A 144,179-nucleotide genomic window follows, 5' to 3' on the forward strand; every position below is an offset into this window, starting at 1 on the left:
GTTGGGCCAATCTTTTCAGGAAAATGTAAACTTAACTTTTTCCAACTTACCCATGGAAATAGACATAGTAGATGAGAAAATTACAAGAAAAAGAAAAGGAATCTTATGCATGGGAAACAGCATTGGAAGACCTCCCTCCCATTTGGTGGCTGTCATGGGTCCCCGGGTTTGGGCTGCCCCCTCCTCTGGGGGTGCAGGCAGCAGCTCACAGGAAGAGCTGCTCCCATTGCTGGAAATGCCCCAATTTCCTGGGCCTGTGGCTGCTCCTTTGGGTGGGACCTGCCCTGTCAAAGCTTCCTGTATGACTCGTGCTTTGGTCACAGGCTCTGGTTTCCCCATTTCCCAGTTTAGAAATGGTGTCCAGGCAAGGGCTCAGACTCTCTGTGTCCTCCATGCTGGTGACAGAAGGAAGACGCTGAGGTGTTCCAGTGACCAGTGAGGACCATGCTCCTTTGGGGATTGGTGTTTCTTTGGCTTGTGGCCAGAGAGAGGATCACAAGCTTGAATGAGGCAGGTAGGATTCTTGCTTCTTGCTTTCACACTCAGGTTGGTGGTAAGGCCCCAAACTGACAGATGATCTGACAGATATGCAGTGTGACATATTTACACACAGCACTTCCTTCCTATGGTTAGCAGGGCAGTAGGGGGAGACTGGTAGCTTGAACACCTTTCAGGTAACACTCAGCATGGATGGAACCCAGCCCATGTTGCCAGGTGTCTGTGGGGCTATGAAAGAGGACCTTGGAACAGCTCAGGAAGCCAGGGTCCCGGCGATGCTGCAACCTCCTGGGAGGGAGTTGGAACATAAGCTTACCTTCTCTACACAATGGACTTAGTAAGGAAGACAGACACACATGCAGCTTCATCTTTTACACACAATGCTACTTGTGCATATGAATATGATCTCCATCTTCTGATGTGTTTCTGTGTTGCTTTTTTATTGTGGTTGTCAGGCTGTTCCACAAAAAAACTCCTTTGGACATATTCCCCAGGAAAGGAAGAGGAATTTGTCTTATTTTGTGATTTCCCAGAGCCATGGAGAAACCATTTCTCCCACAAAAGTCCACACAGTCCAACACCGAGCCCTGGATCCCTGCCCTGCAGTGGTAGTGAGGACCTCACTGATGTCCAGTGGTACCGACAGCGTGGGGACCAGGGTCCAGTGGAGGAGATTGCTGGTGGCCACCTTCACATGGCTCAGAACAAGAACACACTTCGCTTCAGTGCCCCAGAGATGACAGAGGCTGGCACATACATCTGTAAACCCAGGATCAGGTCTGTCCCAGATGCATGTCTATCTGCAAGCAATCCCCAGTGCTCTATGATCTTGGGAAATACCTATGTTCACAGGACCCTTTACTCTTCTAGGAGTGCCCAGGATGGGGCTTGCTGTGCCAAGATAGTCCTGGAGGTGAGGCCACAGACAGCAGCACCTTGCAGCACCTCTGCACCCCATAAGCAATACCTGATTCTTGGGACTGTTGGCTCCATTCACTGTCCCCGTCTCAGCTGCCAAGGGGATGCACACAGGCCAGAGGTGACCTGGTACCAGGTAAGAATGAAGTATCTGAAATTCATGCAAGGGTGCTATTCTTCATGGCAACATCTCCGAAGGTGCTTTGTGGAAATGTGAGTTTGAGGCTCTGATATCAGAGCCACCCAGAGGCTGGCCCTGGGCCTGTGTGGGGACCTGATGTTCTGGATGAGTCTTGCCCCAAGGTGTTAGGGTTATTAGAGTCACCCTTCTGATCAATGCCAAGAAATTTTCCAATATTCATGTATATTTGTGACACATAGGATGAGATGTGCATAGGATTAAGCTTGCAGGTGTGGGCTACTGCAGAAGCACAGGGGAGCTCATATCACTGCTGCCAGAAGCCGGGCATCGCCAAGGGTCAGGGTACCCTAAGAAGACGTCTTCAAGAGACTGGAGCCAGGTATGGTGGAGCACACCTGTTATTCCAGCACTCAAGAGGCTGAGGCTGGAGGATCGCTGAGAGTTTGAGGCTAGCCTAAGCTACATAGTGAGACCCTGACTCACAAAAACCAAAACCAAAAAGAAAAAGACAGAAAGATAGAAAGACATAGAAAGGAAGGAAGGAAGGAAGCAAGCAAGCAAGCAAGCAAGAAAGAAAGAAAGAAAGAAAAAGTAAAAGCACCTTTGCCAGCAGAGAATCTGGGAATAGATTCTAAGTGTCCTCCACAATCCCCATAACTGAAGTCCAATCTTTTGCCTTAAACAATCATGCAAAATTTTGAATTTGACTTTATAATGTGCATGTTTGGTAATATAAAAATATTATCTTGAATTTCCACTGATGGTAGTCAAACATGTGGGCCACATGTCTTGTGGTTTTGTGCACCCTGAAACTCAGCAGAGAGAGACTACTGGGCACAGTACATGGCTTAAGACATCAGCTCACTTGGTTCTTTGCTTTGGTTTTTGGGGACAATGTCTCACTATGTAGTTCATGCTGGTCTTGAACTCACTTTGTAGCCCAGGCTGGCCTCAAACTCAGTGATTCTTCTGCCTCAGCCTCCTGAGTGCTAGAATTACAGACATGTGCCTGCTCTCTGGCTGGCTCACTTGGTTCTTGTGACTCTGTGCTGAGAGATGGACAGATGTGATCATACTTGTTGCAGAATAGAGAGCAAATGATGTGGCATCTAGCCTGACATTTGTGTTTTAAAATGAGACAACGAATGATCACCACAGTAGAATTCCAATTTTAGCAAACACAATAATGTCGTAACTTCAAAAAAGGTGGTTAGTGAGAAATGCTAATAGTTTTTTGTGATGTTTTCAGTTCTCTTGGAAAGAATAAAATTTCCCTTGGTTTAAAGAACCTGCACTCTGTGATGTCAGCTGTCTTACTGTCCCTGTGGGTTATTCTTGAGACAGCAAAGAGCCTCTGCCCCAGGGATTTCAGAGAAAGATGTGCGTGCATGCATGGTCCAGGACATGCACTGGGCTGACTGCTCTTTGCACCTGTGGTTGAGCTCAAGCCACAGAGCAGCCCAGCTCTCTGCATTACACTCTCAGAGCTAAACCCTGGGGCATGGGAAAGTCCGGGGAGACCTTCTCACACTTCTCTGGGGCTTTGCCAGTGAAGGTCACCATGCATTGCATGGTGCACGGGCAGCCATCCTAAAAGAGGTGAGTGACGGCAGCTGTTGAGTGTACTTTCTTTTTCTTAATTTTTAAAAAGTGTTCTGTGTTTCTTATTAGTTCACATTGGTCGTACAGTGTAATGCATTTTGCTATGGTACATTTGTAGATAGCACATTGGAATAGTTCCCCCTCGGTTCCTCACCCTGGTCTCACTCCTACTCCACATGGTTTTGGGATGGGGCGGTTCCATATATGCAATTATTCTGATCATATTCACTCTTCCTGTTGTACCTTCTGACACAGATTTGGGCAGGTCCTGGTTCAGGTTATGTTTTATAAAGTGCACATCTGTGTGCACATGCAAACACATGCACACACGTGCTGCACACAGTGAGTAGGCAGTCACAGACCTCAGGGCAGTGGCACGGCACTGGCTGTAATGACATCAGGCAAAGCGTGGCAGGCTTGGTGCTGAACCCCAGTGCACAGGGGTGGGGTCAAACCCTGCATCCTGCTCTGAGCAGACACAGAGTGCACATCCAGCTGCATTGGCAGAGGGGAGGGACTGTGAATGGGAGGACACGCTGGACAGGGACACGTGGCAGATATACACAGCATCCTATTGAAGCCTAAATAAGTTTCACAGACACGAGCACTTAGGCTTGGAGATTATTTTATGAAAAAAACCCCACAAAATGTCATAACAAAATAATGAGAGAATGACAATAGTTAATACACTGTGTGTCATCTTTGAAGTAGTTACTCAGAGACAAAAAAGATTTTCTCTTACAAAGAAGGTACATAATACCACAAAACTTTCTTTTCAATGAACTAAGAGAAACTAGTAGTATAAATGCAGAGGATTAGTATATATATTAAAATATTTTGATACAGAGGAATAGGTAATTTATTTTCAACCACTTTATTTTAGTGTTTTATTTTTATTATTTTTAATGAGCAAATCACAATTGTCTACATCACTCCTTCCTCCCCACTCCTCCACCTCTTGTGACTACCAGTCTACTCTTGCTGCTATGAGTTTGACTGTTTTAGACTCCACATAGGAGTGAGATCATGCAGTATTTGTCTTTCTGTGCCTAGCTTGTTTCACTTAAGCATGTTGCCTTCCAGGTCTGTCCATGTGGTCACAAATGGCAGAATGTCCTTCTTGATGTGGCTGAATAGTATTCTGTTGTGTTTAAACACACATTTATTCACACTTTCACCTGCTTAGGGACCCTTAGGGTAATTCCATATGTTGGCTCTTGGAGTAATGTTGCAATAAATAGGAAGTGTAAACAACCCCTTGACATTGGTCACTTTGGATTTATACCCACAAGTAGATTGCTTCAGCACGTGGTACTTCCACTGTTAGCTTTTATTAGAACCCTCCATAGTATTTTCCATAAAAATGGTTGCAACAATGTTTCAGAATTTCCTTTTCCCTAACTCCTCATCAACACTTGTTATCTCTTGTGTGTTTTATAGAAAGCACTCTAATAGATGTGAGGTAATACTTCCTTTGGACTTAATTTGCACATCCCTGATGATTAGCAATTCCGAGCATTTTTTATATACCTGTGGATCATTGGTGTGTCTTCTGCTAAGAAATGTCTGTGCAGGTCCTCTGCCCATTTTTCAATCCAGTTATTTGTCTTCTTGCTTTTGCATTGTTAGTATTCCTTATGGATTTCAGATATTAATCTCTTATCAGATGCATGGTTTGCAAATATCTCCTCTCATTCTGTGAGTTGTCTCTTCATTTTGTTAATTGTTTCTTTCACCTGCAGAAGCTTTTCAATTTGATACAATCCCATCATTTATTTTTATTCTTCTTTCCTGTGATTTGGGGGTCTTAGCCATAAAAAAAGTGCAGATATTGTAGTAGAGGCTTTCTTTGGTTTTTCTTGCATTTTTACAACAATGTGTAAAATTTTAATCCACTTTGAGATTATTTTTGGGTATGGTGTGAGGTAAGCATCCAATTTCATTCCTTAGCACGTGGCTAAGTGTTTTCCCAACATCATTCATTTAAGAGACTGCCTTTCCCCCATCGTGGGCATTGGCATCTTCATCTGAAATCAGTTGATCCTAAATGTGTGGCCTTACTTGTGCACTTCCTAATCCTGTTCCACTGGCTGAGGAATCAGTTTTCATGCCAGCATTGCTGCTTTGATGACCATCACTGAATGATACAGTGTGAAATCAGGGGGTGTGATGCTTCCAGCTTTGTTCCTTTTATTTGAGATTGTTCTGGATATTTGAGGTCTCTTGTGCGTCCATATGAATTTAAAGATTATTTTTTCCTCTATTACTGTAAAAAATAACATTAGAAATTTGATCTCTCTCTCTCTCTCTTTCTCTCTCTCACACACACACACACACACACGCACACACACACACACCCACACGAGGTCTAACCATGTCCCCTATAAGACCTCCCTTACTAACAATGCCACATGTAAACTGAAAGTGAAGAAATGCAAAAAGATATTCCATTCAAATGCAGACCATAAGAGGTCAGCTATCTTTCCATCAGAAAGAAATAGACTTTGATCTTAGTTGTTTTTTAATCCATTAAGCCAATCTGTCTTTTTTATTTTCTGTAGATAAGTGCTTGCTACTGAAATTTTTACAATTCTTTTTGTGCTAGTTTTAGAGGTCATTTTTCTCTTTCTACCTTTCTTGCTGTCTTTCTCTGTGTTTTGTTGGTTTTCAGTGGTTGTATGCTTTGAATCTTTTTTTATATTTTGTATAATTACCATGATTTCTTGTTTTGTGATTACTATAAGTCTTACATAAAAGTCTTATCCTTTTAACAAACTATTTTAAGCGAATGACAACTTAACTTTAACTGCATACAAAAGCTACTTTCCCTCCCTCCTATCTTTTATGACTTTGATATCAAAATTTATATAGTTTTGTAATTTGTACCTCTTAATTTATTGTAATTATGGCTATTTTTAATAGTTTTGTTTTTATCCTAAAATTGTTTTACATAACACTATTATAGGATTTAAGTAACATGAGTAACACTATGTATTACTTGTACCATTGATTTATTTTATTTTCATATTTTTCTATTATCAGACTTTCATTTCAACTTAAAGAATTCCCTTCAGTAGTTGTTATAAAGTAGCTCGGTGGCGATAACCTCTCTTAGCTTTATCTGTAAAAGTTATTTTTCTCTCATTTCTGAAGGGCAGATTTTCTAGGGAAAATATTCTTGTTTGGCAGATTTTTTTCTTTAGTACTTCAAATTTGTCATCTTTTCTTTACTCTTTCTCGTTCTTCTCCTTGTTGCTCTTCTGCTGGATAATTTCAAGCTCCCCAATCTGATTCATTTTTCTGCATGATCAAGTCTGCTGTTATTTCTACTGGATTTTTTTCAGTTGTACTTATATTCTTTATCTCTAGGATTTCAATTTGTCCAGCAAAGTTGTTTCCATTTTTTCAGCGTTCTAATTTTGCTCATGAATTATTTTCAAAACATCACTGATTTTTAACTGTATTTTCTTATAATTCCCTGAACTTCTTAAAGAGGATTTTTGTGAATTCTTTGTCAGTAATTACATAGCTTTCCATTTCCTCAGGGTCCATCAGTGGAGCTTTATCAGGTCCTTTTGGTCATATTTCTGTACTGTTCATATTTGTGAGTCTTTGCATTAGGGGGTACACATTTGAGGAAATGGCCACTGCTTCTAGCGTATGTAAATGTTCGTTGGTGGTGACCAATCTTTACATTGAGTCTAAACTGGGATTGTGGATAGGCTAGCTGGTAGCAACCCCAGATTTCTTATTCATTTTTCATCACTAAGGCACAACACTGGACATCTGCAAATTAAAGAAGATGTTTTCTTTTTCTCATATTTGTAGAGGTTTCAATCTATAGTCTTCTTGCTCCAAGCCAGGACAGCACAGATAGAAGGGTATTGTGGAGGAAAAGCTGTTTACCTCATGGCAGCCAGGAAAAAAAGAGAAGAAAAGGAGGAACTGGGATGGAATGAACCCTTCCAGATCACCATCCCTGGGATCTGCCTCTTCTGACCAGGCCACACCTCCCAACACCAAGCCACCCCCATAATCCAATCACCTTCCACAAGCCCCTGCCTCTGAGCATGTGAGGCTTTGGGGAGAATTCCAGATAAAAACCATGACATGGGGGCTGAGGATTTAGGTCAGCGGTACCACGCTTGTCTCTCAAGTGCAAGATCCTGAGTTTGATTCCTTGCACAAAAAAAACAAAAACAAAATCCCATAACACCAGAAAAATAGATCTTGGGATTAGTCTCTCCAGCAGGGCTGGCCACTGCCTGTGCACTGCTGGCTGTGCTCTGTGGCTTGGTGAGGCCACCAGCTGGACCCAGTAGTCAGGCAAAGCTGCTGGCTGGGCTTATGATTGTCTCTGATGAATCAGGCCTCCAGTCTGTCTCCCCTGGCTAGAAGAGACCTGTAGTTGGACAAGGCTGTGTGCTGGGCCCCCAGGCTAGGCCAAGGCTTGGGCTGCTGCTCAGAGTGGCAGGGCAGAGGCTGGGTTGCCAGAAGTGTGTAGACTTGGGCTTGTTTCGGCCTGGGCTAGCCTTAAGCAGATCTGGGGTCACGTGTCATGGGTTAGGCAAGGCCAGATGTTTCCTCCATTGAAATTTGCCAAAATATACTTGCTTCTAAGCCCAGACCAATTTCAGTGATGGCACTGGACCCTGGCAAGGCCACTGTGCTTGAAGAGTCTTAACCTTTTGATGGGTGAGCTTTCAGAATGTAAGGAAATTATCTGTTACTTAGTCTAACAACATTTTTTCTGTATTTTCCTAATTTCTAGAAATATAATTAAAAAATAGCCTTGAAATAAACAGACCTCTAAAATAAATAATTACACGCACTAAGGCAGCATTTTTAAAATCATCTTCAGCTAAATAAATTTTTGAAACAATGCAAAATTATAACAAAGTTCAGTGGGTGCATCTCCTCTGAAATGGTTTGAGACACCAAGATATGGGCTTTGGTGACAACCTTGTGTCCTCTGGTTGCAGGCCTTGTGCCCTGAATAACATTTCCAGTGGTGGTTTAAGACAGTCTCACTTACACACCAAGCTCACTTGTCACAGTGCCAATATGGCTGTGAGGTCACTGCTGGGCCCTGTGTCCCAAGGAGGTTTTGCACATAGCTCAGACACACCTCCTCTCTTGTCCTTTTGGCAAAATTCTCATCATAACTGACTTTGGTCTCCCAGTAACTCATGCTCTGTGAGCCCCACATCATGACTGAGACCACTACATCCAAAGGTTAGTTTCTAGATAGAGAGGAAGTAAAGGCAATTTAGATTTTACATGTTTGAAAAGTATTTCTGGAGTTGATATATCGGCCCATCAGATTGTTCTCATGGTGACCATTTCCCATAATCCTGGACAACTTCCTTCACCTGTTCAATACAATAATCTACTTGCTGATTCATCAGTGCTAAAATCAGAAGAACTACTGTCTTCCTTGTTACCGATGGATTATTGATATATCCTGCAATTGTTCCAGATTTTGGGTAGTTCCATTATATGATTGAATCATTCCAAGTTGGCAGGCAGGCCTTTTCACAAAAAGTGCAATCAAGCAATTGTATGAGCACTCTCTTGGTCTTGGCACAGAGTTTCTAGCCCATATTCATTATTTCACTTTATTCCAGTTAAATTCTCATTTGTTTTTGTCAACTCATTGTTGTATACATCAAGAAATTGGAATTCTGATTTTAAAATCCAACATATTATCTATCATTCCCAGATTTGTGAAGCTCATAAATGAGATAAACATGCACATGTGATCATTCAGACCCCTACTAAAAATACTGAATCAGTAAGTATCTTAGGGATCTTAGTTGCTGACTCAGGCAAGACTTCTAGCTACAGATGGTCCATTAACTCACTACTTAGGGGCCGTGCTGCTCAATCAACTCAAGACATGCCCAAAAGTCTTATAATGCATCCCAAAAGTATCTTGGTTAACAGGGAAATCATGAAAGTATTTCCCAAATTTCATGCTATACTGAAGATGTAATGTGCCTGCCATATTCCTCTGAGCCTGTGGTCTCACCGCCATTCAGTTACAGAGGAAAATGAGATGATTTTGGTGTGATTCCTTTTAGTGAATGAAAGTTGTCTGATATTAACAATCATTTCCTTTTCCAAGTGTTCATGAATCATCTGCTTACTAATTCACACAAGTCTTTGGCTAGGGATCGACATCTGGCCAATCATCAATAATTTAATATATCATTTCTCACCAAAAGATAAATATTAGTTCAGCATTTATGTGTAAGTATAATGCTGTCAGGTAATTTGAGCAAAAGACTGTTGCTGCACTTGGCAAAAAAAAAAAAGAAAAAAAATGTAAGCAACAGAAACAAAAAAAATAAAGGCCACGTTCAGTGAATGAGGAACAGCTCAGTATTAGGGTCAGACTGGAAATTAAGTCTGTGAATTGTTCATGTAATGTGACTATTGGAACCCTGTGGGTTCGTTTGACCTTTATAAGTCTGAGACTTCACCCATAGCATGGGAACAGAATGGTGGTGGCAGATGCTAGTGATATTTTCATGGAACAAAAGAAAAGACTACATGTTTAGATGATGGGGTGTTAAAGAGCTCATTATAATATTTTGAGTCTTTCCACCTCAAAATATATTTTGAGTATTTACCAAGTTGGAGAAAGGAGAAGTTGATTTAATTAGAGGTTGCAAAGAGGTGATGCTTACAGATCAGGACACAGTGAGTCTATGATATTTCAAACATTGAAACAGACATAAAAACATAAAATCCATCGTATAGAATGGGGCTGAAGGATTTTGAAGCCAAAATCCTGGAATCCCCCCCCCCCACACACACAGGGTGGTAGAACCCCAGGTGGGAATTCCAATGTGTTACCTACTTTCAGGGAGTATCACTCCCAAGGAATTTTTCTGTGGTCATGGTGCTCCCCAGTGCTGTTCTGCCTGGTAAGTAGTAGAGCTTCATGACACTATAGTATAAAATTAAAATAACTACTCCAGTAAAGGGTAGTAAGAGGAACTTTGCTATTCTTCTTGATTGACACATGCCATGAAAAGTCTTTTGTAATGTCTTCAGGTTTTTATTTATTTACTTATTTTTGCGCACTTAGTTACTTTCTTCTTGCTGAGACACAATATCTGACATCCACAAGTTAAAGGAAGAGAGTTTTACTTTAGCTTACAGTTTGTAGAGGTTTCAGTCCATAGTCAGCTGTCTTCAAGGCAGAGTAGCATGGCCGAGGGGACTTGCAGAGGAGAAACAGTCCATGGCAGGGCAAACAGGAAGCAGAGAAGGGTCAAGGGAGGAGGAGAAAGATAGACTCTTCTAAGCCACATATGACATGACTGCTTCATGTCAAGACAGAGCTCTTAGAGCAAAATAGAGCTCCCTGAGCATCTACCTGAGCCTCTATCTTTCCTCCTAGAATCATCTGTGGTTGCATTATTTGATGAGTTTCCTATCATCGTTGGCGTAAACCCCTTTTTCCTAATTTCTTTTCTTCACATTATCTTTGAGTTCTATCTCATAAAGTCTTAATGATACACACTAAGCCATACTTACCCCTTCAGTGATTAAAACCTGAGGCTACATCACCTTGCACATCCTGCCCAGTGGCTCAGCTGAGGTCCTGTGGCATCTCTCCTGTGACAACTTACCCCTCACCCCACACTAATTCTGTGTTTTGTCATTATTGTGCTCTCTATATGTTTATCTCTGAATCTATCCTGAATTCTTAACTTTGGTTCTAAAGTATTCTCAATCTTTGAGATCACCTGGTAAATATCTTTCTTGTCTGTCTTGCCCTTGTTTTTCTTTCTGCTTATAGCTGTCTTCGCTGACCAGTCTGACCCTTCTCTATCACTTTTTGGTCCTTACTGCAAAAGGCTCCTTGGGCCATAGGAATTGCACCAGACACTTGGACTGGGGGAATCCCAGCTTCTACCAGTTGGCAGGCAAAGAAGGGATATTCCTCAACTAGACATGAAACAGAAAACTTTTGGTTGATTCTCAGTTCTCTCACTGGCTTTCACTTGAATTCTAGAATCTTCTTCTTTTCTCATTTACAAAATGAAGGAAATAGAATCTGTGCAAATCAAGTCAGAGAAGCCTTTGGAAAAATCTTATGTGATAATGCATGAGAAAGAATTTTGTTATCTCTAAAGAGATAACAGAATCTTATCTGGTAGTATTTTTGTTGTTTATCTCTTTTCTTGCAACTGCTAGTTATAAGAACTATACTGCTGGGACTCTGGGTTGGAAACATGAAGGCCAAAGTGCCATGTAAACTTTATTATACCGGAGGTCAGAGTTGACACATTGGCCCATCTGATCACAGTGATAATCACTTGTTCCTGCGGCCCTACTGTGTCCTTGCCCTTGTTGACATAATGTGGCCACCTCTGCTTAAATTTCCGTGAGTTTCCATACTTAGCTGTCATTCATTTTTTTAAATGTCTGATCATCTGACCCTCCTGCTTGAAAATCTTTCTTCTCCTTGTACATTCATTTATTCATGCAACATTCACAAGGAGCTCACAATTCTGTCCCACCTACCATGTACTAGGTAGACAAAGACTGAGCATGTCTACCTCCAAAGTCCATCAGTGCTTTTACCTTGGCCTTGTCTTCATGTATGAGGTGTGATCAGAAAACAGAATGTTTAAATTTTTTTACAAAATTTTATTACGATAAGACACATTTCCATTATGTTCTCTCAAAATACTCCTGCTTACTTTGAACACTTATCATTCTTGCCACTTTCTGCAGCAGTTCTGGAAGTCCTCTGTCATGAGTATCTTTAGTTGCACTGTCCTTGTAGCTGCCTCCATGTCCTGAATTGACTCAAAACATTTTTCTTTCATGGTTATTTTTACTTTGGGGAAGAGTCAGAAGTGGCACAGTGTCAGATCCAGGGAAAAGGTGGATCCTTATGTCATGTTTTTACTAGCCTGCCTTTTCCTTGGATGGCACTCAGCAACAGCATTCACTATATTTTTTATCACACCTTGTAAGGAAACTCATGAAAGAGGACTTCAAGAACTGCTGCAGAAAGTGGCAAGAACAATGAGATGAGTGTGTTCCAAGTGAGGGAAAGCATTGTGAGAGGCATTAATGGCAATGTGTCTTTTACTGTAATAATTTTTTAAAAATTAAACATTCACATATTTTGATTCCCCTCTTGTACATCCTTTGCCTCAGATGCTCCTAAAATGACCCTCACCTTCCCCTGACTCCCACACATCCTTCAAGGCTCTGCCTAGACCCCAGGAGCACCCTGCTCCATGGAAGCTGAGGCCCTGCCTGGCCTCTTGACTTCCCAGAGCTTGAAGTTGGGCTGCATACCCTCTGGGAGGAGGCTGTGTTTATTCCTCAGTGTGTCCAGGAACAGCTGGATGTCCAGGCACCAAGGCTGTCTTCAGCAACTCCAGAGAAGGATGTTCCCCGCATCATACACACAGCATTGGTGGCTTGTGTGCTGGCCTGGGAACCAGAAGTGGTTGATTCTGTGGGAGCACAGTTGACCTCCCCGCACAGTGCCACCTCTGGCTCTGGCCTGGAGCCTGAGCTATAGCCTGCCTGGGAACAGGGGGAGAAGCTATTACTGGTCAAGGAGGGCTAGGGCTCCTCTAGGAAAGGAAAGGGTGGTGGGACAGGGACAGGAAGTGAGAGAGGGCAGAGGGAAGGAATTCAAGACTCATCCTGAGGGGACAAGGGAGTCACTGATGGATCCTAAGTTAGGCAGAGGCGAATGATGACTGCATTTCAGTTCTTACTTGACTTACTTTGGGTCCAGTAAGAGTTAAATCATTGCTTCTCAACTTTCAGTCATTGTTTTTAATATTTGTATGCACTTGCTTCTTTACTTAATATCTTTAATCTAAAATTAATTCTCTTACTAGAGTTATATTTTTTATAGAAGAACCAATATATTACCCTATTTACAGAAAATCTATAGCATTTTCCTGAAACACACACACACACACACACACACACACATTTTTAAATATTTATTTAAGTATCATTCCTTAGAACACTCTCAAGGCCTGAGTCACAAAATGAGAAATAGGTGGTGAAGAGCTCTTCAGGAGCTGACTGGGGCCTGGCTCCTTCCCTTTTTTTCTTTTTTCTTTCTTTTTTTTTTTTTACACACAGTACACCATGCATTGCATTACAAAAATGGCTTCTGTTTCATGTGAGAATTGTACAGTATAGTGTGGGTACAGGGTCTCTTCATAGCTTGGGTTATGCCCTTATCTGAAAACAGCCCGCCCCCTTCCTGGTTCAGATGAGTGATGTTTTTCCATCAGGGTCATTAGTGTGAGGTGAATAAAAATTTTCTGCTTCAGGAAATATGTTTGACTTGCTTGTCTTTTGGATCAGAATGGAAGAGTCCTCTCTGAGGAAAAGAGCAACTCGATCTTATTGGATGACATTTACGACTACCACCAGGGCATGTACGTGTGTGACTATGCTCTGTCCTCAAACTCAAGTTCCTGGACAGCCAGAGCCGTGGTTCAAGTGAGAACCATCGGTAAGTGAGACATGTGCCACAAGCTCCAAGACTTGAACTCTCACTGCCCAAACAAAATGATCTTCCTCTGGCTTAGTCATTTTTTCCTCTTGGGGGTAAAAGAGGCAGCCATGCAGTTGTAATCACGAAAGCCTCCGATGAGGCTAACATCAAACCAGATCCCACCCCCAGGGAGGCTCAGTTAAACCCGGGGTGCCTGTTGGTCATCCCAAGTTGAGCTGTCCACTCATTTCTTCCTAGTTTACCTTTGCAAAGAATTTAAAGATATATTAAATATCTCACACACAGATAAGTGACACCCAAGTACCCATCACGACTTTAGAATGTGTTAACATTTTCCTACATACTCAAAATCTTGGTTTTTTTTTGTTTGTTTTTTTAGAGAAACAAAGCATTGAAGTTACAGTTTGGGGGTCTGTGCCCCCACTGCTGTCGGACTTTCCTGCCATAGAGTGATCACATATTCTTTACACTGGTGCTTTCACACTTTTTCCAAATATATGCCCATCCATTAATGTAAGAGAACATTGCTCTGTATTATGAAATGTGGTTTGTGTGACAAAAGGTAGCACTATATTAAGATAATGTTTTGTCAATTTATACCATATTAACAAGGAATTTCATTATTCTCAAGTAAGATAATACTTAGTCTTATTGGATTTTTTGATTGGCATCAAGTAGCTTCCCTTCTTTCCTTTTTTTCCTTTTTTCTCTCTCCCTCCTTTCTTCCCTTCCTCCTCTCCTCCCCATCTTCCTCTCTTCCTTTCCTTTCCTTCCCTTTCCCCCCTTCCTTTCTCTTTTCTTTCTTTCTTTTTTTCTTTCTTTCTTTCTCTTCCTTCCTTCCTTTCTTCCTTCCTTTCTCTTTCTTTCTTTCTTTCTTTCTTTCTTTCTTTCTTTCTTTCTTTCTTTCTTTCTTTCTTTCTTTCTTTCTCTCTTCTTTCTTTCTTTTTTCTTTCTTTCTTCTTTCTTTCCCCCAATTTATACTTCCTTGACTAATGATGAAATGAAATGTCTTGTCCAATCTTTATTGCCCTACTGAGTTTCTTCTTTAGTGGCTTGTCTAATTTTGCCCCACCTTTTTCCTTTGGTTTTTATTACTAGACCTACAAACATAAGTACCAAAAAATTATAAAATATAATTAAGCAACATGTGATTAATGTAAGCATGGCCTATGAGGTCAAAAGATAACAAGGGGTATCACTCAAGCTTTGTATCCAAGAGCTTCAGAGTGGTGAGCTTGGCTCTTAGTAAGATCATTCAGCAGCTTTGCCTCCCTTTCCTGCAAGACACAAGCTACACAGAACACATGAAGACTATTCAAACTGCTGTCTACTCCTGACACTTGCTCCTTCTGCCACTTCTGGTCCCAGCCATTTCATTTGTATTTGATTGTTCCTTAGAAGAGAAATACAAATGCTAATGCCATGCTTGTATCATTTCCTCCTCCAATCATGGAAATCACCAATCATGTCAGTTCCTCAGTTCTCCACTCAGAATGGATTTCTCCCCTCCCTCTGCCATGTCTGCTGCATCTGTTTCAGACAAGCCTGCTCTGCTACCAATCCTGTCTCCCTCATTTACTCACTAATTCTAACATTCTTTTGTTCCCACACAAATATTTTCTGAGCTTCTACTACATGTCGGGCTTGGAGGTAAGGATTTGAGAATGGGTTCCCGGACACTTTTGCTGGTCTCTGAGATCTTCTCATTTTGTGGGATAGACAGACTGGAAGCAGATCACAATACCGTGTGGCAAGAGAAAGGGGAGCAGAGGCCTGTGAGAGGCACTGGACCCAAACCCAGTGAACCAGCTCTCAGGAGGACTTTTGCAATTAGGACAAATGAGCTGAGGAAAGGTAGGGGAGGTGCCATTGCAGGCCTTGCTGAGGTCCAGGAGACACCAGAGAGTGGGCACAACATAGGAAGATAAGGGTCAGCTGTTCTAGTGAGCATAGGATTTTATCCAAGGATCAGTGAGGGGTGTCAGCAGAAGAGTGTTGTACACAGACTTACTCAAGATGGGACACTGTTTACTGGGCAGAAAGTGAATTCTGAGACCAAGGATCAAGGTGGGGAGGAGAGTTAGGAGGTTGCAGTGGTCAAGTAAGTAGGCACCTGCTGATGGAGACCCCAATAAGAGGGAGTAGCAGGGATGGAGAGAAGTGGACAGACTCCAGAAATAATGAGGAAGTGTGTTGTAAATGATGTGGAGACTGGGAATGGGGAAGAGGGAACAGGAGGGCCAGAATGAGTCAGGCATTGAGTTGGGCAAGTACGTGGATTTTCTGTAATCTATTGATGTTGGCACAAGAGGGAACAGTAGGCTGGGCTCAGGTTCCTCAAAGATTCCCAGGGTGGCTCTGTGAATAGACACAGCAGGGCCAATGAACAGTGGCTGTGCCAATATCACATGAGGATGGATTTGATGTAGAAGATAAGAAAAAGAGAGATAAGTTGGTAGATGGTGACAGTAATGAATAAGCCTGAAAAGAGTGCAGAAGAAAGCCTGAGGAGCAAGTTAGGTATTGGCTTGAATGAACTTCAGTTATCCATATCATGAGGACAAGTGGTGTTTCGCTAAACCCATCTGAAGACCCCTGGGCTGAAGATGTGAGTATGGGAATTGTTACCTTCATGTGATATATATAAAGCCAAGTAGCTGGAGGAGACCTCTGAAGTAGTACAGAGAGGTGCCTAGAACTGATCCCTGGAGAATTTTCACCACTTGGTGGTGTGGCAAAGACCCCAAAGGAGATGGAATGGGAGTCTGTAGACACCCATGGGCAAGTGGTATCATGAGAGGGAGGAGGAAGAGGAAGTGAAATTGAAGGTGTAACAGAGAGGCAGATTTGGGAGCCAAGACCTTGCGTAGAGAAGAGGCCCGGAGCGGGCCTGTGCCACCCAGGGAGAGCTGGGGACAGCTGGAGAGAGGACTGATGTTCAGACAGGCACAGAGGGAGAGGACCTGAAGGGACACAGAGAGGAAGATGGAGGCTGAAGTGCAGCAGAAGAGGACAGGGGCAGAGCCAGAGCAGAAAGTTGGAGCAGGTGTGGCCAACCATGCAATGGTGCCAAGTGGTGCCCAGTGGATCTCAGGGCCCCAGTGTCCCTGATGACTCTGATTAAAGCAGTTCCAGTGGAAATATGGGGAAGCAATCAGACTCCAGGGAGGTGAGTGGATGGAGGAAGTGAGTGCATAAAAGTCTTTCATGCAGTTGGTTGAGAAGGGAAGGAAAATGCATGAGGCTGGATATAAGGTGAGAATTCCTTCATATTTTAAAGATAGGAAGTGAGACTCAATGGATAAATGTTCATGCCCATGAAATGAGACATAAATTACAGCTAAAGATACATGAGAGAGGTGGTGGAAATGAGGAAGGAGGTCAGTGAGGAGTATGACCAGGTGACGTCAAGAGCAGAGACCACGGCTCTCCCTGTGCCTGGAAATAGGATGCCTTCAAGAGGAAGCTTGAAGCCATAGGCACATTTGAAAGTTTGTGGCAGGAAGTGGAAGGGTATTTATCACATGGGTTTTCCCTCCAGTTGGGATACTCAGCCAGATGGCACCAAAAAGAAATGTTGCCGTAGAAAGTGAAGATAGAGCCTCTGGTTGACAATGGGTGAGCAGGACTGGTGAGAAGCAAGTGCCCAGGCCCACAGGACACAGGTTCATCAGTGATGCTTTGCCAGAGCTGACAGTTGGGTACCCTTGTCATTCCAGCAGCCAGACTGGGATTTTCATGAAAACCTGAATTCCTAGACTTACATGGATAGAGTTTGAAGAGGGAGCATTGAACATTTAGATCAAAGTATTGATCATCTTCAGCAAGCAGCTTTTCAGATTTCTCAATGCAAATAATGATCTTTATTTTTCTCTTTTAGTGGCTGATACTAAGTTCAAACCAGACATTGTGTATCCTATCAAGGAGATCCTGGAAGTAGAACTTGGTAAGCTGGGTCAAGTTGTCACCCTGAACTCCTGTCCTTCCAGGAGCTGGTCTAAGTGTGATATAAGGAAAAGTGAGTTGGCCTTTAAGTCAAACAGAATTGTCTGTGGTTCAGCTCTGACTAGCTTTGGGGTCTCAAAGAGCTACTTATTCCTCCTCACCCCCAGCCTTTACGTTTGTCCATGGGCATCACAAGACTGACTAGAGTGTTGCTTTGATGGGACAATCAACATATGATCAGTGGCTAGTGCATTCAACACGATCAGTAGTTTGGACTCTTCCAAGGAAGACTTGCTTGTATTTATTGGTTATGTCAATACATTTGCCAACTTGAGGAGCTTTAGCCCCATGAATGTGATGTTTGGTCTGGTCTTTAAAGGAACTACAGTGGAACATTACAACCTCCACTCAAATTCCAAAATAGTGTCCTCTCAGGTAGAGGGGAAATTGACTCCCTTTGTGGGCTCCTTTCATTTGTCAAGTTCACTAGCATTTATGTCTTTCCTTATAGCAAAATAAGAATGGATGTATTTAACATCAAATGATTTTTCTTTTTAATAAATTGTGAGTGCTTTTAAATACTAACGTGAGATTTATTATTGTAGAAGAAAATTTAGAAACAAGTATTATGCTACAAATTTCCCCAGATGATGGAACTAGCAATGCTAATACAGCAAACATCTGAAGAATGGGAGGCAGTAATGATTTGGTCCATTTGCTCATTTTTTTGATTGGGTCATTTTTTGGGAGAGGAAGGGTGTTAAATTCAGCTATAAAGAATGAAATTGTGTCATTTGCAGGAAAATGAACGAATCTTCAGACAATAATATTGAGACAAACCAGACATAGAAAGCTTAACATGGTATGCTTTCTCTTACATGAGAAACCTAAAATATAAATAAAGAGAAAAATAAAGGAACGATGGTAGTTAAGAAGGAGGCAAACTTTTGGAGATAAGGAAGGGAGACCAGGGAAAGAGGGGAAAGCTGAGAGTGGGAGAAAGTTGGAAAATGATTAAGACATACACCAATCCTCCAAAATGAATGTAACTATTGCATATCCTAAGCATATACGAATAAAGAATAAAACTATAGAAAAAATGGGAGGAAGGAAGAAAAAAATCAATTCAAATATGTAGTCAAGTTCCATATGGTATCAGTGAATTTAAAACAAGTTCGAGGTGCAGAGATTAGTCCTCAAAGGGTGCCCGGAGCCATTGGGTGGTTGGGATAATTTGAGGCAGAGCATATCTGGGTGTCCCTTGTGGAGAAGAGTCAAGGGAGGGCAGTCTGACAACATGCCTGGGGTGCCCTGATCATAAGAACAGCTGAGCGTCTACATGATTTCTTCATTACATGCTACAGTAACTTTGCGGTTTCATTTGACACGCAAACATTGATTAGTGAAATGTTCCCTATTGATGCACCTTGTATTTCCACAGTGGTGGTGAAGACCTGGCTCACCCAAAATGCCCCACTTCCCTGGTGTCCGCCTCAGCCACATTGGGACCCTTAGGATACATTCATGCTGTTCTTCATGCTAACAACATACAGTCACATGTCTGAGACACAGACTTGCCCACAAGAGACAAATACACCAGGGCTCTGGGTTTGTGAGTGAGGTCTGTCAGTGTTTGGTTATTTCTGGTGCATGTGTCTCACCTGCAGACCTGGCCATGTAGGAATCTGTCTCTAGCTACACCTTCCTCCCTAGTCTGAAACTACGTATTCTCATGTGGTTCCTTCCTGTCTTCTCTGACCTCTTCATTTTCAGGAAAACCTTTAACTCTTCACTGCACAGTGCGATTTGGCTTCCAGAGGGACTTTAATCCTGTGATAAGGTGGTACATCAAAGACACTGACTGGGAATGGGAATTGCCAATATTTCAGGAAAAAAGGTAAGAAAAAAAATTAAGGAACTTTGGTCTTGGCAACAAAGACTAGATGTTTTCACCTTTAGAAATCATCAAAATATACATAGAGTTGATTATATTTAATGAGCTAGGCACCAGCACCAGCCAGTGGTGAGAATAAAAACACAGAATTGCAATGTATATGTTAATATTAAGTCTGGGGGCCATAGGGTTTCTGGTGACAGAGCTATCTCAGCTCTTGTTAAATGCACTCTGATATTCCCAAGGTGAAATCATCTCAGAACATGTCACTAAGCCATGAATCACTGTGTGAAAGCATTCTTTTGTTTTTGTTTGGGTTTGGTTGCTTTTGGTGCAGAGGATCGAATCCAGAACCATCCAGGGTGCTAAGCTCTACCACCGAGCTGCACTCCTTCCTGAAAGTGGTTTTAAAGCCTGATTTGGAGCAACAGTTTGAAGTGGATGCTTTAAAAATCTAGCTAACCAGGCTGGGTGTAGTGGTGCACATCTTTAATTGCAGCACTCAGAAGGCTGAGACAGGAGCATCACTGCAAGTTTGAGGCCAGCTTGGGCTACATAGTGAGCTCCAGGCCAGGCTGAACTACACAGCCAGATTCTGTCTCAAAAAAAAAGAAAAGAAAGAAAAGAAAACAAAAAGAAAGAAAGGAAGAAAAGAAGGAAGAAAGGAAGGAAAGAAGGAAGGAAGGAAGGAATGAAGGAAGGAAGGAAGGAATCAAGTCGCCCAGCATATAGATATTCTGACTCAAGCTGCTTGGCAGAAGCAGCATGTCCAACTAGTGGAGGGGAGAGGATCTCGCCCCATTCCCTGGTTTCAGCAGTGCCCTGCATTCCGTGTGTCGGGGGTTCCAGGGACCCAGACTTGCAGAACCATGAGAAGTTTGGAAAGTTTCTGGGGGAAGCATCACCCTAATATAGAGTCTGAAGAAAACAGAACAATAGTAGCAGCCACTTAAGCTGGTGGAGGGAACTGAGCAGTGGGCTGTCTGTCTTGAAATAGGTGGGAGCTCTTCTATGAGAAAGTAGACTTAGCTTATTGCTGTCTGTAGCATAAAACCCACTTCAGTGGATGGAGTTTACTGGGGGGAGAGCTTATCCAGTGGAAAGGGGGGAGCTCTAGGCATTCAGAGCCATCTGAGCCCCACAGCTCATCACCTGTTCTCTGAAGGGACAGGCTTGGATCCATTGGGGTCATCTGCAAAGTCACTACAGGACGCATACCTGCATTTATGACCCATGGTCTGATTCAAAGTAGGGGTCTGTGCAGTAAATAAACGCCTTCGAAGTTTTAAAACACTTCAGTGGACATGTGAAATATCATTTTGAAAAGTATGCATCATCACAAAAAAGTTAAGAAAAGGTTTTGATAAGGATAACATTTAGCAAGGATTTCTGCAATCTGGGAAGTCACTGGGTCCCATCTGTAGGGGAAGTTGCCTGAGAGTCAAGGAGGCAGGGCATGTGAAGCGGGCTCCTTCAGTCCATCTCCAGCCTGCAGATAACAGTCTCCACTCTGCAGGGTCCCTGTGATGAGTGGCTACAGTAGGGGTGACATGCTTGTCCCCCCATGGCAGGTAGGAAGCATGCTGGGAATAAGAGCTGGTGCTTAGGCTGCTAGCAGCACAGCCTGCAACATCACCCACATAAGCAGTGTCTCTTGGGGGCAGAATGGTGGGAGGCAATTTTAGACAATTCAAATTATGAATAAATGCCAAGACTCACCACTCCTTGGATGGGATCTAGTGGTTCAGATCTGGGACCAGGCTCCACTTCCTAGGGGCATGTCTGGGGCTGCTTGCCTCCCTGTGTGAAGCAAGGAATAGAAGAGATTAGAGTCCATTTCTGGTTCTCAGAAGAGTCCTGTGTACACTAAAACATGAGCAGGAGTGAGTCATTTATAAATGATTGCTGCTATCTGTTCTCAAGGGGAATTGTGAAGAGTAAGGAAAGATGTGTCCAAAGTAGATTGGGTTTAGTGCTCATGCTCAGTGGTCAGTAAGTCAGGCAAGATGGCAGCCTTCTGTCTTTCTATCTACCTTGGTTCCTCTGTGGTCTTCTTTTTTTTTTTGGTACCAGGGATTGAACTTGGGTCCTTGCGCTTCCGAGGCAGGCGGCGGAACCACTGAGCTAAATCCCTGGCCCCTTCGTTGTCTTTTTTTGGTACTGATCCCATGGTTCTTCTGAATGCTGAACTCCTGGCTGCTCTAAGAGCTCCAGACCCTGGCGGTGGGGGCCCACTGACGTGACTAGGCATGGAATTTTCCTTTCTTCCCTAGTATTAAATCCACTTTGGAGGAAGAAGTCATTGAATATGCTGTCCTCTTGAAAGAAGTCACACAGAGCGATTTGGGGCGGAAGTTTGTGTGCTTTGCCCAGAACTCCATTGGGAACACAACCCAGACCATCCGACTGAAGGAGAAGCAAGGAGGTGAGCTGGAAGTGGAGACTGGAGAATGTACACCCTTTGCTGAGTAGGGTGGCAGAGTGAAGAAGACAGAGTGGGATGTTTTCCAGGTGCTGGACTCTACTCAGCCACTTTGTTGGGTTAATCCATGTTCACCTTGCCCAATGTCATAGAGCTAATGAAATCATGATTTGGACCTGAACCTCTTAACAAATGCTCTATGAAAAGCCTGCCTTTCATTTCCTCTCTCCTCCATCTACACACTTATTCTGCCCACATGGCCTACATGCCCGGCATTGTGCTAGTACTCAGCTGTCTTTGCTCTTTGCCTCCTAGCAGCTAGGCAGCATGGTAGGTCCATGTTTCTATGGATGGAGAATGGAGGAGGGAAGGAGTCCTCTTGCTCAGTGTCCAGAATGATGCATGCACAGACCGATCTTAGCCTTGTAAAAAGCTGGAGTAGAAACTCCAAGCAAAGAATAGCTTTTAAATGACTTCATGAAGACATCCAGAGATGAGTTGGCAACATTCATCCATTCATCCAGTTAACAACTGGCCATGGCACATGCAACTATGTGTGTTGGTGAGGCTCATAAGTAAGATGGAGCATGTCCCTGGCCTCTCACAGATGCTCTTGAAGATGGCCTCTTTCTGTAGAGGTTTGTAGGTACTTTGCCTCAGGAACTGAGCAGGGTGGCACGGTAAGCCAGACATGGCTCCTGGTCTCAGGGAGTTTCAACTTAGGTAAGGAAGGGAATATGTGAAAATAATTTACAATACACAATGAGAAGGATGCAGATGGGTTGTGCTGGAGTTAAAGATTATGGATGACAATAAATAAAATGATGGTGATAGACATTTCAGGTCTTCCCAGCCAGGAAGTGCCATTCCCCTGAGTTCTCTAGAGTTGATGGTAGACGGTTCCCATCACCCTTGATTAAGAGGTTCCCAGATTCAAGACAAATGCTACCAGAGGCAGTGATTTTGATACGACTAGGGAGAAGAGGTGCTGGGCAGGCCGCAGTGCCACCAGAGAGGGTCAGGGCCCTCTGCTTCCTCTTCAAGGCTCATGGCCACTGTGTCCCCACAGTGGTGTTCCTGTACATCCTGCTTGGCACTGCCTTGACGCTAGTGGGTGTGCTGGTGGTGGGTGTCCTCGTCTACACCTACTGGATCGAAATCCTGCTGTTGTGCCGGACCTACAAGAGCAAGGATGAGACCCTCAGAGGTAAGGCCACCCCACATGTCACCCTCTGATTTCCCCTCCGAGTCCACCAACATAGGGCTCAGACCAGGACAGGAGACAAGTTCATTACTTCCGATGGCCTTGGTTTTCTTGGAGTTAACTTAGGAAAGAATTTCAGATGCCTCCTGCCACTGGGGCTGAGCCTGAGGGAGGATTTCAGGAATGGATGTTCCTGATGGGGGAATAGCAGCCCTGGGATTTAGAGTCCAAGCGTGGTAGCCTTACACTGGGGACAGATGGGGAAATATTTCTTTGTTTCATTCCACTCACCAACAATCTTATAGATGATGCTATTTTGAGGCTGGTAGGACTGAAAAATAATCTTTCTGCACCATCCTGAGGCAATATGGCAAACAACATGTCCAGCCCTCAACACCTCTGTGTAGAATAGGGGTCCGATAGCTCCAGTTCAGAAGCAGGCTGTGAGAGCCCATTGGGAGAGATAAACAGAACTAAGCTTTCAGGATGGCTTCTCTGTATGTGGGCAAACTTAGCAGGTGCCAACTATGATCATTTCTTGAGGACTCCAGCATAGGCCTGTTACGTGTATTAGCTACTGTAATTGTCATGACCATCTGAATTTCTAAGCAGAGAAAGACATAGTCATGTGCCTAGAATTGAAGTCTGGAGGATGTCAGAGCTGGACTCTGGAGCAAGGGGTCATGTGGGACAGTGGGCACAGCTCAGAAAGCAGAAGGAAGGACAATAAAATGCAAGCATCCCTACTATTAGTGAACGCCTGTCAGTTTGGATGCAAGAGAGGAAATCATATTCATTAATGTGAGCTTCCTTAGACTAGAAAAGCAGCATTTTTTGTTTGTTTTTCTTCATCCTGGGATTCCCAGGGCAGAATATTTGCAGTTTTAGTGTATGGTTTTGTTCCTTGGAGAAAATCTAGGGAAAGACCAAGAGATATGTCAGGCCCTGGGTCCAACTCCTAGCACCAAAACAATCAAACAACCCCCCACAACCAAAAAGCAGGCCCAAACACGCTAACAAAAGCAAAGCAGCAACAAAAGATATGAACCGATCATGTCTTGTCATAGACCAACTACTGAGATCTCATCCTAGAAATCTACAAGCCACAAGTATTTTTGATATTGATTTATTTTTTCAAGATAGTTGGCTTTTTCTTGCATAAAGCTTTTTAACTCTTTAACTCTTCACTGCTTTCCTAGGTCATTTCATACTTCTTTTTCTGAAATGTCATTCACTGTAAAGCATCATCAGCTAACGGTGAAACATTTAAATGTCCCCTTTCTCATTTTACCATGCAAAGAACTCTTATTTTTTTTTCAGAAATTTTTTGTTGGTAGACAAATGGAAACAGGAAGTAATGGGAAAAGATCCCGCCAAAGAATCCACAATGACCTTCCCCTCAAATTCTGACATTGAGCTGCCTAAATTCTCTTTTACATTAAAAAAAAAAAATTTATAAGTACATATTTACAGTTCACGATTAAATTTCTGGTGGGGAGTCGGCACATGTACATAACACATCTTCACTCTTTTTAACCCCCACACTCCACCGGACCTCATGGTGCTGTTCACAGTAACCAAAGCACACATTTTCCACAATCAGACCAGGAGGCTGAACCCAGTTTTCAGGAGTGGTACAGCAGCGCCCTCTTCTGGCATAATTTGAGGTTTGCAGCAAAATGAATGCTTTGAAGCTAAGATTGAGCATCCAAAATTAATTTGGAGAGACAGGGCATGTTAGAATGGTGGAGGATCTAAGTGGTTTAGTTTCCAGATGATGTAAAGTTGCTAGTGTGCTAGGGATTTAATGGAGATGGAAGGAGAGGGACTGACCATGGTGCATTAGATATTTGATTGCAGGCTGGCCCAAATCCACGCCTGCATCTCCTTTCAGCTGCGATGCTTGGCTGCAGACATGGCCCCAGGACCTGGGTGCCCTGGTGCCAGCCTTTCTGTCCCCGCAGATCCACACTGAGCACGTGCATGCTGGGCATTCCCAGGCCCAGCTGCTTTGTAACAATACTGTTTGACATCACCTGTGAGCTAACTTCTGGATTCTTCTGCCTCTGCCAGTTTGTATTTAGTCACTTCCCTGTTGCTGGGACAAAATACGCAACACCTGAAACTTAGAGGAGGAGAGATTCATACCATATGGTTCAGGCATCTGTATGTGAACTGTGACTGAGGAAAAACTGGAAATGGCTGATGTTTTGCATTGTTCTCCTCCCTCAGATAAAAAGGAATTTGATGCTTTCGTGTCCTATGCAAAATGGAGCTCTCTGGGGATCGAGGACCCTTCACCTCTCAGTGAGGAACACTTGGCCCTGAGTCTGTTTCCAGAGGTCTTGGAAAACAAATATGGATTTACTTTATGTTTGCTTGAGAGAGATGTGGCCCCCGGGGGAGGTAGGTCCTGGGTACCCAGGAAGAATTCCAGCTCACAAAGGGCAACAAGTTTCAGCGATGAGTTTGTCCTGCCATAGCTTATGGACGCTCACCTGAGCCAACATCACAGAAAAACTTGACCAAGAGACAGCCTCCATCATTGGAAAGTCCACTTTCAGAAGAAAAACAAAAACAAGACAGCACCCTAGGAGGCTGTTCAGAACAAAGATGTCTTTCCTAGACTCTGAGCAGGAAGTCATCTCTGTCATCACCAAAAGTTGGCCCTCCTGGTGTCTAGAACACTGCCATCCATAATCCTTAGCACTGGGCCAAGCAGGGTCCTTTGTGGGAGCCACCCATGTGACTTCCTGGCCACTGTGGGTCTGTTGATCTCCTCTCCCTCATCAGGGCTCTTGGGCACCCATGACCCTAGAGTTCCAGCCTGCCCAGTTCCAGTGAGTTTGGCTCACAGAGAAATTGACAATTTGGGGATACAGAACATCAAAGGAGCATGATGAAATTGAGAGTCACTAGAGACAGGCAGAGATCCTCACCAGTTTGTAGAGTTGACACAGTAAAAGTGACAGCCTGGAAGCAGAGAGAGAGAGAGAGAGAGAGAGAGAGAGAGAGAGAGAGAGAGGGCCTGGGGACATGAATATCCCCTTCCACATCTCCTTTCCTCTGTGCCTAGGAGCCTCCATTGTGTGTAGGGGGGTGACTACACCTGGCAGGGTCAAGCTTACTGTGACTTGAGGTTTAACCATCTCAATTACAAATCATAATTATTATTTTTATCCCCAGTGTATGCAGAAGACATTGTGAGCATCATTAAGAAAAGCAGAAGAGGAATATTTATCTTGAGCCCCAACTATATTAATGGCCCCAGAGTCTTTGAACTTCAAGCAGCTGTGAATCTGGCCTTGAACGACCAAATGCTGAAACTCATTTTAATTAAATTCTGTTCCTTCCAAGAACCAGAATCTCTACCTCATCTTGTGAAAAAAGCTCTCAGGGTTTTGCCAACTGTCACCTGGAGAGGCCTAAAATCAGTTCATCCCAATTCGAGGTTCTGGACCCAGGTGTGCTACTACATGCCTGTGAAGGGCTCATGATGATTCCCATGGAACCAGCTCAGGACCATCCCAAGGGGTTTCTCTCCAGAAGGTACTCAGTGGATCAGAACTGCTGGGAGGAGCCCCCAGCCTGGGGAACAGGACAACTGGAAGCCTCCCTCTCTGCCCCAGGAGGAGGGGAGAGGCTGACTGGGTGATTGCACTGCATGGAGGGGCTCATGGCAAACAGCTTCCTCCTGCCACCCCACGCTAGCAGGCTGGGTAGCCCCTGTAAAGTGCCAAAGCTGCTGCAGAGAGCTGCTGATTTCCTGGACTGGGTGAGGAAAGCGACTCTCTGGACCACTCCACATATTCAGTGCACTGCACCCCAAGATTGTCCAAGGAGCCTGGGCTAAGTCAGCAGGAACTCCAGCTCCTGCCTTGGCCGTGGAGCCTAGCGTGACAGAGCTGTGTTTTCAGGGCTGTGGCCATTGGCGTTACATAAATGTTACTTTAAGCATTATATTATTTAAACATTTATTAGTGCATGTTTGCACGACACGATCTTTACATTCCCCATGTGGCATTCGTGCATCTATACAACACATCTTCATTCCTTTTTAGCTGCCCCCCCAACTCCTGGTCCTGTGCTCATTTGTGAGAGAGTATATCATTTGATATACTATTATCTATCTTTTATTTTTCCCTTTATTTATACTTTGGTTTCTTATATAAAAGAAACCATGTGATACTTAAGGCCATGTGTCTGATTTATGCCAATTAACATTATGATCTCAAGGTGCATCCATTTTTCTACAAATAACTCAACTTTATCCTTCTTTATGGTAGAGTGGTACTCCACAGTGTATAAATACCACACTTTCATTATCCATTCATCTGTTGATGGACACATAGCCTGCTTCCAAGATTTAGCTGTTATGAGTTGTGCTGATATAAACATGGGTATGCATGGATCACTGTAATAAGATTCCATTTTACCCAGAAACAATGACCATATCAAGAAATCCTATATAATAAATGCTGGTAAGCCTTTGGGGAACACTTCTATGTTGTTGGTAGGAATGATTTCCATAGGAACCACTATGGAAATCATTACAGAAATTCCTAAAAAAACTATGACTAGAAATCCCATTTGACAGTAGAGTAGCTGGATACAAGGCCAACGCTCAAAAAACAATAGCCTTCTTGTACACAAATAGACTCACTGAGAAAGAAATTAGGGAAACAATTCCTTTTACAATAGCATCCAAAAACATGAAATATCTAGGAATCAGCCTAACAAAGGAAGTAAAAGACCTCTACAAAGAAAACTACAGCACTCTGAAAAAAGAGATCAAAGAGGATATAAGGAAATGTAAAGACATCCTTTGTTCCTGGGTAGGAAGAACCAATATAGTGAAAATGGTCATACTTCCAAAACTGCTATATAGATTTAATGCAATGCTGATTGAAATTCCAAGAATATTTTTCACAGAACTAGAGAAAACAATCCAAAAATTCATTTGGAACCAGAAGAGACCTAGAATAGCAAAAGCAATTTGAGACAACAGAGACATGGCAGGGGGTATCAAAAGCCTCAACTTACAAAGCTACTGTGATAAAAACAACATGGTACTGGCAAAGAAATAGACCTGAGGATCAGTGGAACAGATTAGAAGATGCAGAAAGAAGTCCAGACATATTCAGCCACCTCATCTTTGTTTGTTTTTTGTTTTTTTGGTACCAGGGATTGAACTCGAGACCTTGCGCTTGCAAGGCAGGCAGTGGAACCACTGAGCTAAATCCCTGACCCTTGCCACCTCATCTTTAACAAAGGAGCCAACCACCCTCACTGGAGGAAAGGTAGCCTATTTAATAAATGGTGTTGGAAAAACTGGATTTCAACCTGCCAAAGATTAAAACTAGACCGTATCTATCACCATGCACTAAACTAAGATCAAAGTGGATTAAAGATGTAAATATTAAAACAGAAACACTAAACTTGCTGGAAAATAAGCTAGGTAGAACTCTTGAAGACACTGAATTGGCACAGACAAAGACTTTATGAACAAAACCTCAGTAGCACGGGAACTAGGACAAAGAATCAACAACTGGGATCTCATCTTATTAAAAAGCTTCTGTACTGCAAGAGAAACCATCAACAGAACTAAGACAACTTACAATGTGGGAAAAAATTTTTAGTAGCTGTACCTCAGACAAAGGACTACTATCTAGAAATATATAAAGAACTGAAAAAAAATAAGACCCCCCCCAAATTCAAAAACCCAATTCAAAAATGTGCATCTGGAATGAACAGACATTTCTCAGACAAAGAAATAAAAGCAGCAAATAAACATATGAAAAAATATTCAACATCACTGGTCATTCAAGAGATGTAGATGAAAACAACACTGAGATTCCACCTCAACCCAGAAAGAATGGCTGCTATCAAGAAATCAACCAATAACAAATGCTGGTGGGGGTGAGAGGAGAAAGGAACCCTTCTCCATTGTTGGTGGGAGTGCAGACTGGTGCAACCACTGTGGAAGTGAGTATAGAGATATCTCAAAGAACTAGGACAAGAGGTCTCATTTGATCCAGGTATTACCCTGCTGGGTATCTTCCCAAAAGAATTAAAAGAATCTTACCACAGCGATATATGTGCACTTATGTTTATAGCGGCATAGTTTATAACAGTGAAAGCTTGGAAACAGCCCAAATGCCCTTCAACCGGAAACTGGATAAAAAAGATGTGGTTTTTTAAATAAAATGGAGTATTACTCAGCCAGCCATAAAGAACAAGAAACTAGAGACATTTTATAGGCAAATGGATACATATCGAGGCCATACTCTTAAGTGAAATAAATAGGACACACATGTGTAAATACTAATAGTTTCTCTGGTGTGAGACACTGAAAGTGTAAATAAGGATTAAAATGAATAATTGATAATTTGAAACAGGAAGAAAAGGTCTAAAGGGGTAGGGGAAGTTGGAGGGGAAAGGGAAAGGTAAGAAGGGAAAGAAAAAATGATGAGAAATGGAAAAAATGGAAATAAAGTGTTTGTAAATAGGGAAGGGTGGAGGGGGTGAAGGGAGGACAGGGAATGGGGAAAAAATAAGAAGCAAGATACATCATGTACAGGTACAAGCACCCAATGATAAATGTAAATATATTGTATACTTAAAATGTACCAATAAAAAAATTTAAGCAAAAATAAATAAGTAAGTAAGTAAATAAATAAATAAATAAAAGAAATCCCATTTGATCCAGCTACTCCCGTTCTACATACCTTCCCCCTTTCTGTTTCCTGAGCTGTGTTCACATTCTACACGAGGGGCACAGAAGGAAGGACAAGAGGTGGCAGAGTCAGGGCTATGGTCAGTCTTTGTTGGGTCTTTATGGGCAGTGGCCACTCTGGGCATCAGAGCTGCACGTTCGTCTAGACTCACAATGGGGCGATGTTCCTAGGAGCCCAGTGTCCTTGAGAACATCAGAAGCAAAGTGCACACGGCGCACTTTGCCCACCGAATGTCCTAGCTGAACACCCAGCACTGTGCAGAGCTTTGGTCCACTCGTGAACATGAAGCAGCTGGGCACTGTACCTGCTGCCAGGCCCAGCCTCTCAGGACAGGGTCACACCATCTCAGTAGCCTGGGAAAGAGCCACACTGAGGCGCAAGTATGCGTTCTACTCAGTGTATGTCACTTTCGCAACATGATAAAGTTGAAAACAGTTAAGTGAAGTCATCATAAGTTGGGGACACAGGTGGAGGATGGAGCCTGTTCCTGGGGGCTGGGGGTGGTTCGGTCTCTGCCGGGATATCAGCTGAAGAGCAGGCAGGGCTCAGCTCAGCTCCTCTTGTCGCTGTGCCAGAGACCGTTATGCAGAGCCTCTGTGTACGATTGATTTTGCTCTTGGGCGCTGGATGAAGGGGCCAGCAATAGTTGGTCAAGGGAAGAGACGGGACTGGACCGGCTGTTTGCACATGCTGGAGAGGCAGCGAGGAGAGGAGACTAAGCAGGCCAGCTGTGTCTGGGAAACACGGGGACCCAGCAGCAAAAAGGCAGCTGGAATGGAGCTGGGAGAGGCTTTGGTTGGAGCCCTCTGCCTGGGATCCCTCACCCGCTGTGTGTGTTCCAGGATTGTGGCCTCAGGCTCAGTCCTTCTACGTACGGAGTACTGTGTGGAAGGCCAAGTTGTTGTTCCTGATAACAAGGCCATCTCATTCCTGTGTCTGCTTTTCTTAGGAGAGTTCAGCCTGCAGCCGGAAGAGTGCTCTACTCCTGCTTGGGGGACAACCTTCCCATGCTGTCTTCCCTGATGGGCTGGGTGGGTTGGGAAGGGCTGGGACAGGAGGGGTCCCCAGCTGGGCAGTGAAGGGAAGCAGCGCTGAGCTGACTCCCAGAATGTGTCACACTCAGTGGTCTGGATGTGACCCAAGCTCAGACTGGGGAAGGCATTGTCATGTGGTCGCACAGTGCCTGTGTGATCTTTCTTCTCAGGGGGAGGCACCCATATCAGACAGACCACTGTGGCTTTGCCACCAAGCGACATTGTTGTTGGAAATTTCAGTGTAAAGGTTAAAGAGGAGCTGAAGGATATAAATTAGGCCTGGGGAAGTTTCTGGGCCGGATCACTGTGGGTCTCTGGGGAGAACCACACTGCTGGGCCACTGTGTTTTGGCCGTGGCCAGGACCCTGGGTTCCCTGCCAGCCTCTCCCAGCGATCTCAGGCTCAGGAAGCTCAAGTGACTCCCAGAGGTCTCTGCTGTCTCAGAGCTGCTGGGAGGTCTGGGGCTCTGACCTTGGCTTCCAGAGAGAGCCTCAGGGTGCTCACACACAGGAAGAGATCTACCAAGCACCAACATCGATAGGAGGTACTCTTTCCAGGTTGGCAGGTGCATGGCAGATAACGGACGGCACTGAGGAGAAGAGGTTATTTATATTTTCTACATGGAGATCAACCGAGTTGTCTAAGATTAGGAGACCATACTCCCACAGTTGGCCTCTGCAAGTACAATTAGAAGGGTGTTATTTTCGAGTGCATCTTCTGAGTTTAAGGTGGCCATGTGTTCTGGCCCCTGGTTTATACCTGTTGTCCAAGTGCTTTCTTTCACTCTCTGAATGTGTGTTTTCATTTGGAAGGTGGGTGTCCAGCCTCCAGCACAGATGGTAGCCTCTCCTTCCTGGGCCTGTGTGGTGTCTCAGGCAGTTTTCACAGGCTTCCTGGTCACCGTTGGATCGAAGGCTGGTATTCACTGTCTGTCTTACATCTGGGCTGTCACCCAGGTAAGATGGCGCAGACATGCCCTACCCTAATGCTCCTCGTTACAGCTATAAAACGGGGGAAAATGCAGAGACAATCAGTTTGGGGATGGTCAAAAGTAATCAGAATTAGGATGATTGGGAAAGATAAAAATTAAATGTCTTACAGTTCGATTTCCCTCCAATTTCCCTGACTTAATGTCACCCTTTGAGTCCCGTGAATGGATCACAGGATGACAGGGAGAGGTATAGATGGCTTTCGGCTCTGGCCTCTATCCATGCCTTCCTCTCTGTCCCTGTGTCCCGGTCATGGAGGCCCCAGAGTCAGGGCATCTGCGCTGCACTGTGGGTGAAGGGCCTTCCAGCCCTCCGGCCAGAGAACTGCAAAGAGGAGCCCAGGAGCCTTATGACCAGGGAGCACTGTGGAGGAGAGAGGGAGAGAGAGAGAGAGAGAGAGAGAGAGAGAGAGAGAGGGAGAGAAAGGCCCAGGAGAGGAGGGGCCCATGGTGCTTTGAACAACTGTGGGGCCCAGCACCACTCGGACCCTGACTGGAATCCCACTGCTTAGAGGACTGAACTATGGACAGATCCCTTCCTGAGCCCAGCATTGGCCGTGGGAAAGGGGTACAGCTGGGGCAGCCAACAGCTTTGACCCTGGAGCCCCAGATGGGATGGCTAACACCAGGGACCCCCTGGCCCAGACTTTACCTGCTCCACCCAGGATTCAACGAGAACACTGCCAACATCCAGAGCACAACCTGTTAGAAGTAAAAAAAAAAAAAAACTATGACATTTTTGACAGGATTTTCAGGGTGGATATGCATAATATATAAGCTAACTACAACACAAAGGAGGGAGGCAGGGGCCCGGGGTGGTAGGAACTCGTATCACTCGAAGTGGAGAAATATTGATTCCAACCAGAGTGTGAAGAGAGCAGAAGTTTATACTTAATCCATGGGGCAACCACTAACACAGATGAAACCTTGACTGTTGTTAGAGCATGACAGACAATGGAATACTTCAGTTTTTAAAAAAGGAATTTTTACAATATACCTAAACATGAATGGGCTTGGAAGACTTTATGCTAAGTACAATAAGCCAGATAGATGATTTGCCTTATATGAGGAATCTAAGACAGTCAGATTGGAATGGCACAAAGGTTGGGGAAAACAAGGAGTTATTAATGAGTATAAGGTAGAAGTAAGATTTGTTGTACAGCAATGTACCTGTAGTCAATAATAATGTATTATATACTTAAAACTGGTTAATAGGATAGAATTCATGTTTTTTTTAACCACAATAAAATTTTAAAAGGTTAAAAATAAGTGTTTATATAACACAAAAGAAGGGGAAAGAGAAAAAGAGGAATGAAGATCTTAAGAAATAAATAGAAATCAAATAATAAAATAGTAGCCAGAAATTGAAATATACTATTAGTTACATTAAATGCAAAATGGCTAAACATAGGAATTAAATGACTAAAGTTATTGGTATGAGTTTTTCAAATGACTCAACTTTATTTTTGTTGTAGATATCTCTTTACCGTAAACAGAACTTCTAGTATAATATCATAGTTTGACTTAGACTAAAAAGCTAGCTATCAATATATTGTATAAAGTGTAACTGAAATTAGGAACATCCATACAGGTCAGAACATCAGCTAAGATAGAAGTTGGCACAAAGAGAAAGGAATAGAGATGGACACACTATGATAAAGGGATACATTTCATGAGATGGCTGAGAGAGAAGTGGACAAGTTCAGTTGTACTTGGGACATCTGCATTCTTCTCTCAGGGATCGATGATACTTGTAGGCAAGGATTCAGCAGGACAGAGAGAGCTGAATGCCCCTGCCCTGTTTGTAGTGTCAGTTATGGAGCACTCCATCACAAGAACAGGACATGCAGTCTTTCCTTGTGCACATGGAACAAGCACCAAGACAGGTCATGTCCTTGAAGGTAAAACACACATCGGCAAGAATTAAAAGCTTAAAGCTATGTGAGATACGTTATGAATGTAAAATTGATGTAGACTAGAAGTTATTAAGAGAAAGACAGTAGGAAAAATCTCAAAACACTTGGAAATTAAGCAACATATTTCAAAGCAATCCACAGATAAGAGAAGTCTTGAGAGAAATTAAATAATATCTTTAAATGAGTGAAGATGAACATTCAACCTATCCAATGGTGCAGAATGAGACTGAATAAAGCCAGGCAAGAGGGAAATGGATAATATTAAAGACTTGTGCTAAGAAAATATCTCAAACTAATAATCTAAACTTCCACTGTGGAAAGTAGAAGGAAGAAAATGGGTGTAGTGGTGCACACTTGTAATCTCAGCACTCTGGGAAGCTGAAGCAGGAGGACTGCAAATTTTGGCCCAACTTGGGCAACTTAATGTCTTAGCAAGACCCTGTCTCAAAAGAAAAAAGAAAACAATGACTGAGAATATAGCTCAGTGCAATGCCTTTGGGTTTACATACCACAAAATAAAGGAAAGGAGAGGAGAAGAGGGGAGAGGAAAGAAGAGAAGAGAGGTAAAGGGACAGAGAAGGAAAAGAAGAGAAGACAGGTGAAGAAAAGAAAAAAAAAAGGAAAGAAAAAAGTAGAAGAAGCTGGGTGTGGTGGTGCACACCTGTGATCCCAGCACTCTGGGATACTGAGGCAGGAGGACCACAAGATGGAGCCCAGCCTGGGCAAGTTAGTGACTTAAGGAGCTCCTACCTCGGAATAAAAGCAGTGAGCTGTTCCTGTGAAGCACTTCTTGAATGGTGGTGACTGGTGGGTGGAGTGGGCAGGTGAGTATGAACATGGCTTCATTTTTAACCATCTGGCTGTCTTACTTCAACCATCCCACAATTGTGGGGTGTGTGGTAGACCAGAACCTCACTGCACAGCATGGTGGGTACTAAGGGAAATGAGGACATGCACAGAGCTTGCAATTCCTTTGAAATAAAGTGAATGTAACACTCATCTAGTGGCTCCTATGCTCCTATTTTCCTCACTGGTATGTTATGCCACTTAGACAACGATCCCATTGTCATTATCATCGTTGTATAGAAAACAAAAAGCACCACTTGGCGCAGTTTAAGTTGTGCTCAAGATCATTGGACCTCAAGTTCTTCCCTCTTGCAAAACTCCTTTCCTCTCTAGAAACTCTCACAGTAGAGTTGTAAGCACAGGACACAGGCCCTGGAGAGGAGACTTGTCTCGTTCCACAGCTCCCATTCATGCTGCCCAGTGTGCCCACTCCCACTGCACCATGACACCTGACCCTCCCATGAGAACTGGGGTTCCCTGGAGTTCACTGTCCCCTTCACTGGGCCTATTCTGAGCAGTAGAAATTTGCCTTTGTGGGGTGGGTTCAGAGCTCAGCTCTTCTGTCCTGAAAGCAGGGTCAAGGCTGTTGACATCTCTCCAGCCGGGGATGCAGGCTTTCAATTTAGGGGGATGACATCCGAGAACTTGATCCCAGGCCACTCAGCTTAATTGCTAGCTGTGGGCTTGGAAAGCAAGTCATCTTTGTGGACAGTGTTGACCAATTTCATATCACTGCTCTTTATCCTTCCTCTTCCTAAAAAAAGAATGAAAATTTCAGCCTTGAAAGTCTCAAGGGCAAGCAACAGACAATTCAGACCTAGTAGTGCTGCACCAATACTTTCCGGGAAAGTCAGTTATGAGCACACCTTATGGGGGAGTAGGTAAGGTGTGCCGAGATAGAGAGGTGATGTTCTACTTCATCATGTGTGAGCACAGAACATGGTGTCAGGTTTGTGCTTGTTTCTTTTGGAGCTTCCCTAATTCATCTTCCATTGGGAGATGGAAGAAAGCCAGAGCTCCCAAGCTCTGCTTCCCAGCACGCACAGCAGCATCCCTGGGGTGTGAAGTCATCCCACAGGAAGTGCTGCCATCAATTAGTCTCAGGAGGGTGAAGAGGACATGGCGACCTAAATAATAAGGGCTCCATTGGGCAGGAACTTAGGCCATTCCTTTCTCACCACCGGGCTTCATGTGCGGACCAGGTTCCAACAGTGGATGACAAGGACTATAGGGACACTTGGTACCAACAAGGGATGAGAATGGGGTGGGTTATAAATGCCAGTGCAGTAATCTGGGTAATTAAGGAAAAAGTTTCAGGTTATTGAAAATCTTGCTTAGTACCCAAAGTTCCAGAGAATTCCTTTAATTCTCTGCTTGGAAGTGAAAAAGATTTTGTTTTTTCCCCTTCACCTTTCAAATCTCTCTGTATAAATTTAAATACAGACTGATAAATGCCCAGGGCCCTGCCTGCCCTGATGCCTCTGGGAATGGACCTTTCCAGGAAATCCGGCTGGTTGGTAATTATCATTTGGCTCTTAGTATGGTACAGATGTTCAAGGTGAACTTGGTTTCAATTAGACTCTGAGGCTTCCTGTTGTCCCTCACCCTGGCTTCCCCTGGTGTCTTGATCCTCCTGGATCTCACTGTGGTAACCTGCGTGATACAATATATGACCCTTAACCATCACCTTCTCTTTCCTGAGACTCAGTTTCTCATCTCTGGTCCCCAGGGCACAACATAACAAATTCTTTATCTTCATCCTCTTCCATGCCCTTCCTCTTTACAAAAAATAAAACATTACTTAGTGCCAGAAACTGTTTGAAGCATTCCATTAAAATTAACTCAATACATAATTTAATTAATTGTTGCTATTTTTAAATTAATCATCATTGTTCTGCCAGTAGATATCAGATTTTCTACCATCATTTGTTGAAAAGGCTATTTTTTCAATCATCTTGTCCCAGTTCTTATAAATTCTAAACATAAAGGCTCCTTTCTGAACTTCATCCTGTTTATTAATCCATATATATTTTTATGCCAGTACCACACTGCATCGATTACTCTAGCTTTGTAGCAAGCTTTGAAATTGAGAAGTGAGGATCTCCAATATCGAGTGCTCTCTCTCTCTCTCTCTCTCTCTCTCTCTCTCTCTCTCTCCTCTTTCTTTCCTTAGGTGCTGGGAATTGGGGCCTTCACAATGGGATATATCTCCATTCCTTTTTAAATTTATGTTTTAAACTTTTGAGCTGGGGTCTTGCTAAGTCATTAGGTTGCCCAGGCTGGGCTTGAACTTGTGATCCTCCTGCTTCCTTCCCAGAGTCCTGGGGTTTCAAGTGTGCACCACTGTGCTGAATAAATTTTGTTCTTTCTTTCTATTTTTTAAAATACTTTGGGCTCTGTTGAGTACATTCCATATGAATTTCAGGACTAGCTTGTAGATTTCTAAACAACAACAACAAAAAACATCCAGGATTTTGGTAGGTTGTGTTGGATCTGTATATCTTTTCTTGATTTGTTTTGTTTTTTGAGATAGTGTCATGCTATTGCAAGCTGGCTTCAAACTCACTATGTAGCCCAGGATGGACTCTAACAGCAATTGTCCTGCCTCATCCTCTTGAGTGCTGGAATTACAGGTCTGTGCCACCACACCCAGCCAAATCTGTGTATCATTTTTGAGAGAAGTGTCAGGACTACCATGTAGTCTTCTGCTGTAGGAACAGGGTGTCTTTTTATTTTCAGTGGATCCTTGAGCTACGACCAGCCTGACATACAAATGACTTGGGTTATGACCAGAATTTTAGTTTTAACTTACTACCAAAGTACTGAGTTATGACCCAAATGCTGGCTCCTTGTGCTTCAAGATGGTCTCAGATACAGATTTAACCCTTGAAGAGTTCTGGAAGGAACATTACAACATCCTCTCCTGTGTGGAGTTCATTGAGAAATCCTGGGCCAATGTCTCTCTAAGAACAATGAGATCTACTTGTGTACAGGACAGAGACTTCGAAGGCTGTGTAGAGGAGCCCGAGCCCTCAGTTGACTAACTTAAGTTACAACTAGCCCTTGAGAAGGAACTGAGTTCATAGGTCAAGGGTCAACTGTATTTAGGTCTTCTTTACTTTCAGCAGTGTTTTACTTTTCAGACTACGTGTCAAACATATTCCTAAGAATTTTGTTTTTTGCTGCTGCTGTAAAATGGTATTATTCTCTGAATTTCAATTTATTTGTTTATTGCTACTAGAAAGTACAATTTGTTTTTGTATATTGGTCTCCTATCCTGTAAGCTTGGTGAACTCATTTATTAGATCTAACATTTTTTGTCAATTATTTTGAATTATGATAATCTATAATCTTATAATCTTATAAAAGATTATGCCATCTGCAAACAGAAAGGGTTTTACTTTCCCCCTTCCAGTCTGTCACATTTTAGTTACTTTTATTGTTTAATCACCTTGGACAGAACCTCCAGTGGGATGCTGAGAAGAGGAAACCATGGAAACCCTTCCTGAAAGAGCTGAAGATGTCACAGCACAGTGATCCATGCACACCTGTGTTTCATCAGCACAATGCGTAGCGGTCAAATCTTGGAAGCAGCCTAAATGTCCATAAACAGATGAACAGATAAAGAAAATGTGGTATTACACACAGTGGAGCACTACTATGCCATAAAGAAGGATAAAAGAGTCATTTGTAGGAAAACAGATGCACCTTGAGACCATAATATTAAATGAAATACATCAGACATACAAGCTTAAATATTGTAATGCTTCTCCTATGTGAGAAACCCAAAGTATAAATAAATTAAAGAGTAAAATAAAAGATAGATAATAGGAAACCAGGATATAGATCTTTTGCAAATGGGAAGAGGACCAAGATGGAGGGAGAGGAGGGGAAGGGTAAAGAGAATGAAGATGTGTTGCATACATGACCAACTCCCCATCCTGAGTGTTCTCATTATGTGCTGTACATGTGTGTTAATAAAACTAAAGATTAAAAGAAAAAGAATGTGGAAAATAAAAAAGAGTGAGCATCCTTCCTGGTCTTCGCTCTGAACTCAGGGGAAATGCTTCCATCTCTTACCATTAACTCTTATGTTGGCTGTGGACTTTACCATGTTGAGGATTTTACCAAGTTACTACATATAAATGTGTCATTTTTACATCCTCTTGATGGACTAAACTTTTCATTTTCTGAAAATGCTCCTCTGTCTCCAGCAACATTTGCTCTCTCACAGCCTATTCCTCACTGACTTGTGAAGTCACCCCAGCCGTTCCCCTACATAGGCTGGGGCACCTTTTCCATTCCTTCAGCTCACTTGGATCTTGGAATCCACATGCGTGTCTCCTGTGGACAATGGAGTGTCTCATGGCTGCTGTTGTTGAAGACAGTCTGAATCTATTGGATGACTTTCGGGCAGTTCTCAATGCTGAGTCTTCCTCCTCCTTTGTCCAGAGCCATGTGGGGTTTGACATTTGTTTTGTGACTTGACTGGGCTACTTCAGGAATCTGCTTCCAGAGCAGACTTTGATGTCAGCCCTTGGCCAGGGCCACCTTGGTCATCCTGCGTCTCCAGCCTCCCTCCTCACCCTGGTGACAGTGGCTTTGCAGGCTTCTCTATGATTTTCTCTCTCTCACTGTCCTCCCTGTTCAGCTTGCAGATGGCTCTGGTGGTCAACAGGTTGTCAGCCTCCAGGAACCGCCAGCAAGCCAGCCTGGTGCTCTTTAGTTCTCATCAATGCCTTGGGCTACTGTCTAATCTGACTGAAGTCAGCCCTTGTGCAGGGTCGTCCTCGGGGCCAGCTTTGAGACTTACTCTGACCTCCAAGGGCTCTTCTGTTAAAATTCTAGTTTGTCACCCTTTATTGTGTTTCTTTCCTGGAACTGAGTGTGTAGTCTTATCCCCATGATGCAGACCCAACTCTCAGAAGTTTCTCTTCCTCCTGTCCCATCTCCTCAGGCCATCAGCACCGCAGCCCATCTTTTGGGGGATTCTGCAGTGAGCTTAGCTAGGCACGCACATGACCCCCTTCCCGGACTCTCTGGCCCCAGTTCCAGGTGAAGACCGCACCTGAAGGAACACTTGCATTGCACTGATGGCAGCAAACACCAGGCATGAATCATTCTGGTCAGCAGAGAAACTTGCATCGCTTGCATCTTCTTTACATCCCTGTACAGCCACTCACTCTCCTGACATATGTGACCACAGTAAGATGGACACAGCCCACTTTCCAGAGACAGTAGTTTTTGAAACACTGGACGGCTGAGGTGCTCTTCCTGTCTAGGACCCACACAGCTTCCTTCATCTCCTCCCTTGAAAAATCATCTAAGGCTCTCCCCTCGGGTAAGGGAAGACCTTGCTGAAGGCAGAGCCTGCCACCTTCGGGCACCCAGTTGGTTGCTAATGAAGCTCTTTCTTCCTCATGACTTAGCCTCCAGTCTGACTCTGTGGGGCAACAGTGAACCCACTTTTGCTGGTCACAGAGCACCCAGCTCTTCCTACTTGCTCATGTCCATGTTCCCTCAGGCTGGAACTTCCTGTGCTCTCCTCCAAGTCAAATCTGTCCTCCAGAGAGAGCTGTGGAGCTCTCTGTGATGTGTCTTCTCCGTCGGGCAGGACTCTGTTCCTCAGTTCTGGAGATGGGGACAAGACAGCCACCTGCTTCCCCAGGAGTGCTGCACTCACCATGAGTAGGTGCTGGATGCAGCAGTAGCCCCAGGCCTCTTGGGTGGTTCTTCATGGTGTGAAAACTGAGTCTTACAGAGAGCCGGGGCTCCGGTGACTGGGACCCTATGTTTCTGCCTCGCTGTGCCTGGGTGAGTTTCAATCTTGTTCATGGGCTGGATGGAGGAAGGGGTCTCTGGATCCAAGAAGGCATGTGTGACACATTGGTGGGGGTGGTCTGGGCAGGGTTTGGGAGCAGATACAGAAAGCCTGGGTTTTCTGGGTAGAAACTATAGGTGTAGCCTGGAAGCTGGGACAAGAGGGAGCCTCAAACTCTTTGGAGAAGAGCTTTCCTTAGAGCTGAAGGGTGCTGGGGGGACAGCCTCACCTCACATTCAGGCAGGGCTTACAGGCACTCAGGAGACCCCCTGCCATTGCTGGTGTCCCAGCACAACTTGCAGGTCAGGGCTGCTGCTTTGGCTTTAGTAACTTTCCAGCTGTGGGCCTCTGTGCAGCTGTTCCTCTAGAGATGCTTCTCCCTGGCTTCCACAACCCCTTTCCATGGGTGGCTTTGTCCCACATCCTGTGCCCCTGTTGAAGAGACCCTTTAATGGAACCTCAGATGGAAGTGATGCCAAGCATGGGTACAACAAGCAGCTCAATCTTACCATGGAACACAGTTAATGGGTGCTCTGGAAACTAAGTTAGTGTCATTCCAGTTGGCCTTAAGGTGAACATGTTGTTAGAGAGACACAAAGGTTTGTAATCTTAAAGCAGGAAGGGAATACCTGGTGTAAACAGCATCTTCATTTTATAGATGAACAGACTGAGGCACCAACAAAGACAGTGGGCTTCTTGGGGAAGTCTGGGAACTCATGCTTCCCAGGGGTAGGATTCCTGATGCTTGGATGTGGTCCTACCACAGAGCATCATGGGAATTCATTCTCTCTCTCTCTCTCTCTTTCTCTCTCTCTCTATCTCATTTCTTCTTAGAAAAAAAGTACAACGAAATGTAAATCATCTATTTTAAGGGAACTTCCTATTTTGGGGCTATTCGTATATCCTTTTCTGAGAAAAAAAATACGGTAGACTTAATAAGGTGCTCTCCTTAGAACCTACCTGATAATCTTGTTTTAGTGACTAGACCTATTCCATTTTGGATTCAGATTATGAAGGAAAGAAAAATATCTGCATGTCAATTCTTAGTTCTGGTGTCTTGCTGTGAGTTTACATTTAGGTGTTGGGACCTCAGTGAGCTCTGCAGAAGGTGTGAGGAGAATTACCTGTGCTCCCTCTTGGGAACTGAGGGAAAAACACAGAGCATCTTGCAGTTTGATGAAGACGAGGTGCTGAGGTAGTATGTGAATTATGAATAATAATTCTTATTTTCTACTGAGGACGGTCCACTGCAGCAGTATTGTGTTGGATATTTTATAAGAATAAGGAGTGCAGTTGAAAATAGTAAAAACTGACCATTGTTAAGTGCCAACTCTGTACCAAATACCTTCCTTGTTCTACCCCACTGGATGCCCTCGTTGCTTGATGCTCGATGAGCTATTATCTTCCCTTTGTCAGGTGAAGCACTTTGGACAGGTAGGTAGCATGCTCAAAGTCACCTGGCCAGATATGGAAGAACTACAAGTAGATTTATAATGTTCACTTCAAATTCCTTCCATACTACTCTGTGATAGTGCTTCTGTAAATTTGTTGTGCCACCACAACAAATAACTTTAAAATGGAAACCTTGCATATTTCATGGAGTTTTCATAATTGTCTTTTTGATGTATTTCTGGAACTTGTTATTTGGTTTCTTGTCTTTTATGTCATTCTCTGTGAAGGGTATGGGGAGCTGGGATTGCACCCCTTCTACGAGTGACTGTTCCTGCGGTCCAGTCATTGGCCACGCCAATGTTTATCACCTTGTCGCTTCCACTGGCTCGTCCTCCCCCGAGTACAGGTCCGGTGTCACCGTTTCAAGGGCAGTGCTGGTTCAAGCCTATGGTCTTCCAGTTATTAACTGCGGGACTGCGAGCCCAAAGGGTGTCTTATCATGGGTGACCACTAGGTGTCAGCAGCGGCCACTCTGGAGAACACTTCCCAAGCGTTTTATCACAAAACTCAAATCAGAGCAAATAATTAAGTGTGGTTAGAGCTACCTGCAGTCTTGGCCGCTCGAAAGAAGGGAGAGAGCAAGGGGAGGAGTGAGGACAGTTGCGGGACAGGTAGCTCCTTCCTGGGGCCTGACAGTGTGGGAAGGATCCCCTTCCTTACAAACAGTACCTTCCATGATGAATGGAATGAGGTGGTGGTGCCCTTGCCAATTTTCACTCTGAAGATGAAGCCAACAGGCAGTGAGAAGAATGAACAGCTTGGACAGAGGACAGCTTTTCTCCTTTTAAAGTTGCTCTTCACGTCCTGATGGGATGGAGGTCCTCCAGGTAGCTCCCTGGGCTCCCACACATCCACTGGAGGACTGCATGTGAGCCAAAAGCTGCATTGCCTGAACAGGAATGATTCGTAGAAGATTAGAAAACGTCCACAGCTGGACTTCCTCTGGAATGCCAGGGGGACGCATGGATGTTACCTTGGATCAGGTGGATGCAGCTGGTGTCTAGACGCCCTCCTGACCACAGCTGTGTGGCACAAGCGGCACCCAGTGTAGCAGGAACCCACAGGCATGGCTCTTGAGATGCTCCTGTGTCCAAGCCCTGGGAGCTGCTTGCTGTTGCTGGTGGCCCTTGCCAGCTCTGAAGCAGCTTCTGACTTGAATGAATCTGCAAATTCCACTGCCCAAGATGCACCAAACGCCTGGTTTGCTGCTTCCAGGACAGAGCCAGATGAAAGGATTTCTGTGTTTGAGCTGGACTATGATTACGTGCAGATTCCTTATGAGGTCACCCTCTGGATACTTCTAGCATCTCTTGCAAAAATAGGTAAGTCCTTGAGCACCTGTTTGGCGAGTTATTTCTCCCTTGAAATGACATGGATTTGATCTGACACTATGATTACAGAGAACTTCTCTTCCCTTCAGCTCAGGGAAAGTCTTGCTTTTATTCCCAAAGCTGTTTAATGCTTCAGGATTGGGCTGTGAAATGTAAGAGTGTACTTCTGGGTCCTGGGTTGTTTTTACTTCTCATTTTGAGGTGACAACTATGTGACTTTGTCATAGAAAAATCTCCAGTTCTATGTAAAATGTGAAGCCCCCAGGGTGGTGTGGGCTGGCCATTTCAGCAGACTTGTGTTATTTCTTCTATAGAGCACTTGTCCACTCTCAGCCGCGTACCTGCAGGATGAATCCATGGCTCCTATAGCCCTTTCTTCACAAGTGTCCCATGTTCCTCGAAATATGACAGGGACAAGGAGCAAGTCAACCATAGGCAGCTCTTACATCTGTCTGGGTGAGACACAGGGTACAATGTTGGTTTGCACCCATGTCAAACAGAGTCCACGACGCATCTCTGCTTTCCTTTGTGAAATGAAGTGACTTCAGGTGAAGGATTCAATTCCAATGCAGGATTTTTGTGCCAAATCCACAGTGGTGATTACACTCTATTTAATCCCTACTCTCCTCCTAAAAACCAGTTTATCCCAAAGTGGTAAATCAATATAATTATCTTAGTTACTAAGCATGCTGTCTCTTTTGGCTCACCTATATCTTGACACTGAGTGTGTAGACTGCCTTCTTGAGATAGATAGAATCTCTGGGCCATGTTGATGCCCATGTGTTTTCTTTTCCCTAGGATGGATGTAGACTATAGGCTGAGAGGTGTGTGGTCTGCAATTAGTTCCCATGGCCCTGGTCTATGCACCTGACTCCCTCCATGTGGATCTGGGCACATTGTCCTTAAGAGGTGCCTCTTTCTAACAGCAGTTTCTGGTGAGCTGGTGAAGTGTGAGGATGGCATGGGAATTGTTAGGTTGAAGAATTCTTTTAATTTGTGAAACAGTTAAGTTACACAGAAGTTCTCACGTTATTTTAAAGAATTTGAGGAGCAATGACTTTCCAATCAGTAATGTCTTCAGTTCAGAGCAGAGTCTAATGCTTTCCACAAAACCACACAGACACTGAGCACATTCAGAAGGTGGTCTTCTGTGGAATGTGGATGCTTCTCTGAAAACTCTGGTCCTTCTGTGTCTCCGCTGCCCCCCAGGCATGATGGATTTTGGTGTGGGAACTGGGAAACTGGACCTGCCCCTGACTAGATGGTCACTTTGTCTACCAGTAGACACTTCACCAAGGAAGGGCCCATCTTATCTTGGTTTTAAATTGCTAGAAGCATAGCTGGTTCTGGAGAGGCTACACATGGAAAGGCTGTGAGCTGCTGATGTTCATGGGATGGTTGGTCACAGGCTCTAAGCTTCATGTTACATCTTGTCTCTCACTTTAGCAGAAGAAAATAACTGAAGTAGGTTATCCACTGAACATACTTATTCAAGGATAACTTCATATATGCTAGTCTTCAGGAATCCAGAAATTTCCTATATTCCAGACGGGTATGGGAGGTAAGGAGGAAAGAGTCTTATTTATTGAATACATATTGTGTGCCAAGTACCAGGCTGGAAGTTTTATATATGATGACAAAAGAGTAATAATGATGATAATTTATAAAATTTTAACACTTAAGGAATGCAAATGAGTTGTGAAAGATTGTGTTTAAAACATGAGTAGGAATATAATAACCCTTATTCTATTCTTTGATTTCTCATTCAATGAAGACACATTTCAGAGCACCCACGTGATATGTGGGAATGACCATGGTCCCTGACCTCCAGGGACTTAGTTTAACTGGAAGACAGGGTCACCTAGAACTGACTGCTCAGTGTGGTGACAGAAAACATAAAAAAATTCCTCCCAATCCAGCTTAAAACAATTAACTGTGCATTAGCAAAGCAAAGATATCCTAGAACAAAGGTAATCAAAAATCACCTCAGACTCTGTGGGTTGTCTTTTTTTTTTTGGAACCAGATATCGAACTTGGGTCCTTGTGCTTGCGCAGCAGGCAGCGAAACCACTGACTTTTTAGTTCTTTTTTTTAGAACACAGTGGAAAAATGTCCTTTGAACCATTTGGAAGGATGGAATTGTAAATTCATCTTGATTTTCAAGCAAGGCTTTATTATTTGGGTCCACTTAATGTCTGGAGGTGACTGACGCTGGTGTCTCTCAGACAGGGGAGAAAGGCTTTGCTGTGAAGTGTGTGCAGCAGTCCCCTCAGCAATGTCCTGCTGTGGGGACAGAGCCTCTTCCTGCAACAACCCCACAGGGGCAACTGGGCCCGAGGCAGGTGGGTTCTCGGTCCATCTTGGGAAGCTGGATTCTCTGGAGCAGGGACAGTTCTGAGGGAACCATGGTGTGAGCTTTCTTCTTCTTGGGAGAAGAAGAAAAGCTAAGTTTGGTTAAAATAAGCACTAGCAGAAGAAAAAGGAGAGGAAGTGAAGGAAGCAGCTGGGAAAGTTGTGATTAGGAAATGGAAAATCCAGTATTAGAAGAAGAGGTTACACTGGCCTGGAAGCCAGAGGGGTAGCCATGGTAGGGAGTCCCCTGAGGAGAATTACACCCCATGATATCAGCTTGCCCATTGACCGGAAGTGGAGGAGTGCAAAGCTGTGGTCAGGGAAGCCCATATCCTCTTCAGCTGGCTGAACCCAAGAATTGCTAGGGAGACATTTGCCAGCCCCCCACAGCCTATGGAAGAAGCCACCTTAGTTTAGAAATCTCCCAACTCTTCTCCTAATATTCTTCCCAATTCAGAATTTGCCTCAACAAGGTAGATTTCCTCCACAGACATTATAAACATGTCTGAGCCTTTTGTGCCTCTCTCCTTTGCTCTTGAACTTCTCCCTACCTAAATCGTTTCTCATCCCACCATCCATCTTGCACAAGTCCTAGTCATTTTCTAACAACACATTCAATTTCTTCCCAGTAAGAATGTCTCCAGTGGACAGTAAACTCATTCATTTGTTCATTTTACACTTGTAAATTCTTTCAGCAAACAGACCAGCTGTTGCAGACGAGACACTTTGCTAATGAGGGGTCTGGAAGGGATATAACCAGGTAAATCATTCTGCATTTGGGGAATCTGAAGATTAGTAAGGGAGATAAGTTGTGCACAAAAAAAGCTAGATAAGGAACACTGGTATTGGACAGGTCCTGTGCAGATAAACTGCTTTGATATCTCAGAGTAAGAGACAGAATTTCCTCAGAGGGAAGCTGGGAAAAGCTTAGGCTCATTTCTGAGCCAGACCTAAACAGACCCGGGGAAAAAAAACAACTCAAGCAGAGATAATAAGCTAAGAAGACCAGAGAGATGGGAGCTGTGGAGTAGAAAGGCATCTGGTGGGTTGTGATGTAGGCTGGACTGAGCAGAGCAGGCTATGTTGGAGGCAGACTTGGAGAGGACCCACGGAGATCCACAGAGCTCCAATCTCGGACTGTCTGTTGGTAAATTCAACATGCAGTTTATTATACCCTTATAGATCAGGTTATCGCTATTCTCTTATTTGCTGACATCTTCTTTCTGAAACTCTCACAGTGGGAGTTGTGGTTTCCATCGCTGGTATTCTACTTACTGTGCCTAAAATTGGGCTTTGCAGAGGAATACTCAATGGATATCGTCAGGTTAAACCCAGGCAACGCTTCTGTGCTTTCTGAACCTTACAGGGCGGTCACACATGGTATAGACCACTCATCTGCCTGAAGGGTGTGGAATGGCCTGGGGGGTTGAGGGTGAGATGGGAGGTGTGTTCATCAGCTTCTCATCACTATAAAAATATCTGAGATACAGTAAGTACCTTACCAAAAAAAAAGGGTTTTGGGTGACAGCTCTGGAGGTTCTAGTCTGTGAATGGCCACATCACTTTTGAATGTGTTGGGTGGCAGAACCTCACGGGAGGCAAACTCATTACTGGGAAGGAAACAGGCGGGTGAAGGGCTGGGGCCCCACTGTCCCTTTGGGGATACCTTGTGACCTGAGGCCCTCCTGCTGGGCTCCTCTCCTCCAAGTTTCCTCCTGGTAGTACCACCCTAGGGCCTCACCTTCACCACAAGGGCTTTGAGGACATTCAGGGTCCAAACCATGGCAACCAGACAGGAAGACAATGCATGGCTAGGACGGGGAGGAGGAGACCCCCAGTAATGCAGGGGCTCTGGGGATGGAGAGCAGGGCTGGGCCTTGGGGCGGTTGATGACCGCGGTGACAACAGAAATCAGAGCCGACTGTGTGAGGGGCAGAGGCTCTTGAGAGAGTGACCCAAGTTCCTTCTCCTGAGTCGCTGGTTACATAGAGACCAAATAAAGGTGCTTCATTTCTGTGTGTCTGCTGGATGAAGAGGAGGACCAGGTGAGGCCATCGGGTGACAGGCTGAGGACTGGGTGACTGTGTCCATGTGTCACAAGCAAAGCAAGCTGGATTTGGGTGACAGCAAACATCTCTCCCTTCTTTTTCCTTCCCATGCTCTTGCACATCCCTGGAAGATGGAAGAGAGAAGGGAGAAAAAGGGGAGGGCGGAGCAGGTGGGAACGACACTCACTTGCACTGAGTAGGACCACTCAGGCATGTGATATTTGTTTATTTATGTATTTATATTAACATAAGGTCTTGCTAAGTCACTAAGTTGCCCAGGCTAGGCTTGAACTTGCAGTCCTCCTGTCTCAGCCTCCTGGAGCACTGGGATTACAGGCTTGCACCACCATGGCTCCATCGGAGTACAGGATCTTAGCTGCAGCCCCTCTACACTCCGAGCTCCTCCCACAGAGGCACTGACCCTGTGTCCTGTTTCCAGGGATGGGGGAGGCCCGCATGCACTCCATGCAACCCCACAGCAAACCCAGCCACACTTCTCTCCCCCACAGGCTTCCACCTCTACCACCGGCTGCCACACCTCATGCCCGAGAGCTGCCTGCTCATCCTGGTGGGCGCCCTGGTGGGCAGCATCATCTTCGGCACCGACCACAAGTCGCCCCCCGTCATGGACTCCAGCATCTACTTCCTCTACCTGCTGCCACCAATTGTGCTGGAGAGCGGCTACTTCATGCCCACCCGGCCCTTCTTCGAGAACCTGGGCTCCATCCTGTGGTGGGCGGGCCTGGGCGCCCTCATCAATGCCTTAGGGATTGGCTTGTCCCTCCACCTGGTGTGCCAGGTGCAGGCCTTCGGCCTGGGCGACCTGCACCTGCTGCAGAACCTGCTCTTCGGCAGCCTCATCTCGGCCGTGGACCCGGTGGCCGCGCTGGCTGTGTTCGAGGAGGCGCGGGTCAACGAGCAGCTGTACATGATGATCTTCGGAGAGGCGCTGCTCAACGACGGCATCAGCGTGGTGAGCGGGCCCGGGTGCAGGGTGGCAGGGACAGCGGGAGGCGGCAGGGAGCGGGGTTCTCGCTTGGGCTATGGCCCAGTTGACTCTGCCTGGCTCACACCCTGGATTTCAGCCCCGACCCAACCAATGGGTTCCCAGGGAGACAGGCAGGAGAGGGAGGGCTAAATTCCACAGTTCAGGGGCGGTGCTGACCACAGGCAGCGGAGACCGGAAGTGATGGCCACTGTGAGTTTCCAGGTTAGCAAAGAGCAAGGCACATGCTCAATACTGCTTAGTCACCAGGGCTAGCCAGGCCTTCTCCAGGCTCCCTGTCTTGCCTCCCCCCCTCCCTCCCCTTTGCTTTCCTCCCTCCCTTCCCTTTTTTCCTTTCTTTCACATATGCTGCATTAGAGGAAGTTAAATGAAAACATGGGTTGGAGAGAAAGGACAGAGGATTTATAAAACGCCTCCCATTGTCTGGCACTGATTACACAGCACATGCGCAGAACATGTATTCGGGGGTCTCTGTGGAGGAAGTCCCTGGAGACATTTGGGGAGGACCAGTGGGCTAGGGCAACACCAGGTCCCAGGGGTGTTTGTGGATGGGGTGCTGGGACAGTCTCGCTGGACAGTCCCATCGCTGGGTTTCAGGGCCAACTATACCCTTCACCAGTCCTTAGTCTACATATGGATACATTTATGTGCTCTCACTATTTTAAAATTTATATCCCAGGATGTAACTAATAGGAGAATGCATCTCATTATTAAAAGAATCAAAGAGGAGCTGGGTGCAGAAGTGCATACCTATAGTCCCTGGCATCCAGGAGGCTGAGGCAGGAGAATCACTTGAGTCTGGTATCTCAAAAACACTAAAACAAAAATAAAAAGCTTCCATTTGCCAGCTCCTCACAGACTCTCCCAAAGTCCACTGCTTTCATCCTTGTTGTCCTTTTTCCCACAGTCTTTACCCCACCCACTTGCCATATCCCTGGCTGTGGCTCCATCACTGTTCTCATGGATCAGTGGATTCATTGTTAAGTCTTCCTTGGTTGTAACCACTTTGGAATTCTTCCCGAATCCTTTGTGCCATTGCTGGGCATCTCCTAGATGTGTTTTCTGTAATCTTCTTAACAATTTCATTGACGGAGAGTTGCTTAGGTTGTTTCCAAATTTTCACTCTTACAGTGTTGTAATGAACATTCTCATTTCCCCGTGTTTCCCTCTTTGCCTTCGAGGGTGTTTTTATAGGATATTTCCTTAGAAGGAAATTGCAAGATGAAGCAGGAATGTGTGCATTTACCAGTTTGAAACACAGTGCTGTCATAGTCACTCCCAACTCACCACACTGGTAAATGAATCTCACCCTGGGGTTACAGAGGTGGCTGAATGCAGGGTGCTGGACAGGACCAATGAGATTGTCATCAGGGCTGGGTCACACATGCAGCCTAGGAGGAGGACACTGCACACTGCACATAGCCACACCGTGGGGCTGCCCTGGGTATGTGGAGCTGCAGGGTCTGGGTGCAGGACAGAAGCAGATGGGGGGACCTTGTCCTCACAGGACAATTTGGTGACTCCCAGGAGTGGCTTGGCAAGGAGAAATGCTGGCTGGGCACCTTCTCCACAGGGCCGTGAGGAGGGGTCTTTGAGACCAGATGTCAATGCAGCATGCAGCACTGAACTCGGCCTGTGCCTCCCCCTGGGGCTGCCCAGATCATTTGGGGCAACTCAGTCAGCTTCAGGCTGCATGTGCCCTGTGCCCTGCACTTCACCGCCTGCGTCCTCGCAGAGATCATGGTCTCTGCCTCAGGGACACTCACACCTGTCACATCAGCCACTGAAATTCTTGCCAGCAACTGGTCTCTACTCATTCCCAGTGGGAGCGCAGGGCTCTGCCCACCCTGTGCCCTGAAGCCAGCTTTGTTGCCTTGAGTCTGTCTGCATTTCATATCCAGCACTGTCACAGCGTCCTTTCCGGCTCTGATTTCACAGCCAGTGATGTTCACTTGATTTCCTCACAGCTTCATTGCTTCCACATACACATTTCTCTAGAATGATCCTTTCAAAGCAAAATTATTGGCTTCCGGCCACTGGAGTAGTCTGCTGAGGGCATGGCTGTGACCTCCACTGGGCCACACTGGGTGCTGGCTCTAGTGGCCTTGCCCGGGTGTCCCTTTATGGTCACCCACAGCACAGTAGTGAGAGTGCCAGGGCTCCCCGGCTCCCCTAACTGGAACCAGAGCAGCCCAGGGCCAGAATTAGAAAGCAGCTTGAAAGCAACTGGTACTTTCTGCTGTCCAACAGTATTTTGAGCTCTGGGCTTTGAACTCACCCTTTCATTGAGGAAGGAGCTGCTCTGGGTACCAGGCACAAGTGTGTGCCCGCAGCAGGCATTTGAGGCACACAGCGGTGGCTGTGGCTGTGGCTGTGACCATGAGCTCTGGGACAGTTCTGCAGATCTAACCCATGCAGCAGCCTTCTCTCCTCAGAACTGGGGAAAGGCAATGCCTGGGGGCCTCTGCGTCTCTCATCCTTTGGTTTCTGGTTCTTTCTGGGATTTTAGGGTGGGACTCTGATCCCCAGAATGTATCTTTAGTGATTGACAAAAGGGAGCAGGAATAAAAACCAAATAGCTTTTGAAAATTGATGGCTAAGCTTGCATTGTATATGGGACATTGGCTATGGGAAGGGTATGGGAATAGATTTTGAGTGTTCTCACCATACATGAAGAAAGGAAAGAGGAAAGGAGGAGGGAAGGGAGGACAGATGGAAAGAAGGAAGGAAGGGAGGGAGGAAGGGAGGGAGGAAGGAAGGGAGATGGTAACAATGTGTAGATGGATTCTTCAATGAACTACATTGTACAAAGCATTTCTTTAGGATATATGTATTAAAACGTCATGTTGTATGACTTGAATTCATATAATTTTTATTGTAAAAAGAAAAGATGTTTTTAATATTGCTAAAAATGAAGATCACCCATATCGCCAGTTCAGTTCCACACCCCAGAATCCCAGCAGGAAGTTAAGTGCAGCCCTTATGCCCAAGCCCCGTGTGGGAATATGTATTTGTTTTTGGTGGCAGAAACCTGAAGAGTTTGTGAATTTATAGAAAGTTCAGGTTTAGTTTATAGACAAAAATTGATGACCTACTCACAGGAAGAAAGATAATAACTCACTTTATGGATGAAAGGGTAACACATTTTCCAGGAGAAAGGCAGGGACCCAGTCTATTATGTTTTTAAAGGTCATATTTCTAATCTTTACCTTATCATCTAAGCTAATTTATGGATATAAGGTATCTTCAAGAGATTTTGGATGTGATAATCCTGGAAGAAAGAAAGCATAAACAAGCCTGGGGAGTACAGATATGAATAACCTTGAGTAACTTCGATTGTGTCTAGAAGTTGCCACCTTCTTAAAATTATTGTTTTCCTTGTCTCTTTTCTGTCTTCACTTTTATGATCTTACTTCATCTCCTCCTAGACTTTAATCTCTTATTTGTAAGGGATATAGAGCGCCCAAAGGTCCATCTTCTTATGGCTGCTTCAGGCTGATGGGGCCACTGACCCTGCCCACTTAGGAATCACACTTTCACTCTGTCTGACATAGGAATATCAAGTTCTGTTGTTTAAAGAATAACCATTTTTGATAATATGGAAAAGAAGACAAGGACATTATCAAGACATTGGTGCTTTAGGTTCATTATAGAGCCATGTTAAATTAGCAGAGAGGGGTTAAAAATTAAAAGTAGAATATTGGTGAATAGTGGCTCCAAAGGGTTGAGAATCGGAGAAAATTAGATGGCACTTGATATAAGCCTTTTATCTTTAATATCAGCCCCTATTTTCCCAGAGGTGTTAATTCAGGTACAATATGTGGAATTTAAAAGCATAGAGTCTTCTCTGTTTTGTCAATAAGAAATCCAACATCCCCCTATTTTAATTATAACAATAGTCAAAGAATACACTAAATAAGATATCTACATGTTTTTGTGACCATTGATCCATTAAAATCGTTGACAGTTGGGTTCGGATCCTTGATCGGGCCTTTATTTTGTAGACCTCAAGATGTCTTGTATTGACCAGCTCCAGATAATGTAAACATATAAAGTCTGAAGTAAATAATAGAAAGTTCATACCACAAAGGCAACAAAGTTCAGTAGCTAGAATATTTATATTTCCATTTTTTATTCTATAGGTACAACTATACTATAAGCCAAATTTTTACCTGAGGGGTATTTGAAACTACATTAAAATAACGTAATGCCAATATACTTAGAGAGGCAGAAGGACACATCTTTGGAAGGACCAATGGGACTGGGAATCATGGCCTCTAGTGGCTGTGGGCTAAAATGTTATAGGTATAGCTGGAGACTGCCAGAGGTGCTGTGCAGTGTTTGGAGCCCTTTGTATAGGTAGCCTAGCTTTCTTTGTTTTTATAGTACTATTAAATGCTCATCTGGTGTTTGGGGGGTATTTACTCTTTCCTGCTGGGTGTTTAAAACCAATTGACTTTCTTCTTATTTGTAAATCATTCTTAAACTGCAACCATGGATCTGCCTGTTCTTTTGTATTTTGTTATAATCTTTTCCAGCTATAGAGGGTTCCTAGGAGGTTACACCATACATTCCTAGAAATCCCTGGCTTGAGGGTACAGCCTAGCCTTCCAGACACAGCCTGGAGCATTTCCTGGTCCTGTGGTTTTCAACCGGTGTGCAGCTGTGCACACCTGCTGAGTTTGCAGTAGGGAAAGAATATGCTCAGTGTCTTCGGAAAGCCCCGGGATTTGGCTACAGGGATTTGGCTGCTGGTGAGAAGTTTCCAGATGGCTTCCTCAATGACAATGGAAGTGGGCAACCAGAATGTGCTGTGCAGCCAGCTCTGCAGAGTTAGATGTGCTCACAGGGGAGGAAGCTCTTAGTTCTGCCTCTAGGCCATGCTGATCCATGATTCACCCCTTACCACACAATACCAGCTTCCATGGTTAGTGTTCCTAGTCTGTTTTGTGTTGTTATGACTAAATACCTGAATCTGATTACTTTATAAGAAAAAGAGGTCAGTTTGGATCATGTTTTGGAGAATGAAAGTCAAAAAGCATGATGCCATCTGAAGAGGGCTCCCTGGTAATGTCATGGCGTGGAGGAAAAGCAGAGGGTGCACATGTGCAAGCCAGGAAGCTGGGGATTTGAGCAGCAGCCAAGTCCTTCTTTAACAGCCTGTTTTGGAGGGACTTCCAAGGAGAGCAAGAAAGCTCTCTAGCTCCAGAGCTTGAATCCCGTTGAGGATGGAGCCACCTTGACTAATCACCTTCCAATAAACCCCGCCTCTTAAAGGTCCACCACCTCTTAACATCAGCGCATGGGCCTCAAGCCTTCAGCACATGGAACATCTAATCTGTAACAGTGAATAATAGACTAGCACCATGGGAAAGAGCTGAAACATTGTGGAATCCAACTCCTTTATTTTAATGATGAAAGTCAGCCATTTTAGAGCCAGAGGTCCCATAACTCCTAAGCATCTATCCATCCATCCATCCACCCATCCATTATCCATCCATCCACCCATCCATCCACAGTATCACTGAGCAGCTACTTCCTGTCAGACCCTGCTCCTCCCAAATGCCAGTATCCTTTGAAGTCCTCCTTCTCAGAAAATTCAAGTGACAGAGCCAGCCTTCAGTGAGCTTAATACTGTGGATCACAGCTGATGTGTGCTTTTATAGCTAACAGAATTTTGAGGTTAGTTTTTAGGTTACTTTTTTATCTTGTAGGAATGCTAATGCCAGGTGGTACAAGGTGACAGGTGAATGTTTCTCCAGGTCGGTGTGGGAATGAGGGAGGGGAGGGATGTGCAGATGGAGGGGTGAGAGGCCTGAGCTGTGTTGGGGTGAGAAGCAGGTGTTGGTGGGTTAGGTTCATTTTGAACTGCTGAGTTTGATACATCTATGGCCTATTGAAGGAAATTGTTCAATAGTTTAAGAAATAGGTGTTTAGAGCCTAGGAGTGAGGTCAGATGAAGGGGGCTTGTGCTTTTGGGCACTATAGGCGAATGGGTGGGCATTACTCACAAGGGTTTTCAGACTTTGCAATCAAAAAGAGCTTCTTAAAAGAACTTGTTTGCTATGGCCCAAGTCAATAAAATTCTGCCACACCCAATTTTCTCTCCTCCCCACTACATTCTCAGATAGCTTTTCAGTTCCCCAACTTGGCCTCTGTTCTCTGAGCTTGTAAACAAATGTTCAGGGTTACAAACCCCAGGAGGTTTGAAACCCATGGTTAGCACTCCTGTCCTGGGGTGCAGGTTTGTTTTCTTCCTTTTCTGGTAAAAGGGCACCTGTCTTTTGCATCATTATATGGAGTTTTAGAGGTATTTGACAGTCTTAGTAGCATGAGAGGGTCAAGAAACTGCCCTGTGACAGAGTTTAATCTGCCATCACCGCTTCTCACGGACTAGAATATTAACTCCATTCATTCCTAAATATCTTGTGTGAGGGTGAGGAGTGTGTTTCTTTATGGTATTCTTTGTAACCTTCCAGTATCTGACAGGCAGCAAAGATCATTTTTCTGTGCTGTATTGTGGCTCTGAACCTCACTGCTTTTTATATGCATGTAGCCTAGTGTATCAGTTACTTTTCTCTCATTGCTGAGACAAAATACCTGACACCCAAAGTTAAAGGAGAAAAGGTTTTTTTAGCTCAGTTTCAGTTGGCTGGCTCCCAGGCAGAGTGGCATATGGCAGGGAGGCATCACAGAGGAGAAACAGTTCATGGTGGACCAAAGATAACAAAGCAACAAGTGAACCTTAACAGCATCTTTCTGCCCCTTTTATCTTATCCAGTCTACCAGGATTAGGGTGGGTGGTGCCAAACCAATCAGTGGACTGACTTAGTTATCTCATATTCCCTTAAGCCCAGCATCAATACTCTAGATCCAGCCACCTCTGAAAAAGCCACCTATAACTCAATGAGGCTTTTGGGGGACATCTAGACGCAAACCATAACACCTAGCCATTGGCTGGGCTTTGGGTTAGTATGGAACTGGGTTGGTGGCAAGCTCCAGCAGTGGAGATTAGTCAAAAAGATAGATCAAGGCAGTAAGGAAGACAGTGCTCTATGCGTTCTCCACAGCTGCCAGGATGAAGATAATAGGCATTTGTTTTCTCATGGTTTTGGAAGCTGGAAGTCCAAGATCAAGGTGAAGGCAGGAGGCTTTCTGTGAGGCCCCTCTTCTTGGCTTGCAGGCGGCCACCTTCTCATTGTGTCTTCACATGGCCTTTCCTCCGTGTACCACTCCTGGTATCTCTTCCTCTTCTCACGGGGACACCAGTCATGCTGGATTAAGGCCCTGCTCTGCTGCCCTCATTTTAACTTGATTACCCCTTTCAAGACCCTCTCTCCAAATACAGTCACATGTGGAGATCCTGAAGTTTAAGATGTCAACACATGAATTTGGGGAGGAAGGGCACAATTTGATCACTAGCTGGTGATCAGGAACTCATGAATAGGAAGTGCTTTGTGACAAGTCCTCACAAAAGCATAGCTAGAATCAAGCTGGTTTTAGAGATCTCAGAAGCAGGAGTTCCTGGATCTCTCAATATCAGGATGGAAGAAATTATGCTGTGATGGTAAATTCCCTCAAACCTAAGTGGCCTAACAATAAATGTATTTCTTGCTTGCACTACTTATCTTTTGCTGCCTGCAGGGACTGCTCTTTATAGCCTTACTCAAGATGCTGGGGTTAGAGAGCATCTACCCTATAGAACATAGCTGGTCGCTTGCCAGAAGGAAGAGAAGTTTCTGAAAGTTCTCACCTCAGCAAGCAAAGGACCCATCCTGGAAGTGATGTTTTCCACTTCTGCTTAAAAGTCTTCTACACTCAAAATAGCCACACATAGTTATATGGTGACAACCAACCTCAAAGAGGCAGGAAATGCAATCATATGAGGCATGTAGCAGAGAAAGACCTGGTGGGTAAACACATTGTCAGCCCAGAGTGTTTGGTCTCTCATGCAGGCTCTGCTGGAGTTTTGTACATCTTTCCATTTCTTTTTCCACTCCAGTGAGCTTCCATGGCATCTTTTCCTTCTTCTTGGTTTCTGCTATTCAATATTTTGTGTCCTCATAACTCAGAGGTCTTCATGACCCCTCCTTGTCCCTGAGCTACCTCATAATATTTCTCTGTTCATCCACACCTGCTCACTTCTATCTGTGCTTCTCAGACACCAGTTACCACAGCTCTTCACTGGGAAGACAGTTTCACTCAAATACTTCCTGTCCTCAGTTCCTAGACTGGCCCTTCGAGGGTCTCTCTGCATTTCGCTGGTGTGGGAGACCTCGTGTGTGACATGATGTAGGCACACAGCCCTTTCTCAGATGCTGTGTCACAGAAGTCCCCCCATATGAGTCCATCATCATGGGGAGGGACATGACCATTATAACTAGAAACATTGGTGGCCACACAAATGTAATAGATTATCATTAATTTCTCACCTGTTAATGTCAACTAGAAAAAGCAGAGCAAATCAAAGCCAAACTAAGTAAAAGGAAGGCAATTGTAAGTAGGCTTGTGAATAATGAGAAAAAACAATTTTAAGGAAAAACTAATCCTCATTCTCCATAAACTCTTTCAAAAATAGCAAGAATAGGATAACTTTTCAACTATATTTTGAGGCCAGATTTTCTCTGACATCAAGACCACACAAAGATAATTCAGGGAACAAAACTATAGCCCCAACTTCTATTATGAATATAGATCAAAAAATTTCTTAAGAAAATATTATAAAAATCAAATTCAGGTACACATAAAAAGAATAACAAATAATGACCAGGAAATGTATATCCAAAAAATACAATTTCTTAGACATGGTGGTGGTGGTGGGGGGAAGGTATCTATTAATGTAATTCACCAAGTAAATTAAAATACTGATAACATTAATAAATGCAGGAAATCATCTGACAAATTTTAACATCAATTTGTGATTAAAAACTTATGGCACCAGTCTGCACTCCCACCAACAATGGAAAAGGGTTCCTTTCTCCCCACAACCCTGCCAGCATTTGTTATTTGTTGATTTCTTGATAGCAGCCATTCTTTCTGGGGTGAAGTGGAATCTCAGGGTTGTTTTCTTCTGTATCTCTCAAATGATGAGTGATGTTGAACATTTTTGCATATATTTGTTTGCTGCTTTTACTTCTTTGTCTGAGAAATGTCTGTTCATTTCAGATGGCCTTCTTTGAATTGGGTCTTCGAATTTGGGGGGGGGTCTGATTTTTTTCAGTTCTTTATATATTCTAGATAGTAGTCCTTTGTCTGAGGTACAGCTGCTAAAATTTTTTTCCCATATTGTAGGTTGTCTGTTAGCTCTGTTGGTGGTTCCTTTTGCAGTGCAGAAGCTTTTTAATAAGATGAGATCCCAGTTGCTGATTCTTTCTGCTAATTCCTGTGCTGCTGAGGTTTTGTTCATGAAGTCTTTTTCCTATGCCAACGTCTTCAAGAGTTCTACCTAACTTATCTTCCAGCAAGTTTAGTGTTTCTGTCTTAATATTTGTATCTTTAATCCACTTTGATCTTAGTTTAGTGCATGGTGATAGGTATGGGTCTAGTTTTAATCTTTGGCAGGTTGAAATCCAGTTTTTCCAACACCATTTATTAAATAGGCTATCTTTCCTCCAATGAGGGTGGTTGGCTCCTTTGTCAAAGATGAGGTGGCTGAGCATGTCTGGAGTTGTTTCTGCATCTTCTAATCTATTCCACTGATCCTTAGGTCTGTTCCTTTGCCAGTACCATGCTGATTTTATCACAGTAGCTTTGTAGTATAGTTTCAAGTTGGGGATTGTGATACCCCCAGACATGTCTCTGTTGCTTAGAATTGCTTTAGCTATTCTAGGTCTCTTCTGGTTCCAAATGAATTTTTGGATTATTTTTTCTAGTTCTGTGAAGTATATTGTTGGAATTTTGATTGGCATTACATTGAATCTATATAGTAGTTTTGGAAGTATGGCCATTTTCACTATATTGGTTCTTCCTACCCAGGAGCAAGGGATGCCTTTCCATTTTCTTATATCCTCTTCGATCTCTTTTTTCAGAGTGCTGTAGTTTTCAGTGTAGAGGTCTTTTGCTTCCTTTGCTGGATTGATTCCTAGATATTTCAGTTTTTTTGGATGCTATTGTAAAAGGAATTGTTTCCCTAATTTCTCTCTCAGTGAGTCTGTTATTTGTGTTCAAAAAGGCTATTGTTTTTTGAGCATTGACTTTGTATCCAGCTACTCTACTGAATCTGTAAATTAAGTCTAGAAGTCTTCTGGTGGAGTTTTTTGGGTCTTCTATGTAAAGTATCATATCAGCAGCAAATAATGACAGTTTAACTTCTTCTGTTCCTATATTTATTTCTTTTATTTCTTTCTCTTTTCTAATTGCTATGGCTAATGTTTCCAGGACTATATTGAACAGGAGTGGTGATAGTGGGCATCCTTGTCTTGTTCCTGATTTTAGCATGAAAGTTTTCAGTTTTTGACCACTTAGTATGATATTGGCTGTTGGTTTTTCATAGATAGCCTTAATCAGGTTAAGATAAAGACTTTCTAATCCAATTTTCTGTAGGGTTTTTATCATGAATCGGTGCTGGATTTTGTCAAATGCTTTTTCTGCATCTATTGAGATGATCATATGGTTTTTGTCCTTGACTCTGTTAATATGGTGTATTACATTTATTGATTTATGAATGTTGAACCATCCTTGCATCCCTGGGATAAATCCGACTTGGTCAGTGTGTATGATCTTCTTGATGACCCTCTTGTATTCTGTTTTCCAGTATCTTGTTGAGGATTTTTGCATCTATGTTCATTAGGGAGATTGTAGGGGACAGGGGAAGGGGACGTTACCAGAACCTCTGTAGTGAGTCCTGGTCTCCTGCGAGCCACGGCAGCACACGGCGAATTACAGGAAAGGTAGAAAAATGAGACTGAGAAGAAGCTGAGCTTTGGGTCTGATCAGTGCTGCTCTGGCAGCAAAGACAAAAGCCCCCAGCTTACCACACCTTTTATTTAGTACATCGGGAGAAACAAATGTAACAGATGACTTGCAGAGAGTTCAATAGTTCACATTGGGATAAACAAGGTGTAACGGAAGGTTTGCAGAGAGTTCAGTACATCTCCGGCAAACAAGATGTTAATCAGTCCAAGAACAATGAGGAACTGAGCAGATGTTTGTTCTCCCAGGATGTTTCTTGTCCTGGAGAATCACAGCATCACTGGATCACTGAAGTCTCAGTTGTGACCAGAGGCCAAACTGGAGTTATTTTGTAGCTGGGCTGTAGGCAAGAGAACTAGGCTAACCAAATGATTTTTCCCTAGAATTATGTAGCATTGCTCCCAACAGGAGATTGGCCTGTAGTTCTCTTTTTTGGTTGGGTCTTTCCCTGGTTTTGGAATCAAAGTCACACTTGCTTCCAGGAATGAATTTGGAAGTATTGCTTCCCTTTCAATTTCCTTGATGAGTTTAAAGAGTAATGGTGTTAGTCCTTCTTTAAATGTCTTGTAAAATTCAGCAATGCATCCATCCAGACCTGGGCTTTTCTTTGTTGGTAAATATTTATTACATTTTCAGTTTCACTCATTGTAATTGGGGTATTTAGAATTTCTATATCTTCTTCATTTAACTTTGCCAATTTGTATGTATCTAGGAATCTGCCCATTTCTTCTGTGTTTTCCATTTTATTGGAGTAGAGGTTCTCAAAGTAGGTATTGATGATCCTCTGGATTTCTGTTGGATCTGTTGTGACTTCACCTTTTTCATTCTTAATTGCATGTATTTGTGCCTTCTTTTTCTTTCTTTTGATAAGGTTGGCTAAAGGTTTATTGATTTTATTTATTCTTTCAAAAAACCAACTCTTTGATTCATTGATTTTTTGTATCATTCTCTTAATCTCCATTGCATTGATTTCTGCCCTGATCTTTATAACTTCCTCTCTTGTTCGAGCTTTGGATTCATTATGCTCTTCTTTTTCTAGGAGGTTCTGCATTAGGTTATTTATCTAAGTTTTCTCTGTTTTCCTAATATGGGCATTCACTGGTATGAATTTCCCACATGGAACTGCTTTCATTGTGTGTCACAGAAGACAGTATGGAGATACCTCAAAGAGCTAGGACTAGAGGTCCCATTTGACCCAGCTATTCCCCTGCTGGGTATCTTCCCAAAAGAATTAAAAGAATCATACCACAGTGATGTATGTGCACCCATATTCATAGTGGCACAGTTTGTAATAGCTAAAGCTTGGAAGCAGCCCAAGTGCCCATCAACTGGAAACTGGATAAAGAAAATGTGGTTTTTTAAATAAAATGGAGTACTACTCAGCCATAAAGAACAAAAAACTAGAGTCATTTATAGCTAAATGGATGCATATCGAGGCCATACTCTTTAGTGAAATAAATAGGACACACATGTATAAATACCAAATAGTTTCTCTAGTGTGAGAAACTGCTAGTGTAAACAAGAGTCAAAATGATTAAAATGAATAATTGATAATTTGACATAAGAAAAAAGGTCCAAAGACCAAGGAGTGAAGGGAGGGGAAGGGGAAAAGAAAAGAGGGAAAGAAAAAACTATGACAAAAGAAAAATAAAAAAATAGAAATGAAATCTATATAAATAGGGAAGGGTGGAGTGGGTGAAATGCACACAGGTAATGGGGAAAAAAAATAAGAACCAAGATATATCATGTACAGGTACAAATACCCAATGATAAATGTAAACGAATTGTATACCTAAAATGTACCAATAAAATGTATCAATAAAATTAATTTAAAAATAAATAAAACAAAAAACCCCAAAACAAAACAAAAAGAAACTTATGGCAAAGTAGCAAGTACCACCTTCAAACTGATAAAAGATATTTATGAAAAAGCTATGGCTAATATTGTACTAAATATTATATAGCAAGCACTTTCTTTCAAAGATCAGGATCAAGACAAGAATATCAACCCTCAAAACCTTCTATTTCTTTATCAAAGGGAAAAAAGTATAATAATGAGATGAGTAAGGCAATAGTATATTTTACATAGTTTATGGAGAAAATCCTCAGGAATTTATGAAACAACTGCTAGAATAAAATAATTAATTATTAGTGACTTTAGCAGGGTCACAGTATGTAAGATTGATATACAAAAATCAAAAGCACCTTAATATGTAGTGACAAATTACCAGTGGTAAAAATAAATGTTAAAATTCCATTTAAAGTAGTGTCAAAACAAAAATAATTAGTAAGTTCAACAAAAATGTGCAAAGATTTTTCACTGAATACTATAAAACATCAGTGACAGCTTCTGAAAAAGATCATGTTTGCTAATGGAAGACTTAGCATTGTTAAGTTGTCAATTTTCTTCCAATGATCAATAGAGTCAATAAAATCCCAATGAAAATCCCAGAGAGCTTTGTAAAATAGAAATTCACAGAGCTGATTCTAAAATCTGTTTGGAAACTCCAGTGAAATAGAATACAAAAAATATTTTTAAAAGAAAATGTTGGAAGATTTAATCAAAGATTTACTGTAACACCTCAAGAATCATAAGGTTACAAAAGTAACATTGTGGACTAATGAATAGATTTGCAGACTACAGAGTAGACTAGAGAATCCTGAATGGACTTCCATATACAAGGTCACTGATTTCATCACAGGAACCTGGGCAATTCAACAGAAGAGGAAAGACTTTTCAAAAAATGCTACTGAAATATCTGAATCTGAATGGAAAAACATGAAATCACACCTTACCTCGTCATATTTAAAAATTAACACAAAATGTGTCATTAAATATGAAAGCTAAAATTATACATCTTCTGAAAGAAAACATGAGAAAAACATCTCCATGACCATGGGGTAATCCAAGGACAGGTAAAACACGAACAAAAAAGGGAAATAACACACTAAATCAAATTTTATCAAAGAATAAATTTTGCTGTTTAAAATGCACTGTTACATAAACAAAAGGATGAGCTACAGAATGTGAGAAATTATTCACTATGCATGTGTTTCACCAAGGATCTACACAGAGAATATATAAAGAATTTTATAACTCAATAGTAATGAGAACAACTTAATTAAAAAAGGAGCAATAGATTAATAGCATAAAAGATGACATACTAATAGCTAATAAGCATATAAAAATATGCTCAATATAATTAGAGAAGTATAAAATAAAATCACAATAAAATAAAAATACTACACCCTTTAGAAGCCTAGAAGTAAGAAGACACCAATGCCAGGTGCTGACTAGTATTGGAAGAACTAGAAGCCCCACACATGCCTAGTGGGAATGGGAAAAGACACAATGACTTTGGAAAGCAGTCTGGTAGCTTCTTACATTCTAATGTGTCTGCTGTACCAGGTGCCTGGCCCATTCCACATATGTACCCCAAACATAAGAGGCATGACCTAAACTAGATGACTGTGTACATTTAAAAAAAATTTATTAAGTGCAAGACATATTGCTATCAATCTCCCTCAAATCCTCCCTCTCACTTCGAACACCCTTAGTCCATCATTCTTGTCACTTTTTGAAGCACTTCTACAAGTCCTCTTTCCTGAGTGCTTTTACTGTAGTTGTGCTTGATGTCCTGAATGGATTTAAAAATTTTAGGACAATTTCTGTCCAATAAAAACATGACAGTGTGTCCTCATCCACCTTATTCACCCAATCAGGCAGCAATTTCTAGCTCTTCTTCAAAGTCAAAGTGACCATGAAAGGTACACATTTTGAATAGTTTCAGGACATTGAGGCAGCCAGGACAGCTCAAATAAAGACATTCATTAAAGAAGACTTCCATGAGTACTTCAGAAAGTGGCAAAAACAGAATAAGTGTGTTAGGCAAGACAGAGTATTTTTTTTTCCAGCATCAGATAGTTAACATAAACACAGATTAACAGCCAGACTAACTGATGAAAAACACATAAAACAAGTATACTAAATCAAGGTGGGTTTTTTCAGATACATTGGCCATCCTGGATTACAATAAATTTTTTCTTTTTTTCTATTGTCGGTGTTTTATTTTTATTTTGTACTTTATTTATATATGGTTCCTCATATAAGAGAAACTATGTGATATTTAAGCTTGTGTGTTTGACTAATTTCTCCTAATATTATGGTCTCAAGTTGTGCCCATTTTCTTGCAGATGACTCAAATCTAGCCTTCTTTATGGTACAGTAGTACACCATTTTGTATAAATACCACCTTTTCTTTATCAATTCATCTCTTGATGGACATGTAAGCTGCTTCCAAGATTTAGCTCTTCTAAGTTATGCTGCTATAAACAGGGTGTGCATGGATCACTGTAATATGATGTCTAACACTTTTGGAAAGATAGCTAGACAGGAAGTAGTTGAGTCAAATGAAATTTCTAGTTTTAATTTTTTGAGAAATCTCCATACTAATTTCCATAGTGGTTGTACTAGTTTACATCCCCACCAACAATGAAAAAGTGTTCCTTTTTCTCCCCAGGCTTGCCAGCATTTGTTATTATTTGATTTCTTGAAAATAGCCATTCTTTCGAGTGAGATGTAGTCTTAGTGTTGTTTCTCAAATGGCCAGAGTTGTTGGGCATTTTTTCATGTGTTCACTGATGCATGGGAGTATTTTGAGGATGATTAGTGGCCATATGTCTTTTACTGTAGTCATTAAAAAAATTTAAAGGCACCATACTATTCGATAGTGCTACACAGCTGAACTTGTAACACTGACAGCGACAGTATTCAAATAGCCAAAAACTGAGGGGAGGGAGAACAAATGTGCATAAATAGGTGAAAGACTGAGTAAACTAGGCCATGACCACGTAGTAGGACAACTTTCAGGAGGGAGGAACCGCTGATCTCTACAGTAGCTTGGATAACGCCTCAATCCATTGTGCTGAGTCAAAAAAGCCAGTTACAGAGTTCATTCTGTAGTATTAACTCAGATAAAAGACAAATTCATCTGTAGTAACAATGACAGATCTGGAGTGTCCTGCGGCCTGGGTCTGACAGAAGGCTGAACTTGAAAGAGAAGCAAAGAACCTGTCTTGGTTTGTGGGATTGTTGTTATATGTTCAAGAAAGTTGTGAGGTGTGGTTGTAGGGTCCTGGCTGGGTTTCTGTGTGTTAAATAAGCTTTACAAATGTTTGCGGTGTCATCAGTTAAATGGTTGCTATTATTACTATCATGGGAGGCTTGGAAAGCTTATTAAAGGTGACACAAAAGGACTCCTTCCTGAGACAATAAGTAAAGAGGGAAATATGACCTTGTTCTCTATAAGTCATGGACATATTTTAGATTTAGCATTGGCTGAATTTTTCCTTTGCATAAATGAAAAATGCGTGTATGTTAAAATGAATTCAAAGAAAATATTTTGTCACTTTAAGGATGCCTAGAGCTTGAAAGGCAAGGCTTGCTTTTCACATGGTCACATGGATTGTGACTGTAAATGCAGCCACTTCATCATGTGGACTACTTTAGCCTCTGGAAGTGTCTTTCTGCAAGGCACAGAGGTGTCCAAGGTCAAGGGTGACCCAGGGATTTCCCTGGGCCATTAGAACTGCTGGGTGACTGCTTATAATTTCACCAGCCATATAAAAATTTTTGGATTATGACAAGAATATTCAAACCTTTAGGTCTCAATCCTGTTCCATGAGTTTCCTCTGGATTTGAGAGTCAAATAAACTCTTACCTAAATCCATTCAAATTGACTTTATCCGGATTCGTGGATGCCTGGTTTCACTCACCTTGGCTTCAGTCTTTCACAAACTAAACCCAAAATTGCGGTTCCCAGGACTTCTGAGACCTATGTATTCATTGCAGAAAATGGAATTAGACTAAACAAATTCACTCACTCAGGACATAATTGCTAGGTTTCTTTAGCATTTATTTTAAAACCAAAAGTGACCAATTTCAGAGGTTCAGCTAAGCTTTTCCTCAAACATGGCTTTGGTTTACTTAATTAAAATAGATCAGTATTATGGCAACTTTGTGAAACATGACACATAGACAGATAGGTAAAAGCTACCCAAGCCATCCATGGATAAGACATGCAGAGATGTGCAAGGATGCTTTTCCTCCCATGAGGGAAAATGAAGAAGCTCAGAGCCTGGTGCACAGTGACCCAGGTGAAAAGGGGAGGGAAGGAGGGAAGCCAGATGTGATCCTCTTGCTGCATTTGTCAGAGAGTATAACAAGCCCACCTGGGAGTCCCCAGCTAAGAAACTCCCCTGGAGCACTCCTGTGCCTTCCAGGAAAAAACCCACTTGGAACCCTCCCTAGTCCTTGGCTAAGAATGGAGGATGGAAATTCAAACATAGGATGTAGCTGGTCAATTTCATTCCTTGCAGTCAGAGATCTGAGGGGTGAAGATGCCAGACTGATAGGTGTTAGGCAGACCAGAAGATTGGAAAGATATATGTATAATATTTATCTGGAAGTGATCTGTGTGTGGGGGGCATGTATGGAAGTTTTCCTTTATACTTTTGTTTCTTAAAAATCCTGCATGTTAGCATGTGTATTCTCTAGTAAATCAGGTTTGATATTTCTGCAGTCTACCTTTTTGAAAAATAATTCCTTTACCAATTTCAGAAATGTATAATATCCATGTATTCATGGTGTTTGTGTGTGTGTGTGTGTGTGTGTGTGTGTGTGTGTGTGTGTGTAGCATGTCCTTGTTTGGAACAATTTGTACCATGCTTTCTGATTCTTCTTCACCTTTCCATCCTTCTCTTTTGCCAGGAAATGCATGAAAAATTTCTCTTTGAGGGAAAAAGGCTAGCTTTTTTATATTCTGTCCACATTCCCTTATCTAACCAAACTTATTGCCCACCGGTGGCATATTACTTTAAAAAGTACTCACTAACCCATATACATGAAGCATGTGTCCTAGGATCTCTTAAGACATATGATAGAACCATTTGGAGGGCCAGCCACAGATTAGGGTCCTGAAAAATTCAAAATGAAATCATTTTTGCACTAAAAGACTTATAACTCAAGTCAGCTAATCCATAGTGTGAGTTAATTTTACTGTGTGGTCTTTTGTGTATAAAAGTCATAGTAAACAGAGTAGTGAACCTGCATCCCTAAAATGCATGTCCACCTCATACTCAGGATGTGATTTTACTTAGAAATAGTGTTTTTGCAAGTATAATTAGTTAAGTTAAGGGGCACTCACACTGGATTAAAGTGGGCCCTGGTCTAATGATTGGTGTCTTTTCAAGAAAGCCATGTGACACAGAGAGGACACACAGAAAAGAGACACAGAGATTGAAATGATACATCCACAAACCAAGGGACACCAATGATTGACACCACTTCCAGAAGCTGGAAAGAGACAAGAAAAAAATCTTCCCACAACACTTTCAAAGGAGAAACAATGACATCTTTATTCCAAACTTTTGGTCTCCAGAACTATGAGAGATTTGTGTTAATTTAAGCCACTTAGCTGTAGCACTTTATTACAGCTGCCCCAGGAAGCTAGCACAAAAGTCCAGGTGACAAAACTGTATTGTGGAGGTTCATGTGAACCGAGATGCTGCGAGCAGAGGGATCACAGAGCATCTCTGGTGCCCTCTGTCTCCCACCAGCTAAGTCCATCAGCAGTGGAGCTGCCACATGAGGGATAGTGACACTTGAGTTGCTTTGAGGAATGCCTTCTCTGCCAGCTCAGATTCCACAGCCAAGAACCAGGCTGTGGGGCTTTTGATCTCTGCACATATGTGGGTAGCAAATAGTATACATGATGATTTCAGGCACCCCCAGAGCAAGGATGCCCATTCCCTTAGACCCACTGCTTCTTAGACTTCTATTCATCTATGGAGGAAACCACTCTCAAACTCATGTGAGGCACTCCTTAGAAGACAGGGCCAATGATATAGGCTATGCTGTGCTTGCAGTGCACTTTGATCATTCACGATTATGCACTTATCAGGTCAACAGCCTAGGGATGACCTTTGCAGATGATCATCCATTGCCAGTCTCTGTGGGAAATCAACAACCTTTTGTCATAAAGGTGATTCATAGGAGTCAGAAGAGGCCATGCCTAGTGCAGAGCTGGACAGGCCAGGACTGGTAAATGGGCTGGGGAGTAAAGGCTGCAGCTGCCTAGAGACTGCACATCATGACTGAGAGCTCAGTGTTTGCACAATACAGCCCACAGCTCTAGTAGGTACTGCTGGTGAAACCAAAGCCAGAACCCAACAGTTGTCAGACCATGTGAAAGAAAAGAGGATACCAGTAAGAATGACGAAGAATGGAGTGGTTAGAGTGGAGTAGGAGGCTCAGGGCAGAAAGCCCAGAAGGTGTAGAGAGGAGGTCCCTGTTCAGAGGTATGAGGGGAGCAGGTTGTGAAGGTGGATGCTGAGTTGGAATAGCTCATCAAGAACTCATGCTGAAATTTAATGGCCATTGTAACAGTAGTACCAGGTGAGACCTCCAGGAGGTGATTAGGTCATGAGAGCTCTGCCCTTTTAAATAAATTAATGCCATCATCATGGAAGGGGGTCAGTTATCTCAAGACTGGGTTTGTAGTAAGTTCAGCCTCTCTTGCTTTTTCTTTGTGTCCCAAGTGTGCTGGCTTCCCATTTTTGTCATGTTATGAGCCAACATGGGTGGAGGCCCTATCAGATTCTGACACTGTGCTCTCGGGTCTCCCCACCTCTTTATTGTGAGCCAAATAAATTTCTGTTTCTTGTAATGCACTCCATCTGTCATATTCACTTTTAGCATCAGAAATATAACTCAGACAGTATTGAAATGAATGGGGTATAGATCCTGGAGGACCCATAGCAGTCTTTCTGTGGTCTAGGACACTCAGAATTTCCTTGAACTTTAGATTCTGCCTCCTGATGGGTGGTTCTGTTTGGAGCTCAGAAGACCAGAAGCAGTAAATTCTCAGTAATCTACCAAACTTGTCCCTTATTTTTGGATGTTTGAAATATGTCAAACTTTTTAGTTTTCAAATAAAGTTCTGATGCATGTAAAAAAAAATCAGAATGATGGCAGGAATGGGAACAGGAAAGGTCAGGCTCAGGAGATTTCAGTTGGGAAGAAGAATTTCACTGGACTAAAGGCCGTGTGTGTTACACTGTGGCAAAAATAATGTGCAGATTTTGCTCATGTTCTGAGATTTTGTGGGACACTGAGATTATGTGCAGTAGACTGGTTGATCTAGTGGAAGAAATTTTAAGGTAGCCCAGTGTTCAGACTGTGGCATATATACTGATGGGTGCTTTTAGCTAGATTTATAGCAAAGATTAGAAGCAGAAAATAAAGCAAAACAATTTTAAAAATTTAACTTTGGCTCAAAAGGAACCACATGTAAAGTTGGGGCAAAAGGAGGTGTGGTTGCTGAAGAGATTAGCATCATTAGAAAAAAACCAAGCACTTTGTATGGGGAAAAGAAAAAGGATGTCTTGGGGGCATCTCAGAAATTGGCAAGAAGCTACCCATCATAGGCTCAAAGGTACAAAAGTATATACATTTCAGTTGGAAAGAAAGTCCCTTGGATCCTTGCTTGAGAAGAGCCTCTTAGGGAATTGGCTATCTAAGATTCATTTCACTGTGATCTAGGCATTCAGAGGCTGCTATAGCCATGGTCCAAGGGGAGCTGGTTAGTGTTTCTGCTGACAGCAGATCTTGGCAAAATCCCTGTGATGTTGGTTTTACTGTCATGCAGAATGTAAGAGTTGTGAAGTCAAGGAGGCTTCCATTCAGATTTCAATGGAAGGCCTAGAAGGTCAGGCAAGGAGCCCTATGAAGCAGTGGGAATAAAACTGAATGTGCAATGGAAACCCCAGGAAGCTAGAGATGCCAGAAATGTAGAATGTCTGCCAAGGAAGGCTGCATAAAGGGAGCAGAGCCAGCCAGAGGGAAAGAACATGTGGGCTGCAACCAGCAAGGCCATAGGGTTAGGGCTGCCAAGCCCCTTGGGACTTAATTCTCACCACCATGTACCCTAGATTCTAGACATGCAGCTACCGGACTTAATGTTTTCCCTTATGGTTTTCCATCTTGCTTTCATCCAAATCTTTTCTATTTTCCCTTATTCTTTTAGTCTTTTTTTTTTTTTTTTTGGTTTTGTGAGGCAGGGTCTCCCTTTGTAGTTCAGGCTGGTCCTGAACTCACTATGTAGCCCAGGCTGCCCTCAAACTCATGGTGATCCTTCTGGCTCAGCCTCCTGAGTGTTGGGATTATGGGCATGCACCACCATGTCTAGCACCCCCATTCTTCTTTTGGAGTGGAAATATTGACCCTCTGCCATTGTATCTTGGTATTACATAACTTTTTAAAATAGGGGCTCACAAATAAGAGTTTGCCTTGAGTCTCAGAGGACAAGTAGTCTTGGACTTTTTAGCACTACTACCACTGTTGAGACTTTGAGGAAGGAATTAGTACCTTTTTAGTTGTACACATGTAGTCATATCATATTAGGTAGAATTTTGAACTTGGTATTGTCTTTATTTGGACATTAAGTATTGATTTAAGGAGATTTTTTTCAGTGTCAAGTTGTCAAGGCATGGGATATGAAAATTAACCTTAACCTTTTCTACTTGATTGTCTTGGAATCTGCCCAAGGGATTAGTAAAACATGCTTCTGTGTGGGTTATTGAACTGTGACTTTAGGTATATATCTGGTCTCCAGCCCTTCCTTTCTGGTATCACTCCCTTCTTCTTCCTGGCTGCCATGAACTAAGCATCTATGCTCCCCTGTATCCATCTGGCATGATATTTCTGCCAGGGACTGAATCTCCAAAACCATGAGCCAAATTAAACCTGTCCCCCTTTAAATTGTAGTTATGGGATATTTTGCCCCAGTGACAAAAAGCTGCCTAATTCAGGGAACATCTGCGTATGGAATATATAGTGGGCTAGACTGAATCAGGAAACAGAAAACATACAGTAGGTTAAAGAGAAAAATTTTTTAAAAAGTTTTTCATGAATTCATTTTATTTCAACAGCAAAAAGGTCAGTTCTACAGCTCTGACTGAGATTACAAAGTTCAGTCTTTTCAGCATGAAAATTATTCTCAGTCACAATCAAAGACAAAGGCACTAAGGGGCTGACAAAGGGATGTTTTCCTTACCTAGCAGTATCATGTTCATCTGCAATAAATATCTAATCTTATGTAACAGGACACCTCTGAAAAGGTCTAGCTCATTTTTAATATATAAATATTCCAAATATTTCCATTGTATGAACTGGGGAAGAAAAAGGAGTAAGAAACATTTCATGGAAATGGACTCCATCCATATTAAGTCATACTACCTTATGGTAGCTAGTGTTATCTCAGAAGTCTTAATATTGAAGGAAAAAGATCACACACCACGCCTAACCCTGGTGGTATATGTGAAACCAAATCCTTCTCTGCCTGTGGCTCCTGTTGGGTCTCTATCATGAGTCCCTGCTTCCTGGACAAGACTGGAAATGGCCCTGAGGTGGCAGCTCTATTTTCTTCATGTTCAACCCAGACAGATAAGGACCTGAAGTGCTAAGTGCGTATGTCAAGCATATGTTCTGAACCTGTTTAAAGGCACAATAAATTATGAAATTAATGGATACAAATTCACAGGTACTCTTTGAGAGTGAATAAAAGCATTAAATTTGGTACTTCACTTCCACCTCTTCCTCCAGCATCTTTTTTGACACTGCAAGGAACAGATCCTGACAGACATTTTGAAACTCCTACTATAGATTTCTGTCCCACATCCATCAGGACTTAAAGAGTTTGTCTTCATGAACAGGTGAGAGGGCAGTCTCTCTTCTTTCCTGCTGACTTTATCTGCTCCAGGCTTCTTCCCAGGAGACCTAGTCAGCTGCACAATTATACATCAAAGTCCTTCAACTCTCCCCAGCTGGCACCTATTTTCACTTTCACTTTCAGCTTCACGGAAAGTTTTATGGCATTTTCCATTTCATTCTTGACAATCTGAGCTCCCTGAACAATACCCTCTTCTGCTACTTCGTATAAAAGTTCATCATGGAGCTGAAGGATGAAGAAGCCTCCTCTGATTGGGCAGAACATCCCTTGCACTTTTCTCTTTGGTAATAATCCTGTTCTGTCACTTTGGAGAATCCTCTCCTGATGACTGGGATTTGAAGGCTGAATGGAAGGTCTCTAATTGCTTCTGAATGTTAACTGTGGCTATTTTGACTATGTCAGCTCTGATCCTTGGACTGCTGTGTTGATGGCATGACGCTCAACATGAGCTTTATGATAAAGGTCATTGTCTTTGATTCCTGGTAGATATCTACGCCTTCCCAAAATGGTCTGAACAAACCCATCTCTTTCACAATTCTTTACTGTCTCTCTCAGAAAGCAATTAATCCCTGTTTTGCTTGTTGCCTCAGATCATCTCCAACAGACTCTGGCTCCACCGTCTTCCATTCTGCTGCAATACTCTTGAAAACATCAGCTCCACTGTTTAATACTTGAATGAGATGATGATCATGAGATAAATGACCCAAGATCTTCAGTTCAAGCTGAGAGTAATCAGCAGCCAATATTAAACCACCAGGAAAACAAACCACAGCAAGCTTCTCCTAGAAAATCAACAGCCCCCCAAGAGAAAAATTTTAACACAAAATTTGTTAACTATAATAAAGTTAAAGTTCATATATAAAAGAGAAGTCTCCATGGTCCCCATATCTGAAGGAGGATCCCAAGGAGGAAAGACTTAGATGTATTTGGATCTCACTGGGAAAGATGGCCAGGCTGGAGCTGGTCTGAACTTTCTGGGCAAACTAGCCTCACAAAGGCACATGGAGCCAGGCATTAGCAATCCCTCCTGAGGGGCAGGGTGCATTCAGAGGGACAGCCTGCATGCAGGTAAAGGGGTTATGGCTTTCAGAGAGTGTGCTGCTCGGTGGAATACTGGCACACACATATGGTGCACATGGCCTTACTAGGGACGTGTGTAAACAGCTAATCCTGGGCTGGAGCTGCAAGGTCACAGAGGGACCGCTTTTGGGACCTGTTTATATTTGTAGTGTAAAATATGATAATTTGCTACTGTATACACACAATAAATAATGATCAAAACAGGAAAATCAGTCTCCTCAAACATTTATCATGTTCTTATTTATTGGAAGTTTGAGTATTATGCTTTTTATTTGGTGAATCTGAGGACATTTAAAATACTTGGAATATGTCTAAAAGTTAGATAGCTTTGTTATGCAATTCATTCTTATGAGGTAGTTATGTATCAAGTTGAGAATTGGTGCATAAATTGTTTCTAATTTCTAAATCATGTTTCTTTTTCTTTTTCTTTTTTTGCCTAGGTCTTATACAATATGTTAATTGCCTTCACAAAGATGCATAAATTTGAAGAAATAGAGCCTGTTGACATTTTGGCTGGATGTGCCCGATTCATCGTTGTGGGCTGTGGGGGAGTATTTTTTGGCATAATTTTTGGATTCATTTCTGCATTTATCACACGTTTCACTCAGAACATCTCTGCGATTGAACCGCTCATTGTCTTCATGTTCAGCTACCTGTCTTACTTAGTTGCGGAAACACTGTATCTCTCAGGCATTCTAGCGTGAGTACAGTCCAAGTATCTCACCCTACAAAGAAAGTTCATGACCCTAGGAGGTGAACCAGGCACCTGAAGAAGGCATGGATTCTGATACTAATCATTAGAGGTGTTTTGGGGCTTAGAGTTTTGTGTTTAACTTTTATGAAATCTGATTCAGGTCCTTTGCCAAACAAATATTCTCTCCAACATTTGTGTTTGTTCCCTTGTGATTTGCCTGAGGAGTGCCTAGCAATTATAAGGCCAACTCAGAAAAGCTGGTGCAGAGAAAATCTGGGGAATCTACCATCTGGATAGTTTTGTTTTTATTTTTTTCTTGAAAAACTAATTTTCAGGCAGAAGAGAGACATGCATCCCTTCCTGGGCCTCCTGCCATCCCCCTCAACCACCTTCACAGATCCATGACCCTTCATGGTGGGCTGACACTAAGCAGATGGGATCAGTATAGAAACCTAAATTTCTTTGATCTAATGAAAATATTTTTGAGATGCTTTATCTTGTGTCCTTGTGACTTTGAGATGTTTTTCTTAGAATGAGGCTTCTCAGTTTAGTTTATATCTTGCCACATTGTTTTCTCAATGATGTTGACTTAATATCTAGATATTTAGGCAGAAATAGTTAACTTTAATACCTACGAATACCTATACCAATTAAAGTCTAGGCCTCCATCATTTTCTCACCTTAAAAACACTAAGACAAGGCAAAGTTCTTTCCCCATACTTGCTAAATGGCTCTAGAACAGAAATATTCAGAATGAAAAATTTGTCATAAAATAGTTACAAAAAGTGTTATTTGGTTGGAGAAAATCAGGGCCTTGATGAATTGTTATGTACATCCAACCAACGAGGTTTTATTTTCATTTAAGCAAGATTAAAGGTGAGTGTAAGAATTGGGCCCAACAGAGCTCTGGAAGTGGAAGGAAGGCAAAGAAGCTTCAGGATTGCCTTCTGGAACTGCCCCACCATTTTACTGGAGGAGGCCACATCACATACACCTTCCCCACTATGCCCCCTTTTTCTTGTAGAGACCTCTAGGGGAGGGGAAGAGGAAGACAGAAAATCTGTGGAAAGTGGAAAGTCTACAGCCAGAAGAGAGAGACTCAGGAGACATTCTTTCTTTCTGGATACAAACAGGCTTTGTGTGTCTGTGGCTTTGCCAATATGGAGGACATTTTGTGGAAGCCTAAGTAGCTCCTTCTCTCTGAGCCTCTGCTCTTTTCCAGAATCACAGCCTGTGCAGTGACAATGAAAAAGTATGTGGAAGAAAATGTATCCCAGACGTCCTACACAACCATCAAGTACTTTATGAAGATGCTGAGCAGTGTCAGTGAGACCCTCATCTTCATCTTCATGGGTGTGTCGACCATTGGGAAGAACCACGAATGGAACTGGGCCTTCATCTGCTTCACTCTAGTCTTCTGCCAGATCTGGAGAGCCATCAGTAAGACACAGCAGGGCCTGCAGACTCCTGCAGGCTTCTGGGCTTCTGTTTCCCAGTTCTTGTCTTAGCCACTTCCCTTGGTGCTGGGACACAGTATACGACACCCACAAGTTAAAGCAAGGAGGGTTAATTTGGGTACATAGTTTGTAGATGTTTCAGTCCATTGTTGTCTAGCTCTAAGTCAGGCCAGCATGGCAGAGGGGAACAGAGGAGAAGAAGCTGCTCGAAGCATGGTGGACAGAAAGCAGAGAGAAAAGGAGCTAAGGAGGGAGATAAACCCTTCAAGGTCATGCCCCCAGGGACCTGCCTCTTCAGACCAGATTGTCAACAAGTCAATCAACTATACTGATTCCATAATCCAGCCACTCTCAAAAGCCCTGCTTTTGAGCATGAGGCTTTGTGGGGACACCGAGATATAAATCATAACAGCTCTCTTCTTCCCTTCTGTAATGGGAAGACAGAAGGAGTGAGATGATGTTAACTGGTTTTACTGGCTAGGGTTGTCCAGGCACCTTGTAGTACCAGGACTATCTTTTCTTTGCCCCTCAGTCAGCTCAAAGTAGTTAGTGGCTGGCTGACAAGGTTCTACACTGAAGCACAACAGGAGCACCCGAGTATTTTTTTAATTGAAGAGGGAACTTTCACATCTACACATTTAAATATAACCCAGTAGATGTATCCCTCCCTCTTCATTGCTTACTAGTGTTTACCCTCTTTTACCTTAAATCAAATACACATAATAAACTGTGGGCATCGACACTGTTGTTACAAGATCAGTGAGATCTCACAAATGGTACTGTGCATAAGACAAATACTGTTGAAAAATATTCCCCTAAATCATCTGGGGTGGAGAAAATGTGGGTGGATAACAGACAAAGGACTAGGAAGCCAACCATTATTTTTAAAAGACTTTAGTATTAACTAATAAGAGCAACTATAACTATAATGTCACTGACCTCAGCCCTTCAAAATATGCCTAATTTTTGGAAATGATATACAGTGATTTATTTTGTACATTTGTATTTAAGGAACTAGAAAAGATCCCAGGGCACTAAACTACAATGTGTGTACACATGTCTTTTGATTAGAAGTAGCTATGGTTTTTAAATGACTTTGACTAATCTTTTCAAGCCAGTTATTCAAAGAGAAGTTAGAAGAAATGGTTGAGAACTTATACTGAACATGCCAGTTCTAAATTAATTTAGGATGGCCCTGAGGATCTAGGAAAGAATAACAAGAATGCAGAAGTATTAAAATATTGACAGAAGTAACTGAATATGTATGCCTACTGGGTTCCTGGTGGAAAAACAATAAAGGAAACTGTGACATACATTTAAAATCTCAGATGGAATCCTGGTATGATTACTAACTAGCTATTTGAACTTAGACATTTATCTATTCAAAAATCTTCTTCCTTGACCTTGAAATGATGGATATAGATGAAGTATTTAGATCTCATTCAGCCCTAATATTCTACAAATCTACAGGGAAATAGAGCCAATATAAGGAGAATTAAAGTACAGAGTTTCAGCCCAGCCACTAGGAGAAGACCAACACTGTTGTCCCTTGGTGACCAACCAGTCCAACTCCGTAGTCTTACAGTTGCTAGAGTTGATGTCCCACTGAGAGAGTGGGGGCTGGACTGCATCATGGTGCTGGACAGAGCAGGTGTTGGAGTCCGAGTCCTTTTCATCCTGACTCTTTGTTTATAACAGAAATGATGAAGGCTTATAAGACTCATTAAGGCTTATAATATAGGAGGCCCTGCTTTATGTTACTTATGAGTATTCATTTTTTAAAAATCTTTTCATCTACCCTATAAAGTGTGAATAACTGTTCCTCCATACCTGTAGGTCTGCATCTGGAGATTCAGCCAAATACAGACCAGAAATATTAGAAAGAAAATTGCGTCTGTGCTGAACACATACAGACTTCTCCCTGTTGTGCGTCCCTAAACAATACAGAGTAACAACTACTTAGCTGGCATTGACTTTGTACTAAATATTGTAAGAAATTTAGAGATGATTTGAAGTATTCAGGAAGATGCATGTAGGCTCAGTGCAAACACTATACCATTTCCTACAAGGCCTTGAGCATCGTGAAATCTGGTATTCATGGTGGGTATCATGGTATCCTTCAGAGATGCCAAGGACAGCTGGGATACTGAAGCCTCTGATAAGCAGATAAAACGGCTCAGTCTTGCAGTGATTAATAACCTTGCCATAACTTGAATGCCTGGTATGTGGAGAAACCAGGACAGATAAAATACATTGAAAAAGTTTGTTTTGTTTAAATTCTATTGTCGTTTGCACTACCAAAGATGCTTGCGGTGATCAGGAGGGTATAGACAGTCTTGCTGTGCTGCAGTGAAAGCTCTTCTTTAATTCATCAGGGCTTTAGTGGGGTGGGGGGCACGAGGCTGGAGAATCTGTGAGGTAAAGTCCTTCCACTTAGATGCTCATGGGCAGTAGGAAACCTCCTGTGCCCTTGTCAACACCCTTCCTTGCTTGTTCAACCTCAAGAATCACTGAGCCAAACAGGGAGGATCTGCTCACGTGGAGAAGCCCCAGTTGCTAAGCGAGCTCTTCATATTTAAGTCACAGACTACAGCTGGGTGCAGTGGTGCACACCAGTAATCTCAGCACTCTGGGAGGCTGAACCAGAAGGATTGCAAAACTGAGCCCAGCCTGGGCTACATAGCAAGATCCTGTCTCAAAATAAAAAGCCAAAAGGGGCTGGAGTTGTAGCTTAGTTCAATGGCTGGTACCAAAACAAAAAAAATCACTGATCTGTTTTGGGTATCAAATGAGAATTTGAGACAAGAACATTTTTGTTTCCCAAATATCCTTGCTTTATCTATTTTTGAAAGGCAGAGCAAACATTGTAAAGATGGATTGGAACTATTACAAATAAATACCTTGCATAAAAATACGAAGATTGACTTTCTGTAAACACACACACACACACACACACACACACACACACACGCTCGCGCTCGCGCGCGCGCGCACACACAACACTAAGCAGTCACCAGAGAAGACTTCCAAATTGAGGCAGGGCAGTCTTACAGGTGTGGGGAGTGCAGCTTCTGTCTGGGAAGGGCGACCTTGGTAGGGGCAGCAGGAGCTCTGTTGCTAAGGCTGTATCTCTCACATCTGAGGCCTCTGGCTAATCCGTCTCTCCCCCTTTCCAGGCGTGTTTGCCCTCTTCTATATCAGTAACCAGTTTCGGACTTTCCCCTTCTCCATCAAGGACCAGTTCATAATTTTCTACAGCGGTGTTCGTGGAGCTGGAAGTTTTTCACTTGCGTTTTTGCTTCCTCTGTCTCTTTTTCCTAGGAAGAAACTGTTTGTCACTGCTACTTTAGTAGTTATCTATTTTACTGTGTTCATTCAGGTTGGTAGCTTTCTTTCGTATTTGAAATAAGTAGATTCTTTCAGGGCCAAGTAGTAAATTGATAAAATGCAAATAATGCCACTTTCTCAGTTTTTTATCTGTGCTCATTATCAAACTAAATTCCTAAATATTTTTAGGTCACGTTCATGGTCAGCCTTTAACTTCCTTTTAACTAATAAAACACATAAATTAAAATATTGTTGGGTTACAAATGAATGATAGCTACTTTACAGTCTAGGTCTGAAAATGAGATTCTAATTAGTATCTGATGGCATAAGTATTTGTTTTAGCTGGACTTAACACTTAATGAACTAATAAAAGGTTAATTTAAGGGATAAATCAAGCTTTCATATTAAAATAAGACAGTTATAGGTATTTTTATTATGACATTCAAAACTAAAGTAAACATTTGTGCATCTATCCAGTAGAAACTGGAAACAAACATGTATAACTTGGACATTCTAGTAGTTTGGATAACAGATATGTTCCCTGTAGTGACAATCTTCACCTCAGCAAAACCCTTTATTTTGTTATTTCTGATCTAGGGAATCACAATTGGGCCTCTGGTCAGGTACCTGGATGTCAGAAAGACCAATAAAAAAGAATCCATCAACGAAGAGCTTCATATCCGAGTAAGTTATCTCTATTGTAAATAATGGATTTATATGATAATCCCATTTTTCCCCAAGGAGAGAAATCTAGAGCCTGGATGAGACTTGTTAGATGTCACCAAGCCTGTGGTTTTGTCCCTCCCCAGCCCCACTGACAGCCCTGTACTAGCTTCCTGATATTGCTCTAGGGAATCAGCTTGCCTTACCGGGCCTCAAACCCCGAGGTGTATCATCTTACAGTTTTGGAGGTGGAGGTCTGAGATGTGTTTCAGGTGAGGCACTGCAGGGCTGCAAGCCTCTCTGGGGTCTCTAGGAAGAATCTGTTTCCTTCCATCTCCCAGTTTCTAGAGGCTTCCTGCATTCCTTGATGGTGGCCTCTTCCATCTCCAGGCAAGCAGTGGCCAGTCAGGTCACCCTCATTCTGTGTCACCCTGACAGTGGCTCTTCTGCCTCCTTCTTCCACACTGAAGGATCTCTTTGATTGTACTGGGCTCACATAGATAATTCAAGGTGCTCTCTTCATCTTAAGGTCAACTAATTAACAACCTTCTTCTCATGGGCTACTGGAATTCTCCTTTGCATATAAACGAACACATCCACAATTTTTAAAGATTTTGCAAACGACTTTGTGAGCCCATTATTCTGTTTACTCTCTGCCCTCTGTCCCTTAAAACTTCATGTCTATTTTACAGTCCTCTATCCCAGTATCTTGGAAGTCTCAATCCAAATCTTTATCTAAAGTTCTTCATCGCAAAAGTCCCAAATCACATCATCTCAAACATTAAGTCAGGAATGGATGAGGCTCTGGGTAGAATCCATCCAGAGGCCCAGCTCCTCTTCATCTGTGAGCCTGTGAAACTCAAGGAACAAGTTATCTGCTCCCCATTTATGCTGGCAGAATAGCCATCAGATAGCAGGTGTTGGTATTCTCTTTAAAGAGGGGGGAAATGGAAGAAAAAGGAGTCATGGATCCTTAGAAAATTACAAAGTTCCTGGGAGAACTATTTTGTTTCAAAGTCAGGAAATTATCACCATCTCTTGTGGTGCTTACTTTCTTCCTTTCCCTGGGATCTGCACTCCACCCTCTGGGCCGCACTTCCTTTTTGTGAAAGGTAAGTCACTTGACTTTTGCTGTCAAGTGGTTTCATCAGCCAACTTCCTCCCTGTAGAATTTTGGGGTCCCACAACCTTCTTTCATTCTGTCCTTTTCCGCTCTCTCTTTTATTTCAAGATGGCAGTGTTTCTCTCAGCGTTCAATAGGGGAGCAGAACCAGCAGAAGAAATGAAGAGATCTGTGAAATGAATTGGTTTACACTCTTGTCTGAGCTGGCTAGCAAGTCCAAAATCCTAGGACAGCATGGTGGCAGACTAGAACTCTGGCCCAGACTGGGGCTGTTATCTACCAGTAGAATTTCTCATTTGAGAAGTTTCAGCTCTGTCCAGGAGGACTTTCAACGGATCAAATCAGGCCACTAGGCTGATTTAGGATTACCTCTCTTACTTAAAGACAACTGATGATGAATTCTATTTTATCTACAAAATATATTCACAGCAATAACATCTAGTGTTTGATTGAATAATGGGGACTTGCCCAATCATAAAGTGACTAAGTTAAAAGTTGTTCTCCTTGCTTTTTTTTTTTTGTGGTACCAGGGATCAAACTTAGGACCTTGTACTTGCAAGGCAGGCATGGTGCCACTGAGCTAAATTCCTGGCCCAGTTCTCCTTGCTTTTAAATTCATTGCTGTACAGGAACCCGGGTCTTTTGCTTTTCTAGAATTCTTAATAGGGGAAGAGTAAAGGCTGTTACTGCTTCTATAAATCTGGCTGAGTAGCAGTTTTTGGTAAAAATAAAATTCCACTCTGACAAAGATGGATATGAAATTGAACATGGCTCGTACCTGTTAGAGTTCAACACAGTTTGAAGGGATGGCTCCCAGGAATAGAAATGAGAATTAACATATGGAAGATGAGAAAATGGATGATAGATGTATAGATAGATAGATAGATAGATAGATAGAGGGACAGAATGAGTTCAGCTCATTTTTGAAAGAGCGTTCTGATAGTCATTTCTTGATTGGCATACCCAAAGGGGCAATGGATGTGTCCAAGCAGTGATTGGGAACACTTGGCATAATTACTGCTCCTGAAAGTCATGATTTGAGGGGATGATTGGCCCAGGTAATATTTTAGGATTCTTCTATCCTTGAGGGTGCCTAAGTCTAATGCTGGAGAAATGTATGAAATTTGCTTAAATCTATCTAAATCAGCGCTGAATTGTATAGCAAAATCATCTGAGGCAATAAATTTCAAGAAATACAAACCAGAAATTTTCAAAGTCATTTGAAAATAGTCAACAGATTAGAATAGGGAGTGAGTGTTTCAAAATATGTAATACTTTAATTGGTTTTTAGATTTTTTTCTCTATCTTTATCTTCTTGGATTATTTTAAAATATTATGCATATACCTAAGTCTATAGAATTTGGATAGTTCATTCCTTTCTCAATTAAGTTTTAATTATTTGTAGACATCAGTGAATCAATTATTAGAAGAATAGCCCAGTATTTAATCTATTTTGAAAAAAATTCAGAAGCCGGTAACAACTTCACTGATTTTTAATTCAAATGGTACAGAGATTAATTTGTACTTATTTTAAAATTATAATTTTCTCTAATTTTTGTAAATAATTGTGTATAAAACAAATGTAGCAGTATTGGCTTGTATGTTGAAATGTAAATACCTAGGTCAAATGGTCATATAAAATGGGGAAAATATTAAGATGAGGAATATGGATAGTTTCCTTCTTAGATTTTCTTATATAGATTATCTGAAGAGTTATATTTTGAGAAACTGTGTGTATTAGATACTGATGAGTTCTTTTTTAACAATGAAATTAAACGTAAAAGTTAATCATTAGAATTTGCATCCTTATGATTTCAGAAAAGAGATATTTCCTAGGTCGTTCTAGAAAATCCAAGGCCAGGTATGCTGTTTTCATTGCATGTTCTGTGTATTTGCAAGAGACTTATGTCTGGAGTCTCTCAGTCATGAACCTAAGTTGAATTATTATGAAAGGCAGGGTGTATTTCAGTTACATGAACAGACTGATAGAAAAAAAAGATATGCGTCAGGGAACTAAGCCTTCCTCCTTTGCAAGGTGCATTAGTGCTCCTTGTGTACCTCTTGGAGCTCTTCCTTCACCAGCGATCATTTCCTTATGCTTTCTCTGGCAGCTGATGGATCACTTGAAGGCTGGCATTGAAGATGTGTGTGGGCAGTGGAGTCACTACCAAGTGAGAGACAAGTAAGGTGGTCGGGGTTTCATTACCTAACCAAGGTATTTGTATCATTGGGAACTTTCAAGGGGGACCAGGAAGACAAAGGCCCAGGAGCCATGCCACCCAAGAAGCAACTGGGCACCCTGGATGCTATTACCCTGGAAATGAGCCCTGTCTGTGGAACAGACTGGGTCTGGGTTTGGGTTACTTGGGAGAGCACCAGCACCCTGGGTGGATGGGAAATAAAGAAGTCATAGTTACATTTAAAGGAAGGACAAGGTTTCCCATGATAAAAGCAGCTTAGCTGTGCAAAAACTGGCTTCCTGAGGTTGCGAGGGGATTTGGTGACATATTGGGAATCCTAGGCAGGGAGTTTTCATTATAGGTGTTGCAAACATGGAAGATCTTTAAGGGTGCTGCCTACATAAGGATTCTTTAAAATTCCAAAATCCCTCTTCTCTGCCATAGCTCACATTTTTGAACTGGTTCCGCTTCCAGACTTAGTCTCAAAGAGGAAGACTGTGGGTAGAGACAAAGGTTGTAAGGTGCCAAGTAGAGGTGGGTATCGATAGTCATGGGTATGCTTGAGTTCATTACAAGGGTGTGAAGAGGGGAAGCTGCTGAAGACAGGGTTCTGGGAAACTCCCAAGCCTAGGGGTCTGGTCAGGAAAAGAAAGGGCAGAAGGACACAGAAAGAAGCAGTTAGTGAGGCCAGAAGGAAGGCAGAAGTGAGCTAGGAGGGGGAGGAATGACCCGACACATTGAGAGACAGCTGCCATAGGGTAAGAGCAATGGCAGCTACTGTAGTGGAACAGAGAAAGGTCAAGGTAGGCTCAGGAAGAAGAAGGTCAGACGCATTGTAAGGGTGGAGGAGCTGGTGACACTGGATTGAGGGATTAATAGGAGCCATGGTCTCTCATCAGAAAGCGCAGAAACCAGAAGGTCAAACGGTTACCCAGCTAGAGTAGGAACAGGTGTGATCCAGGCCAAACAGACGGCAGAGCTCAGGAAGTCAGCCTACAATGCCCCCCACCCCCACCCCAGGGAATGTACCTGATGCAGTCTGCCCACCTCAGGGATCAGGAAACCAGCCATCAGATGATAAGCTAGCAGCTCAGGAAATTATGTTCCCCTCCAGAACATAGAGCAGCAGACAAGTTGCTCCCTGAATGTGAAATGATGGTTGGAAATATTGAAAATTCAAACTGTATAAACAAATGGCTGAATCCCGCCATATGCATTTTGTGCAGCTCAGTCTAATGAGTTGGCCAGAGGGTTGCTGCAATAATCACTGGCCACCAGTGTCTAGCCTATTTCAGTCTCTCTCATTCAGACCGTGAGGGTATGTGTGGGATTTTTGTTCTCTTCCTTAACTGGCAGGATTCAAAATGAGCTGCAGGATAATGGAGAGAAACTACTGTAACTACTGGGCCATTTAAACTTCCTAGTTCTGGTTGAATAGGCCTATATCACTGTAAATGCAGCTGGTGTGTTATGGGCTATTAGCATGACATTCAATCAAAAACTGTGGCTCCTCATTTCTTTTCTTACAGTGGGACCCGAGCTGAGCTCCCCTGGTTCCCCATTTACGCATACTTTTTGCCCTGATTGCAGATTGTCCCTTTCTTTTTGTTTAGTTGATTGACAATATATTCAGGCTAGTGGGCTATTCTTTCTTTATTTAAAAAAATGCATAAATACTATGAATTTGTAAAAATTATTCAAACGTTATGTATTCGAGGCACTGTCTTGATGTTTTTCAGAATAAAGTTACATAGTAGTTGTTTTTAAGAAAAAAATGCAGACATATAGACAACATACAGAGATGAAAGATTTCCAAAATGTTGGTTTTTATTTTTAGGTTTAAGAAGTTTGATCATAAATACTTACGGAAAATCCTAATCCGGAAGAACCTACCCAAATCAAGCATTGTTTCTTTATACAAGAAGCTGGAAATGAAACAAGCTATTGAGATGGTAGAGACTGGCATACTAAGTTCTACAGTGTTTTCTGTACCCTATCAGTAAGTTATGTCTCCTCTTTGATCTGGACTTTCAATGTCAGAATTCCAAGGGACACAACTCATGGTTCCATTAAAGGAAGCACCAAGATAGAAGAGTGTGCTGGTCAGCTTTCTGTTACTTTAATGAAGTCCTAAAATAATCAGCTTATTAAAGAAAGTTTGTTTGAGCTTATTATTCTGGAGGTCCCAGTGGCCCAATGTGTTGGGCCTGTGGCAAGGACAGCATATCATATCAGGAGTGGATATCAAGGTGCATGCTCACATTTCCAATCAGAAAGCAGGGAGAGAAAGGAACAATAGCCTTCAAGAGTACATTACCAATGACCTAAAATCCTCTCCCTAGGTCCCACCTTTTAAGGTCCACAGGAACCTCCCAGTACCACCACCCCGGGGACCCAGTTCTTACATGGGGACCTTTGGAGGCCACTCACCCAAAACACAACAGGGCATAAGTGATGGTAGCCAGAGGTGTGGCAGGTGTAGGGGGAAATTTAAAGAGAAAGCTGTGCTGAAGGCAAAGATTGATGTATATTTTTGAGGCTTGCCTTCAGTTTGTCTGAGAACAGCTTGGAATGGGAGCAAGAAGTTGCTGGCTTCCTGTTGAAAACAAGACTGTAGGGAGTTAATGCGGAGGCAGGATGTAGGGAAAGGTGGTGCTTGTATATAAATCTATCGTTACATGATGATTTCTTTTGAAACATGATGTTTCTCTTGGACCATCTGCTAACCAATTGCCTCAAAGCTGGCTAGATATTTTTAAAAGCTGTTTTAACTCTCTGACATTTAACATGAGCTCCTTTAATATCACAAAAATTAATTTACCTCCTGAAGATGCCCACTTTTCTTCCAAGGGATAGCTGATGAATTCTAAAAATTAATCACCATCTATATTTAGGAAAAGGAACATCAGCCCCCGCCATTCTGTCATCTACAGTAGGTAAAGATACTTGATCATGAGCCTCAGTTTTGTCCTCACATTAGCAAAGCCAGTGAAAGAAGGGCTAAGAATAGGTAGCAATAAAATTGTTGCTAAAGCCTGGGTGTTATTGCTGAGATAACACCTTCCTCCCTTACCTGCTAGTGAATCAGAAACACCATTACCTTTCTTCCCTGGCCTGAGGAACAGCTAACCTAGCATCCCTGAGGGTATCTGAATATAAACAAAAGGCTTTTTGCCTTACTTCTCTGTGAGATTGGATTTCTGGCTTGTTTGTTTGTTTTGTGCTGCCCATTATGCTGCTCTGAGGAAACTTCCCATACTAAAATGGGAAAGTGCTAACAAATGTTTATAGGCAGTGCTGTACTAAGCCATAGTGGAGCCAGAGGTCACAGGAAAAATCAGAAATTCTGATCTTGTTTTCATTTAAAATGTTGACATCAAAGATTTTTTTTTTGCATTTTTGAAAATACTGCCTTAAAACCTTACTTAATGACTGAGTATCTTGGCCCCCTTATTCTTTGCACCATAGCTCCTGTCCTGCTCATTAGATGCCAACTGTGGGCCAAGCAGGGAAGCAGACATAGTTCCTGCCCTTATGGACTCTGTACTTTGGCAGGTCATGGCATTAATAAAAAGGTCACACAATGTGGAATCTTAGAAGGAAGCTATACCTGTATGTGAGGGTTGAGGCTCGTATGGTCTTCTGGTATCCATGTGTGACCTGTTCACTGCAGGAAGATTTGAGCAAATGTGCCCAAGGAGGGCTGGACAGCTCCAGACAGGTGGACCATTAGGAGTTTCCTCAACTGGCTTTCTTCCCAGTGATGATGCTTTGTCTAGGATTGCAGGTGCTTATCTCAATGAGAATCAGTCTCTCATGTGCTCAAACATATTTTGAACCTTGGAATTGCATTACATTGACCATAATTAACTGCCCCAATTTCTGACCCAAAGGCAATGTTTAAAACAGCTTTGTTTGGAACCTCCTCCAACCCTGGCTTTGAGTCAAATATTTCTTCAGAAACTAATCCAAGATTAGCAATAGAGTCTTACATGCAAGGGGTTTTCCCCTTCCTATAGACTAAACTAGTTAATTAACTGGAGTAAGAGAGAAGATTTTTTAAAGCTGATATTTAGTACAAGTTTAGTATTTAAATTGCATGTATTTGATCTCATCAGAGATCTGTAGGACATCAAGCAAAAAGGAATTCCTTTCCTAAGATCAAAGCAGCTAATTTCTTAAAAAACAAACCTTCATACAATAATAGGAAAAAGAAATGTATACTCAGATCACTTTTTGTTATTCTGTATGAGATATAACAACAAAATGCACATATATTTTCTTCTTTAGAAGTTTAAACAATTGTTTTACAAAAGATTTAGCTTTCCAAATTCTGTGACTTCTAGAAGATTGCTACCTCCAGAATTGTCTGTGGTACAGCTCAGATAATGTGGATTTGAGGCAGGCCGTTGTTTTTACATGGATTACCTACTTGAACTTCAAAATAGTCCTATGGAAGGGGCAAAATATACATTTTATTATTTTAAATATGAATCAGCTCATCTCACCTATGAGTAGTAAGCTACTAGAAACTATTAGAGGATAGAGGCTCAAAATGGTTAAGAGCACGAAAATTTTAAGAAATATTTGGATTAATTTTATAAGGATACTAAAATACTTATAAATTTATCAACATAAACTGCAGCTATACAACCTCAACGTATTTTATATCAAAACTCCTGGATAACTTTAATATGCCATTTTTTAAAAAAAGCATATAATAATTTCATTTTAGTTTAAAATTTATCTAATTGATCACACATTGACAGGTATATGACGTATAATAAAAATAAGGTAGACATTTGAATTGTAGAAAATGCATTATAGTAAAAAGGCACATTGGCATGAATCCCCTTCAAAATCCCTCCTGCTTCAAACACACTTATCCCATCATTCTTGCCACGTTCTGCAGCAGCTCTGAAGTCTTCTCTCTTGTGTGTCTTTAGTTGCCCTGGCATGGCTGCCACGATATCCTGAATCAATTCAAAACATTTCCCTTTCTTGGTCATTGGACCTTGGGGAAAAGCCAGAATATGGTGAATAAGGTAAATGAGGACACACTATAAAGTTTTTTATTTGACAGAAGTTGCCTTTAATATTTGATCAATAAAAAGTGATAAAAAATACGGGGACATGTTTAAATTAAAAAATTTATTACAATAAAAGACACATTGCCATTAATCCCCCTCAGAATACGGCCCTCCTGCTTTGAACACACATGTTCCTTCATTCTTGGTCTTTTACTGTAACAACTTTTTGAATTTAAACATTAACCATATCTTTCAATCACCCCTTGTCATTTCACATCTCTGCATTCTTACACGGATGCCAAGGCACCATTTTCTGCTTCCATAATGGAGTGCTGTCTCCTGGGAAGTGAGGCTATCTTCATGGTCACACTTCACTCATTTTAAAGGTAGAGTATCTTGGTGCCCTCTGCAAAAGGACACAAGGTGGCCATGCACAGAATGGAGCTGCAGTAGGTCAGGCTTCAGGTCATTTGTGTGTGCTCTTCCCCAGGACTTCACGCTGAGGCATGAAAAGAAAACATGCTCTTCTAAATAAATCAAGAAATAATATTTGATTTTTGAGAATTCATACTATGCATAAATATAGCATCTACTGGATTTCAACATTGAATTTGAAGGGTTCCTTTATGTTAATATAGCATGTCACCAAGGAAGGAAGGAAGGAAGGAAAGAAGGAAGGAGAGAAGGAAAGAAGGAAAGAAAGAAGGAAGGAAGAGGAAGTTATGAAAAATGCAAACCTTGTATTCAAATACATTTGGATTCAGATTTTTCCAATTTGTTTTAGTATTTAGTATCTATGAAATTATCGTAGAACTTTTATTTAAAGTGACAGAAATTTCCTTTGTGGGTAATAAATGAATGTTCTAGGGATAAGTCTTTTGGTTTATCATTTGACTCTTTTGAACCAGGCACTTACCAATTTAGTTTTCTAAGAACTGTATCTTTACTGCACTTGTGCTGTATTTCAGGACTGACTGTTTCAGAAGTGGCATGACAAAAAAACAGATCCCACCTCTCTCAGGGAAGCCAGGCCACTGCAACACTGCTACAGATTCTCAGTGTGGCCCCTGTGGCCCAGGGAGATGTGACACCTTCCAGATACCGGTGCTACCCAGGCCAGCCAGTACCCCAAATGACCTTTAATGAAGTTGGTTCTTCCCAAAGTGGTCAATTCCATACTGGGCAGAGTTCCAAGTTAGATCTACTACTCTATCAAGTTTCATTTTTCCACTTCCTTTATCAGTTGTTTTGCTATTTGTTTTCTGATGAACAGAAAATGACATTATTTGGCTAACTGGTGCTTAGCAGTACATTATACTCATCAGAATGAAGGAATGTGCTCAGATGGTGAGAGTGTGGGTGCACCTAAGTCAGAATAATTTTATTTGAAGGACATGTACACAGTTAACTTGAAATGCCCTGATAATAATGTTTATATCACCAAGGGTGGTAACTGCAGATAAACAGAGTTGACATTTGCAGCTCTATGCAAGGGAAATTTTGGTTCCAGTAATTTTGGAGGCAAGGCATTAGTCAGTGTACAGATGGCATTGCTAACGAAAATCCTGGCATACTGTGATATCTAGTATTCAAGTCTTTTAAGTCTTTTACCAATTGCATATTACTTTTGAAATGTCTTAACTACTTATGGCTGTCTTTCCACCAGTTAATGGAGAAAATACTTAAAGGGTAACCTGTATTGAAACTAATAATTACTCATGTTTGTGATCAATAATCCTAAAAACATAGGCAAGCAGATATTAAAGCCATCGGTGCCATCAGGCATTCAAAATAGCTGCAGCTAGAAGAAACAAGCAAGAGACCAGTGAAACCATTAGGATTTACAGCATGATCATATGAGAAAAAAAAGCTTAATTTTCCTTAGTTCTTTATTTTGTCTTCTTATGTTCTACTGTGACCACACATTACTCATCTAACAAAAGGTTTTTTAAAGGCACAGCCACCAGATTGTAATCAAATACATTTGTCACATGAGAATTCTCCCCACAGCAGCGTCATGTCTTTGGAATCTCCAGGGGACAATTGTGCATTGACTACTAACCTGGGCCCAACCTGGGCTGGAAACACCTTCTGAGACTCACGGTGCCTAAAGGCTCTGAGCCAGGCTGGCCTTCATGGTGTAAATGGCTTAATTTTCTTTATAAAATGTGATTCCAGTTTCTTAAATGATTCCCTAGCCAAAAATAAGATCCTCAAAAGTTATAATTCCAAGGCAAATGTACTCATATACCTTGGATTTCTCTTAGATCAGTTTTTCCCAACATGTGGTGCTTGGACACATCTTTGTTGTCACCTGTCTGCGATTTGACTAAGTACAGAACTAACAAGGACTCAACCTTTGAGGAATTTTATTTCTGCTTAATTTAACAGTATTTGGATTCCATTTTATGATGCCATTTTCTAATAACTGGGTTTTATTATGTTTTATCAACATGTCAATTCATAAAAGATTCAGAGGGGAAAAATTACTTGGCTGTCATCCCCTTAACCATGTAAAAGCTCTAAGGAACAATACATATTCTGAAATTTGGTGTTTGGTGGTGCCTTTTACTAAGATGGGAGACTAATGATGACTTGCTTCCAATTGTGCTTCTAGGGCCCAGAGGATACAAGCGACCAAGAGGCTTTCCCCTGAAGATGTGGAGTCCATGAGAGACATTCTGACACACAACTTGTACCAAGTTCGACAAAGGGTGTGTACGAGTCACCTGCCTTGATGCCCCACAGATTTCCCTGGGGACCAGTCCTTCAAGAAACTTGTCCTTGCTCACTTTAGCCTCTCCAAGCAGCCTCTGCCCAAACAACTCCTCTCTGCTTGGTTTGGAGAACAGAAAGTTCAATTTCAGGTTTCTGCTGTAAAGTTGGCACCAGTGGCATAAAAAGAAATGCAAATCCAGTTGCCATCTCTAGGGGTCAGTCTGCCCCAGCACTGCAGTCTGGAGGTTTCTGGAAGCCTCAAATCTCCCTCTCCGCCAAAGAGGGACCAGCTGTCATGGTCACCATCGCATCACAGAAGAAGGAAGGCACCTGGGCGCAAAGGCAGTTGTGCTGTCTCAGTAATTTTGAGATAATAAGGGTTACAAAACTGCCATATTGACAGTATGATGCTGAAAGCCAGAATAAAAGCCATCTTAATTTCCAGTTTTGGAAATAGGCATGGAGCCTCTACTAGGCCTTAGTGCATACAAAAATATGTCTTAGATAATGGGTGAGTCCTTTCAGAGCTTTGGGATAAATGACACTTGAGTTGATGTCATCTGTTTAGGAGGTTTTTTGTTTTTTGTTTTCTTAGTTTGTGCATCCTGATTCTTGGTAAGACTATGAGTATCAGAGGGCCTTTGCTTTTGTGACAGTGTCACATAGGTCACATTGTAGTGGGATTTGAAACGATTATCTACAGCAAGCTCTTCGTTTTCAAGTTAAAACACTGAGGTTAGTAAGCCTGAGGAGCCAACTTGTTCAAGGTCACAAAATAAATCTAAGCTAAGAGCACAGCTCTCCTGACCACCCGCCCAGTGTTCTTTCCATGAATTCAAACTTACATAATCCACGGAAAGTAACTTCTGGCTTCCTGTTTCAGTGAAGATTAAGGGGCTGTGTCCATGCAAGGCTCTGCATCAGCTGAGAGCCTGCTCAGAGTAAATTCCACTGCTCCAGAGCTTTCCAAGTGAAACTGTTTCAGAAGACAATCTCGTCCTGCCTTAGATACAGAGATAAGAGCTTCCTGGTTTGAAGAATGCAGGTAACTTAGTGACAGCCAGGGCTAGGAGTAGCAGGCACTCAGCCTTTTGCTCAAGTTGATGAGTTCAAGCAAAGGTCTGGAGGTGGAGGTGGAAATCTGGAAGCTCCAGTCCAGTCTCCAGTCAGGTCTATTCTGTCTTCTCTGGCCTCAATACAGGTGCCCAGGTGGCCCCTTTCTTCTTGCATATATTATCTCCTCCACCGTTCTCCAGAGTTCTCTCCCTTCTGAGCTCCATGTATTTTCCTTCTCATTGCCCCAGGTCTGAGCACGGTGGCCTCTTGTCACTGCAAGGACTTATTACTGGGTACCTGTGGGGCGCTAGTGAGGAGATCAGGTGCCTCTCTTTCCACTTTTGGTACCTGAGGGGGAGGCTTACCAGTCCCAGCCCTCCTTGGCTTTATCTTCTAACTCCACCTTTTCAAGGGTGGTGAGACTCTTCTCTGCCACCATGATCCTTTTGGTCTCTTAAAGAAAAAACTCATCCCGAAAATGCAACTATCCATTCCACTGTTTCTAGAGGAAATCCACACTTTTAAGGATTGACACACATGGTGTGTAAAAGCCACCAGTGGTCCTCTAGTCTAGGCCATCAGTGGTTGGGGCACTTCTCAGTGTCAGTGCCTTAGAAGGGTCTCTCTGGGGAGTCAAGAGCCACCTGGGCCAGTGTTTGCCTCTGGCTGACCCTAATCCACAGTTGGTCTGAAACTGAGCTGGCTCTATGGGGTCTCTGGCCACTCCGTTTGAAGTCCCTGAACTCAGTATGTTCCCAGTGGAAACTACAGGGTGGAAACATCGAAGGATGGCCTGAGGGGAAGCTCTGTGAAACATGGAGGGATTGAGCATGAGAAATACTCTTCCGAATTTACAAGAGAAGAACTTAGCCTAGGTTCCAAGAAGAGGTCAGAGACTGACAGGCAGTCCCTGGAGTGGCCTAGGTGAGAGGATCCCTCATCCACGTGCGTGTAAAAGAGGAAAGCAGTGTGTTCCATTTTGTGCTCCTCACCCACTAGCCAATGCACATGTGGGATGCACCGAGCATTAGGAGCACTACACAGAGTGATGTAAAGTTCCTTCTTCTGCAGGACCTAAAGGATAGTGGGGCAAACAGGCTCTGACCAGCCACCAAGCCCTTCATGAGACTGTGGGTTGAGTGGAACCCAGCACCTATACTATGTGCATGGAGATACCCGGCTTCCTGCAAGCAGGCAAAATAGTCAGGAGTGGTGTCTATTTGTCCCCAAGGGCAAAAGAGAAGACCAACTGTTTTTTAAATACATTCTCCCCCAAATCCACACAATCCCTCCTCCATGCAGCTGATGTCCTGTGACCTCCCAGGCAGGAAGTTACGCTGGGGGAGTCCTAACCTGTTCTCCATTCTGTTCTCTCTACAGACCCTGTCCTACAACAAGTACAACCTTAAGCCCCAGACCAGCGAGAAGCAGGCGAAAGAGATACTGATTCGCCGGCAGAACACGCTGAGGGAGAGCCTGCGGAAGGGCCACAGCTTGCCCTGGGGAACACAGGTGCGCAGAGCACTGGTGCAGGGGGGACAGTGCTTCTGTCTGCAAGTGTCTGTCACAGGACACCTGGGCTATCCCCGGGCAACGCCTCCTGGGGCTGCCACCACCTGTGCTTAGTCTTCCACCTTGCAGCCTTGCAGCGACTTCTGCAGGAAGGCAGGGCTGGCCCAGACCCTCATTCTTGGTGCTCAGCTCTGTGGGGCTGTGGGGTTGCACTGAGAGGTGCGCGCTAGTCCATTTACACACAGAAGACTGAGCCTTCTGCTTCCTCTAAACCAAACTGAGAGCCAGTTATCCAAGGAGGGGCTGCAGTAGGGCTTGGCCTCTTCCCTTTCTGGTCTGGGAAGGTCTTCCTCACTCTCTTTCTCACTTCTACTTGATACCCACAGGCTGGTGCCAAAAACATTCGCTACCTGTCCTTCCCCTACAGCAAGCCTCAGTCCGGGAGGAGAAAGGCAGGCGCCGTGGAGGCCACAGGTAACGCTCATGTGCGCTCTGCCCCTCATAGCAGCTGCCCGGCCCATCATCCTGGGCTGAGCAGGGCTCTATAGGATCAAAAACTTTAACATTGTGATGTGATCTTCGGTGAGGTGTGGAAGCTTTCATATTTTTGGGGACCACTGCCTTTCTTCTGTGGATTTTCTGTTTCTCCATATATTTTTTGTTTGTTTTTTTTTTTTTTGGAACCGGAGATCGAACGCAGGTCCTCGTGCTTTTGAGGCAGGCAGTGGAACCACTGAGCTAAATCCCCAGCCCTCTCTCTATATTTTTTATTTGGCTGTTGGTGTTTAAATGAACTTGAAGAAGTCTATCAAGCAAAGATTTGCGTTTCTCTCCTGTGTGTCGCCATTTTCCCTCAAGTTTCATATTCACCCTTTACTTTTTGAGATATATTTGCTATTAGAAAATTTTTATTAAATCTGTTCTGACTTTTATGGAAAAATTAGATAATGATTCACTCAATTATTTTTCCTGATGACTAGAGTCATTTAGTTTTCCCATATGAACTTCAACCCATCAGAGATTTACCTTTGTGTAAGGATTAAAATAAAGATAATTTTCAAATGGCTGAACTCCTGTCTCGACAGAATCTTTTCCTCCAAGATGAAACATCACCTTTGCTGTACTGGGTCATTCAGGATAAAGACAATTTTGAGCTTAATTCTGTTTCATTGATCAAGTCATCTACTCCCAGACAAGACTTGCCTACCTAGTAGTATTTGAGATTATCAATGAGCTATTCTACAAAAAAAGCAAGCAAAAACAAACAAGACAGCAGCAAATATAGGGGATGGGATAGATTGACTTAAAAATATCCTCCTGGTACAAATAATCCAGTGTTATTTTGTCATTTGAGTGAATAGAAAGGAAGAAAGAAAGAGTTACTGATATTTCTCCAAAGATGACCCAGAATAAGCTCATCAGAGCAGTGATGTACAAATTTAAATAAGCATTAAATTAAAAAGTAGAACATCAGAGAGATAATAGACCTTCTATAATGGCCTTATCCCAGAAGGTGGGGGTCGTTCTTTGAATGTTGGCCAAATCTTGTCACTTAAGTTAGGTACAACCTTACAAGTCACCCGCATAGGCCTCTTATGCTAGGATCCCACCTGACCACTACACAGAAGGAAGTCAGGGGCCTGTGGCCAGAATCTGTCCCCTAAGGGACCTTTACACTCAGGGGAATGAGTGGAGGGTGAAGGAACAGGCTGTGGGGACAGAAGCATCCAGGTCACTATGCCTTTAGGCAGTGTTCCCAGAAGCTGGGGACTCCAAGTAAAAGTCAAGCTGAGACAGCTCACCACTGTCACAGAGCAATGCCCTGTGATCTTTAGTGTTGGCCTTTTAGACACAGCAATTTTGTGCCTTATGACTCACGTCCTTGGCCAGTTAGTCTGATCTTGTGACAAAACATTGTCTTGGTCACCCAGGGGGACTGACTTGGTACATAGATTTCAGTGCATTGCCTTGTATCTATGACACTGCACATACAGCTTCTGTCTCACAGTCCCTTGGAATAGTGGCCTTGAAAGGGAAAATATGCTGATAGGAAAGTTGAGGGTGAAAGATAGGACCCCAGAGAGGGCTTGGCTTTGCCCTGAGCTTTTGCACCCTGGACAGGAACCCTTAACTCTGATACTGAGTCTGATTTTGTCTTCTTGTTACACTGTGTTTCTAGATGATGACAGCAGCGACCTTGGATTTCCATCCATCATGTTCAGTGCACATCCCCAGTTGGGGTCACTTCGGGAAAGCCGGCTGGCACAGGAGGTGATCCCCATGAAGAGCTTACCCCAAGGTGCAGTGGCGGGCCCCTTCAACAATGGCAGAGACCCTGGCCCAGGCAAGAGAGCGGTAGCACGGCCCAGGCCACTGTTCCTCACCTTGGACGAGGAGTTTGAGTCCGGGGAGGAGAGCGAGGAGGAGGCCTTGGCCCTCAGGGCCAGGTGGACAGCGGAGCGTGGACACAGCAGGGAACACTACCAGTCCTACAGCCCTCTGCTCCACAGGAAATAGTGTTGCTCTCCACATGACTGTTTCTGCTTTTCATGAATTCATCTTCCGCTGTCATGAAAGAGATTTTCAGATGGGAACTATGGAGTTTGCTTTCTTGAAGCTACTGGACATGTATCTCTAAGAGACAGGAAGCTATGGAGTTTGCTTTCTTGAAGCTACTGGACATGTATCTCTAAGAGACAGGAAGCTGTTTGGGAAATTGGAACTCTCAGAGGGAGCCACATTCCGAGGTGGGTAGTAACAGAAATTGAGTGAGATAACAAATTGAGTCCCCAGGCCTTCCTAAGGTCACCCCGTTAAGGTCCACTGACCATCTTATGTACTGAGATACAGCTGTGATTGTTTGTGATTCACATTGTGTGTATGTGCAACTTAAAACCAAGTAGAGCAGGGTGGGGCCTTTGCAGTCTCCTGGCTGAAACCATGTGCTTATGGATAAAGGCACCATGGCCAAAAGCCATGGTGAGCTGTTCTCCCTCCAGTGAATGTATTTGTTTTTGATTTTGGTATCCAATATGCAGTAATCCTATCTCAAAAGAAAGGTGAAGATTTTTATAACATTGCTGTATCCAATTGGCAACAGTGGCTGATGTGATGCATACTACAGGATTAATCTCCCAAAAATGGACTCACAGTCTATTCTATAATTATAATTTTGATTTTTAAAACAAATATTAGAAACACAGTGGTCGCAGAGTTTAACAACCATGACATGAATTACAGATATTTATTAGGTGTCCATAGTAGCGTGGAATATTTTGCTAAGTTTGGAACTATTCTTCAATTTGTTTTTCCTCCTCGTTATTGCCAGACTTTATTTTTAACCGTACACTCCAGTTTGCCAATTTTACCAAACTACTTTATCTTTCCTCCCTTTTTCTTTCTCTTTCTCTTTCTTCTCTTCTATCCATTAATAGTCACATCTAAGGCTTTATTTAATGTGCCAGGTTAATAACATGAGAATTAACCAAATATCCAGATGAGTGTATTCATCTCTACCATCCTCAACTGATTTTTAATCCTGCCCATCTTTAAAGGCCTCAATTGAATGTTCCCTAGATCTCCCCTGACCCCTTTTGTCCCTAGGGGTCCCCATGATTTGGGGAGTGTGCTGTAGACTTACTGGGAAATATGCTTCTGCATGAACACATGTGTTTATTCTGGCATCCCAAGGCACGAAGGACAAGGGACAGTTTGTTAATTTTAAGTTTGAACCATTTATCTGTTGTGACATTTATCTCTTTGCTTTCCCTTTTTTGTATGTTTGTTGGTTTTATTAAGTTTTTCTCTTTTCAGTTATTATAATGTTTTGCATTTGGTGATTGCTTATAAATGTGAACTGATGCTAACAGTGCAGAGCAGGAAGGGATCTTAGTGAAGGTATCCTCAGCATTCTTATTTTCTAGATGTCAAAAATGAGTGCCTGGAAAAAAAAAATGAGGGCCTGGGGTGCCACTAGATGCCTGCTCAGGGTCTGCTGTCCCTTGGAAGGAAAAAGCCAGGTCCTGGGATATGACCTGTGAGCCCCAGTAACAGACCAAGGACATTTGTCTTTGTCCAAGATTTTTATGTTGTTACTGATTCTCTCTCAGCCTGCTACAGTGGAGGAAATGGCAAAGGAGCTCATTTGTTGATCCTCTTCTGAAGCTTTAATATAATGCTGCTTCTCATCTAAACACATTTATTTTAATAAAAATTATGTACTACCAAATAATAGTACTCAGCTAATCAGAGATAAAGGCACATATAAATCCTTGGGATTTTTTTAAATTTAAACAAACAAGCAAGCAAAGCAGCAGAGAAAACTTCATGCCTCACAAGGGGGAGAGAGAGAGAGAGAGAGAGAGAGAGAGAGTGTGTTTACCTCCAACGGTAGGTAGGGGTGCAGCAGCCTCGAGCTGTCATCAGCATTCACCCTCCCAAAGCCACGTGTGAAGCTGATCCGAGGAGGTGAAGGGTGCCTACTTCTCTTACTGGTCTCCATCCACATAACAGCATAAGCCCCAATTGCAAGGGTCCTTCAGAGAGTAGCCAGCAAGGACTCAGGGTTAGAGGAATCCACCAGAGTCTCCTGGATTGCTCTCAGATGCAGATGCCATTAAGAAGGGGGCTGCTGGGATTTAGAGACTGTTAGTAGAAGCTGCTGGGAAAGCTCCCTGCCAGAGTCAGGAACCATCCTCCACTGCAGAGTGTAAACTCAGGCCTCAGAGAGGCTGAGGCCCAGAGTGACAAATGGCGAAGGTCTGCACCAGGGACACCTACACATGGGACAGTCTGAGGCCAGCAGGGCACTTGCCTGCGTGCCTACCAACCTGTCCTTCCATACCACAGTGCCCAGCCATGGGGACACATTCCAGTTCCCCCAGTGGAGACCGATTTTTCTCGTATGCACACAGCAGTGATGAAGTTGACAATAAATAAACGGAGCAATAATAACAATGTAAGGGAAAAAGTTTATTCAAAATGTACACATTCTTTATTTCTGAAATTTTCCATTGAACATCTCTGGATGCACCTGACCTTGGGTAACTGAAACAGAGGCAGTGGACTTGAGGATAAGAGGGGAAAGGAAAAGGTCACTAAGGGCTTCATGTTAGCTCACCAGCTGGTTTCTTAATCTTGTGTCCTGCTCACAGGAAGTGGCCAGCGTGCCCAAGGGAAGGATGAAACCGTTGATCCTCTGGTCCCCATGCCACACAGTCAGCATATATTTTATCAACAGAAACCTGGGGCCCTGAGTCCACCTCCACCCCAGCAGGGGTGTGGCCCTGAAGTCCCTCCTAAATGTGTGCCAGTTGAGGTCCCTGAGTGGCTGCAGCTTTGTCAGAACTCCTGAGGAATGTTTTTTTGGTAAGGCTACCAGCACCATTTCAAAGCACAGTGTGTGGTCAGGTGCAGCTCTGCTTAGCTGTAATCCCAGCTCCTCAGGAAGCTGAGGCAGGAGGATCAAGATTGTGAGTTCAAGTCCAACTGGGCAATTTAGTGAGGCAAGTTAGTGTCTCAAAACAAAAATACATTTTTTAAAAAGGGTTGAGAATGTAGTTCAGTGCTCTGTGGGTTCAATCCACAAAACTGCCCAAAACAACAAAATCCTCAGTGTAGTCCACTCCCAGAAGTTTTCCAACAGGTGCCTGTAGTGCAGTGGGGTGAGGGGTCTCAGCCGGGCAGACCAGGTTCTGTTCCCTGCTCAACCCAGGGAGGAATGAAGTTTTCTAGGGGCCCGATTCTGGGCCTGGCTTCTGGTCAACCGTCCTTGTTGTGGCCCCAGAGAATGTGCTTGTTTATATTCAACCTCAAAAAAAAAAAAAATCACATGCACAACACATAAAATCCAAATTTTCCTCTCCAAGTTTTTGTTTTATTTTGTTGAACTTTCTGAACCCTGGTTTATATTGCTTACCTGAAGGGTCTCAGGTTTCCATGAACTCTGACTTTGAGTGAAGAGCATTTTCTTTTATTTATCATACACAGCAGCCTCTCCTCTTAGACATTTCCCAGATATTTTCTGGTGTGTAGGGTGCATAAAAAGTGTGCATTCATCACCCTGGGAGCCCACTGGAGGCTGTGGGGAACCAGCCTTGGCTTTGGTCCACTCGCCAAAAGGGAAGCTGTGGCCCTAGGGGAATATCTGTGATGATGAAGTGAAGGAGGGCATTCGGAACACTGATATAGGTCCTTGTCATTCTCTTTCTCTGTAGACTTCAGCTCATCTTATCTTGGTCAAAGTTGGGGGTCATGGGAAATAGGGACAGAAATGCCACCTAACTTTCTGTTAGAGTCAGTGCTCCTACAAAAAGAGCGGCCATGAAGGCAGGGGTGTGGGCAGAACTCAGGTTTATGGCTAGGAGTGATGCTGGGTTCAGCCCATGGAGAAGCCCCTATGCTCGCAGCACTGACCATGTAGATTTATTGAAACTTTTATTTTTATAAGTCCATATTTACAATACATAATGAGTGTGTTCCTCATGGGAGTTGGTGCATGCACATAACACAGTTTAATTCATTTTGTGTCTCCTTCCCCTCCCTCCCTTTCTGCTCCCTCTCTCCATTTCTTGGTCTCCTCATTTGCAAAAAAGTCTATCTCTCTGTTTCCTATTATCTGTCTTATATTTTTCTCTTTAATTTATTTATACTTTGAGTTTTTCATGTAAGAGAAACCCTGAGATATTGAAGCTTATATGTCTGATTTATTTCACTTAACATTATGGTCTCCAGGTGCACTCATTTTCCTATGAATGACTCAAGTTTATGCTTCTCTATGGCAGAGAAGTACCTCATTGTGTGCATATTTTCTTTATGTGGTCATCTGTTGATGGACATAGAGGCCACTTTCAAGATTTAGCTCTTATGAGTTGTGCTGCTATTAACACAGGTATGCATGGATCACTGTAATATGATATCTTTAGCTGTTTTGCAAAGTTATCTAGAGCACATAGATTTTAAATCCATGTGGTTAGTTCAGAGCTCAGGCTCTGGAATCTAACCACTTTTAGCCATGAGACTTGAGGCAAGTTAATTATCACCCCTAAGCTGAAATGGACCAATAGATAAAATAAGGTAATCATTTAAATCTACCTCATCGAATGATTGTGAAGATTTAATGAAATAATATATGTAAATTTTTTAATTCATTAAATTTATTAGTACATTTTAGGTAAAATTTTTAGATTAGTGTTTAGAGTTTGATCGCTTTGGCTATAATTGCTTAAGAGAAAGTATACGGACTCGGAAAGAGGACAATCATTGATTTAATGCCATGTGAAGAAATGTAAGTCACTGAGGCCTGAGACTTTTCTGAGAATTAGTTGATGGACAGAATAGAAGATACTTTCGAGGACCAGGGAGGGGGTGTGGCAGAAATTGAGGACACTGAAAATCATGGGTCACCATGGTACCTGGTAGTACCATCCACTCAGAGCTCATCTGTCAAAAGCAAGACCAGAGACATAGCCTGGGTATAGGTTATTCACGTTTTTCAGAATTATTCACATTTTAAACCAAAGCACAATGCTATCTTGCTTATTTTTGTGTCCTTCCCTCAACATTATTGCATTCTCTAATTTGAGGGATCATTATCCTTGCTTACCATCCAATCTTCATTTATTCTCAAAGAGACCAAGAACCTACAGGCCCTGCCACCTTGTGACAAGCAACCTATTAATAAAAGGGGAAACTTGCTTTTGTTGGGAGAAACAAACTCAGTGGGGTTTAACTTTTCAGCTGGGAATTTCAGCTTGGAATTTCTTTTCTAGAACAGGACTTCTCTCCAAAAAAGTGACTCGCTTTAGAAAGATAAATGATTAAGGGCTTTTAGCAGAGGAAAAGAAAAGCCTCTAGTGTGTTTCATAATGTTCCAAAATTAGGCAAAGTAAATTTCTAAAAATTAAGTCAGTGCATATGTTGGTGTTGTGTCAGTTGTTTTATCCACAAATAAAGCATTTGGTTTCTTGTAGTTTTACATTTCTCCTTGTACATAAACTCCATGAAGTGTCATTTTTAACTCCTCCTGAAAAAACACAGCCGTGTATCAGAAAGCACTTTTCAGACACCATGCACTGCCAGCTGTTAATGGGGACAGAAGTCAAGGGGTTCAAAGAGATGCTTTTGAAGAACAGTCCTGTAATAGCCGGTGATGTGGCCTTTCATCTGAGTGCCATAATTGATTTAATAAATTCATTTTCTCTCTGAGACTCCAATGCTTCCCAGGCAGGGGTCCTCAGATAAGTATGGCAGGTTAGAAACCAAAACAGTCACTGCCCAGCCTTCTGTGAATTGAGGTTTATTCGGCTGAGTAACTAAAACCATGCTGTGGACTGAAACAAGATGGTCACTGCTGCCAATTAGAGACATAGTCATACAGATCTTCAATCACAATAGCTGATCCTAAAATGAGCATATTCACTCAGTGCTTTTTAAAAAATATTTACCCATTTATTTATTTATGCTTTCATTTTTGTTTTTGGTTAGTATATGTTTGCAGCCATGATGATTACATTCAGCATGGGGAGCTGGTGCAGGTACATAACACATCTTAATTCTTTTTACATCCCCTTCCCTTCCAGGAGTCAGTCCTGAATAGAACAGTCCTCGGTTACACATATAGAACTCTTGCTAACAATGCCAGGTGCCATGCCAAACCTTCCATACACCAGTGCCAGGATAACCCCATCAGAAGCAGAAGGAGGTGGCCTGAGGGGATTGAGGACCAGGTCCCAGGTGTCCTTCCCCCAGAGGACCTCAGACCCACGTCTGTCCTAGTGAACGTCCATACTCAACCTCCTCCCTTCATAGAACTGGGAATTTAATAAGTGACTCAGGGCCACACACAATGCTGTTTCTCCTTTGGGAAAAATCCAATAGGAGGAGACAGAGAAGCTACATCCTGCCCAGAGCAACAACAAAACAAACAAACTTCACTTACACTGGACAAATAAATATGGAACCTGTAAATGTTTTGAAACCTATTTCTATAAACTTAATGGCTCAAGTTAGATAATGAGACAAACTGATCACTTGAGTCATTAAGGTCTTCTTTGAAAAGTCACAAAATGCTTTGTGTCTGATTTTAAATTGTTTTTCTTTTTGATTTCAGTAAAACACTTTTTCTAAAGAGCTTTTTTTAAAAAAAAAAATTGTACTGGGGATTGAACCCAGGGCTTTCACATCCTCATCACTTTTAAATTTGTTTTTATTTTTATTTTGAGACAAGGTCACTTTAAGTTGCTTAGTTGCCCAAGCTGGGGTAGAATTTGCAATCCTCTTCTTTCAGCCTCCAAAGTGCTGTAATTATAGGTAAGCACCACACCTAACTAAATAACCTTTTTCTTACTCCCTTAGTCCCTGATCAGACAATCTCCCCAGCTCTGATGTATTGAAAATGCTATTTATGTCCTGTGGAAGTGAAACCAATAACCCTACTGGAAGGATGAAGGGGTGGGGCAGAATGGCACTGACTACTGAAAAACATATACCCTGTCTTTAAAGGAATTTAGAGTCTTGGTAAGCATGATGTCACTGATTAAAACATGCACAGGAAAAAATTAAAACAAGTTTAGTTTACTAATCTAATTGGTTTTTAGCTACAGTTCAACTCAGGAAATATCTCAGTCTATAAAATAGAGTGACCAGTCTCATGAGTCGGGCAGAAAGGTTGGCTTTGTAGGCAGAAAGGCTCTAGGGACAGCAGCAACAGACAAAATTGGACTGGTCACTGCAAAGCCACTTTCCTTGTAAAGGTTAAGGCAAAGGGGTCATTCTTATTATAGCAGATGAAACTTGTCTCTTTGGGGAGTTGGCCATTCTCTCCCCTCCCTCCCCCTCTATTTTCTCTCTCTTTGCCTCTCACTGTCTCTCTGTCCCTCTTTCTTTCTGTGTGTCTCTGTGTCTCTCCTCTCCCTCTCTCTGTCTCTCTCTCCTGATTTCTTGGGAGGCCAGAGAAACACCTGAGTCAGTGTGCTGTGTGGAATTCAGCATGAGTAAACCCATGGATTTGACCCATTGAGCCTGTTACAGAAGCTCAGTGCAAGCCAAAGGCTTCCTGTGAGCTTTACCTAACAATGTGGTTTGCTCAGCATTTTACCAAGACCTCTATGTATACATTTTAAAAGCTCTATTCTCATTGCAGTCTTACAGAGTAGCTATTCTGATGGTCATCCCATTTTACAGATGGGGAAACTGAATCTTGGGAAAGTTTTCACTAGATGCTAGTGGCATTTAGAGCCACCTGGCCCCAAACCACTAAGTACACCAAGTATGCTGTAGTCAGTACCTTCAGAGCTGTTGCAAAGAGTACACTGGGTCTCTTAAAGAAGTGAACATGCCCTGTGCTGTCATCATTTGAATTCTGAAGCTCAGTTTAGTATACCAGGTAATATTTCAGGTCTTGTTTGCACTGTTATCTCTGCCTCGATGCTCCTAACTCTTGTCTATGATGCTGAAGCTCTAACTGAAGCTAACCATGGCTGTGACCAAATCATTCATTCAGCAGAGGTTTGAACTTTTTTTTTTTTTTGCACTTTATTAAATTCTTTTATTGGTACATTGTAGGTATACAACACAATTACATTTCTCATTGGGAATTGTACCTTTAGATAATGTATCTTGGTTCTTATTTTTCACCATTGCCCAGCCCTCCCTTCAACCCCTCCATTCCTCCCTATTTACAAAGATTTTGTTCCTATTTTTCCATTTTCTCATATTAATCCCATTCCCTTCTATCCTTTCCCCTAGCCCTCCCACTTCCTTCCCCTCTGCCCCTTTTCTTCCTATTTCACAAATCCCTATTATACATTTTAGTCCTTATTTACACTTTCAGTTTCTCACACCAGAGAAGCTATTTGGTATTTACACATGTGTGTCCTATTTATTTCACTTAAGAGTATCGCCTCAATGTGCATCCACTTAGCTATAAATGTCTCTAATTTCTCATTTTTTATGGCTGAGTAGTACTGCATTTTATAAAAAACCCACATTTTCTTTATCCAGTCTCCAGTTGATGGGCATTTGGGCTGTTTCCAAGTTTCAGCTATCACAGACTGTGCTGCTATGAACATGGGTGCACCTATATCACTGTTGTATGATTCTTTTAATTCTTTGGGGAAGATCCCCAGAAGTGGAATAGCTGGGTCAAATGGGACTTCCAGTCCTAGTTCTTGGAGGTATCTCCATACTGATTTCCACAGTGGTTGCCCCAGTCTACACTCCCACCAGCAGTGGAGCAGGGTTCCTCTTTCCCCACAGCCCCGCCAGCATTTGTTATTGCTTGATTTCATGATAGCAGCCATTCTTTCTGGAGTGAAGTGGAATCTCAGCATTGTTTTCATTTGCATCTCTCGAATGACCAGTGATGTTGAACATTTTTTCATGTATTTATTTGCTATTTCTACTTCTTTGTCTGAGAAATGTCTGTTCATTTCAGATGCCCATTTTCGGATTGGGTCTTTAAATTTGGGAGGTCTAATCTTTTTAAGTTCTTTATAGATTCGAGATAGTAGACCTTTGTTTGAGGAAGAGCAGGTGAAGATTTTTTCCCACATTGTGGGTTGTCTCTACATACTGCTGGTGGTTTCTCTTGCTGTGCAGAAGTCTTTTAATAAGAAGAGATCCCACTTGATTGTTCGTGCTAGCTCACGGACAACTGAGGTTTTGTTCATAAAATCTTTTCCTACACTGATGTCTTCAAGGGTTCTACCTAACCTCTGTTCCAAATGGTTCAGAGTTTCTATTTTAATATTCAGATCTTTAATCCATTTTGATTTTAGTTTAGTGCATGGTGAGAGACATAGGTCTAGTTTTAATCTTTGGCAAGTTGAAGCCCAATTTTTCCAGCACCATTTATTAAAGAGGCTATCTTTCCTCCAGTGAGGGTGTTTGGCTCCTTTATCAAAGATGAGATGGCTGAGTGTGTCTGGCGTGGTTTCTGCTTCTTCTAATTTGTTCCACTGGTCCTCAGGTCTGTTTCTTTGCCAGTACCATGCTGTTTTTCTCACAGTAGCTTTGTAGTATAGTTGCAGGTTGGGGATTGTGATACCCCCTGCCATGTCTCTGTTACCTAGAATTGCTTTCGCTATTCTGGGTCTCTTCTTGTTCCAAATAAATTTTTTGGATTGTTTTCTCAAGGTCCATGAAGTATGCTGCTGGGATCTCAATTGGAATTGCATTAAATCTATATAGCAGTTTTGGAAGTATGGCCATTTTCACTATATTAGTCCATTTTCTGATATCATCTTCAATCTCTCTTTTCAGAGTGCCATAGTTTTCAGAGAAGAGGTCTTTGATTTCTTTCATTAAGTTGATTCCTAGGTATTTCAGTTTTTTGGATGCTATTGTGAAAGGAATTATTTGCCCTATTTCTCTCTCAGTGAGTCTGTCATTGGTGTAGAGGAAAGCTATTGATTTTTGTGTGTTGACCTTGTAACTAGCTACTTGACTGAGTTTGGTTATTAAGTCTAGAAGACTTTTGATGGAGTTCTTGGGGTCTTCTATATAGAGTATCATGTCATCTGCAAATAATGACAATTTGACTTCTTCATTTCCTATTCTTTATTCCTTTTATTTCTTTCTCTTGTCTAATTGCCATGGCTAATGTTTCCAGAACTATATTGAACAAGAGTGGTGATAGTGGACATCCTTGTCTTGTTCCTGATTTTAGTGTGCAGGATTTCAGTTTTTGACCATTTACTATGATATTGGCTGTTGGTTTTTCATAGATAGCTTCTATCAGTTTGAGGTAGAGACCATCTATTCCAATTTTTTATAGGGTTTTTATCATAAATGCATGTTGGATTTTGTCAAATGCTTTTTCTGTGTTTATGGAGATAATCATATGGCTTTTGTCCTTAGCTCTGTTGATATAGTGTATTACATTGATTGATTTGCATATGTTGAACCATCTCTGCATCCCTGGGATGAATCCCACTTGATCAAAGTGTATGACCTTCTTGATGATCTTCTGCATTCTGTTTGCCAGTATCTTATTAAGGATTTTTGCATCTATGTTCATTAGTGAGATTGGCCTATAGTTCTCCTTTTCGGTTGAGTCTTTCTCCGTTTTGGGGATCAAGGTGATGCTTGCTTCCAGGAATGAATTTGGGAGTATTGCTTCCCTTTCAATTTCCTTGAAGGGTTTAAACAGAAGTGGCAGCAGTTCCTCTCTAAATGTCTTGTAGAATTCAGCAGTGAAACCATCAGGGCCCGAGATTTTCTCAGTTGGTAAGTTTTTAATTACATTTTCAATTTCATTGGTTGATATTGGGTTGTTCAGAATTTTTAGGTCTTCTTCGTTCAACTTTGGTAATTCATATGTATCTAGGAATCTGTCCATTTCTTCTGTGTTGTCCATCTAATTGGCATATAGGTTCTGGAAGTAGGTATTGATGATCCTCTGGATTTCTGCTGGGTCTGTTGTAATTTCACCCTTTTCATTCCTAATTGCATGGATCTGGGCCTTTTCTTTCCTTTTTCTGACAAGGTTGGCTAAAGGTTTGTCAATTTTGTTGATTCTTTCAAAGAACCAACTCTTGGCTTCATTGATTTTTTGTATTGTTCTCTTAGTCTCCATTGCATTGATTTCTCCTCTGATCTTTATAATTTCCTCCCTTGTATGAGCTCTGGGGTTGCCCTGTTCTTCTTTTTCTAGAAGCTTGAGGTTCAGCACCAGGTTGTTTAATTGGGCTCGTTCTGTTTTCCTAATATGCATATTCACTGCTATGAATTTCCCTTGTAAGACTGCTTTCATTGTGTCCCATAGATTCTGATATGTTGTATTGTCATTGTCATTTAAGTGAAGGAACTGCCTGATTTCTTCTTTAATTTCCTCTGTGACCCATTGGTTATTCAGAAGTGTGTTGTTCAATTTCCATGTGTTTATGAAATTTTTTGAGTTTCTTTTGCTATGGATCTCCAATTTCATTGCACTATGGTCTGATAATATACAGAGGATAACTTCAATTCCTTTGCACTTACTTAAACATATTCTATGTGTGAGTATGTGGTCTATTTTGGAGAATGACCCATGTGCAGCTGAGAAGAATGTGTATTCTGATTTTGTGGGGTGGAAGACTCTGTAAACATCTGTTAAGTTCATTTGTTCAAGAGTTTGATTGAGTTCTAGTATTTCATTACTTATTTTTTGTCTAGTTGATCTATCTATTTGTGACAATGGGGTGTTGAGGTCCCTCACTACAATTGTATTAGTGCATATATGACTTTTCATGTCTGTTAATATTTGTTTTATATAGTTGGGCACACTAGTGTTTGGTGCATAGATATTTATGATTGTCATCTCTTCCTCTTGGATTGTTCCCTTTACAAGGATGTAGTGTCCTTCTTTGTCTCTCTTAATTAGTATTGGTTTGAAATCTACTTGACCTGCAAAGAGGATAGCTACTCCTGCTTTTATTCAGGTTCCTGTCACATGCAGTATTGTTTTCCACCCTTTAACTTTCAGCCTATGAATTTCCTTTTGAATTAAGTGTGTTTCTTTTTTGCAGCATATTGTTGGATTTTGCTTCTTGACCCATTCTGCCAGTCTATTTCTTTTGATTGGTGAATTGATACCATTAACATTGATGGTTATAACTGAAAGGTATTGACTTGTCATTGCCATGACTTTTTCTTTTTGTTGGGTTCTCCCCGTTTACATTTAATTTCTTGTCATTCCAGATGGATTCATTCTGCTTTGCTTCCTGGGGTTGTGATCCTCAATGTTTGTTTCGAGGATATTGTGCAAAATTCTTTGGAGTGCTGGTTTGGTATTCACGAAGTTCCTAAGGTGCTCTTTGTCATGAAAGTATCTTATTTCTCCAACCATTTTGAAAGATAGTTTTGCAGGGTACATCAATCTGGGTTGGAGGCTGTTTTCTTTTAGGGCTTGGAATATGTCACTCCAAGCTCTTCTTGCCTTGATGGTTTGTGTTGAGAAGTCTGCTGTGATTCTGAGGGCTTTCCTTTGTATGTGATTTGTTTCTTTTCTCTAACTGCTTGTAGAACTTGGTTCTTCGGTTGAGTTTCTGGAATCTTCACAATTATATGCCTATGTGTAGATTTTTTTTGATCAAGGCTATTTGGAGTCCTATATGCCTCACTTATCTGTATGTCAAGCTCTTTTCCCCTGCTTGGGAAGTTTTCTGCCATTATTTCTGTGAAGAGATTTTTTATGTCATCTCCACTCTCTCCTGTTTCTTCATTGAGCCCAATCAGTCTTATGTTATTCTTCTTTGCATCATCTAGCAGCTGCTGGATTGATTTCTCATGTTCCCTTATAATTTTGAAGCAATTTTTCTTTTCCTGGTCACTAATTGCAATCTGATCTTCTATATCTGAAATTCTGTCCTCACATTGGCTCATTCTGCTGTGTAGACTTTCAACGGAGTTTTTCATCTCTTGGAAATCTATTTGCATCTGTTTTATGGATTTCATTTGTTTCCTGTGTTGGGATTCCATCATGTTCCTCAGCTCCTCTCTAGATTTATTAATCATGTCTTGCACTAGGGGCACAATTTCTCCTGTTATCCGAGAAATTATTTCTGATTTCATTTTTTCCAGATCCCCTTTTGTTGCCAGTTCTGTGGGTCCAGGTGGTTGAGTATCAGAGTGTTCCACCTCATTTCCCTTTGGGGTTGCTGTAGGTGATCTGGAAGTCTGGTTTTGAGACTTATTTATGTGTTTTCTCATTTCGACTGGGGGGGGGCTGTTGGCACCTGCATGGATTACCTCCTCTGAGCTGGGAGAGGTGGGACAGGGGCTGGGGGCAGCAGTAGGGATGGTGGCCCACAAGCCCTTTCCTGTGGGCTGGGAGCAGTGGGAGGGATGGTGGTTGGGAAGCCCCTTCCTCTGGTCCAGGAGTGGTGGGATGGCAGCTCAGAAGCCCCTACCTCTGGGCCAGGAGCAGCAGGACTCAGTACCATGGTCTGGTGGTCTGGTGTCCTCTGCGTCTTTGTAGTGTGAAAACAGGTGGCTGTACAGAGGAGCAGGGTGGGGGGGTCCAGTGGATTGTTGCCGGGGCTTGGGCTGATTCAGCGTGTTCCCCACGACTCAGGACCTTAGTAGGGCATCCGCATACCTGCCTGTCTGCAGCGGGCTGATTCAGCATGTTCCGTGTGACTCGGGACGTGGGTAGGACATGCGCTGAGGTTTGACCTTTGACTAAGTACAGAGAAGTGAGAATATGAGTTATCCTTTAAGACTTTTAAACCCTCCAATATTTTTATTCCCATTGGATTTTGTCTTGACATCATCAGAAATACCAGAGATTGAGTCAGTTAGAAACTTAAAATAAGGACTTCCCACCATGGCCCTGGACCCTTTCATTTATTTTGTTTGCTTATAGGAATTTTTCTGGGGAGCTGAGACCAAGTGAAACTGCTTCTGGTTTCACTAGGGTTTTGTGTCACTGATGAAGGCTTTGCTTGTTTTGAATTTGTGCTTGTCCTGGCCCTAGATCGGAAAGAAGCCTGGCCATTATCTAACTGGGCCATCTCTAAAGGGATTGTGTGCACAGAGAGCAGAGGGACAGCGATGTCAATGGAGTCCTACATGTAGAAGTTAAATGGCATTCAGAAAGAAAAAAAGGAGAATAAATACGCTCTTCCGTAGAAAGGGAATATTTCTATAAGGAGGGGACAAAGGACAGGTCCTCGCCCAGGGACCCGCCCGTGGGAGAGTCACCCAGAGCCACAGAGCCAGGCAGTGCAGTCTTAAGAACATGGGGTTTGGCAAACAATGCTTGTTGTACCCCACCCACACCCCCAAAGCTGAGATCCAAGTTCTGAATGAAAACAATACCACTGGTATTTTACGGTTTCACTACACAACATGTGGGGTTTCAGACAGCTCTCTAGCGAAATATTTGGGCAAATACTTCAAGGAGGAATTGAAAAGGAAACTATACCTATGGTAAACTGCAGGTAATTGAATTCTTCCAGGAAGAATGAACAGAAAAGATGATGGGGGATAACTGTAGAAGAGGCTTAGTTTTGCAATGACTCAGAGAGTTAGGATGGATTTGTTAGAGGAGAAAAGGTATTATTGTGAGTGTCACAAAGCTAACCTTCCTGGTGTTTAGGGTCAGCTCAGGAAACTCTCATGCATCAGAAGATAATTTTACATTTGAAAAGTTATCTGCAAGTCCTAGTGTACTGCCTGATGTTCTCTTTAAGACTGTAGATTCAGGGAATGCCTTTCATAAAGAAATCCCTGGGAAAATGGGCCTCATGAACACATCCTAGCAAGTCCCAGAACCTAAATATCTTAGCGCAGTGGTTAAGTTTTGGCTGAGCACCACAGCCTCAGCTCTTGAAAGCTCCTGAGTTCCCCAGGTGACTGTGAGAGTGGCTCCCCTTGAGAAAGACAGCTTTCCCCCAGGCTCTGGCCACCCATGGGGTGACCCTCCAGCACCTCTCCAGCTCAGCAACAGAAAGAACTCAGAAGGTGTGGGTGGAGCCCTGGCTCTGTCTCCCAGCACTTGTGTGATATTGACACAGTGCACTGACCTCTCCAATCAAGTCTACATCACTCAACTGGGGATAATGACATCTACTCCACCCACCTCATGAAGTGGCTGTGAGATTTGAATGGGGTCAAGAGTTTAGTAAATTCTTAAGTATAGAGCTCTTTTTATGGCTAGGAAAGAACCTCAGGAGGAAATACACATGTCTAAGACCTGGCATATAAGAAGAGTTAAGTGGACTTGAACTTGAATCCTGTTCTATGACTTTGTAATATCTTACTTAGGCAAATTTTCAACCCTTACAAGCTATTATCACTACACTTGGCATAAAGTTCAGTGTGTAATAAACCCGAATTATTGCTATGGTGAGGGTTTTAGATAGTTTTGTGATTGAAAGTATGTTAAAGAAGAAAGTCAGTCAGTGGCAGCTGTCAAAGCAGGACAAAGAATACCTTATGCAGGACCATCATGATAGGCCCAGAGCCTGCTGCACAAGGATGCTGAGGTGGGGAGAGTGGGGCTAGCTTCAGCCTGGAATATAGCAAAGGCTGGCAGGAATGGACAGCCAAGGTACAGCGATGAGGTCAGGGGCAGGGAAATTACCAGGAGGCAACTTCATATGTGAAGGGGATTCTGCTAACCCGACCTAACGAGATTCCTGATGAAGATATCTTGACCGGACCTCCCCAGCTGGGAGGAGGGGAGGGTGTGAAAGGTTACCTATCAGAGGTGACTGGATATCAGGGAGTTCTTGCTAAACTCACTTAGCAGCGTTCTCTGCTAAAACAGGTTTTGGTAGCAAGTACAAAGTTCAGGAGCCTGAATATCATTTGGTCAAGGAAAGAATCTTGCCAAGTGTGGGCCATAGAATCAGTCTGGCTGGATCACATGAAAAATTATGAAATAAAATCATGATTCTCAACTATAAAATGAACACTTGTCAGAAGATCATATGCAACTCATTAATGAATAAGGAAACTAATAAGATGTTTTAACTAGTGTGAAGAAAAATTCAAAATATCATACATTTGCAGGAAGTTGGGAATATTAAGATGAACTTATAGAAAATAACAAGCTTTTTGTATGATGGGAAGGGAAAACAATTGTCTCTCTAGGGACAGAATCTGTTTGCAAATCTATGGATAAGAATTATTTGCAATGCTGTCAGTTTTCTACAGTTTACACAATTGTGATTAACTGAAAGACAACAAAATAATTCAAAGACAATGAAAACTTAAAATGGCAGTGGTTAGAAGATATTGAAAGTTATCTAGAAATTGGAGAAAGTAAGCATTTTTTGTACCATAATATTGTGAATATGGATCCCATATTTGCTAAAATCCATGGGAAACACTTCCGCTACAGAAAAGCCCTGCTTTCTCTGGCAAAGAGACATATTGCAAACAGGGTTGGTTCAGGATGGAATTGGTATAAATTACAGCTCTATAATTTGCAAACTATAGTACTTCAGACAAGTTACCATAACCCTTTGAACTTTTATTGATCTTTATTTATTCTATTTATCTATAAAATGGTGACAATAATATGACCTCTGATGTTAAAAAATAAATAATGCATGTAAAATCCCAGAAAAGGCATCTACTGAACTCTAGCAGTAATAATAAAAAATAGCTACCCTTATTTCTCTAGGAAGTGTATGTGTGAGAGAGAAAGAGAGAGAGAGAGAGAGAGAGAGAGAGAGAGAGAGAGAGAGAGAGAGAGAGAGAGAGAGAGAGAAACTAAGGAAACTAAGGCATGACAATGTCTTCTTTGTGTAAGCAGTTCACAGGACCCTGAGCTCTTTCTCAAATGACGTTTCTGGGTGTACTCCTTGCCCTGGAATAAAGGGGGAAGGCAGATATACACTGGTCCCCACCCTTCCTAATTAGAGAGGACAGTTTTACTGTTGAGAGCATTTACAAAACTCAATCTGTATTGTACTGGTCATCTTTGACACCTTTCAAGACAAAACACAACATAAGCTCTTTGACAAGACAACATGTAAGAACACTTCATGGAACCATCATGACTGGCTGGGGAACCTGTGTGTGTGTCTGTGCAGGCAGAGCTGGTGACAAGTCACAGCAGTTCATGTACCTGTGTGCTTTCCTCTCCTGGTCACAGGAGCTCCAAACTCTATCCTGCATAGATTCCATGGATTTAACTTTTCTCTATGATTGGTTACTGGTGATGATGCTTGTGTGGTTGCTGACTTAACAATAAGAACTTTCCAATAAATTTCTAAATTTTATTGGGTACAAAAACAACAGGATGCTTATAATGTTCATACTCAATCACCAGTTGCAGATTTTTAACTCCTGGCCAATTTTAGTTGCAACTACACCCACACTAGCCACACATTATTTTGATGCAAATTCCCAGGTAGCACATCAATTTATCTGCAAATATTTCAATATTTGTCACTAAAAATAGTAACAGTGGTATTTTCAAAACCATGTTGAAGAAAAATATCTGTGAGTACTTTATGTAAAGATTGACCAGAAAGTTTAAAATAGTTTGAAGCAATATAGGCAATAATAGGCAATTGGTGTCTGTTTTTTTTTTCAATATGTACTATTTGATGCATAAACTGATATATTTTACCATGTGTAAATTATTAAGCTACATAGGGTGGAAAACTGAGCACACAAATAAAATTCTTGTCATACTCATTTAAAATTGAGCCAAGAGGCCATGTGAAGAAAAGGCTCAGGTCACAAATGATTGCACCAGGTACTTCCCTGGGGAAAATAACCTGTTTTATCTTGAAGACTAGGTTTCTTTTCTTAGCTGCTGTTATAATCTGGATGTCTCCCCAAAGCCTCATGCGCACAAAGGTGGTGCTTTTGAAAGACAATTGGGTAATGGGGGTATTGTAGCTAAATGTACACTAGGTGGGACCTGGTTAGAAGAGATGGATCAGAGGTGATCTGGAAAGGCTTATCTCCCTTCCCATTTCCTCCCTTCATTCTCTCTGCTTCCTGCTATGCTGTGAGCAGCTCTTTTCTGCCAGGCCCTCTGCCATGCTGCCTTGACTTGGAACCAGCCCAATGTGGACTGCAACCTCTAAAACTGTGAGCCAAAATAAACCTCCTCCCATTTTAGTTTTGGGTGTTCGGTATTGTGTTCCACTGACAGAAAAGTAACTAAGACAGCTGCTGTTGAAGAAACAGCCACTGTGACCTGAAGAGTACTTTACATGGTAATGGCTGCTGCAGCCAATCAGAGCTTCCAGTCCCTCAAGCACCTTGTGTGGATATCTTTGTCCTAATGAAACTCTAACCTTTCCTTTGTACTCAGGACCTAGCAGAGGCTACCCTGCCTGTCTGTGTCTTTCCCAATCAGAATCCTATGATTTATTTCCAAATAATTGTTCTTTTATTAGAGATTTCTTTTGGCTATGTAAAAATTAAGATGGCAGCAGACTGGCCAAAAGGGTGTAAACCCTCTGGGAGCCTCAGAGCTCTCTTGTGTCAGGGCATGGTTTGCCTCAGTCAGTCTTTAACTCCTAAATGAAGAGGGTTACCAGGAAGAGTGTATGTGCAAGACTGCAGATGATTCTTCCAACTGTGAACTTCCACTGGCTTTCTGACTCTTCCCGAAGACTGTGCTTATGGAAAACACCTGGTGACAGCCTCTCAGCCAACATGTATAGCTGAATGTATGAATGGACCCCAGCACCAACTTCCCCTTGCCACATTGCTGTCCTTCAAAACTCAGCCTTCCTCTCCTTGATGGAACAAGGGTTTCTAATTGAACTTGTATCTACCAATTTACCAACCTATTCTGCACCTGTTTTAGTGTGCATTTCAGTCTCATGTGTGATTTATTGACTTACAGTCTATTTTCATCGGCTGAGACAACAGTAAAATAAATATGCATGAACCCACAACCTGTTTAAAAACAATACTGATATCAATGAGTGTTTCTTTCTCAATTCCATCTTGCTGTCTCTCTATTCATCCCTGTGGTGAAGAGTTTTACATCTGTTTTCTACATTTTACATCTGGTATTCTACATTTATAGTTTTACCCTAGATATGTTCATTTCTATATATTATTCCATTTTACATATTTTCAGATATCATAAAAATATATTGCACCATATATAGTCTTTTGAGACAGATATTGTTCAATATGCTTCTAAGATTCATTTCTACTGTTGCATTTAGCTATAGTTCTTTCATTTTTACTGTGAAGATGTACTTCAGTTTATATACTCTGTATAAAAACTTTCCAATAATCTCTTAGGAAAGTTCTTTAAAATAAAACTGCTAAGGGCCAGGGATTTAGCTCAGTGGGTCCACCGCCTGCCTCTCAACTGCTTGGACCTGAGTTCGATCCCCGGTACCAAAAAAAAAAAAAAAAAAAAAAATACAACTGCTAAATCACAGAGTGGGTGAATAATAAAATTTAAAGAGAATTCTAAATAGTATACTAAGTATGTGTTTATTTCTTTATTATTTTACTTTTACACCATTACCAGGTGTTATTGACATAGTAAGATAAGACATGGTGTACCAGCCATTTTGGAGAAAATGATAAACTCTTTCTGGAAAAATATTAATGAAGACTCAACTGAAGAGACAGGACAAATGTGAAGACTGAACATAACAAAGACATTAATTTCCCCAGTTGATCAATATATTTCATTAAATTTAAATATAAATCCACACTGATTTAATATGAGATTTGTGAAGATGATTTTAAAATTTATATGAGGAGTATAGAGGCTGAAGAATAGATAAAGCCCTCCTGGATAAGAACACTTGAGGACAAGTTAGATCAGATTTCAACTCTTTTAATAAATTTACAATAATCAAGTCAGCATAGAGTTGGGAAGAGATCGCTACAGTGACCAACAGAACAAAAATAACAACAGACTCCAGAAATTGACTCATGCATTATGGAACCAGACATTTGAAAAGGGAATAGGCATTTCACATTTCTCAAGTCAGTAAGTGATAATGAGACAAATGGGTACCCATCTGAACAAAACCTGGATTGTTGCCTTTCATGAGACATAAAAGTCAACTCTTATGCATATAATTCTTACAAATGGTAAGATGGCAGATGCCCAGTGAAAATCACTAAAACTACCCGATGACATTTTTAAAAATTTTAAAACGTTATTGAGCAAGAAAATACAAAACTGTTGGGCCATAACATAACTTGCATCTACTTGCCACCACTTCTCTTTCCCAACTTTGTCCTTCAAGCCTCAACCATCTGACCAACATATAGGCCACTGTCCACATTTGCAGCATAATTATTATGTAATATCCCTTCCAGACCAAGGGAACCATATATGGCCTGTCCAGTAGATAAAAGTTCTAGTCATTGGTACAATTTCCTTCCTCTATTATAAAATCAGGGCCATCCTATGTGTGGTTGTAATGCTGAAGTCCATTGGTGAGTCATGCTTATACAGGCAGCAGAGCTTCTTATAAAGCAGGTTCAATTGGCCATAGGTAGCTTTCTATGAGGTCAAGACCATACAATGAGCAAGTAGACTTTAGGAGGTTACGGGACATGCTCATGCATTTCATTTTTTAAATAAAGATCTTATCAAAGTTCAATATAGTATTCTAAACTAGGCCAGGAAAGGCCACGGATTTAGCTCAGTGGTTCCACTGCCTGCCCCATAAGTGCAATGACCCGAGTTCGATCCCCAGTACCAAAAACAAAAACAAAAACAAAAACAAAAACAAAAAAACCCAAACAAGCAAAAAAAAAAAAGATAGGCCAGGATAGCTTAGAGTGAAGTGTTTCAAACCCTAAAAGATAACAACTTTCAACCTGGACCTTTATATCCTGCAAAACATTCCTTCAATATTGATGGAGAAATAAGGTGTTTTCATGACCAAGAGCACCTTAAGAAATTAATGACCACCAAATCACCATTACACAAAATTCTCAAGGAGATCCTAGAAAGAGACAACAATGCTGGTAAGTCAAATAGAATGTATACACCTGGTAGGGTGAGCAGTTAACCCAAAGGGTTAGGGTTAGGGTTATGCAAAGACAGGAATAAGTCAATACTGCTCAGTAATAACTTTCAGTATGAATGGTCTCAATTCCATAATTACAAGACACAGGCAGAATGGATCAAGAAACAAAACCCAATGATATGCAGTATACAATAAACACATTTAACTCCAAGGGAAATTCACTGATTAAAAAAATCAAAGGTTGGAAAATAATATTCCATGCAAGGAGAACCCAGACAAAAAGCAAGAGTAGCTATCCTAATTTCAGACAAAGTGTATTTCAAGGAAAAGCTGATCAGTAGAGACAAAGAAGATCATAAAATATTTGTTAAAGGAACATTTCAACAGGAAAATTATAAAAGTATATCACAAACATTGGTGTACTTAACTTCATAGAACAAACATTAACTGATATAAAAAAAATCAGAAAACACTAACATAATTATAATGAGGAACCCCAATACAATACTGTTACAAATAAGCAAGTCAATTAGATAAAAAAATCAGGTAGAAATATCAGAGTTGAACCAAACCTTCAAACAAATAGATTTAATAGATTTTGACAGAGCTCCAACCACCACCAACAGAATAAACATTTTTCTCAGCAGCATATAGCAAAATAGACTACATGCTAGCCCACAAAGCATGCTTAAGTGAACGCGAAAGAACTGAAATTATTCCATGCATATTATTAGATCATAGTGCAGGGAAACTAGGAATCAGTGGCCCAAGAAATCATGCAAACACATGGAAATTAAACAGTACCCTCTTGAATAATGAATGAGTCACAGACAAAATCAAGGAAGAAATTGGACAGTTTGTAGAATCAAATGACATTGTCAATACAACATACTGATCTTTTGAAACACAATGAAAACCATCTTAAGGTGATGTTTATAGTGGTGAATTCCCAAATGAAGAAAATAGAGCAAACTCAAATAAATAACCTAATGATCCACCTCAAGGTCCTAGAAAAACATGAACAATTCAAATCCAAAGCTAGTACAGGGAAGGAAATTACAAATTATCAGTGAATCAAATAACTGGTTCTTTGAATAAATAAACAAAATTGACAAATCCCTAGCCAATCTTACAAAAAAGGAAAGAAAAGACTAAGTCAATGCAATTAGAAATGCAAAAGGCAATATCACAGCAGATTCTGCCAAAATCCAGAAGGTTATTGGTAACTACTTTGAGAATCTATACTCTAATAAAATGAAGAATTCAGAAGAAATAGGTTTCTAGGTACATGTAAAGTACCGAAGCTAAACCAAGAAGATATAAAAATTCTGAATAATCCAGTATCAGTCAATGAAATTGAAGAAGTAAAAAAAACCAAACTACCAACTAAGAAAAGTCCAGGTCCCATTGGATTCACTCCCAAATTCTACAAGAATTTTAGAGAAGATGTAACATCAATACTCCACAAACTCTTTAATGAAGTCAAAAGGAAAAGAGTACTCCCAAAATCAATCCTGTAAGCAAGCATTACCCTGATTCCAAAATGAGAAAATGACCCAATGAGAAAAGAGAACTATAAGAAATTTCTCCAATGAATATAGATGCAAAAAAGTCTCCATAAAATACTGGCAAACAGAATACAAGTCAACTTGTGACCAACTAGGATTCATTCCAGGGATGTAGGAATGGTTCAACATATGCAAATCAATAATTGTAATACAAGACATAAACAGAAGCAAATACAAAAATCACATTATAATCTCAATAGATGCAGGAAAAGCCTTTGACAAAAACAGTATCTATTCATGATTTTTAAAAATCCTGAAGAAAATATGTATAAAGGGAACATATCACAATCTGATAAAACCTATTTATGGCAAACCAACAGCCAATATCATATTACTTGGGGAGAAGCTGAAAGCTTTTCCTCTAAAATCATGAATAAGATAAGGATGTCTGCTATCACCACTCCTGTTCAATGTAGTTCTCAAAACATTAAACAGAGCAATCAAGCAAAGGAAAGAAGTAAAAGGGATATGTATAGAAAAGAAAGAAGTTAAATTATTGTTATTTGTAGATGACATAATCCTCTACATACAAGACCCCAAAAATTACACTAAAAGACTCCTAGAATTAATAACAAAATGCAGTGTCATAGCAAGCTACAAAGTCAATACACAAAAATCAATAATGCTCCTGTACACCACTGAGAAAGAAATTAGAGAAACAATATCTTTAACAATACCATAAAGAAAAATTAAATTCTTAGGAATTAACCCAATCAAAGAAATTAAAGACCTCTACAATGAAAACTACAGTACTCTGAAAGAGAAGATTGAAAAGGACATCAGAAAGTGGAAAGATATCCCCTGTTCATAGGCAGGCACAACAAATACAGTCAAAATGGCCAAACTTCTAAGACGAATACAGTCCCAATCAAAATACCAATTGCATTCCTCACAGATCTAGAGAAAGCAATCCTAAAATTTATATGGAGCCAGAAGAGACCCAGAATAACAAAAGCAATCCTCTGCAACAAGAGCAAGGCAGGAGGAATCACATTCCCAGACTTCAAGTTATATTCCAAAGCTACAGTGATAAAAATGCACATTATTGGTAAAAAACAGACTTACAGATCAATGGAACAGAATAGCAGGTACAGAAACAAATCCAGGAACACTCAGCTTCCTGATCTTTGGCAAGGGGATCAAAAACTTTTAGGAAGGAAAGAGAGCCTCTTTAACAAGTGGTGCTGGGAAAACTGGCTATCCATATGCAGAAGACTGAACCTAGATCCATATCTCTCACCATTTACTAAACTAAAATCAAAATGGATCAAAGATCTAAATATTAAAACAGAAACAATCTGCTGGAAGACAAAATGGGTAAAACTTTTGAAGATGTAGGAAAGGACTTTCTGAAGTGAACCCCAGTCACACAAAAATAATACCGCGGATCAACAAAGGTGATCATATCAAATTAAAAAGTTTCTGTACAGTAAAGGAAACAACCAACAAAGTGATGAGAAAACCTATGAAATGGGGAAAAATTTTCCAGCTATTCCTCAGACAAAGTACTTATATCTAGAATATATGAAGAACTCAAAAAAAAAAATTAGAGCCCCCATATTAAAAGACTCAGTCCCAAAATGGGCAACTAAAATAAATAGGCACTTTTCAGAATAAGAAATACAATTGTCTAATTAATACATGAAAATACATTCAACATCACTCGTCATTCAAGAAATGCAAATTAAAACATTGAGATTCCTTCTCACCCTAGAAAGAATGCCTATCTTCAAGAAATCAAAAAATAACAAATGCTGGAGAGGTGTGAGGGAAAAGAAACACCTCTTCATTATTGGTAAGAGTGTAAACTGGTACAACCACTGTGGAAATCAGCATGGAGATTCCTCAAAAAACTAAAACTAGAAATTCCATGTGACCCAGCTATCCCCTTCTAGGTATCTTCCCCAAAGTGTTAAAGATATCATATTATAGTGGTACATGTGTACTCATGTTTATAGCAGCACAACTTATGATAGTTAAATATTGGAGGTGGCTTATATGTGCATCAACAGATAAATGGATGACGCAAATGTGGCATTTATACCCAATGGAGAATTACTCTCCCATAAAGAAGGATAAACTTCAGTTATTTGTAGGAAAATGGATGCATCTTCAAGACCATAGTGTTGAGTTAAAGAAATCAGACACACAAGCTTAAATATCAGATGGTTTCTCTTATATGAGAAACCCAAAATGTAAATAAAAGAGCAAAGTAAAAGATGGACAATAGGAAATAACAAGATAGGTCTTTAGACTAAGGGAAGGGAACCAAGACATGGGGCAAGGGGACTGAAAGCGGAAAATAAGATTTTTTAAAAGGAATTCTAATATGTTGCATACATGTAACAAGTCCCTACAAGGAATGTGTTCATTATGTATACTACAAACATGTACAAAAAATATGTAAGAGAAAGGGTCCAAGAGATGCAGGGTGAGGGAGGGAGGAGAGGGCACATGGATTTGAAAAGACAATTAAGATGTATCATTTACATGTACCAACTTCCCATCATTAATTTAAATATTATGTACTACAACATACACCAATAAAAACTGTGTGTAATAAAAATTTTAAAAAAGAATTCTAAGATAACTACCCTGGTAGTTATGCTGAATTATAATCCCCAGATAGATACATCCTAATCCCAGGAATCTGTGAGTATGCTACCAAATACAGCAAGAGGAATTTTGCAAGTGTAATTATTTTAATGATTTTGGATATAGAGATTATCATAGATTATCCTGCTTGGCAAATATGTTCATAAAAATCCTTAGAAGGAAAAGGTAGCAATCAGAAGGCAGGGCAGAAAGTGGTGGGGTGGAGGCAGAGATCAGAGCGGCATGGCCATCACCTTAACAAGGCCAAAGACCTTGGGAAGCTGGAAAAGACAAGGGATGACATTCCCTGGAGTCACCAGAAGAAACCAGCTCTGTTGACCCCTTTATTTACCGCCATATGACTTATTTCAGACTTAGCACCACAAGAGCTGAAAAACAATCACGTGTATTGTTTATTCTCCTTAGAGATTTCTCTGATGTTTTATGTAGGCACTTGTAGCTAGAAATTTTCCTCTGAGAACTGACTCTGCTGTATTCCAGAGATTCTAGTGTATTATGTTTCCATATCCATTTGACTCAAGGAATTTTTTAATTTCCCCTTTAATTTCTTCAGAGATCCACTCTTCACTCAAAAATGAATTTTTCAATCTCCACATCTGTGTATAGTGTCTGCAGTTTCTCCTGCTGTTGATTTCTAGCTTCACTCCATTATGATCTAAGATGAAAAAAAAATGTTTTGTATTTGTTCAGACTCTCTTTATGGCCTAAAATATGATTGAATTTTTCAGATGTTGGATGAGGAATGTTCTTTAGATGTCCACTAAGTCCATTAGCTTTATGGTGCATTTTAACTCTTATGTTTCTTTGTTTACTTTTTTGTCTGGATGACCTATCTACTGGCAAAAGTACAGTGTCAAAGTCATCCATTGTATTAGTCAGGTTTCCTGCTGCTGAATACAATACTTGACACCTACAACTTGAAGGAAGAGAGGTTCAATTTGGCTCATATTTGAAGGGGATTTGATGTATGGTCATCTAGTGACAGCACAGAAACATCATGGTGGAAGTGCATGGTGGAACAAAGCTGCTTAGTTCATGGTAGCCAGGAAGCAGAGCAGGGGAACAGTGGCAAAGTGGAAGCGGTCAGGGATCAGATATAGTACTCAGCCTCCATGATCCACTAAGACACACCCAAAGTGTCCTCCAGCAGTCCCCTTGGTAGCTCTCAAGTCAATCAAGTTGACAAGATCAAGCTTAACTGTCACACTCACTGTTATTTTATTGGGGCCTATCTGTCTCTTACGTCAAGTAGTGTTTGTTTTGTGACATTTGGTACATTGACATTCAATGAATATATATTTACTGTTGTTATATCTTCTAGGTAGATTGTTGTCTTTATCAATATGTAGTGACTTATATATCTCTTCTAAGTAGTTTTGGCTTGAAGTTGACTTTGTCAGATATGAGTGTCCTATTCTGCTTGCTTTAAAATTCCATTTGCAAACTACACAATTTTCCATGTCTTCATTTTCATTTGGTGCATGACTTTGCAGGTGAGGTGTGTTTCTTACAGGCAGAGAAGAGTTGGGTCACATTTTTATAAAATCTGCCAGTTTGTGTCTTTTAATTGGAGATTAGGGTCATTTACAGCTTGCGATGTGCCACCCATTGACTGGACCCTCCCATGTTATAATAAAAAGTATTAAAAAAATAAGTTCTATTACTTATATACATTTATTATGTTATATATTTTCTGTGCTGTCCATGAAAATTTATGTTCCCTCAGTGTAATCCAGGCAGTCCCTCAATGCATACCCCTGAGGCCACAGGTTGAACATGCCAGAATTTTACACTCAAGGTTATTATTGAAGGTTATAGGCTAATTTCTGTCATTTTGTTGTTTTTCTAGTGTTCAATTTTTTCCTTTTTTAAAAATTAATTAAGTTTATTGGTATATTTTAGATATACATAATGATCACATTCATCATAGGGAATTTGTATCTGTATATAATATATCTTGATTCAACTTTTTTTTCCCCATTCCCCTCTCCTCCCTTCAACCATTCTTCCCCTCCTTATTTACAAAAGCTTTTCTTCCATTTTTCCTTCTTTTTTTCATTTTTTATTCTCTTTTTGACTTTTTATTAATTCCCTTTTGTTTATCTTCTTTTCCTCTCTGTGGTAGGATTCCTTTAAGTATCTTTTGAAATCCTGAGTTTGTTATTATTAATTTTAGTTCCTGCTTATCTTGGAAGGTGTTTGTTTCTCCTTTGATACTCAGCTTCACCAAAAATAGTAGTCTCGGTTGGCAGTTATTTTCTTTCAGGGCTTGAAATATATCCATCACTTCATGCCCTCCTGGCCATTAGTTTCCCCTGAGAAATATGCAGTTATTCTGATGGGTTTGGTTTTGCCAATAACTCGGCATTTCTCCCTTACTGCTTTCAATACTTTTTTTCTTGTTCTGTAGGCTTGTCCTTTTAATTATAATATGACTTGAAGAAATTATTTTGTGGTCATGATTTTTTGCAGTTCCAAATGCCTCCTATACTTGGATATCTATCTTTTCCAAAGTTTGGAAATTTTCTGCTAATATTTCACTGAACAGATTTTCTATGACTTTAGTCTGTACCTCAGTGCCCTCTTCTATATCAAAAATTTGTACATTTGCTCTTTTAATTGTGGCCAAGTCCTCTTGGATGCTTTGCTCATAATTTCTAATTTTTTCATTATGACTTTCTAGATGTGATAATTAATTGATTTTTTTTTAAGCCCTGAGTTTCTGTCTTCTGCTTGATCTATTCTATTGAAGTGGCTTTCCACTGAAATTTTGATTTGACTTATTGGGCTGTTCATTTCCAAGATTTCTAATGGTTCTGTTTCAGAATCTTTCTTGTGGTACTGAGGATCAAACCCCGGGCTTTGTACATGCTAAGCAAGTATTCCACTACTGAGCTACCTCCCAAGTCAAGAATCTCTGTGTTGAATGGCTCTTTCACATCTTGCATTGTCTCCTTAATTCCTTCAACTATTTATTTATATCTACTTTGCAGTCATTGATCCCTAAAAGTCAAGATTTTGAACTCCAGCATTTTATCCATTTCAATATCTTTGGCTTTAGTTACTGAAGAGTTATGAATCATTGGAGGAGTAACACTGCTTTGTTTTTCATATTTCTTGTGTTCCTATGTTGAGGTTTGCATAGCTCTTGGGATGGGTAGCTCTTCCACTTTTATGTGTCAGTCTTCTTAGCTTGCAGCCTTCTTTTGGGGCTCAATACTTAGTACCACTCAGAGAGGAGAAAACAAACTGCAGTAACCTCCACACCCAGATAAACCAGATACTGAAATACAGTAAAACAATTAAAAGCAATAACTATGTCACCATAAATAATATAAATGTTAATAAAAATATGAGGAAAAGTACAAATTAATAAAGGTTAAAAGTAATAGTAATAAAGTAAAGATCACAACAAAATGGAAGAAACGGGGAGAGGGAAAAATAGAAGAAGCAAGATTTTAAAATGGAAGAGAAGTGCTGGAGATGTAGCCTAGTGGCACAGTACCTGCCTGGCAAGCTCAAAGTACTGAGTTCGATCCCTGGTACAAATAAATAAATAAAAAATAAATAAAATTAAAATGGAAGAAAAGATGAGAAGGCATAGGAGAAAAATTGTGAGATAAAAATTTCCAATCAAACAACCAAAAAGTTAATACATTTAGCTAAAAATAAGAAAAAACCTCACAAAATAAAAAGAAAAATTAGTACAGAAAACTCTTGCATGCTGAGGTGTTTGGAATGGTAAAATTAATTTTTAGGACCTGTAAAAATGAAATCCACCAGGTGTAGGGGAGGGCTAGTGAATCACACCTGGGACTGTTGTATTTTCTGTACCCTCCCACTTAACAGGCTATTATTGTTTGAATGCTGAGCCCTTCCCTGCCTTTCCCACTGGGTGGGGCCAATCAGTTGTATGTTGTATTCAGGGCTGTACTCAGTCTACAGGCTTTTCATTTATTTATTTTGTTTGTTTCCTTCTGCCACACCTGAGCTGCTGCTAGCCCCAGTTAGCTTTGGGATATGTGGCCCAGTTAGCCAGCAGCCTTCTGTATTACTTGAAAACTGATCAGAAACAGATTCCTAAGTGCAGAATATGCTGTCTTCAAAACTAAGAAAGTTCTAATTGCCCTTGTGCTTGCTTCTGAGTGACAAGAAGCACAAGACACAACATTTTAACCTTTGTTTTGGAAGGAATAGTTTCATTATCCTTTGGCGATCTTTGGAGATTAAAAAAAACTACTAATGTAACAGCTTCCTCAATCTTTGTATTGTTTATTTCTCAAGTTCTTCTATACATATGTTTTACCAAAGTCTCTAAAACACTCAACAATCCTTGCTCATCTAAGCCATTGGCATGGTGTCATTATAGAGAAAGTTCAAAAAGACCAAGTGTATACCGAATATATCATGGCCGGGTGTGGTGGTGCATACTTGTAATCCTAGCACTCAGGAGGCAGAGGCAGGAGGATCACTGTGAGTTTGAAGCCAGCCTGGGCTACAGAGTAGAGTTCAAGGCCAGCCTGAACTATATAGTGAGACCCTGTCTCAAAAACAAAAAAACAAAAACAAAAAACCCCAGAATATATCATGACATAGGGATGAAGAGTTCACATTGCCTTTGGTAATGCCTTGTGTGTATACTGTTGCCCATCTCATGAGAATGCAAACTGCTTCTTATCCCCCTTCCTGATGAAGTGTATTGAATGGCTTTATACAATGTATTTGAGTCCATTTTTGATCTAGTAAAGATAATACCAAATATAGATAGCAACTGCAATCTTTGGAGAAGCTATCTGAATTGGTAATAGTCTAGCTGGATCCATCTCCTTTCTTGTAGAAACCAGATGGATACAGTAAATGGGAATATTATTGATTCTATGGGTGTTATATTAGTGAGGTAATCTCTGTCATTTAAATTAAAATCCTGATCAGCAGAGGAATGTTTCTGAGGCTTCAGTTTAGATTTCTCAGTCACTAGTGTTTACCCTATGATACAAGGAGAAAATGCAGAGGCTATGTTAATCTCCAAATGAGTCAATTTCAATTATACATTGAGGGATGAGGGAGATAACCACTGAGTGTGTCCTTGCTGAGATATCATCTTGTTGCTACATACACCCACTTTCACAGATGGGTCATAATAGCCTTTCAGATCTCTAGAATTAACATCAAATCAGACCCTGTATCTGTGATGCCTGGATACTGGGTACTCCCCTTTTCTCAGGAGATGTTTCTGTGAGTAAATGGTTTTAAGTCCCTTCAGGGAAGGACAAGGAAATCATACCACCCACACCTGCTTTCATATCACACATTCCTTACTGTTCAGGATCTAGCCTCAACTTTTGTCAGTGAGTTCTGGTTCTAAAATGTAGTTCAGTTCTAAAAACTGGCAACCAATTGTGGTGTTTATTTGGAGATGCCTGTATTCTCATCTCTAAAACTTGTGCATATATTATCCATATGTTATCTCCAAAGAAGAACTTTTCAGATATAACCAGGTTGAAGATTGTGATACAGGGAGATTATCCTCGATTCCTCAAACAGGCCCACAAAGGCCACAAGATTTCTTTAGAGAGAAGCAGGAGGGTAGGCATCAGGGGAAGAGATGAGATATGGAGGCAGAAGGTCAAAGTCAGAGAGAGAACTGGAGATGCTGCACTGCTGGCCTTGGAGATGGAGGATGAGGCCATGGGCATAGGAATGTAGTGGCCTCCAGCAACTGAAAAGGCAAGGAACAGATTCTTCCTTAAATCCTCCAGAGGGAGTGCAGCCTGCTATCACCTTAATCTGGACCAGTGAAACCCATTTATGACTTCTGGAACTATAAAGAAGTAACTCTGTGTCTGATATGCAGGCTGACATGGGGCATTGAAGAAATGGTGATCCGTGCAGCCTCCACAGGAATCCTTTGTGCAGGGCTCAGAGGAGCTGAGGGCACTGAGCATGTCCCTGCCAGTCACCACCAGCCTGGCCCTCCCGGACACCCCCGTGAGCCCCTCCCACACCTCCCTCCGCCCCCAGCATGGCAATTCTGCTGGATGGCTGTTCCCATTGCCCAAGGGTCCATCCTCATGACTGGGCCCCCACCTAACACTAAGGTCCCTGGGCATGCGAGTGTGGGGCAGAGGGCCCTGCACCGCCCCGCCCCGGGTCCTGTCATTGTACTTTAGGAGCAGCTTATGTGGCAAGTTCCGAGGGGCCTGGCGGGGAAGGAGGAATGTCCCCCACCTGCACCTCCCATCCAGCCCCTTCCCCACCAGGTCCCCCCTTTGGATAAGCTGACTGTGTCTCCAGTCCTGGTGGCCAAAGAAGGTGCTTGGAAACACTAACTTAGCCTGCAATTGTACCACCCTTCCAAGAACACGAATCCAAATCAAGGTACAGAGCCCTGTGGAGATGTGGGTGGTGGTTCTTCTCCCCTCCACTGGGCCCTGGGCTGGAGGTGGGGCAGGTGTCCTTTCAGCTGAGGTTGGCACACCGGACTGTGGCTCTCAAACTCCTACAGCCTGAGCCTGGGTATCACTTAAGTTCTCTACTTCTTAGTCTTGCTCTTCCAAGGAGTTGGAGTGGCAGGGGACTTGGGGCTGTTGCTTGTGTAAACAGGGGCAAAAGCAGCCACATCCAGCGCTGGGCCAGGCAGCCATCTCTGGGGCTGCTGCGTTCTCCTAGGGCAGGGTGCAGGGGCCTCCTGCCTGCAGAGCCCCCATCCAACCTGGTTTCTGCTTCCTCTGCCACCACCTTAGCCTCTCAGTTCCTGTTTCTCCAGGCTGAGGCCCTGAGGACAGACAGTCACTCTGCCACAGTGTGGGCCCTGAGCTTCACCTCTGGTCGGCTGGTCAGGTTGGGAAGCTTCTGGGGGGCCTCGGGCTGCACAGCCCACCCCCTCCTGTGACACCCTGGGTGGTGAGTCCAGTCCAATTCCACTCTGTTTGGCCCCCAGCTGCTGCAGGGAGGGGTGGCCTGTGTCACGTTCGTGTCACCACGCACCGCTTCATTCTGTCACACCCCATCACTTGGCATTTCTGGGAGGAATACAGGTCAGTGCTCTGGCAGAGTGTTCGGTGAGGGTGGCCTCACAGGAGCGGCTCACTCTTGGCCTGAGAGGAGGGAGCCCTGGTGGCTGCCAACCCCCTGGTAGACAGCTTCCCTGGGCCCTCTGCCTCAGCCCCCCAACCTGACCGTAGGTCAGCTTCAGCATCTTGTCATCAAGTCATCTGTGGCTGTGCTCCCTCTCCTGTCCTGTGAGCAGAGCTGCACTGCACTGGCAGCGGTGTCCCGGGAAGGTCCCTTTGTCCAGGGCAGTCAGTGAAGGAAGCTTCGGGCGTCTCGGCCCGCAGGTGGCTGGGCTGTGCTTAAGGAAGAGGACGAACTGGGCGTCCCAGGCCCTCTCACCCCGTCCCCTCAGAACCATCTGGGCTGGCCCCTGCTGGGCCCTCCTGGCCACCCCGTCACACTCAACCACAGCTTTCTGCGCAGTGAAGACAAGGCGTAAGTTATTGTTTGCATCAAGGAATCATGTTCCCTCTGTACATTTTAAAAAGAAATGTCTCCAAATTGTATGGAAATAAAACTTGTTTGAAAATTCGGAATAGTGCTGCTGCCAGCTTATTTTTCTGGTACTTGTATTTTCACATGTTAAATGATCTTTATATATGTTGAATTAACAAATATTTTGAGTTTCTTGAGAAAAACAAATGCATATTAATGGTATTGAAATGTGTAGTAGTCTGGCCGTGTGCCCAAAATTGTTTCACAGCAAAAGTGGAGAACTGTATGTAAAGAAAGTATAACAGTTATTTCTTGTATTTTAGAGGCTTTAACCAGCACCTCTTCTAGTTGGTGTTAGGAATGTTGGTTTAATTTCCACTTTTTTCTTTAACACGTCTTGGTTTTTGAGGCTCCAACCTGATTAGTGCGTGGTCAGCCCTCACGAAGGCTGAGGCATCTCTGAAGGAGGTGTTTTTGTTTGGTTTTGTTTTTTAAAATCATGTATTTGCTACCAAGTATTGTACTTGTCTCAATGGGAATGGTGTAAAAAACTGAAAAGGCCTCATGTGAAATGTATCATAGTTAATAAATCAATCTTGTAAAAAACCAAAAAAAAATAAAATAAAAGAAGCAACTCTGTATTATTGGATTAAGTTTGTTGAGCTCCACTACATGTATTATTAAGTTCTATGGCTGGTCCTTATTTTCTCCTACAATGTATCTGTAGGAGATGAGAGTCTTTTTATTGTTGCCAAGGAGGCTTCTGGCTTCATAATTAATGTTAAAATGGTGATTGAATACTTTCAGCACTTAAGTCCATTTTCTCAAGCACTAAAGTTGTTCAGCAGCAGCCATTCAATTTCGTTGTCCTTATAATTATTACTTTCTCATGCTCTTCACACACCTAAGCTATTGTACCTACCTGGGCATTACCTTCCATTGGTTCACAATATTAGTGGGTGAATATTGAAAAATTTAATAGCTGCACAATAACAGAATCCAGGGGTGATGTACATTCTATCTGGCATTAGATATGTGGGTCCTCATTGCCAGATCATGCGTAATCCATCCTCAAAACCTCACTTTGAGTGAGGACCAATTTGGGTACCAATTTGTATACCAATGTCTTAGCTCTAGTTCCTTGGTAAATGGACTCTAAGAAGGAGATCTGTCTTAACAGACAACACTCCAGGAACCACCTATGAGGGAAGGAGAGAGGGAGGTATTAGAGGAAGAAGTGTGATTCTAAGAGTTGTGACACACCAGCTGTCCTGATGCTAGGGTGGCCCTTCAGAGATGATCAGAAGTAAATAAGAGAGCCACTCCTTCTTAGGTCTGTGAGGGCACAATAGATGTGGAACGCCCTGTGGAGGAGTCATTGGCCTGATGTGAGGCCGCTCTCTTCAGCTGAAGGCATTTCTGAAGAGTTGCAAACTGTCAGCAAGCAACTTTCCTGACAGCTGTCCCTCTGTCCTAAGGGAATCCTTATAGCACAGTACTCGCCATCCTAGAGGTCTTCCATAGGGTCAAGGCAGGCAAGCAAAAGGGGCAGATAGCAGAAATTGCCCTCTGTCTTATTCTGTCTCCCAGTGCAATGACAAAATACCTGAGAGAGTAGGAAGAAAAGAGGTTGATTTTGGTTGACAGTTCTGGAGGTCAGAAAGTCCAAGAGCACACAGAATTGGCATCTGGTAAGGACCTTTGTGTTGTGTGGTAGCAGGGTAAAGGGTATCACAAGGTGAGACAAAGCAAGTATGTGTCCCCCATGTCTCTCTTTGTCTTCTTCTAAAGCCACCAGTCCCCTCCTGGTCCCCCCACCCTAATGATCGTATCTGATCCCAGTTACTAAGGCCCTACCACAAATACCATCAACCTGTGAACTTGGGGATTAAATTTCCACATGAGTTTGCAAGAAAATCTTCAAACCTTGGCATTCTACTAATAGGTCCTCCAAACTCCATCCTCTTATCTCTCAAATCTTTAAAAGTGGTACTACTATTTGTGATTTCCACTAGGAAGGTGGTAATAATGGTGTCTTGTTCTTTCATTTTGTAGGTGAAGCTTCAGAGAGCTCTATTTGCTCTCTTCTGCATGAGTCAGAAACTCAATTGCTAAGTCTAATTTTTAAAATACAAAACATTCATTTTTTAAAATTAATTTTATTGGTACAATTAGGTATACAAAATATAATGACATTCATCATTGGAAATTTTCACCTTTACATAATCTGTCTTCGTTCTTATTTTTTCTCCTTTCCCCTGCCCTCCGTTCAACCCCTCTATCCCTCCCTATTTACAAAGACTTTGTTTCCATTTTTGCATTTTCTCATTTAATTCCATTCCCTTCTTTCCTTTCCCCTATCCCTCCCATTTCCCTTTTACCCCTTTTCTTCCTATTTCACATTATCCATTATATCCTTTAGTCCCTATTTACACTTTCAGTTTCTTACAACAGAGAAACTATTCAGTATTTGAACATGTGTGGCCTATTTATTTCACTTAAAAGTATGGCCTCAATATGCATCCATTTAGTTTTAAATGTCTCTAATTTCTCATTTTTTATGGCTGAGTAGTACTCCATTTTAGAAAAAAAAAACCCCACATTTTCTTTATCCAGTCTCCAGTTGAATGGGCAGTTGGGCTACTTCCAAGTTTTAGCTACTACAAATTGTGCTGCTATGAACATGGGTGCATATATATCACTGTGGTATGATTCTTTTAATTCTTTGGGGAAGATACTCAGCAGGAGAATAGCTGGGTCAAATGGGACTTTCAGTCCTAGTTCTTTGAGGTATCTCCATACTGATTTCCACAGTGGTTGCACCAGTCTACACTCCCACCAGCAGTGGAGCAGTGGTCCTCTTTCCCCATAGCCACACCAGCATTTGTTATTGGCTGAATCCATGATAGCAACTATTCTTTCTGGGGTGAGGTGGAATCTTAGCGTTGTTTTCATTTGCATCTCTTGAATGACCAGTGATGTCGAACCTTTTTTCGTATGTTTATTTGCTATTTCTACTTCTTTGTCTGAAAAAGGTCTGTTGATTTCAGATGTCCATTTTCAGATTGGGTCTTTAAATTTGGGAGGTCTGATTTTTTTAAAGTTCTTTATATATTCTAGATAGTAGACCTTTGTCTGAGGAACAGCAGATGAACATTTTTTCCCCAATTATGGGTTGTCTCTTCACACTGTTGGTGGTTTCTCTTGCTATGCAGAAGTTTCTTAAGAAGAAGAGATCCCACTTGTTGATTGTTTGTGCTAGTTCATGGGCAGCTGAGGTTTTGTTCATAAAATCTTTTCATATACAATCTCTTCAAGCGTTCTACCTAACCTCTGCTCCAGCCGGTTCAGTGTTTCTGTTTTAATATTTAGATCTTTAATCTATTTTGATTTTAGTTGAGTGCATGGTGAGAGATATAGGTCTAGTTTTAATCTTTGGCAAGTTGAAACCCAGTTTTTCCAGCACCATTTATCAAAGAGGCTATCTTTCCTTCAGAGAGGGTGTTTGGCTCATTTGTCAAAGATGAGGTGGCTGAGTTTCTGGAGTTGTTTCTGCCTCTTCTAATCTGTTCTACTCATCCTCAGGTCTGTTTCTTTGCCAGTACCATGCTGTTTTTATCACAGTAGCTTTGTAGTATAGTTTCAACTTGGGGGTTGTGATACCCCCTGCCATATCTCTGTTGCCTAGAACTGCTTTTGCTATTCTAGGTCTCTTCTTGCTCCAAATGATTTTTCAGATTATTTTCTCAAGGCCCATGAAGTATGCTACTGGGATTTCAATTGGGATTGCTTTGAATCTATATAGCAGTTTTGGAAGTATGGCCATTTTCACTATGTTGATCCTTCCTACAGAGGAGCAAGAGATGTCTTTCCATTTTCTGATATCATTTTCAATCTCTCTTTTCAGAGTGCTATAGTTTTCAGAGAAGAGATCTTTGATTTCTTTTGTTAGGTTGATTCCTAGGTATTTCAGTTTTTTGGATTCAATTGTGAAAGGAATTGTTTGCCCTATTTCTGTGATTCTGTTGTTTGTGTAGAGGAAAGCTATTGACTTTTGTGGTTGTCCTTGTATCCTGCTACTTTACTGAATTTGGTTATTAAGTGTAGAAGAATTTTGCTGGAGTTTTGGGAGTCTTCTCTATAGAGTATCATGTCATCTGCAAATAATGATAATTTGACCTCATTTCCTATCTTTATTCTTTTTATTGTTTTCTCTTGTCTCATTGTCATGGCTAATGTTTCCAAAACTATATTGAACAGGAGTGGTGATAGTGGACATCCTTGTCTTGTTCCTGATTTTAGTGTGAAAGATTTCAGTTTTTGACCATTTAGTATGATATGGGCTATTGGTTTTTCATAGATGGCTTTCATCAGATTGAGGTAGAAACTGTTTATTCCATTTTTTTTAGGATTTTATCGTAAATGCATGTTAGATTTTGTCAAATGCTTTTTCTGCATCTATTGAGATGATCATTTGGTTTTTGTCCTTGGCTCTATTGATATAGTGTATTACATTGATTGATTTGCATATGTTGAACCATCCCTGCATCCCTGGGATGAATCCCACTTGGTCAGGGTGTATGATCTTCTTGATGATCATCTGCATTCTATTTGCCAGTATCTTCTTAAGGATTTTTGCATCTATGTTCATTAGTGAGATTGGCCTGTAGTTCTCTTTTTTGGTTGGGTCTTTCTCTGCTTTGGGGATCTAGGTGATGTTTGCTTCCAGGAATGAATTTGGGAGTATTGCTTCCCTTTCAATTTCATTGAATAGTTTAGACAGTAGTGGCAGTAGTAGTTTGTCTCTAAATGTCTTATAGAATTCAGCAGTGATGTCATCAGGACCTGGGCTTTTCTTAGTTGATAAGTTTTTATTTAAGCTTTCAATTTCATTGATTGATATTGGGTTGTTTAGAATTTTTAGGTCTTCTTCATTCAACTTTGGTAATTCATATGTATCTAGGAATCTGTTCATTTCTTCTTTGTTTTCCACCTTATTTGCCTATAGGTTCTTGAAGTAGGTATTGATGATCCTCTGGATTTCTGCTGGGTCTATTGCAATTTCATCCTTTTCATTCCTAATTGCATGGATACAATTTTGTTATTCTATGGGGTTTCTGGAATCTTAACTATTATATGCCTATGTGTAGATTTTTTTTGATCAAGGCTAGTTGGAGTCCTATATGCCTCACTTATCTGTATGTCAAGTTCTTTTTCCCTGCTTGGGAAGTTTTCTGCCATCACTTCTGTGACCAGTTTTTTTATGTCATCTGCACTCTCTCCTGTTTCTTCATTTACTCAAATCAGTCTTATGTTATCCTTCTTTGCATCATCTAGCAGCTGCTGGATCGATGTCTCATAGTACCTTACCATGTTAAAGAAATTTTTCTTTTCCTGGTCACTAATTGCAATATTATCTTCTATATCTGAAATTCTGTCCTCATATTTGCTCATTCTGCTGCATAAACTTTCAATGGAGTTTTTAATCTCCTGGAAATCTGTTTGCATCTGTTTTATGGATTACATTTGTTTCTTATGTTGGGATTCCATCATGTTCTTTAGCTCCTCTACTTTTTTAAAATCTGTATCCTCTCTAGATTTATTAATAATGTCTTGCACTATGGACATAATCTCTGCTGTTATCTGAGAAATTATTTCTGATTTCATATTTTCCAGATCTTCTTTTGTTGCCAGTTCAGGGAGTCCAGGTGGCTGAGTATCAGATTGTTCCATCTCGTTTCCCTTTTGGGTTGCTTTAGGTGATCTGGAAGTCTGGTTTTGAGACTTGTGTGTCTTTTCATTTTAACAGGCCAGGCCGGGCGGGGCGGGGAGGTGCTGCTGGCATCCGCATGGCTCACCCTGGCTCTGGGGGCAGTGGTGTGCTAAGTCTATTTTGATTACCATATGCCATTCAGGATCAGAAAAATGAACCATGGTGGTTTCATAGACTTAGTGTGCCATTAATCATTGGGTTGATTTACCCTAAAACCCTCTACTACACTAGTCCTGCACAGTGGAGTTTTAGATTTGCAGAAGTGAAAATTCCCTCAGTGACATCATCTTGTGCTCTCTAAACACCTAGATTCTTCTTTTCTATGGACTTAATTACACGGGAACATCTGCAAGTGGCTTTGGGAAATGTTAGGTCAGAAGTTCCATGTGTGTAGATTTGATGTTTTTTACAGGGTGCTCAGAGGACCTGGTCTCCCTTCACTCAAAGGGAGTTTGTGAACTGACTTAAATCAGAAAATTTATGTGGCTGTGTGTCTGTAGTGGTTTAAGTCAGACTTCTATTTACAGTCCCATAAGGATATTGGTAGGTTTTCTAGCTATTTCAGTCCTGGGAACTCACTTTTCAAATAATGATTGCAGGAGATTCCTGAAGACTGGACCATCCTTATAACCCCAGAAACCAGGCTACTGATGATATAACCACAGCTGCCATGCCTATTTCATTAAGGACTTAGGTTTGGTCTCTGCCATATCTCAAGGCTATCACCCGCTTTGAAAGCTGAGAATGCATCTCAATGGAAGTATTTCCTAAATGCATCTGATGACTTTTGGGAAACAATCATTGCATTGCTTTACATAGGTGCTGGGTTCCCCTATTCATGATGAAGAGAGAAACTTCGAGTCTTCTTTCAGGGACAGTGTTAGTGAGGCAGGAGATTAGGGTATGGCCAGACATCTGGGTAAGTGTGTATGACCTCTCAATCACAGTAATCTAGGACATTCACAGAAACACAGTTCCAAAGCCTGCATCTGGGGCCAATCAGAAAATGCTGTCTTCAATTCTTCTCACAACATTTCAGGAAGCTTTTGAAAAGACAGCCTAGATCCAACATCAGCCTAAGGAGTCAGGGATACAAAATACAGCTGCCATTAAGCTGGTGGCCACTATAACCTATTTCAGTAGCCCACTCTGCACTTTGCACAATGTACTTCTTTTACTTTTTTTTTTTTTGTACTGGGGATCAAACTCAAGTCCTTGTGCTTGTGAGGCAGGTGGCGGAACCACTGAGCTAAATCCCGGGCCCCTCTTTTACTACTTTTAATTGGCCTGCAATCACTCTGCAGAGCATATTTCTTTTCCTACCTGTAATAAATGTGAAACCTTGGTACCTTTTTGCTTATCTTGACCAAATCTTTGTTCAGGACAGCAAGAACCTAGGGAAAATCTCTAGAAGGAGTTCCTGATACCCCCAAACTCCAATAACATTAGAAATGGGACAAAATATATAGTCATTTTCTCTCATCTGTGCTTCTCTTAAATAAAGGAATCACCACCTGTATCAAGTTTTCACTCCACAAACACTGGTTAAATATAAGAATTTTGTAAGTTTTCCCAAGAGTGTTTGGTTTGGTATAAGATAAGGAAATGAGCAAGAGTTTCTCTGAAACTGAGATATCTTATACAAAGGAGGATAAAGAAATTGGGAAATCATAATGATAAATATGACTCAGAAGAGAGGCAACAAATTATAAGAAGAAAATCAGCAATCCATCTCTGCACAGACCAAGGAAGGAGAGTGTACAGGTTGAGCATTTGATGGGATAGGATGTAAGGAAGATGGAAAAATCAAGAATGATGTTTTCACATTAATGCAATGTATAGAAAACCTATACCTCATTATGTTGCAAATAACCCAGTTAGTCACACTGTCTGTACATAATAAATTAATAGGTTTGGACAGAATTTTGTTGTTTCCTCATATACATATCCGTCATGGTTGCTGGAGCTTATCTTAAGGAAATATTACACTACCTACCAAGATTAAACATGCAGAAATACACACCGAGAAAAGAAGGTGTGAAAGTTTGCTTTTTGGGAGGTAGAAACAGGCTATTCATTGTTGGAGTCGAGCTACCTGAATTTTCAAATCAGCTCTTACCTCAACCAGTTTATGACATTGGACAAGTGACAGTCACTTTCTGGTCTCTAGAGTCATTAGGGTGGTCCTAGAGTTGTTGGGAAACTAAAAGACGTAGTGTTAAGGAGCACTTAGGGCATTGCTTGTCAACAGTAAGTGCTCAACAAGTGTTACATTCAATGGTTTTTTAAAAGGCCAACTGCTTTCAAATTTCCATTGGTCTTTCAATAATACTGACAAACCAGAACGTTGTAATTTTTAGAAGTATTTTCTGATCTCAATTGAAATGAAGTTGACTCATTTTGTCCAGGAGAATTACAGAATCACTTCTGAAGAAACCTGTGGTATACTTCCATGGGGAAGGAATCTTCTATTCAGAAGATTCTGAAAGCCTCAGAATTTCCTGGCTCCCTACTCCCACCCAGACCATGTAAAGTCACTATTCCTCATCACTAAAATGTAGTTCACACCTATAGTTGTCCAGTGCTGTCAGTTTGGGTTGCGCTATCACAGCTTGGAATCTGTAGGCCCCACCACGTAGATCCCTCATGGTCCTGTGTGTGTGAGTCTGCCCAGGACCTGTGCTCCTGCTGTACTGCTTTATTTTCTGTTCTTGTTATTATCACTGTCTGGATTTCTGTATGCTTCTGGTAAATCTTTAAATCCAGACAAGCAAGTCTTCAAATTTTTCTTGGTTAAAAAAATAATATTTTGATTGACACATGACAATTATATCTATTCATGGGCACATCACAGTGTAGCATTTCAATATATCTAGACAATGTGCACTGTGTGTAACTTCAACCATGTAAGCAAAGCATAATGATCAGATCAGAGTAACTGGTATACTAATTATCTCAGACATAGGTATCATTTGTGTTGGGAATATTCACAATCCTTTCTGGTTGTTGCTGCTTAAATTAGAGCTATCCCTCACCTTTGACATTTCTATGTACATTTCAGGGTAAACTTGTAATTTTCATAAACATCCTGGAATGTTTATTCATGCTGTGGTGAACCTCTTTGGAAATGGAGAATTTTATCTTAAAAAGAACCAGTCTTCTAGTTAATGAATATAGTGTATTCCCCTATTCTTGAGGTTTTCTTCAGCAGAGTAATGCTTTATATTCTTAAATGCACAAGTATTTCACATCTTGCCTTAATGCTGTCACTCAGTATTTTAATAATTTGATGTTATGCCGTACATTTTCAAATTACTACAGTTCAATTTTATTTTCCAGTTTTTTGTTGTTAGTATACACAGATACAATTGAATTTCAAAGTAACTTTGTATTCTGTGGTCAAGTTCACTTATTGAACTTAGTATTTTTATGTGGATCTATTAACATTTTCCATGTAAACAATTATTTTATCTCCAAACAAATATCTTTGCTTCTTTTCAATATTTATAGTTTTCAGTTTTTTCTCTTGGTATAGTGTTCTTGACTAGCGTCTCCAAACGAAGCTGTACAGAAGGAAAAACTAGTCATTTGTTAACCATTATGGGTAAAGTTAGATGTGGATTTTTTTTCTTTATAGAAAGTTGGTATCATATTAATTATTTCATTTCTAGTGTAAAATTTTTTGGTCATGAATGAGCACTGAATTATACCATATGCTTTATCAGTATGTAATAAAATAATCATAACCATTTTCTCCTTTGTTAAGGTGGTAAACAAATTAATTTTAAATTACTGATTAATTTAAAAATATTAAATTACCCTCATATTCCTGAGACAAATCCAACTTTCTCATGATGCAGTGTTATTTTTTTATTAGTACACATTTGTAGCACATAATGTTTGCATTTCTTGTGCAGAGTTGGTATGAGCACAGAACACACCTCAATTTCTTTTTTCATCCCCTTTTTACCCTTCTCACCCTGCCTCTTGGTCGCTTCCCACTGAAGAAAGATCTGTTTCTAATATTTTGTTGAAGATTGATGTGTCTGTGTTCATAAATGATATTGAGCTGTTTTCTTGAGATGATCTTAAGTTTTGATACTGGGTTTGTACTGGCTTCACAAAATAATTTGAAATATTTTCTCATCTATTTTCCTAAAGAGTTCCTGTAGGCTTGGTACTATTTCTAGCTGAAATCTTTGACAAATTTCTACTGTAAAAGTAACTAAGCCTGCAATTTATTTGTGACAAGTTTTTAAAATAATGAATTCAATTTCTTTAACAAACATTGGATCCTTTAAATATTTCTTCTTAAATTATTTTCAGGAATTTGTGTATTTCAATGTACTTTTCAATTTCGTCTAAATTGTTGAACATATTGTGTTCTTATGGCATTTAGAATTTCTAGTGAATAGTAATTTGGGGTTCCTTACTTTTATTTTTTCTAGGTCAGTGTTGCTATAGTTTCTCAACTGCATTAATCCTTTCAAAGAACTAAGCTTTGTTGATTTTTGTCTGTTGTTCTATTTTTTATTTCACATCATTTATTTTCTTTTCCACTGTTTCTTTTCTTCCACTTATTTTAATTTGTTCTATAAAGATGGAAACCAATAATTCAGTCTTCGTTTCTAGAACAAGCATTTGATGTTGTAAATTTTTCTGAAGCACTCTTTTAGCTGTGACCCACAAATTTTCTTGTGTCAGTTCAAAGTAGTAGTTGATGTCTTTTTATTTCTTCTTTAAATAATATTTTATTTATGCTTTTTACTTACATATTTTGCGATTTTCTGGATATATTGGTATTGATTTTTTTTCCTTAATTTTATTGAGCTCATAAAATATGCTCTAAATTATTTTAATATTTTAATATTATTGAGGCTTTTTATGGCCCAGCAAAGCATCAGTTTTGTAAGAATACTTACATTCATTTGAAAATAATGCATATTCTGCATTTTGAGGTATCTTGTTATATAAATGTTAACTAGCAAAGTCAGATAGTGTTCTTCCAATTTTTATATCACTGTATTTGTTTGTTCTACTACCGATGGATGTTAAAATCCTGAGCTATTTTTAGAAATCTTTCTATTTCTTCATTTCTGTCCCAGTGCAGGCAATATGCAAGGCCAGATGCTTTTTAAACCTTTCTTTTTCTCTACATCAAATTGTTCTTCTCTGCAACAACTGACTTTTCCTGTTCTTAGAGTTCTCCGCTTTCCCTTTAAACAGCCTGCATATTGTTGTCCAATTTTGTTGAGGATAAAATTTTCTCCAGCAGATAGCATGAGAAAAGCAATATGAAGCTGTTTTATTTTAGATTTTTCTTTCTCACACTAAAGATTATGAATCATGCACTATATTTACTAAGCTGCTCTACTTTCACTTAAATGTAATTCTCATAGTACACTGGGAATTGTGCCCGATAGTCATCTGTTGTGACCCTCAGGACTGCAAAGATTTTAATGACATAAGATTAAAAATTAAAGCAATTCTAATTTGTAGAATGTATGTGAGAAAATGCAGAATAATTATGATTTTTCACTTAATACAACATTGATAATTTGTCTTTTGAAATATCAACTGTAACATTAACAAAACAAAACCTTATTTTGAAGCATTCTTCTTACTTGGTGCCATATGTAATGAGTCTCACTGCTGGAGTATATGTCTCTGTTGGGGACATTTTCCTTTAAAAAATAAAATAAATTAAAATAAACCATGTATCATAGTGATTACCACATGCCCAAAATGAAACAGTTGGTAAATGACAGAATAACTAAGTTATTGAAATGTTAGCTCACAGAAGACTTAATTTTTTGCTAGAGTTATATTTGGTTGGTTGGTGTTTTTATATTGCAAGTACCTGGAACTCATCAAGTCATCTAGTTCTACCCTATTGTTGGCCATCTCCCAAGGCATACTTTTCTGTAGAAGCCTACAGAAGCAAGAGACACGCATCAGTCATTTCTTGCCTCACATCTTTGTTTCTTAAGAAATACCAAGTTGAGAAGCTGTCCTTCAAAATCACAGTGGAAAGTAAGCCCAGATTGTATGGAATTCATAATTCCTTGCTTAGTGAGTAACTATCTTTCAGTAGCAGGAAGTCTTAAAACTAAACATAGATAATATTTAAGAGAATCAGATCACTGACATTAGTATCTTTGAAATAAGGAATTCCTAGATGATTGGCCCTTTAGGTATTTATATTGCTTGAAACTTTGAACACAGATCACAGATTGGCCTTATAATTCTGATTTGAAGTGTGTATTTAAGCAGTTTAAACAGACCCATGATTTTAAGTAAGTATCTTAGTAGATTAAAAATAGTAATAGAAATTTAAGAGAATCTAAGTTTCTTGGTATTTATAAGTTTGATTTCTCAAATCTTTAAGCTTTTTTTCTTAAATTGGAGAGATTTTGATTTAAATATCTATATATTACATTTTTAAAGACAGCTTAAAATGTTAGAAGTTTCCCTATTGTAAAGTGCAGATGGTCCTCAAATTATAATGGTTTAAATTGTGATATTTTTATAACTTATGATGGGTGGTACAAAATGGTTCCCTAGAATAAAAAGCTGTACTTTGAATCTGGGGTATGGCTATTTTTATGAGTGCAGGAATTCAATAAATTGCATGAGATAATCAACATTTTCTTATAAAATAGGATTTGTGTTGGATGATTTCACCCAATTGTGTAGGCTAATGTAAATGATCTGGACATGTTTAAGACAGGGGAGGCCAAGCTGTACTGCTCATTACCTTATGTGTATTAAATGCATTTTTTGACTTAGAATATTTTCAATATAACAATAGGTTTATTGAGACATAATTCCATCATCAATTGAATGGCAGCTGTAGATAGAACACTAACCAAAGTCCCTCTTAATAGTGACTGCTAAAATTTTCTAGACTTAAATGCTTTCAAAAATGAGCTTAAAAACTTCATAGAAAGAATTGAATGTTTGAATTGGAAATTTGTAACTTTAACAAGTGTATTATTAACTTCTTAAAAATCAAAATAAACCTCCACATAGATTTCGCATGCACACTACAGCCCGGGAAAACACTCCTATTTAATGAGTACTGAGCTCTCTTCCTGTGTGACTTTGCTCTTGGCTTTTGTTGGAATCCTCCTAGAAATCCCTTCTGGCCTGGGGATGGCAATGTGAAGACTGAGAGCAGAATCGCTAGATGACACCCAAAGACCAGGAGAAGAGTTACCATAGGGGTGAGCCCTGTCAGCCAGGAGCTCCAAGAGAGCCAGGGGAGCTTTTGGGAGTCATGAGAAAATGCCCAAGACTCATGTGACCCCTATCTACAATTTGGAGAACAGCACATTTTGATCTAAATACATGCTGTACCCATGCTGCCTGGGGATCCAGCACCTAATGTTTGGTCTAGTTATCTCCAATGATAAGAAATTAAAACTCAGAGCAGAGTCCTCTCTGAAAGCCAGTGTGACTAGTGTTTCTGAGATTATCTTTTGTTAGTCCTTGTGCTGAGGTTTTGTCTTTCCCTGAGGGTGAATTCCCTGGCACAATGGACTACTCCCTGCTCCTTGTGGTGTTTGTTGGCAGAAGAACTGAGGTTGAAATAGGAGATTGGCTTTGTGGGTGAGGTTCCTGTTTGTTCAAAGCCACCTCCTATCTTTCCCTCTGAAGCTACCAAAAAACCCTGAAAATCCTGGAGTTACCCTTAATTAACTCAGCCCAGGGAGGAGATACTGAGTAGTTAAAATAGAATGTCTTTCTTTTCTGGATAGCACATATGGTCTGTCCCCAATGGCTTTTATGGACTAATCGGTTTCCCCTGTTTGATGTATTATCTGGGTAAAGGGAAACAACCTTGCCTCTGTTTCTTTTAGACAAAGGACAGGTTCTGAGTGAAAGATTTCTTAGCTCCAATAGTTGTGCTTCTGGGAGTGCTTAGCTTTCATCTTCAATTGGCTCTTTCCTTCTATTTTGGGGGGAAAAGTGGTAAGACAGCAAAGCTGGTCCTCTGCAAACAGTGATGTGGCCAATGTCATCTTGTCCCATTGCTGCTTGCCCAATCCCCTGGCTTTATCCAAATACCTTCTTAGGAAAGGGCAGGACCAGAACCTTCCATGTGGTGTTTTGGATCTCTCTAAGCACTAGCATTTCAGCATTTGTATTTTATTTTAAATGAGTTTTTGGCATCAAAGTGGCTGAGAAGGGTTTTGAGGGGAAGAAAGTGTCAGGTAAAAGGGCCAAAAACCAAGACCAGACCAGGCCACAACAAGCCTCTATTAGGGGAATAGATCTGCTGGGCTGTCTCTGAACAAAGGAGAGACAAAAGCAATATGGCTGGGGCAGGGAGAGTCTTTCATAGAGACTGGGGTGGGGTGTGTAGGGGCTGAGGTAGGGTTGAGTGAGGTAGTGACTAGGGAGTGGAGGAGCCCATGATGTCACTAGGTGGTAGGAGGTGAGCAAGTATTAGGCTACTTTCTAGGTGGGAACAGGGGCATGCTGGGAAGAAGGTTTATTCTTTGGGGGGAGCAACCATCTTGGCATGATGTCACACAGGGGAGGGGGCAAGGCACCATAGGAAGAGGGCAGCTACTATACATAATAGCTGCCGAAGTGGTGGGAGACCTATCAGAAAGACTTCCCTCTGGTTCAATTCTAAGGATAAAAATGGGATGTGTGCTCAGACACAAATCTAAACAAAAATTGATCTGAATCCATCTCTTAGCTGAACTGGAACTGACCTGAAGCAAGCATTTTAAGCCCAACCTGTTGAAATAAAAACTACAAGGGGCTTCTCTCTCACCAATCTAGAGTCTGTCTTTAAACTTAGCTGAAAGTAATATGAGAAGTTTCACTTTAGTTTTGCCACACAATGTTAGATTGCCTTTATTATATTTTGATGGGGTGGCCTTTCAGTTGAAGCAAGTGGACAAGTAGAAATGATTAAAAGGCTGTCTGGACCTTTGGACACACTAAATGTTTTTCTCAAGAGCAAGGGTACCTTCATGTAAAATAAATCATTTTACATAAGGATCACCAGGACAATTTATTAACAAAGCTCAGATTTTTGCAGCTCCCTCCTCCTTTGTTCCCCTAAATGATCCAGCAGGTTTGTGCTGAGGCCGAGGAGTCTGCATTCTGAGAGACAGATAAAGTATCTGTCTGATGTTGGGTAAATGGAGGGGTTTAATTTGATCTGCAGGCATGCAGGCAAATCTCCCTTTATGGTTTGAAGGATTTCTGCCTCCCAGCCCTCACCTGTGGGGTGAGCCCAGCTTTTCCTTCTGCCCTGGCCTGCAGGTCTGGCTCCAGGGAGCTGCACCCACTGTGCTGGGTTTCCTTGGAGTCTAACTGCAACCCTGATTGTGATGTGTGGCCTTAGGAGGCGGGTGGTCACATGGGAAACACATTCTTACTGGATACAGCTTCTTTTCTCCAAGGCTAAACTTTGTACCTTTGAGGGATGGTCCATCAGAACTAAGTCATATGGATTTGGTCATCACACTTTGCAAAAACAAAAGAAAACAAATATGGAAAAACTGTGTCATTAAAGTGGTATGGTCAGAGTATTAATCACATCCCTATCACTGATTGGGACATAAGATGCTACATCCACAACTTTAAAAAAGAGGGATCTAACTGGGTTTCAGAGGATTCAGCCCTGGCCAGCTGGCTCCAAGACAAAAACATCATGGCAGAAGGGGGTGGCTGATGGGGGAGGGGTGCTGCTCAACTGGTGGCATCCAGTAAGCAGACAAAGAAGATAAGAGCCAGCCTTCCAGATCATACGGGAGTGATCTGGCTCCTTCAATGGGGCCCCACCTCCTACCAGCACACCAGCGGGGAACTCATCAATGAATGAAGCCCCTGGTGGGTACAGCCCAAGGTGATCTGGTCACCTTCCAAAAGCCCTGCTTTGAACACATGAGATGTCTGGGAGATATTTTACATCTAAACCAATTGGCCTCATAGGCAGCAGAATAGGTCAGAATCTGTGCATCTCTAAAGTCTGAAGTCCCACAAGTGACACCACAGATGCTGATGGGCAGAGCCAGCCAGTGCGCTGGCATGGGAAAGACTCACTCTGCACCTCAGAAGTCCTGGAAAAGTGGGCAGATGCAAAGCTAATCTGGCCTTTCCTTCTTCAGAAAAAATCAAAACCTATCACAGCTTGGTGGAAATAACTTTTAAGAAGATGAAAGGAATATATTACTTTAAAAATATAGCTATATTAATATAAATTAAGTATAGGCAATTTACTAGCTTGTTAAATTTTAACTTATTAAATACAGTACAGGCAACATATTATTAGCACATAAATTATGTAAAAGATTTAAAGCATTTTTTAAAAATTAAATTTATTTTTAACTAATATATAAAAATAAAATTGTATATATAGTTGGGGTAATGTGTTATTTCAGAACATATATACATACAGGTGTAATGTTTAAATAAGGTTAAGCATGCCATTTCCTCAAGTTTTATCATTTCTTCATGGTAAAATTTTCTTTTTTTATTGATACATATTTGCCATACATAATATCACATTCATCATAGGAAATTTGTACCTGTACATAATATATCTTAATTTGCCTTTTTTCCCCCCATTCTTCTACCCTCCCTTCAACCCTTTTTCTCCTCCCCATTTACAAAAGCTTTACTTCCATTTTCCCCTTCCATTCTCTTTTTTAATTATCCCTTTTCCCTTCCTCTCCTTCTCTCCCTGGCCCCTCCACCCACCCCTCACTCCTTCCTTGGTCTTTGTTCCCCTTCTCATCTGAACGTGTTCTTCCTACTTGCCAATATCTACCTTCCATTTTGCTCCTTATCTACCCTTTGGGTTTCTCACACAAGAGAAACAATGCAGTATTTAAACTTGTGCGTTCTTCCTGGTAAAAATTTTGAATTATTTTCTTCCAGATGTTTTTTCTTAGCTTTTGTTTTTGTCATCCTTGTTGTTTTTCAGACAGGGTCTTCCTTTGAGTACAGGCTGACCTTGAACTCACGACAGCCCTCTGCTTCAGTCTCCAGATTGAAGCCTGCTGAGATTACAGGTGTGCACCACCATGCCCGGCTTTTCCAGCTTTTTGGAATGTAGAATATGTTATTGTTGTTCA

The 144,179-nt window shown here is 41.5% G+C and overlaps 2 protein-coding genes across 2 annotated transcripts; both read left to right on the forward strand.

The window, feature by feature from the left end:
- Positions 1 to 302: 302 nt before the first annotated feature.
- On the forward strand, positions 303 to 29,799 carry Il18rap (interleukin 18 receptor accessory protein). Its single transcript, XM_013072097.3, has 10 exons — positions 303 to 514; positions 954 to 1,275; positions 1,369 to 1,552; positions 13,529 to 13,679; positions 17,563 to 17,628; positions 19,401 to 19,524; positions 21,795 to 21,946; positions 23,013 to 23,150; positions 25,380 to 25,553; positions 26,334 to 29,799. Exons 1-10 carry the CDS (start codon positions 445 to 447, stop codon positions 26,642 to 26,644), a joined length of 1,692 nt encoding a protein of 563 aa, XP_012927551.2. The 5' UTR covers positions 303 to 444; the 3' UTR covers positions 26,645 to 29,799.
- Positions 29,800 to 42,403: 12,604 nt separating this feature from the next.
- On the forward strand, positions 42,404 to 103,523 carry Slc9a4 (solute carrier family 9 member A4). Its single transcript, XM_004844472.4, has 12 exons — positions 42,404 to 43,263; positions 48,182 to 48,645; positions 72,899 to 73,158; positions 74,375 to 74,592; positions 77,786 to 77,988; positions 78,534 to 78,620; positions 81,834 to 81,904; positions 83,740 to 83,901; positions 89,550 to 89,646; positions 92,087 to 92,218; positions 92,605 to 92,692; positions 94,398 to 103,523. The coding sequence occupies exons 1-12, from the start codon at positions 43,008 to 43,010 to the stop codon at positions 94,733 to 94,735; spliced, it is 2,376 nt and encodes a 791-aa protein (XP_004844529.1). The 5' UTR covers positions 42,404 to 43,007; the 3' UTR covers positions 94,736 to 103,523.
- Positions 103,524 to 144,179: the final 40,656 nt, after the last annotated feature.

This window comes from Heterocephalus glaber, unplaced genomic scaffold (genome assembly GCF_053883595.1).
Source record: "Heterocephalus glaber isolate CG9 unplaced genomic scaffold, H.glaber_assembly_v1.0 deba00000470, whole genome shotgun sequence".
Lineage (NCBI taxonomy): Eukaryota > Metazoa > Chordata > Mammalia > Rodentia > Bathyergidae > Heterocephalus > Heterocephalus glaber.

Coding starts and splice junctions, on each gene's coding strand:
- Il18rap (XM_013072097.3), top strand. CDS start 445: ATGCTCCTTTGGGGATTGGTGTTTCTTTGGCTTGTGGCCAGAGAGAGG. Junction 515..953: donor CACAAGCTTGAATGAGGCAG/GTAGGATTCTTG, acceptor TGTGGTTGTCAG/GCTGTTCCACAAAAAAACTC. Junction 13,680..17,562: donor GGTTCAAGTGAGAACCATCG/GTAAGTGAGACA, acceptor TTTCTCTTTTAG/TGGCTGATACTAAGTTCAAA.
- Slc9a4 (XM_004844472.4), top strand. CDS start 43,008: ATGGCTCTTGAGATGCTCCTGTGTCCAAGCCCTGGGAGCTGCTTGCTG. Junction 74,593..77,785: donor CCAGATCTGGAGAGCCATCA/GTAAGACACAGC, acceptor CCCCCTTTCCAG/GCGTGTTTGCCCTCTTCTAT. Junction 89,647..92,086: donor TGTACCAAGTTCGACAAAGG/GTGTGTACGAGT, acceptor TTCTCTCTACAG/ACCCTGTCCTACAACAAGTA.